The sequence below is a fragment of the Oryctolagus cuniculus genome, chromosome X, assembly GCF_051225735.1.
Source record: "Oryctolagus cuniculus isolate XC-2025 breed Fujian yellow rabbit chromosome X, ASM5122573v1, whole genome shotgun sequence".
In the NCBI taxonomy this organism is placed as follows: domain Eukaryota; kingdom Metazoa; phylum Chordata; class Mammalia; order Lagomorpha; family Leporidae; genus Oryctolagus; species Oryctolagus cuniculus.
This window is the reverse complement of record NC_142888.1, coordinates 33,639,166-33,775,322: the sequence shown is the minus strand read 5'-3', so window position 1 is coordinate 33,775,322 and position 136,157 is coordinate 33,639,166. Positions and strand designations below refer to the sequence as shown.

Genomic DNA, 136,157 nt, shown 5'->3' with positions numbered 1-136,157 from the left:
GCCAGGGTGTTAACCCACTGCGCCACAGTGCCGGCCCCTCAAATAAATAAATCTTAAAAGAAAAGCCCACAACTGACCAAGGTGCTTGGTGAAGGCAAAGGAAATACCAACTATGGCCACGTGATCAATTACAGGCTCGGGAGCTACAGTTGTCATGAGTATTTCCTTTCTGTTTATTTTTTCTTCTTTCTGCTTTTTTAAAAATACGTTTGTGTATACTTGCATTCAAAAAGCAATACCCTTATTTGCATTCCCCTCTTATTCCTCTATCATGTACCATGAGTTATATTGACTTTCTGTCGGCCCTACAGTATTGTTCACCGAACACCATACTATTGAAGTCATGGGATCTCAGAAAATGGGAAAACATTGCCCAGGGACTTTCCTTCTTCTTCCGGGAAAGGGATTTGGGTGCAGGATAGTTGCACCATGTTAGGTGAAATGATATTCTGTAGTTTAAGGAGATGCATATGGCGGCCAACCTACCAAAAGGGTGAATTTGTGATGGTTAATGTTATCTTGTCAACTTGACCTCATGAAGGAATTCCTAGTAAAACATTATTTTGGGTGTGTCTGGGAAGGTGTTTCCAAATGAGATTAGCATGTGAGTTTGAGTGGACTTGGGTGGGAAAACCTTGTGTTAAGGTGGGTGGGCATCATCAGTTGGCTTGGCGAGTGGTCAAGAGGGAATAAATACCAAAGGTGACTTTGTGTCTCTGTGAGGTGGGACCCGCTTGCCTGCTGCCTCAGAAGTCAGATGTCCAGAGTTGCTGGCCTTTTGGAGTCTGGGACTGGCACCAGTGTTCCTACCTCACTGGCACTCAGGCTTTGGAGCACCAATTGAGAGTTACACTCTTAGCTTCTCTGCTGCTCAGGCCCTTGGACTTGGACTGAGCCACACCACCAGCCTGGCAGTGTCTCTGGCCTGTGGACGTTCTGTCCCAGGACTTCTCAGCCGCCCTAATCACATAAGCCAATATTGCTAATGAGTCCTCCTTGATGTATCTGTAGAGAGAGACTTCCTATCCACTGGTTCACTCCCCAAATGGCTGCAACAGCCAGGGCTGATCCTGGCTGAAGCCAGGAACTAGGAGCTTCTTCCGGGTCTCCCATGCAGGGGCCCAAGCATTTGGACCATCTTCTACTGCTTTTCCAGGGAGCTGGATCGGAAGTGGAGCATCCAGGACTCGAACTGCTGCCCATAAGGGATGCCAGCACTACAGGAGGCGGCTTAGCCCACTGGGCCACACACTGGCCCTATCTCAGACCTTATTTATTTATTCATTTATTTATTTGAAAGAAAAATAGCTTTCTTAGAAAGACTAAAGTATTTTTTTTTTTTTTTGACAGACAGAGTGGATAGTGAGAGAGAGAGAGAGACAGAGAGAAAGGTCTTCCTTTGCTGTTGGCTCACCCTCCACTGGGCGCCACGGTGCACCGCGCTGATCTGAAGGCAGGAGCCAGGTGCTTCTCCTGGTCTCCCATAGGGTGCGGGGCCCAAGCACTTGGGTCATCCTCCACTGCACTCCCGGGCCACAGCAGAGAGCTGGCCTGGAAGAGGGGCAACCGGGAAAGAATCCGGCGCCCTGACCGGGACTAGAACCCGGTGTGCCGGCGCCGCTAGGTGGAGGATTAGCCTGTTGAGCCGCGGCGCCGGCCACTAAAGTATATCTTTCAACAGCCTGGTTTTGCAATAAAGGACCTAAAAACTCCCTTTCTGGCATCCTGCAAGGCTTGTATTCCATTTATATGCACCTTGTCCTGTCCTTAGGCCTCTAACTTCTGCCTGGAGTTGCATACAACTGTGGATTCTAGTTTCTCTTAAATCAGTCCTGGGCTCCAAACAGGGTGCTACATCTTTGAATCAACAACCAGGTTACTGGCCATCCACCCAGCTACTCACAAGATTTTCTTTGTATCACTGATTTTTTTTAAGCTTTTGTCTTATTTTATTGAATATATTTGAAATAATCATTCACAAATTTAAGCTATCCTTAAAAATAGCCACTACTCACTCATTTAGTGTGATCCCATTTATGTACAAAACAAACCCTTTACATATTCACACTTAGGTAAGTGCACAAAACCCATGGATGAGCATGTTAAACTCACACTGCTAACCTCTTGAAGGGTAATGAAGGGCAGTCTTTTTTTTTTTTTTTTTTTTTTTTTTTTTTACTTTTTATTTTTTTGACAGGCAGAGTGGACAGTGAGAGAGAGAGACAGAGAGAAAGGTCTTCCTTTGCTGTTGGTTCACCCTCCAATGGCCACCACGGCTGGTCCGCTGCAGCCGGCGCACCGCGATGATCCGAAGGCAGGAGCCAGGTGCTTCTCCTGGTCTCCCATGGGGTGCAGGGCCCAAGCACTTGGGCCATCCTCCACTGCACTCCCAGGCCACAGCAGAGAGCTGGCCTGGAAGAGGGGCAACCGGGAAAGAATCCGGCGCCCTGACCGGGACTAGAACCCGGTGTGCCAGTGCCGCAAGGCGGAGGATTAGCCTATTGAGCCGCGTTGCCGGCCGGGCGGTCATTTTTTATTCTGTATATTTCTGTAGATTTGAATCTTTCACAAGTATTTGTGGATTATTAACATCAATTTTGTTTAGAATGTCTATTCAGTTAAGCCATACTTTCCATCCATTTTTACATATTAAGGCTGCTTTTATCAAAGAGTTCTAAAATTCTGTCTTTTCCATACTTCCTCTCTATTTTGCTTGCCCCATTAATATGTTTAGTAAAACCTTCCTTACTCATAGGTTAATTCCAGTTCTGTGCTTTAGTTGCAAATACAATTAAAAGTGGTTTCGGCCCCAAGTATCCTGCTGTTCAGACTCAGGAACTTCAAATGTTTGTATCACTGAATCTTAGCAATTGGATTACAATGTATCTGTGTTGGATCCTTCCTGTTTCTTGTGCTACAGTTCTTAGATGAGTGGGTTTCTTTTTTTTTAAACTAGCATGGGATGTTGTAACAGTATTCCTTCACATACTTTTTCTGTAGGTACCCACAGCCTTTCCTTGGAGGGACTCGATTTACCTGTATGTTGTGTTAGGTCAAATGAAATTGTTCAACAGCTCCTTGATGCTTTTTTTCCGGGATTCTTTTTCACTGTTTCATTTGGTTAGAGTATTCATTATCCTCAGGCCACTGATTTGTTTCTTCTGAGGTGTCAGAAGAAGTGTGGGTGCCAGTGCTGTGGCGCAGAGGGTTAATGCCCTGGCCTAAAGTGCCAGCATCCCATATGGGCGCTGGCTCTAGTCCCGGCTACTCCACTTCCGATCCAGCTCTCTGCTTTGGCCTGCCAAAGCAGTAGAAGATGGCTCAAGTCCTTGGGCCCCTGCACCCGCGTGGGAGACCTGGAAGAAGCTCCTGCTTCAGATAGCGCAGCTCCAGCCGTTGCGGCTGTCTAGGGAGTGAGCAATTGGATGGAAGACCTCTCTCTCTCTCTCTCTCTCTCTCTCTCTCTGCCTCTCCTCTCTCTGTGTAACTCTGACTTTCAAATAAATAAGTCTTAAAAAAAAAAGAAGTATGGTTTTCATCTGACACTGTTTTTCATCTTTGGAAATTAAATTCTTTTTATATCTCCCATGTCTGTTTAACTTTTTTTAAGATTTTTTTATTTGAAAGGCAGTTACAGAGAGAGATGGAGAGATGAGAGAGAGAGAGAGAGAGAGAGAGAGAGAGAATCTTCCATCTGCTGGTTCACTCCCCAAATGGCCACAACAGCTGGAGTTCGGTCAGACTGAAGCCAGGAGCTAGGAGTTTCTTCCAGGTTTCCCAGGTGGGTGCAGAGGCCAAGGGACTTGGACCATCTTCCACTGCTTTCCTAAGTGCACTGGATTGGAAGTGGAGCAGCTAGGACTTGAACCATCGACCATATGGGATGCCAGCACTGCAGACGGTGGCTTAACCTGCTACACCACAGCGCCGGCCCCTCCATTGATTTATTGTCATGTTTTCCTGCTTTAAAAAAGTTTTATTTTGATATAAGCCACAAATCACACAATTTAGCCTTGAAAGTGAACAATAAACTGTATTTTAATATATTCAGTGTTGTATACCCATTGCCACAAAAAATTTTTAGAACATTTTCTTCCCTCCAAGGAAACCCTAGAACCCTTAGCTGTTACTATGTTATAAATTTACTCCTTGTCTTAGAATTTGTCTATTTTGGGTATTTGCTATAAATGTAATCGTACTGTATATAGTCCTTTGCTATTAGCTTCTTTCACTTAGCATAATACTTCCAAGGTTCATTAATACTGTGGCATGTATCTCCTTCTAATGTCTAGTAATCACTGGATAGCAGACATCATAAATTTTACATTTCTAGGTGTTGGGAATTTTTCCCTCTATAGATATTTTGGAGACTTTCAATGGTTTAAGTGGTCTGAAGCAGTAAAATGTAGAGCTAAGTATGACCCGTGACTGAGGCAAGACCTTCTGTGTATGTTAGATCCTGTAAGTCAGGAGTTTTTCCGGTCTGGCTGGTGAGGGTAGGTACCAGCGTCGACGTCGTGTGCGTGCCAGGCTGTGTTCCCTCTGATCCACTTGGATGAGTCTTCCATGCGTGTATTGACAAGTACTCTGCGGAATGCTGAAGGGGAACCCTCCACAGACGTCTGTGGCTCTCCACGCGCTGCTCTCCTGCTACTCCGTCCTTTGAACTCTAGCTGCCCCAGTCTTGCTGGAATATCTCAGCTGAGGAAATACCCCAGGCTCTGCCTGTTTCCTCTTCTGTAGCACAGTAAGGAAACCCTCTAGACAGTACACGGGACAATTGTAGGGCTCACCTTGCTTTTTATCTTTCAAGAGTCATTTTCCTTCTGTACCAGATGTCCAGTGTCTTAACAACCATTGCTTTGTGTATTTTGTCTGCTTTATTTGGGTATTTGGGGGAGACGAGTGTTTCATGACAGGGCCATTTTGGTCTCTGTTACTCCACCTTGACTATAAGTGCATGGTTTTTCACAGTGGGAGCAAGAGGATTTGACAATGGAGGGGAATTAGCATGATGTAACTACTCTTTTTTTTTTTAAGATTTATTTATTTATTTGAAAGTCAGAGTTACACAGAGAGAGAAGGAGAGGCAGAGAGGGAGAGAGAGGTCTTCTATCCACTGGTTTACTCCCCAACTGACTGCAATAGCCGGAGCTGGGCCAATCCAAAGCCAGGAGCTAGGATCCAGAAGCTTTTTCCGGGTCTCCCACATGGGTACTGGGCCCAAGGACTTGGGCCATCTTCCACTGGTTTCTCAGGCCACAGCAGAGAGCTGGATAGGAAGTGGAGCAGCCGGGTCTCGAACTGCCGCCCATATGGGATGCCGGCACTGCAGGCTTAACCCGTTACACCACAGCACCATCCCGTAACTTCTCTCAAGCTTGAGTGACAAACTGGGTGTTCTGGTGCCAGTGGGTAAGATGAAGAGGACAGGAGGAAGGTGCTTGAAGGAAATAAGAGATCTGCTTGGATGGATAAGCTTTAAAACATCGACATGAATGTGTCCAAAAAGTCATCACTGTATATGAATGTGCTGTTCAGGAGGGAGGTCTACACTAGGGGGCCTACCTTTGCAACAATTAAGACTACCAGAGAAGATGAAGTCACCTAGGAAGAGACTATTGGCTCTGAAAGTAAAGGGGGCAGAGTCATAGCTGTCTTAGTCTGTTTTCTGTTGCTATCACAAAATACCTGAGACCAGGTCATTTGTTTTGTTTGTTTGTTTGTTTGGGTTTGTTTTGTTTTGTTTTTGTTTGTTTGTTTTTTTGACAGGCAGAGTGGACAGTGAGAGAGAGAGAGACAGAGAGAAAGGTCTTCTTTTGCCGTTGGTTCACCCTCCAATGGCCACCGCGGCCAGCGCGCTGCAGCCGGCGCACCGCGCTGATCCGATGGCAGGAGCCAGGTACTTATCCTGGTCTCCCATGGGGTGCAGGGCCCAAGCACTTGGGCCATCCTCCACTGCACTCCCTGGCCACAGCAGAGAGCTGGCCTGGAAGAGGGGCAACCGGGACAGAATCTGGTGCCCCAACCGGGACTAGAACCTGGTGTGCCGGCACCGCAAGGCGGAGGATTAGCCTAGTGAGCCGCGGCGCTGGCCCGAGACCAGGTCATTTGTAAGAATAGAAATTTGGCTCACAGTTCTGGAAGCTGGGAAATCCAACAGCATGGCACTGACATGTGCTCAGCATCCCAGGAGGGACAGGCATCACATGCGGAGACCAAACAAGAGATGGAGTGTTCCCGACACAGCCATTCCCAAAATAACCAATTCATCTCTGAAGGGACTAATCCTGTCCTGAAGGGAGATTCCTCAACATGTAGCATCAACATGAATTTGAGGGCTAAATTCCCACCACATGGATTTAGGAGACATTTTCAAACTACAGCAATACTCAAGATACCATGATATTTGGAAACTGGATGCAAATGGATGGATAACCAGAGAAGGGACAGAAAACCAAGCAAGTGAGAGCAAGAAACTGGATCAGAGCAGAGGGTAGAGAAGTTCCTGCTGTTTTGCAAGATCATTAATCGTCAGTGATTTGGTTAAGAGCAGTCTCAGAGATGTGGGAGGGGCAGAAGCCAAACTGAATTAAGCTAAATAGAAGCTGAGTATGGGGAAGGAGAGTGAAGCAGAGCAATGGGGTCATGCCCAGGAGGGTTCCAGGACCAAGCTTCACAAGGAAATGTGTTCAGAAGTGTTGACAACACAGGACCTGAAATCAATAGGGCAACAGCGCAACAGTGCTACACTGATACCATAAGCCAGTTACAAAGAATGAATTAAACAGATGTCAAAGTATGCATTAAGAAAGCATCAACAACACTGGGGAAAAAAGTAAAGGATGGGTGGGTGTATCCGTGTTAATACCCGATTGTAATACAACTGCAGGATTTCCCTGTGTTTTCCTTACAGCTGCATGTAATCTGCACTTACCTCAAAAAATTCAAATGTTGAATTAAACACTTCCAGTTGCCATAATTTGGCAACTTTTGTTTCCACAGTAAGCATTCAGACTTTTTACCAGCAAAGAGCTATTTCTTTTTTTTTTTTCTTTTGTAAAGACGACAGCGAAGGATGGGGTGGGGAGCGCAAAATCCATCCCTGTCTTTCCCTAGACAAAGAGAGCAAGTCTCACTCAGCCTTCCGGGTCTGCAGGTTCCACCCCTACCTCCGCTATAAGTCTGGAACTCTGTACGTCAATCAGGGGGCAGCTACTCTAGTGCACCTCGGAGGTCCAAGCCTAGTTAGTCCAGAAAGTTAACACATCTAGCTCTCCGTGGGTACCGAGTTGGATGCTCCGCCCTTTCCCACTTAGCGAGAGGGTTTCTCTCTTTCTCCTTCCCTTCCTCCCTCCCCCATATCATCCCTCCTCGGGTATCTCTGTCTAGCCCTGGAGAAACCTCCCCCGCCTCTGAACCCCCAGCCGCCCTCCCTGCACTTCCCGCGCCTTCCTTAGGAGACAGTTGCTCGCGATGCTCCCCAAACCGGCGAAACGGGCGAGAGAGCCGCGGGCTCCTTTTCTGGCCAAGGTACATCATTTCCGGTCACAGCCTCCCTCCCCCGGAAGTAGGGCCTGATGTAAACACGGGAGCCGGGCGCCAAGGCCCGGGAGGTCAGGGAAGCCGGGCCGCGGGCGGCGCCGAGAACGGGGCTTGGGAGTCAGAGACGCGGGAGATCAGGACAGAAGGACCACGATCCCGGGGTAGGATGGCGTCTAGGGGAGGGAAGGGATCCTTGGGAATAGGGGTCTTTGTAGATGGTGGGTTTCAGACCAGGGGTATTGAAAGGAGTATAAGGGTGGTCTTCAGAGGGGTGAGGCATCCCTGGCAGGAGTCCAGAGATAGTGCAGGCTTTGGGAATGGGAGGGGGCGGGGGCGTGGAAACAATGGGGCTTGGGAGAGTGAGGCTGTCCGGTGGAGGATGTTACAGGGGGAGACCCAGGTGGTTTGGGCTTTTGGAGGGTGGAGAGGGGGTGCACTTGGACAGAGGTCTTAGAGAGATGGGGTTTGAAAGGGAGGATGGAGCTCCAGGGCAGGAATCTTAGGGACTGGGTCCTGTTCAGCAGTCTCAGGTTGGTGTTTTCCTAGGCAGGTGTTTTGGGCGCTGTGCCTTTGGCAAGGGTCTTTTTAAAAAAAAAAAAAAGATTTATTTATTTATTTGAAAGTTAGAATTACACAGAGAGAGGAGAGGCAGAGAGAGAGAGAGAGAGGTCTTCCATCTACTGGCTCACTCCCTAATTGGCCACAACAGCCGGAGCTGCATCATCCAAAGCCAGAAGCCAGGAGCTTCTTCCTGGTCTCCCACGCAGGTGCAGGGGTCCAAGGACTTGGGCTGTCTCCTACTGCTTTGGCAGGCCATAGCAGAGAGCTGGATCGGAAGTAGACCAGCCGGGACCCTGCGGCAGGGTCTTGGGGAGAGGATGGGGGTCTAGGAGGGGAATCTTAGGGAGATGGGGTGGAAGTCAGAGTGAAGAAACAGGATGCCCCAGCGGCGGGGGATTTAGAGTGCTAGGGGAATGGTGAGGTAATGTCTTCAGGGCATAAAGGGATGAGGAGGCATCCATGCAAGAAGTTAGCAAGGTGTGAGAAGGGTTTGGGGAAGCCTGTGAGGGAGAAAGGTGTTCGGGTAGAGTTAGAACCACGGGAGGAGGTGTTGGACCAGTCATCTCAGGGAGATGCAAGAAGAGGTGACTTGTCCTAGCACCATTCTCCTCTGTTGACAGGTGAAATTTAGTGCTAGGTTCAGCTGTGAAGCTGGGGAGTGACTCCGGGCCATGTCACGCATTGGGGCCAAGATTGACTGCAGGTGGGGAGGGATGATTACTGGGGCACCCTCGACCCCATTACCTCCTGATGAGTCAGTGAGAGCCAGCAAGTAAGGAGAAGGGGAGGTTTTCCAGGTCAGTGTGAGAAGACAGAGTTCCTGTCCATGCTGTTGGGAGCTTAGAGCAGAGATCTGAGGACTGTCCTCATTGTTGTCAACTCGGGAGTTCTGCTGGGGCCAAGAGTAGGCAGAGTGGAGGAAGAAAATCTGTTGGGGACAGGAGTTGGAGGACTTGGAGGGGAGACCCCAGGACTCTTCTCGACTGTATGCCATTTGTGACCAGAGGAGCAATCCTGGACCATGAGTCAGCAGCCACTTCGAGGAGTGACCAGCTTGCGTTTCAACCAAGACCAAAGTGAGAGAGGCTTCCACCTGTATCCTTGTGGGAGGGGAGAAGGGAGGGAGCGAAGGGTCCCAGGTAGGTCATGGGCCCCCAGCTTCCCACCTGGGCCTTCTCTGAGGCAGTATGGATTCCTACCACCCCCAGGCTGCTTTTGCTGTGCCATGGAGACAGGTGTGCGGATCTACAATGTGGAGCCATTGATGGAAAAGGGGCATCTTGGTGAGCCTTTGACAAGGGAGGAGCAAAGGGCAGAAGGGCTGGGTGTTGGCTGCCACCTCCACTGACACCCTGGTCCCTGTCCAGACCACGAGCAGGTGGGCAGCATGGGCCTGGTGGAGATGCTACACCGCTCTAACCTGCTGGCCCTGGTAGGCGGTGGGAGCAGCCCCAAGTTCTCAGAGATCTCAGGTAAGTGCCCGCATCACTCCCATGCCCCAGATTCCCCGGATTCCCGGCCTCCCACAGGTGCCCCGAGGCATGGAGATGTCAGAGCGTGGAAGCCATGGATCTTGTAGCTTGAGACGCTGGATGTTTTGTTTTTATTAAAAAGGAAAAAAAAAAAAAAAACCTGTCTCCTGTATGCCATGTCCTTCCTTAGGTAGTGTTTACTTCCTGTGAGTCTGGTCCTGTTGCCAGCACTTGGCTTGCTTGTCTGAACTCATGGACTCCTCACAGCAACTCTGTTGCAGGAAGTATCATTCATCTCTATTTTTACCAAAGAGGAAACTGAGGCCCAGTGGGGTTAAGTGACTTATCCAAGGTCACCAAACCAATAGGTTTTAAAATCTTGGGACATGGCAAGAGATACTGTAGGAGAGCCACTGAGCCCTAGAAGTCCTCATGGAAATCTCCTGGGACTATGGACTGGGACCCTGGAGGCAGGAATAGTTGCTGAGGGGAGATTACAGACCTCGATATGGGTCCCTACTTTGCCAGACACTCAACCCTTTCAAAGCTCCATTTCCGTAGCTGGCAGTGAGTATTCTGCTTCTAGACCTGGTTCTCTGAGGCATCAACAAGTGTTTATGCTGTGGGAGGCTCATCTTGGGTGTTTTCGGTGAAAGGTTAAACAAGGGAGTTAAGGTTCTGTGGGGGAGTAGAGGTGTGCCCTGTGTCACCAAGGACCTCCCCTCACCATAAACCTTGGCTTCCCAAACCCACCCACCTACCTGCCCAGCAGTGCTGATCTGGGATGATGCCCGGGAGGGCAAGGACTCCAAGGACAAGCTGGTGCTGGAGTTCACCTTCACTAAGCCTGTGCTGGCTGTACGCATGCGCCATGACAAGTGAGCCTGAGGCAGAGTGGGGCGGAGGGTAGGAGGTCCTTCCCTGGCCTCCCAACACCCTCCCCCTCACAGCTCGTGGCCACACTGTGTTGTGTGATGTCCCCAGGATTGTGATCGTGCTGAGGAACCGCATCTACGTGTATTCCTTCCCCGACAATCCTCGAAAGCTGTTTGAGTTTGACACCCGGGACAACCCCAAGGGTGAGAGGGCCCAGATGTGTGGGTGTAAGGGCAGGAGACAGTGCATGGGGCAAAAATGAGTGAGAGGAAGAGACACACGTGCTAGAAACAAAGAGGCAGGAAGAGTCACTGCAGAGATGCCACACTCAATCTACCCGTCTCTCTGTCCTCAGCCAGTTCCCTCTCCCCATCCAAGACCCCGCCCCACCCCTGGGTGCCCCAGATGGCAGAGCAGAAGCACCTGATGAGGACATGGGTGGGTGTGTCAGAGAGCCCTGGGCCTCCAAGGGGCCGTCACAGCAGCTTCCTGGAATCCACAGTGGCATGGGGGCGATAATTTGCCTTGCTGGTGGAGAAATGGCAGCTGACCTAAAGTCCCTGAGGGTTGAAGTCTGGCCCAAAACCTAGCTCTGTCCATTCTGAAGCCCTGCCAAGCCCCTGCCTCCCTTTGATCCCCCCTCCCCCCACCAGGGCTCTGTGACCTCTGCCCCAGCCTGGAGAAACAACTACTCGTGTTCCCAGGACACAAGTGTGGGAGTCTACAACTTGTGGTGAGCTGTGCAGCAGCTGAGGGGACCGGCGGGGTAGGTGGGCAGGCTGGCTCCACCTGTTGACTCTCAGCCCCTCTCCTCCATGCCCCTCCAAGTCCCAACTGCTCCCTCCTACCCCAGGACCTGGCAAGCACCAAGCCTGGCACCTCCTCCGCTCCATTCACCATCAATGCCCATCAGAGTGACGTGGCCTGCATGTCCCTGAACCAGCCAGGTACCGTAGTGGCCTCGGCCTCCCAGAAGGGCACCCTTATTCGCCTTTTTGACACGCAGTCCAAGGAGAAACTGGTGGAGCTGCGCCGAGGCACTGACCCTGCCACTCTTTACTGGTGAGCACAGGGAACACACGGTGAGCTGGTGACCCCACTCATGTGACACATGGACATCACTGCGGGTCTGTCTTCCAGCATTAACTTCAGCCATGACTCCTCCTTCCTCTGCGCTTCCAGCGATAAGGGCACAGTCCATATCTTTGCTCTCAAGGATACCCGCCTCAACCGCCGCTCCGCGTGAGTACCCACCTGCCCCCCCACCCGCCATGCCCCCATCCCCCTGCCTGTATACCACACCTGGGCTTAGCCAGTACTGCCTGCAGGCTGGCTCGCGTGGGCAAGGTGGGGCCCATGATTGGGCAGTACGTGGACTCTCAGTGGAGCCTGGCGAGCTTCACTGTGCCTGCTGAGTCAGCCTGCATCTGCGCTTTCGGTCGGAATACTTCCAAGAATGTCAACTCTGTGATTGGTGAGTGGGAACCGCCGCTCGTTTGGGGGTACTGCATGGGCAAAAGGCCTGCAGGTTGGACCTCAAAGAATTCTAGGGCCATGGGAAGCCTGAGGGGGACAGAGCGTGTGACTGAGCTCCATCAGTAAGGGGTAGGGGGTACTTTGGCAAAGATCTGGATGTAGACCCTAGGCTATGGGACACCTGAGGGGGCTGGACTGTGTGTCTGTGCAGTCTCTAACCTTGTATCACCTCTCCCCCTCCCCAGCCATCTGTGTAGATGGGACCTTCCACAAATACGTCTTCACTCCCGATGGAAACTGCAACCGAGAGGCTTTCGACGTGTACCTTGACATTTGTGATGATGATGACTTTTAAGGACCTTAGGGGCTGTGTTAGGGACCTGCCGTGGCAGGTTGTGGGAGCTGAGCCTTGGGGACGGGGTTTGCTGTGGAAGCCACCAGCTAGTAAGCATTAATGGGGCCTGTGCCCACTGCCCCCCTCAGCATAGCTGTGTCTAAATAAAACAGCTCACTTCCCCAAGTATTTCTTGATGACTCTGTGCTCAAAGGGCCAGGCCAGGAACTCGGGGAGGCACCAGAACCGCCTGGAGAATTGCGGGAAACCTAGAGGGCACAGCCTAATCCAACCTGGGGATTTGTAAAAGCTTCCCAGAAAGAGATGATCTCTGATGCAATTAATATGAGTAAAAGGTTCTTTAATGGCATTTATGGCTTGTGCTCAAGGGTGGGGCATGGAGTTTCCAGGAGAGGCGTGACCCTCTTGGACTATGACAGGAAGGAAGTAAAATCCCGCCCTGGTCCTTCTGACAGTCCCTGCTGTCTTGTCTTTGCCTGTCTGGAAACTTTGAGCCGCCGCCCAGAACTGTCCTGCGTGGCGCCTCACCCGGGAACTGCTAGGAATTTGAAGAGCTGGGAGCGTCCCGCCTCGTGGCTGAGGTTTGATTTCCCAGCAACCCTTGCTGCCTCACTATACGCCGTTGTTTACGTTTCCCGTCACGTGGGTAACGGCGCATGCGCAGCTCACCTAGGTCATTAAGCCCGCCCAGTCCAGACTTCATTTCCCAGTGTGCCTCGCGGTGCGCAGGGGCTAACGGATGTTGTAGTCCGGCGGCCTTTCAGGCTGGTCCAGCAACCGACAGGATGTCGGAGGTACGGCTGCCACCGTTACGCGCCCTGGACGACTTTGTTCTGGGGCCGGCGCGTCTGGCGGTTCCTGATCCATGCGACCCACAACGGTGGTGTCACCGTGTCATCAATAACCTGCTCTACTATCAAACCAACTATCTTCTGTGCTTCGGCTTCACGCTCGCAGTGGCCGGGTGAGGGGAGGGAGTGAGGCGCCGGTTGGTCGGAGACGCCTTTGAGGATGGGGAGGGGGAACCTGGTGGGGGAGGGGCAGGGGGAGGGGGCCACCGGGCCGGGAAGAGCGACATTAGTAGAGATGGAGGGTCTGAGGGCTTTTGAAGGAGGTGGAACCTGGTTATGAGAGGGCCTGGTGGGGATGGATCGTGGCCGGGGGAGGCCTGTGGAGAACGGAGGGTCTGGCGGGAAGACCCGGGGGAGATGGAAAAAGTGAGGAACTGAAGGGGGTAAGTGGGCTGGGAGGCGGACCTGAAAACAAGGAGGGTCCGAAAGGGGGTTTGAGAGTCTGTAGGGGACGGCGGGGCTGATATGAGTAACGGCGCCAGATAAAGGCAGCCCTGGAGGAGTCAGGGCAGGCCCAGGGACGCGGTGAAGTTGAAGGTTTGTGGGAGGTGGACCTGTGTGGTATCCGGACCTGGAGGGGGAGCCTAGCTGTGACTGGAATGCACCTCGAGCCAGTGCCTGTGGGGGAACTTGGGCCCAGAGGGAAGACCAGATAAGGCTGGAGGATCTGGAGGAGGGACTTGGGCGGGGACCCAAAGCCAGGAGAGGATTCTAGCAGTGCTGGGGGGGGGGGGGGGGGGACGGAATCCATAGGGAAATGCGAGACTGGAGGGGGCGTCCGGCAGGGGTCCTGTGAGGACCCTGGGCCTGACCAGAGGGCAAAGTGTGGGGACCCTGGGTCCAGAGGAAGCTGCTCTGGGACTGGGTGAGAAATGGGGGACATGGGCAGGTAGTCAGAAGGAAAGTGAGTGTTGGGAGCCCAAGGGGTCTAGCGGGGATGGGAGGACCGCAGGGTAGGAATGACACGGAGGAAACGAGGGCCCGCAGGGGGTCTAAGGCAGCGGAAGCCCTGGAGGATGGACCTGTAGGAGACAAGACTAGCAGGATTGCTGCATCGGAGGGCCCAGAGACGGGGGACCCAAGGGTCTTGGGGCTCAGGATCGGGTGGATGGTGGTCTGGGCAACTAGTTCCCTTGTCCCCACAGATACATGAGCCCGCAACACACGCTCCTTGGCGCTCTGACAATGGTGGCAGCCCTCGGCATACTGACGTGGGCAGCCGAGTCCCGTGCAGCCATACGCCGCTGCCGTCGCAACCACCCTGCTGCCTGCATGGCCGCGGTGCTGGCCGTCAGCCTCCTGGTTCTCTGGCTCGCCGGCGGCGCTTACACCTTCCTACTCAGCATCGCCACGCCAGTGCTTCGTGAGTCTCCACTACTGCGGGAAAGGGCCAACCTGTACTTAAAGCACCAGGCCTGGCCTGCCCTAGTTCCTGGGCTGAGGGGGCTGGAAAACCCAGGAGGCATGGCTTAAAAGTGCCTTTCTTGTCTTGACTCCCCCACCCCACCCCCTTTTGGGAAACACCCCTCTTACTGCCACCTCTTTGGGGATCACTCCTGGTATTAAGTGCCTTCCACTGGCCAGGTCCCCATTACCAAGAGCCCTCCCTGGCCACGCCCCCCCCCCCCCCCCGCAAAGAGAATTATTCCGCCACACTTTGATGATCAGAGCTACCCTGGCCACTCACCATTCTATTACTCTACCAGGGCATCAGTTCCCTTCTGTGGGCCCCAACTGGTGTGGGCTGAGGACTCATCCCACTGACCCCACCCCTCTTGGTACTGCCCACAGTGATCCTGGTGCACGCCTCCCTGCGCCTGCGCAACCTTAAAAACAAGATTGAGAACAAGATCGAGAGCATTGGTCTCAAGCGGACGCCAATGGGGCTCATCCTAGAGGCACTGGGACAAGAGCAGGAGGCCGGATCCTAAGGGCCTGGGATCTGTGCCCCAACGTGGAGAATATTAACTCCCAACCCCACCTGAGACCTTCAGCCCTTTCCCAGCCCTCAAACTAGTAATCTGGAGTCCCTTGCCCTGCCCCCGCCCCCCCAAAAAAGAACAAGACATCTATATCAGCCCTGCCTTGGTCTCAAACTAGGCTCTCTCTCTCTCTCACACACACACCCATTACCCAGGAACCACAGTCTTCCCTAGCCCTAAACTTGGGAACCAAAGCCACCAACATCTAGCCCCAAATCTGGGGCTTAAGACCACAACATCCATGGCCAACATCAAACTGTGGACCCAGAGACACTCCTAACCCCAATGTGGGATTGGCCCATCTCCCATGCTGAGCCCCAAAGCTGGGGTCTGGGGTAAGGTATTGTGACATCTTGAACCAAAGCCCCATGCTCAGCCCATCGCTGGGGTGGAGTCAAACAACCTGACCCTGTTTGAACCTTTGGTCCCAGGTGACCCCAACCAGTCCCCTTACCACCCGCTCCCTCCCATGTTCCACAGTGGCCAGGACCAAGGAGTTGAGTGGAGGTGGGGCATATATATCAGTATTACCGCAACAATAAAACCTGTTGCATCTTCCAAGCCAATCTGGGCCTCCTGGGTAAAGTCCTTATTTATGTCAATGAGGAAGTGGCCTAGAGACTTCCTGGCTGGCTGTCAACTATGTGGGCTGAATGGGTGATCTCTGAGGCCCTTCCTCAATCCTGTTACCTCCGGATCAGTGTGAAAGCCTAAGGAAGAAGTTAGGGGCACTGTTTACTATCATCATTTGCATTATTAAGAGTTCTTGTTTGAGGTTGGCTGTGAATCTGAGCAGAGGCAAAGGAGTTACCCCATGTCACCTGGCAAGCCACAAGCAGATGGCTTAGGCTACTTCCATGGTATTATTTTTCTTCCTGTAAAAATATGAGGGGAGGCTGGGCATTGAGCACGCTCTGTTAAGCTGCCCCTTGAGAAACCTGCATCCCATACTGGTTCCAGTCAGCTGCTCTGCTTCTGAACAAGCTCCCTGCTAATGTGCCTGGGAGGCAGCAGGTGATGGCTCAAGTGCTTGGGCCCCAGCCACCCATGTGGGAGACCCAGATGGAGCTCCTAACTACAGGCTTTGGGCCTGGCCCCGCCCTGGCTGTTGTGGGTCTCTGGGGAGTGAACCAGCAGATGGAAGATTCCTCTGTCTCTCCTTCTCTATCACTCTGCCTTTCAAGTAAAATAAACCTCTTTTAAAATTATGAAGTCTTCAAAAGCTTAATGGAAAGTGACTATCTTTTAATTCCATTTTCCATGAACTTTTTGAAGTACCCTAATATATTTTCCAGTCTTTTATAAAATTTATTTGAAAGGCACAGTAAGAGAGAAAGAGAGAAGTCTTCCATCTGCTAGTTCACTCCCCAAGTGGCTGCAATGGCCAGGCTTGGGCCAGACTGAGCCAGGAGCCAGGAGGGCCAGGAACTGCAGGTCTCCCCCATGGGTGCAGGGGCCCAAGCACTTTGGCCATCTTCCACTACTTTCCCAGGTGCATTAGCAGGGAGCTGGATCAAAAGTGGAGCAGCCAGGCCAGCACCAAGGCTCACTTGGCTAATCCTCTTCCTGCAGCGCCGGCACCCCGGGTTCTAGTCCCGGTTGGGGCGCCGGATTCTATCCCAGTTGCTCCTTTTCCAGTCCAGCTCTCTGCTGTGGCCCAGGATGACAGTGGAGGATGGCCCAAGTGCTTGGGCCCTGCACCCACATGGAAGACCAGGAGGAAGCACCTGGCTCCTGGCTTCGGATCGGCACAGCGCACCAGCCAGTAGCAGCCATTTGGGGGGTGAACCAACGGAAGGAAGACCTTTCTCTGTCTCTCTAACTCTGCCTGTCAAAAAAAAAAAAAAAAAAGAAGAAGAAGAAGAAGAAGAAGTGGAGCATCCAGGACTTGAACCGGTGCCTGTATGGGATGCCAGCACTGCAGTCAGGGGCTTTACCTGCCACGCCACCATGCTGGCCCCTATTTTCCAGGCTTAATTAAAGGTGTGGCCTACAAAACAAGGCAGAGGAGGAGCACATGGATTCGGTTTACACATTTATTGTAGAAATCCCCTTCCAGTGTGGGTAGTGTCTTGGGCCCAGATCCATTTGTACAAAAAGAAAAGTTTTAATACCAGGTAAAGGGGGGAGGGGAACCCCCAACTCCAGTTAATCACAGACAGGTATCATAGAAAACACAGCTTGTGTGATTTGTTTAAAAAGTGAGTGGAAGGAAAGCCAAGAAAGATGTGACGTGGCCTGTGGCCCATAGCCAGACGTCACCTGAGGATTTTACTGGCATCTTCCGACGCCAGGTTCAACCACAGCAGCATCCCAGGACACAACACCCCCGAGGGCTCTGCCCCTTGCTCCTCCTTTGGGGCCTCCTGATTGGAATGGTCAGGGCAGAGGCCCAGGGCACAGGCAGGGATGCAGCCTCCTTCAGGGACCACACCCAGAGACTTCAATCCTTCCAAGTGTAGGCAGAGCCCAACTCCCCCAAAACTGCCCTGGTGGGGAGTGGCAGGGAGTTCTGTGCACACCAGAATCTCCTGGCTGCCCCAAACAGGGGCTTGAGACCCTACATGGTCCATTTGGTGGAGGGGGTTCCTGAATGGAACAGGCTGGGCATGGGGACAGGAATGAACCCAACCAGGACAAGATCACAGTTTCCCTTTTATAAAATGCCTAGTGCAGGGTGGGGGGCAAGGGGAAGACAGTGAATACCTAAATCACAACTGTAAACAGAAATGGAGGAGGGGGCGTGGAATCCCCACGACATCACTCCCATCTCCTTTAAGCTGGCTAGGGTCCCCCAGTCCCCAGCACAGTGTGAGAGGAGAACCAGGGTGTCAGACACCTTCCTGGGCCCACGCGGAGCCAGGGAGGGGCATTGGAAGACCAGCTGGGTGCCCTCCCCGCCCCCCACCCCACCCTGCCCAAGACTGAGAGCAGCCACATCTCAGGGCTCAGCGAGGTCAGCTGTGTGCTCCCCAGACTGGAGTCATGCCCAGGCCAACGTGAGATGTATCAGAAGGGGTCAGACCAGCGTCCCCGGGGTCTGGGGGTCAGAACTGGAGGACTGCTCCCCCTCTAGCGTCAGGTCACTTAAACGAGCGCTCAGCTCCGGGGGGTACAGGAAGTCCGCGTAGTATCTTTGGAAGGGGTAGCAGGAATCCGGAAGACAGGTAGAGAAGAGAGGAAAAGACAGACAAGACACAGAAAGAGAGAGGAAGAGGTTCGTTAAAGAGGTGGAGGCAGGCACAGGACAGTACCTCCAGGCTCCCAAGCACGGGGCACAGAGAAGACGAAGAAAAAGATGAAGGCACGGGATGCCCCTTCCTCTCAGCACCCTGGCTTCAAGGCTTATCTTCACCTGACCAGACTAGCGAAAACCTACTCTTCTACAGCTCGCGGAAGACCTGCTGCTACCAAAGCCCAAGCTCTGCCTCCACCAGGACCCCAAGTACTAATGCAGGTTGTGCCCGGTACGGTGCCCCTGTGCCAAGGCTGCCGCTAGTTTCCCTGTGGTCTAAGTCATTAGCTCTCATGCCTGGCTGCTCCCTGGCCTGGGTAACCTTACCATCCGCCTCAAGAGACCCCGAACCCGTCAGTAAAAGCACCCTCCATACCTGCCAGAGACAGGGGGCGCCGTGAAACTCCTCGAGTGTGGGAGAGGTGGCTGGCTGGGAGCCCCGTACAGCGCCTGGCCCACCTCATAGCATCGGGCGTGGAGGAAGGACGGGTGTGGTGGGCCCATGTGGGGGGGCACAGGCCGGCGCTGGGGCCCCGCAGCCAATCCCGAGTTCCGGATGTACCAGTCCCGCAGCCCCTCCAGGGCGAGATTCTTGTGGCCACTGCGCTCGCCGGCAGGTGGGATACGGGTGGGTGGGGGCATCCACAGCAGAGGGTTGGGATGGACCTCCGGACCCTCAGCAGCCTCTGGGGCCAGGCCACAGGGCTTGGTGCGGGTAGCACGGGTGTGGGGGTCCTTGCTGCGGAGGAGGGGGCTGCTGCCGTCAGCTGCATACACAGGTGGTGGGCCGGGCAGCATGGCCAGGAGCCCATCCCGACGGGAGAGGGGTCCTGGGACCTCAGCTGCAGGCAGCAGCTCCCCCCAGCCTGCTCCGCCGCCACCGCGGGGCAGGCCCCGGTCGGGGGAATAGTCCAAGAGGAAGTCCCCGCACACAGGTGGGAGCCGGGGGACCCCGCGGGAGGCAGGGGCAGCTGAGCTCGGCCGGGCGGCCCGGGGAGGGTCTGGGGGGCCGGCTGTGCGGGAGGAGAAGGCAGGGGTTGGTTGGGGGCGCTCATACAGCACCTCACTGCTCTTGCAGACTGGGGGACCAGCAGCAGGGGGAGCCAGAGGAGCCGGTGGGGAGCCGGCTCCCCCTCCAGCCGCCCGGTCCACCAGCAGGGCCTCAGAGCTGTTGCTGCGGCGAGTGCGAGCTGCGAAGAGGGAGGCACGATCGGAGGCAGGGTCTGCCCGGGGGAAGCCCATCTGGGAGTCCTGGCTGCCGGACCACTGGCGAGAATGGAGGCCTTCGGGTCTGAGGTGCAGAGGCGGGGGTGTAATGGAAGTAGGGTCAGAAAAATCAGGCAGATGGCCCACGCCCTGCCTATCTCAGCCCTGAGTCTCTGCCTTCCCATCTCCAAAATGGGCCCCAGGGTTACAAGCTGTGGAGTGGCACCAAAAGGCAGCTGGGGTTTCTTCCCAGGCTGGAGGGCTCAGGGGGTCCTGGGGCAACGAAGTATAGAGCTAGAGATGAAGCCAGCACAAAGCATTCACCTGGTTCCTCGGGCCCTCGGGCTGAGAATTTAAGTCCCTGCCGGAAGTCCCTGTCCCACCCAAACCACCCACTAGCAGTCATTCACAGAATGCAAAGCCCACAAGCACAGCCTAGGGCAAGTGGGCACTCCCTAAGTACTTGTTTCAGCAGCTAACCAGCAGAGGACTCTTGACTGCACTGAAATCCCAGGACTTCTGTTTGCTAGCAAGTTACCCGACCTTTCTGTGCTGCAGTTTCCTGTCTACCACATGGGAATAATGATAGCACCCCCAGCCCCCACCTCGTGGGGATCTTGGGATGATTCGGTGAGCAGACAGCATGTAACATGCCCAGTTACTAGCAGGTGTCGGATAAGGAACTTACTACTCCCAGGCCTTTGAAAGGCACATACTATTATGCCCGCTTCACAAAGGAGGAGGGAAATGACTTGTCCACCATGCACAGACTCTGGTGCTTCTGCCCCCAATCCCCATCCTGTTTTCCATCAAGACAACTGCTTTTCACCTTTCAAACTCCAGCCTCCTGTGCCCTACGCCTTTTGAGAAGTCCCTCCCCAGTGCCTCCGGTTAGAAGTAACGGTGCCCTCCAATGATCCTCAAATCCCCCCCTCAGAGCCTTCTTACTTGCAGAGCTGGGGGCCAGAGCCCCGGGTGAGCACAGGAGTGGCAGGCACACTTCGCCCCTCAAAGCTGGAGGCGCTCCTGGGCAGCGAGCGTGTAGGGCTAGACAGAGACGGGCAGGCCCAGGCCAGGGCCCTGGTTAGAGACTGGACACCCAGCAGGATCTCCTGCGGGCGGAGGCTCACGCTCCCTTGCCCAGCCCCTGGGGAAAGGAGGCAAGGGTCTCCTGCCCACCTGGTGGGGCTGGCCACAGAATTCCGTCGGCTCTTCAGATCCCCATAAAGATCTGATGGGGGTGGTTTCCACGGGGTTCGCCGCTCAGGGCTTCCCCCAGATACTGTCCGCAGCTGGTCCCAAGCCTTGGGTGGCGAGGGGCGCTCAGCCAGGGAGAAGCATCCACGAGGCTCCTCTGGGTGGAAGACAGGAAGTGAGGTAGAATCCAATGAGAGGGGCCTACTGTGGGCAGGACAGGTTGTGGCTGCAAAGCAAAAGGTTAGGGGGCCAGCGCGGGAGGGGAGGGGCAGGTGCTAAGACAGGCGTAGGCAGACTGGGGAGGAGCTAAGGGATGAGACAGGGCAAAAGGCGTGGCAGAGGGGCTGACAACTAGGTCCTGGGAGCGACGGGACATGGGCAGGATGAAGCTGCAAAGATGGGGGGCTCACAGGAAGACAGAGCACAGCTGAGGACGAGCTGAAGGGGTTAGCGGAGGGGCCGAAGGGACAGAGGAGTTGGGGACAGGTCCTCACCGTTATCATGGCTGGCCCCAGACTCTGACAGGGAGCTGCTCTCCGAGTGCAGAACTACGTCCTCTACAGGTGAGAAGAAGGAAAACCTGGCCTCACACTCCAAGGTCTCAGAACCATCCCTTACACCGGACCGGACAGGCTCCTCCTTGCCAAGAATCCACCTTGACCTGAATCCAATACCACCACCAGCCTGGTTCCTCACGCTCCTAGTGCCTACAGGTCAGGCCCCCTTGGCCGGCCCTTTTGCAGTACCCAATTTATTCCAACTCTTCCTACAGGTTGGGCCCCTTAAGTTACCTCCTGGGCTTCACTGGCCGTTCACCCACGCCCCTTAGCCACTGTCAGACTTACTAGCCCACTCTCACTCCCTGGTGGGCCACGGTGGGCCAGGCTCACCTTGGCTGAGCTGAGTGAGGCGCGTGCCCAAGCAGACTCCCTGGGTGGTGACGAGTGCACCCGTGGATAGTGGCAGGGGCTGGGGCGGCGGGAGCCCAAGGCACGCCCGGACGTCCCCGAGCTGTTCCTCCAGCTCGTGTAGCCTCCGCAGTGCATCGGCCTGCACCTGGCGCCGGCGCCGGCGTTGCTCGGTGCTCAGCTCAGGGGCCAGGGCCAGGCGGCGGGCAGCGGCTGCGATCTGCTGCTGCACAGATACCTCGCGCTCCAGGGCCTCGAGAGCCAGCTCCTGCAGGGCCCAAGAGGGGTGGGACAGGATGAAACATTGGAAATGGCCGCGCCCAGGACCCAGGCCCGGTCCTTCCTGGGGGTGGGCCTATTCACCAAGGGGCAGAGCTCATTAGTCCTCTGGGGGTGAGACCTAGCTAAACGAGGGGCGTGGCCTGTCCATCTTCCTGAGGGTGGGAGGCTTGTTGGGACAGCATTAGGGACCAGCATCCTCCCACTTAGCAGGAACCCACTTCTTCAAGCCCCTTCACTCTCCATCTTAGCCTCCCCCGCAAGATGCAACACCCAGAGTCTGCTCCTATACCTGTCCCCTCCCTGCCATCTTGCTCCTGACCCATCTGCTCACCTCAGCAGGGCACAAGGAGTGATGTGCTGGGTTGGGGTGTGGCGGAGGGTAGGCGCGGGCTGCAGGGGGCCGCCGGCGGACCAACTGGGGCCGCTCACCAGGCTCCAGTGGGCACTCAGGAGGCAGCTGGCCTGTCAGCTCCTGGGAGGGGCGGGGAGGCAGAGACTACCAGGGGTTAGCCGGGGGGAGGGGGAGGGGGCAAAGCGGTGATGATGCCAGGAGCTACAGAAGTCCTCCTAGGAGCCCAGCCCTGCTCGGCCCCTCACAATCAGTATCTTTCTCCCTCCTCCCAAGAGCTCCACCTGGCAGGTCTGCTGTGTATACCCTCAGCCCCTCACTGGCCCAGACCCCGGGGTGGCTGGCATGGGGAGGCAGGGGGACCTACTTTGCAATCTGGAATTCTTTTGGTTTATAAACGCACACAGTCTATATACACTGATATGACCACACATTCCCTGCAGGGGCTGGGGCCGCCTGGCTTCCACCACATTATTTCTGGCAAACTCTGGACACGCCAGAAAGGGGGGAAATCGAAACCATAAATTACCCTGTATCAGTTCAGGGCCACCTTTGCTGCCAACCTTTGGAAATGACTTTTGTTTTTTGAAGTTCTGGGGATTCCAAGTTGTAAACAGGGGACCATGGGCCTGGATTCCTATATGTCATTGACTCTAAGCCATGTAAGCCAACCTTGAAGGAGTGCGAAATGACAGGGAATCCACAGTGCAGACAAGTGGCTCGGCAAGCGCCACCACACTCCAGCTACGTGGGGGCCCGGGCTCCTCACCCCCAACCTGACGCCCCTCGGGCCAGGCCCTCACCGCCTCCTGGAGACACACTTTGCGAAGCTCCTGAAGCTTCAGGCTCAGGGCCTCCTGCAGGGCCCGCTGCCGGTCAAGCAGCCCCCGCAGACGCTCTGACTTCACCTGGGGGGCAGCCTCTCCAAACGGGGCAGCTAGACACAGAGGGAGCAAAGATCAGTGGCGTGGCCAGGGTGTCGTGGCGCAGCTGTGGGGCCAGGGACCATCCTTCCCAGGGGGCAGGTGGTGACTCCGAGCAGGGGAGGAGGCAGCAGGAGGGGGAAGCAGCTACTGACCTGGGGCACTGAAGGTAGGTGAGCTGATGAGCTGACCTTTGACTTCCATCCTGCTGCTGTCCAGAGGCCGTGGCTGGTGGCTGGACAGGGCCTGGCAGTGATGCGGAGCGCCATTAAGGAGGTTCATCCTGTGATACCCCAGGCCCCTGCCTGCCCCAGCTTTTCTCACGCCCCAGCTGGAATAAGGAGTACCCTGACCCCACCGCCTGCTCGATCTGCCCTCTGGGAACGTGTGTTGTTGTCTGGACCCCCCTTTGGTCCCCGGTACCTTGGCTCCCTTCCCATTGAGTGGGAGCACAGCAAGTGGGGAGCTGGGCGGACTTCCAACGCCTCCTCAGAGGCCCATGGGCCACAGCCAGGAGTCTTGCCTGGGGAGAGAATTCATGGCACAGATTCAGCTGAAGATAACAACAACCCGTACTCATTAAGCACCTGGGTGCCTGGAACAGCTACCCACTGTGCTGCGTTTAATCTTCACAACCACCCGCTGAGGGTGGCTTTCTGATTATTGCTGTCCCTATTTTAGAGACGATGGACATTAGGAAGGCAGAGAGAGGTGATGTTACTTGCCCATGGCCAAGGATATAGCTAAACCCACTCCTCTGGTCGTACACTCCCTCGCTATAGAGCTGCTCCAATCCCTCCAACTTCCTAAGCTCCCCAAGTCCATCAGGCCTCAGGGCCTTTGTCCAGGCTTTTGGCAACTTCTCACCACCCCAGCCCCTGCTTCTCACTGAGCATGCTGGGACTTCAACGTAACTGCCAGAAGTGGGCCCCTGTGATGGGGCCTGCGCTGTGGCATAACGAGTAAAGCCGCTGCCTTCAGTGCCGCCATCCTATATGGGCGCCGGTTCGAGTCCCGGCTGCTCCACTTCCGATCCAGCTCTCTGCTGTGGCCTAGGAAAGCAGTAGAAGATGGCCCAAGTTCTTGGGCCCCTGCACGCGTGTGGGAGACCCAGAAGAAGCTCCTGGCTCCTGGCTTCGGATCAGTGTAGCTTCGGCTGTTGCGGCCATCTGGGGAGTGAACCAGCAGATGGAAGACCTCTCTCTCTGCCTCTGCCTCTTTGTAATTCTGCCTTTCAAATAAATAAGTAAATCTGAAAAAAAAAAGAAGTGGGCCCCTGTGTCGGGTCCTCTCACACCTGCTGTCCAGTTCAGAGCTCATGCCTCTCCCAGGTGCCCATGAGGACAGGACGTACATCTGTCCTCTGCATCAGTGCCATCGGGACGTCCAGTGCCCTGAACGCTGCTGCACACAGCAAATGCTCAATGCGTATCTGCCAGCTCAATGAATGATGGCAGTCAATGAAGTAAATGGAGGCTGAGGCAGATAGATGGGCCAGGGTTCAAGTCCAAATTGCTGGGTCTGTAACTGTCACAACTGCCATCTCACAGCCCTGGTGCAGCCAGCAAACTGTTCCCTTGCCACCCGGGGGGCCCCTCTAGCTCCGCTCCCTCCCCCAGCCTGGCCTAAGACTAGCATGGGGAAGTCACCCCGCAGGGCTCTGTGAATAGCAAAGTCCACAGCCACAGATGACAAACCACCTGCCTCCTGCCTCCTTCTCTGTCTCCAGACATGGCCGGCAGCCCATGGAGCCTCCCTGGCTGGTCTCCAGCCCTGCCCTTGTCCCCTTGTCTGGAGTTTACTCCCTCCCTCCCTTCCTCCCACATCCTGCTTGTTCCCCAGCTGGGCAGCCGGGTGACATCACCTCCTACCACCTGGCCTAACCTCGGTAGCAAGTGACTGAGAGGCCCTCACAGGGCCACAGAGTTCCCATCTCCGCCTACCTTGAAATCCACAGCTTGTCCTGACAGGTTAGCCAGGTATGGGGAAGACCCAGGCAATCAACGAGGCCTGGGCCCAAGCCCCTTCCACATCTCTACCTCTGCAGCCCCACCCCCATAGGATCTGTGCTTATCCCTCGAAGCACTGGTGCCTTCAGGGCTCATTCCCTAAAGCTTTTCTCCAAGTGCAGGCCCAGGACACTTTGCAAGGCACTCCCTTGCCCACCCGTCTAAGATCTGATGTTTCCCAGTGCCGTAGGGCTTCCTCCATGCCTCAGCGCAGCCTCCTCTGCCCTTCGGCTCCTGAGGCCCAGACTGTTTCCCAGGCCCCATTTGGGCTTGGGAAACTGTCCCAGGGCTCCCCTGAATCTTCTGCCACCCCAATAGGAACCCAGTTTCCTCCCCATTCACCAGGGTTGGTCACACATCCCATGCTGGGCTGCCTCAGTCCTCCCCTCTCTGGGAACTCAGAATATCCTGGAAGTCAACACGGGGTCCAGACAGGAATCCCAGCCCCACCCTGCCGGCCTGACCTCGGGGACATAGCTAGGCCATGAGTCATGGGGTCACTGGGCAGGCTAGACCCAGGGTCAACGCCCCACACCCCCACAGCCAGCTCCAGAACCTCTGCCTCTGCTTGCCTGACATCTGCACTCTTGCCTTTGGGGCCGGGGCTGCCCTGTCCCCACAGGGAGATGGTGAGAAGGGGATCCTAGCAGCCCCCTCCCCAACACTGCCCCATACCAGTCCCTGGGTCTGCCTCTGGTGACCCCAGGGCCCATCGCAAGAATGGCTACAACAGAGGAGCTGCAGGGGGCACCCCCCCACACACACACACCCAGAGGCGGGCCCAGCAGGTTTTTCAGGTCTGCTCTTCTGCCACTACAGCCGAGAAAGAAATTCCTGGCTGTAATGACTGTTTACAACCAAGACACCTCACCTGGGTGGCACCCCAACACTGTCAGCGAGACCCCCACTTCCGCATCCTGCTGAAGCACATACAAACTGCTGAAATCTGGACTGTTCCCCCCTGCCTCCTCCTCAAGGTGGGCAAACGGGGGAGGGAAGGCAGGCAGGTGCCCGGACAATGGTTTCCCAATAGTCCAGTCTGGCCTCGGGGAACTGAGCCCTGGGTTAGGGATAGGCAGAGGCTACTCCTGCACAGGGGGAGGAGGGGAGGAAGTATGGGGGGGGTGGAGTAAAGAAGGGGGACCCAAGCTTCCCTACTCTCCCATCGCTCGTCGTCCAGTTTGTCCATTTCCGGCCAGGAATCAGCTTCCTGCCAGAAAAGAAACTAGATATTTGGGGCTTTTGCCCCTCTACTCAGGCCCTCCTTCCTGGCTGGACAGCCCCCACCCCACCCCCACCCACTCCACCCCACAGCGTTAGCTTACCTTTCCCACAGGCTCTCTCCCAAAGGCACTCCGTGTACCTCCCCCAGCTTCCATGCCCTTGCCCCCCCCCCCCGCCCTGCGCCCCCTCTCCGCTCCCTGCCACCGCATCCCTACCCGCTGCTCCCAGGTGCTCACCAAAGGCAGAGAGTGCTGGGGGTGGGGGGAAGCCTCCGGTCTCTCAAAAGCACAGTTGTCTCTACCAGGCCCTGGCTCCGCTGGTAGTGGCAGTGAGCAGCAGTGGCGGATGCCTTGGCCGCCTCCCACTAGGTAATGGCCCAGCCTACCTGGCCAGAAACTGGGCCGTCCCACACCTTTTAACCCTTGCCTGCCTACCACCAAGGCGAGGGCCACATCCTCTTTGGGGCACATGGCTTGGCCATGTAAAGAACCAGGAACCCTCACCTCACTCGGGACACACAGCAGAGAACTTATCAGAGACTCCTGGCCGAGAACTGGGGAAGAAGGGCTCAGAGTCACGGGAGTAGCAGCTGCCCCTCCTGCTGCCTGAACTCCCAGAGGGTTAGAGCCTGCCCACCCAAGGGCGTCGGCTTAGCTTGCAGAGGGGCAGTGCTCAGTGGCAACACATTCCTGAGACCCTGGCCCTGTGCCCAGGGCAAGAGAAGTGGGGTGGGAGAAGGCCTTGGGGCAATCAATTCCCACCCTGGCTGGGGGAAACAGCTCCCCAGGCTGGGGCCACGTCTCACAACCCCAGCCCCCGTCATAGCCCCAGAAGGAAGAACTCTAGCAAACCGCCAGTTTCTGCCCTACAAAACACTCGTGTGTTTCAACGCCTTTGGGCCCTACAAACCTGGGAGGACAGCACAGACTCGATCTCCACACTGCCCTCTTACAGAAGTGGGAGCTGATGCTTAGAGAGGAGGAGAGGCTGATTCAGGGCACCGTGGCACAAGAGCAGATGGAATCGGAACTTGGGGGTGTGGGGTCCTGGGCTGGAAGCAGACAGAGGCTACTCCTGCAAGGGAGGAGTTGGGGGGAGGGGAGGGGGCTCAGGTTTCTCCACATCTACGCTGGGTCTCTCCCCAATTCCTCCCCCTTGGGCATTTCTGGCCAGGAGTCTGGCCTCATGCCAGACAAGGCAATCGAGGGCTGTGAGTCCCCACAAGGGACTGCTCCCCCCCCCCCCCCCCCCCGCCCTACAGCACCACCGGGCAGACACCACACATCCTATGCTCCATTTGGGACCATCTGCTATATGACCTCAGGGCCCAAACTCAACCCAGGCCCCTGCAGTAGCCACTGCTCTGAGCCAGGATGTGAGAACACAGAGTGAGGAAAGCTCCCTCCCTACTTGGTGGGTGTGTCAGGCCTAGAGAGAGGCTCCCCCCAACACACCTATTTAGGCCTCCTGCCATCCCTGCCCACCCCCCCCCACACACACACACCGTGTGAGCTTTCCAGCATGGGACACAAAGGCCCCTTTCATCACCCTCCCTGCTTCCCCTCCTTCACTGCCTGGGGCTGGTGGAGGCAGGCAGGGCAAGGTGGGCAGATGGCTGTTGGTGAGGAGTGTCCTCTCCGCCATAGCCTCCCCCACCTCTTGTGGGCCACCAAGGAGGCTGGGAACAGAGATGCTTACACAACTGGGGCCAAGGGGGCCAAGGCAATCTGGCTGACAATGCAAAACTGAGTCTCAGGGCTTGGGTGTCCTCTGTAAAGCGGGTAAAAGGGGGTTACAGACACAACAGAGGCCAAAGTAATTCTGGAAGGCATAGCCTGGTGTAAGGAAACTCACACCGTGTCATTAATGACCGCTAGTAATAATAGCAGTAAACTCACGCAGAAGCGGGTAAGCAGGGGAGAGCAGGTTAACTGGACCTCGTGGCCTGGCTGACAAGGAGGAACAGGGTCCCACACACATCACTGCCCTGGTCCACAACTTTCAACAGTCTAGAAGATGGCCCCACCTCTATGCCCCATCGCAGCCGGGTCCTCAGCTTTACCAAGCTCTGCACAGCTAATAAATGGTGGGTCTGCCACTTAGCTATATCCACTTAGCAGGCTAGATGCTTAATATGTGCAAGCTGTTATCATTCAGGTATTCCTCTTTATATAAAGGCATGTTTTCTTTATTTGAGACAGAGCTATATGGCTAACTTGTGTGAACTCCCACGATCCAAAATCAGCAACTCTATGTATTCAGAGGCATTTGAGGCAGACAAAGCTGGTATCCCTCAGTCTCCAAAACCCTCTGTATTTGCTGTCCAGACCTGGAAGCCTTGTGCTTGCCAAATCGGAGGTATTTGCAACAGAGCTGTTTTCCCTCATTATCTGACCTCTCCCTACTCACCACTAAGATGGCGGGAACCAAATACATTCAGACATGTGGTCTCAAGTCTCACTATCTAAATCCAAGAACTGAATGGACTTTGATATATTTCTGAGCTAGAACTGGTACCCTCTCTCTTGTGCATACCTTAGTGACCGGGCAAAATGCAGGAACCCAATATATGTACCCAACAGGGTGCCCTCACTAGCCCAACTTCTTGTCCCTGGGGATCAGGAGACTTAACAGCAGAGATCTGGACACATTTCTGAGCTAGAGCATTATCTGAACTTTCCCTAGTCATTATGTAAGAGATGACAACTGAAGACTTTCAGGTAACTTGGTATGTTTCAATATTTGAACTTCCAGAACTCCCTCTCAGAACACAGGTGCCAGGTAGATTGAGACAGTGAAGAATACCTGTGTGTTATACATAGGTTTGGATAAAGGCTTTGGGTAAATAAGATGGATCTAGTACCTTGTTATTTGAGCTCACTACTCTTCTATGAAAAATGTAAGCTTGAGGCCAGTGATGTGGTGCAGCAGGTTAAGCCTCCACCTACAGCACCAGCACCCCATTTGGGTGCTGGTTCGAGTCCCAGCTGCTCCCTCCTGATATGCCTGGGAAAGCAGTGGAGGATGGCCCGAGTCCTTGGGCCCCTGCACCCACATGAGAGACCTGAAAGAAGTTCCTGGCTCCTGGCTTCAGCCTGGCTCAGCCCTGGCCATTGCGGCCATTTAGGAAGTAAACTAGCAGATATAAGATATCTCTCTCACTCTTTCTCTCTCTCTTTCTGCCTTTCAAATCTTTATTAAGATTTATCTATTTATTTGAAAGGCAGAGCTATAGAGAGGCAGAGGTAGAGAGGTCTTCCATCCGCTGGTTCACTCCCCAAATGGCTGCAATGTCCGGAGCTGCGCTGATACAAATCCAGGAGCCAGGAGCTTCTTCCAGGTCTCCCATGTGGGTGCAGGGGCCCAAGGACTCGGGCCATCTTCTACTGCTTTCCCAGGCCATAGCAGAGAGCCGGATCGGAAGAGGAGCAGCCGGGGCTGGAACCAGCACCCACATGGGATGCCAGCACTGCAGACAGCAGCTTTACCTGCTACGCCACACTGTTGGCCTCATAAGTAAATAAATCTTAAAAAAAAATGTAAGCTCAAGACATAATTGAGTAACATATTATGCTCTAACTTCTCCTCATCCATCCTCAGAATCAAGGAGACTGAAGAGAGAAGGCGAAGGAAGCTCATGGTATTGTTGTCATTGCTACTGCTGGATAGACCTCACTCTCTCAATCCAATGCTTGCCTGTCTCCCACCTCCCCAGACCAGCCTCCCAGAGATGAGGTGAACTTAGCACCAAGATGTTTATTGCTCACTTCCAAGAAAAGGGGAATAAACCCCTACCAAGTCCTGAAGCCTCTGGCCTAGAATAGATTTTTTTTTTTAGGGGAGGAAAGTAAGGGATCCCACACCCAGGATCAAGGTCAGGGATGGAGGTAACATGATCTAGAAGATTCAGACAAACCCCTAGGGCCCTCAGTCCTGCATATTTTGTAAACCCTTCCTCCCAACGTGAGGCAGCCCCCCAACAAAACACAGCTGGAAACATGACGCAGACCTCTCAGACTCTCCAACTTCTAGAGAATCAATGAATAATTGAAGGTGTTCTTTCACACCCGGGGAGGGCAGGGGGCTGATGAACAGTTCCAGGCCCTCCTAGGGCAGGGCGAGAAATGCAAGGTCTATGTGAGATCACTGGGGTGCAGGTGTGGGAAATCCCATACAAAAATCCTATCAGCTACACAAGACTCACAAGGCTGCTTCTTCACGCTAAGGAAAGCACTTGTGATGTACTTCAGAGGTCTTAAGACCCGTAGAACCTTCAAGTTTATGGGCAGGGAATAATGGGACCCCTGCCCTGAACTCAGAGGGGATGGGAAGTAGGTATTAGGAAAGGGAGAGGGAGATCTGACAGAGTGTGGAAGAGGGGTCTAGGGTTGGGATGGGATAAAGCGACAGGAAGGGAAGGAGTACAGAGGACAAGACAGAAACATCTTGGGATGGAGGTCAAGAGGCAGGACAGGAAGTGAGCCAGAACACTGCTCAGGGGATGGGATGGCTAAGATTCAAGACAGGGTTAGAGGCAAAGTACAACAAAACAGCAGGGCGGGGGACAGCATCCCTACAGAACAGAAGCCAGTTGTCAAGGGAGGGAACAGGAAAAAGGGCAGGTTAGGGATAGAGGTCAGGAACAGGAAAAGACCAGGAGAGAGTGAGGACTGGAATGAGAATGGTGATGGGACAAGAAAAGGGGGAAAAATAGGACAGGATTGGGGCCAGAGCAGGAGACAGAGAGGGACATATACAGGTGGTAAGCTGGGATGGAGACTGGAGTAAGGAGAGGGACCAGGGGCACAGTACAGGGCAGGGTGAAAGTACCTACGTCAGGTTAGGAATCAGGACAAAACTGGATCAGATTGGGGTTAAGGAAACAAGAGGGGCGGAGGTTCAGAGACTGGGTAAGAGTTAAGGTCAAGCACCAGGACATAACAAGATGAGCCTCAAAGCTGAGACGGGCTCAATCAAGAATCAGAGATCAAGTCAAGGATGCTAAGGACAGAACTGGATGGGGTTTGGGGTCCTGACTGGATTTAGGGGGACAAAACAGAGGATGAAGATCCCACCACCCCAGAATGTGGTTAGGTTAGGGGTTGGACCACAGGTCCTGAGGCCAAAGCTGGCTGGGGTTCGAGATCTCAATAACATGTAGTCAGGTCAGAGGGGGTCAGGGGTGAGGCCACGGGGTCAGAGGTCGTGAATGCCAGCGCAGGTATATCCTCACCAGCGTTTCCGGGCCCTCAGCCCACCCAGTCCCCTCCCTTGCTCCCCAAGTGTGTGCGGGGGTCTTACTCACCGAAGGTCCTCACCCAGAGGCGTAGGCGGGGTCGGTGCAGGCCGGCAGGGGTAGTGGGCGCGCCCGTCCCTCGCTGCGCCCTGCTCGTCCCCGGGCGCGCGCCTTCTCCTGTTCCGCGCCCTGCCCGTGGGCCGCGTTCAGCCGCGCGACCGTTACCGTGGGGCCAGACGGGGGGCACCCGGGGGGTGGGAGAGGAGCGCCGGCCAAGCCGCCGGCGCTGGGCCCCCGCCCCCCACCCTGCACTCGGGTCCGCCCGCTCCCGGCGGCACGACCACCGCCGCCGCTGAACGCGAGCTTCGGGGTGGGGGGTGCGGGGGGCGGGGCGCGAGACCACAGCAGCGGCGAGGACGAAGTGCGCAGGCGCCAGGTCGGCTCTTCGATTTTCCTGCCCTGGGAGCGCCAGGAGTGAACAGGCTGGGAGCGCGTGCGCACAGACTTTCTTTAGGGCGGCGGAGTCCTCCCCCAGCCCTGCCATGGCCACGCCCCCTCGGCGAGCAGATAGGCACCCCCCCATAAGTCACTCTGCACGGACCCCTAGGCGGTACAAGCTGTACCCCATGCTGCTCTCTATAAGCCATCACCACACCTCTAAACTCTCCCAGCTTTCCTTGTCGCCATCCCCAAATGCACCCCAAACCACTCTCCATCACCCTCAAAGTACTGTCCACTGATCCGAAGCAGGACCTCTGATTTATCTTCCATGGACATCCAAGCTGCACCAATAAACCACCTCCCATTGACCTTCAAGCTGTGCCTAAATCACACTGTATTGACGCCAAGCCTTTATCCCTTAAATGACCCTCCATGACTATCAAAATTACACCCAGATCACCTATAGAATCTCCTGGTGCACCCCCAACTGTGTTCCCACAATCTCCAAATCACTCTCCATTTATCTCTGAATTTCAATCTTCAAACTATCTTTCGTTCATTCTTTCTTTTTTCTTTAAATGTATTCCCCAATTCAATGTAGGCTGTCACAAAGAGAAAGTGCAGGGATTTTTCTTTCACATCCTGGTGCAAACCAAAAGAACAACAGCAAATTGTTCAAGGTCTATCAGTGGACGCAGTAAGCTATCTTTCATTATCCCCCAAATTATGTCTTCAAATTACTGCCCATTGATCCTAAGTAGTACCTCCAATCCATCCTCCATGGACTTCCAAACCGCACCAAAACACTACCTTCCATTACTCCCAAATTGTTCCTCAAACCGTCTGCAGTTAGCCCTGAAGCCATTAGCCTTCAAACAGCACTTCCAAATCATCCTCCAAATGCCTCCAATGTGCACCCAAAACACTGTCCATTGATCCCAAACCACTCTCCATGTACCCTCCAACCATACACTATGAATCCCCTACTGGCTCTGCAAGAGTCCATAACACCACTCCAAATATTACCAGCTACCCTCAATGTGGGCGTCACTCGCACCTCAAATCAATTCCAACTGTCACTTGCTCTGTCTCCAAACCATGCTCTATGGATTCCACCACCATCAAATGACCTTCCATTGACCTCCCCTCCTGTCCTCACAAAATTGCCTTGCAGAACCCCCGATCTCTGTCCTGCATGCTCTTGACTATGTGTGGTCTCCCAACTGCACTTCAAGCCACCCTATCTCTCCCTGTACACTGCCAAGCTGCTCTCTACCTGTGGGGAGCAGCCCGGACTGGACTGAGTTACTGGAATTAAGACTTATTCTATGCATCTGCTCTCCTACAATATGGCGCTGGGAGAGGAGTAAACAGCTTCTGCACAGCTGCCTCCAGTTCAACCAATAAACTGTAGGACTTGCTCCTGATTGGAGAGCAGTGTACTCGGCGTGTGGGCAGCCGAGTTGGGATTGGCGGAGGAGGACTATAAAGGAGGAGAGAGACGGCATGCACCAGGGAACATCTATGGGGAACATCTAGCTGAGGGAACACCTGTGCAGCCCCCGAGAAGAGCCGGCCGGCGGTGTGCCGCTCCCCTGCGGAAGTGGGGAATGCGGCCAGGGGGAACTGCCCTTCCACGGAGGTGGAAGGGATAGTAGCCAACCCGGGAAGAACCAGCAGCAAACCCGGGGAGGGCCGAGCAGACGAAAGAACAGCGCAGGGTCCTGTGTTGCTCCTCCACGAAGAGGGGGAGCGACATCTACCGACCCAAACAGTATCCCCCAAGCTACACTCCAACAATCTTCAACCACACCTTCAAATAACGACGAATGATTTCGCTGTATTTACCAAACTGAGCCCCCAGATCATACTCTGGTGGCCCAAAATATGTCCTCCAACCCTTCCAATGACCCAGGTACACCCCAAACCATACTTTAGTGATCTTTTCTAAAAACAACCTAATTGAGATATATTTAGGTACCATAAAAGTCATCCATTTTTAACTTGTGCAAATAAAAAAAAAGTTTAGTAAATTTACTGAAATGTGCAATAACCAGCCCCAGTTTGAGTATTTTCATCGCTCCACTAAAATTGTTCATGGCTAAATACACTTAATCCTCATATCATTCCAAGCCTTAGGCAACCACTAATCTACTTTCTGTCTCTATAGAGTTATCTTTCCTGAACATTTTGTACATAATATGTTGATATTTTTTAGTTGGGCTTCTAGCATAATGTTTTTGAGATTCATCCATTTTTTAAAATATTTATTTATTTATTTGAAAGTCAGAGTTACACAGAGAGAGAAGGAGAGGCAGAGATGCCTTTATTTATTTATTTATTTAGTAAGTTAGTTTAGTTATTTTGGGCCAACACTGTGGTGTAGTTTTTTTTTAAGAGTTATTTATTTATTTGAAAGAGTTACACAGAGAAGAGAGGCAGAGAGAGAGAAAGAGAGGTCTTCCATCTGCTGGTTCACTCCCCAATTGGCCACAATGGCTGGAGCTATGCTGATCCGAAGCCAGGAGCCAGGAGCTTCTTCTGAGTGTCCCACATGGGTGCAGGGCCCAAGGACTTGGGCCATCTTCTACTGCTTTCCCAGGCCATAGCAGAGAGCTGGATCAGAAAAGGAGTTCCTAGGAAAATTATCCTTCCAAAAACTACCCATCTGAATGCTCACTATCTTCTCTTGGTCCCGTAACTGCAGTCCCAAACTATAACCCCAAATCACTTAGTGATGAGCACCATGCCCAACCTTGGTTTAAATTATATGCAACTATACCCACAAAAATCTACCAGTATTTTCGCAAACATCCACAATCCCAACAACTCTGAACTACACACTAAACTGCCTCCCAATAATCCCGAATGCTAACCTATAAACATCCCCATTTGCCTTCCCAGTCTCCAACTACACCTCCAAATCACTGCACCGTGCAGTAACCACCCCACTGCAATCTTCCCTTTGACAGCTCCAACTGCATGCAAATAAATATTTTCCAATGACCATTAATGAGATGATCAAATGACCCTCAATAACCCCCCAAACAGATCCCTAAGTCCCTCCAGTGACCTCCAACTCTGCCCCCAATCCATGTGTAGTAGTTTACTGCTGCTGCTATAACTGATTACCACAAACTCGGTGACTTGAAACAACACACATTTGTTCTTTCACAGGAAGCCTGAAGTCCAAAATCAGTTTCAGTGGGTCAAAGTCAAGTGCCAGACCCCCTTTGGAGCCTCGAAGAAACGATCTGTTGCCCTTTCCAGCTTCTGGTGGCTGACGGCATTCTTTGGTTTGTGGCACAATCTCTGCCTCCATGTCCACGTTGTCATCTCCTTCTCTGTTACACAAATCTGCTTCTACGGATCTCTTTTTGTTGCTGGTGTTAAAGATTTATTTATTTACTTGAATGAGGGAGAGGGAGAGACAAATGGAGAGGGACAAGGACAGGGAGAAGGGGGAGAGAGAGAGAGAGATTGATTTTCTATCCACTGGTTCAGTCCCCAGGTGGCCACAATGGCCAGGGATGGACTAGGCTGAAGCCAGGAGCTTCTTCCAGGTCTCCCACATAGGTGCAGGGGCCCAAGGACTTGGGCCATCTTCTACTGCTTTCCCAGGCCATAGCAGAGAACTGGACTGGAAGAGACGCAACCAGGACTAGAACCTGGTGCCCATATGGGATTCCGGCGCCGAAGGTGGAGGATTAGCCAAGTGAGCCACGGCACCGGCCCCAAAATAAATACATCTTTAAAATAACTAAATAAATTAATCTTTAAAGAAAAGAGAGGAATATTGATCAAGTTGAGAGGAAGAGATTACAAAAAGAGAACCTAAGAAAGACAAGGCAGGCATATTGTGCAGCCTATGTGATAGGGAAGCACTTGTCTCACTTGTCATAGAGACATTTGAGATGTGTGTATAAAGCTGGTGTTTGTAGGACGAGGGTGTGTGACAGGATAATTGATCTGTAGATCTAATGCTTTAAATATTTGCTCCCAGTCTGTCGCAAGTCTTTTCACTTTGTTTGTGGCATCTTTCATCACACTGTAATTTTCTATTTTGATGTGGAATGGAGAGACTATAGAGCATGGGGGGTGGGGTGGGGGGGTGGAGGAGGAGTGCCTGGCTTCAAAGCCCAGGTTTGACGATCTGCAGTGACCTCAGCTGGGGAAGTGACTTCAGCTTGCTGTACTTTGATCTCTTGATTTATAGGTTGTATCTCAAATAGAACCTTCTTCAGAGGTCTGTTGTCAGGCTGAAAGCGAATTAATGCAAATAAAATGCCAAGGATGACCAATAACTGTTGTTTATTATTATTTTTTATATCTTTTGCCTTTTCTTTGGTGTTTTGCTGCTTCTCTGCCCAAAACCTTAAAATGCTTTTCAAAAACATTTTGTTCCAACAGTTTTATAGCTTTGCTTTTTTATGTTTACATTTTTAACCAGACTGGAATTAATTTTTCTGAATTGCAAAATAAGCATCTTATCCCTCCCCAAAAAGATAGTGATTTCTCCCCAAGCCACTTTTTTAAAAGATTTATTTGTTTATCTGAAAAGCAAAGTTGCAGAGAGGAAGAGGCAGAGAAATGGAGAACGAGAGAGAGCGAGAGAAAAAGAGACAGAGAGAGGTCTTCCATCTGCTGCTTCACTCCCCAAATGGCCACAACGGCCGGAGCTGGGCTGGCCCAAAGCCAGGAGCCAGGAGTTTTTCCGGGTCTCCCACACACGGGTGCAGGGGCCCAGGACTTGAGCCATCATCCACCACTTTCCCAGGCCATAGCAGAGAGCTGGATTGAAAGTGGAGCAGCTGGGACTCGAACCGGCAACCATATAAGGTACATGCACTGTAGGTGGTGGCTTTACCCGCTAAGCCACAGCACAGCCCCTCCTCCTCAGCCCTTTTTTCATAGTGCTTCTCTCTCCCAGTGAATTGAAATATAATTTTTACTAATACTAATTCCCATAAATACTCAGGTTGACATTTGGATTTCTGTTCCTTTTTAATTGAAAGGCAAAGAGAGATAGAGATGATAGAGATGAGAGAGAGAGAGAGAGAGAGAGAGAGAGAGAGAGAGAGAATCTTCAGTCTGGTAATTCATTCTCTCAAATGCCTGCAATAGCCAGGGCTGTGCCGGGCTGAAGCCAGGAGCCCAGAACTCAATCTGGGTCTCCCAGGTGGGTGGCGGAGACCCTGCTTCCTCCCAGGATGTGCATTAGCAGGAAGCTGGATGCAAGAGAAGAGCCAGGACTTCAACCCAGGCACCCCAATGTGGGATGCAGATGTCACAAACTGCCAAACACCTACTCTCGGTTTTTAAAGCATTCTTTTTTGAAAAATGTCATTTGCTTCATTTTTTTGAAAGGCAGAGAAAAAAGGAGACACACAGAAATGTCCTATCCACTGGTTCATTCCCCCAAGGCTCAAAACAGCTGGAGCTTGGCTAGGCTGAAGTCAGAATCCAGGAACTCAATCCAGGTTTCTCACATGAGTGATAGGAACCCAAGTACTTGAGCCATCACTGCTGCCTCCCATGGTGCACAACAGCAGGAAGCTTGAATTTGAAGTGGAGCTGGGACTAGGACACAGACATTCCAATTGGGGAGGTGGGCATCTTAATCACCAGACCAAGCCCCACCTGGATATACTTTAAAAAAAAAGATTTATTTATTTATTTATTTGAAAGTCAGAGTTACAAACAGAGAGAAGGAAGAGGCAGAGAGAGAGAGAGGTCTTCCATCCGCTGGTTCACTTCCTAATTGGCCACAATGGCTGGAGCTGAGCAGATCCGAAGACAGGAGCCAGGAGCTTCTTCTGAGTGTCCCACACGGGTGCAGGGGCCCAAGGACTTGGGCCATCTTCTACTGCCTTCCCAGGCCATAGTAGAGAGCCAGATCAGAAGTGGAGCAGCCGGGACTCGAACCGGTGCCCATATGGGATGCCGTATGGGAGCTTCAGGCCAGGGTGTTAACCCACTGTGCCATAGCGCCAGCCCCAGATGTGGGCATCTTAACCTCTGTGCCAAATAAATGCCTACTCATGGGAAAAATTTTTTTATCGTGAACCATACTTTATTTAGTCATTTTTGTTTACAACTGAAACTCTGGGAATTCAAAATTAAAACCCTTACCTGTGAGCGTCTTATAGACACCAGAGAATGTTTCCACTTTACGTTCCCCATTATTCTGCTGTGCTTTGTCCAGATGAACCTTTATGAGCTGACTGCCATCCAGTGTCCCACGGATTCTCTTGCCCACGATTTCACTTGGGAAGACTGGATCTTCAAGGATCGCAATGTGCACGGCTGTCAGAGTGCGGCTCCCAGGGTGCTTTTGCTTATTTTTCATTTGGCTTTTCCGAGTTGGTTTAGGCGGAATTCTCCTCTGGGCAATAAAGACAACATGCTTCCCATGAAACACTTTCTCTAACTCATGTACTAGCTGGACTTGAATTTACTGGAAATATTTTAGTTGAGGAATAGGAACAAAGATGATGATAGCTTTTCTTTTCTTTATTTTTTTTAAAGATTTATTTATGTATTTGAAAGTCAGTTACACAGAGAGAGAAGAAGAGGTAGAGAGAGAGAGAGAGAGATCTTTATCCATTGGTTCACTCCCCAATTTGCCACAACAGCCAGAGCTGTGCCGATCCAAAACTAGAAGCCAGGAGCTTCTTCTGGGTCTCTCTCGTGGGTGCAGGGGCCCAAGGACTTGGGCCATCTTCCACTGCTTTTCCAGGCCATAGCAGAGAGGTAGATTGGAGGTAGAGCAGCCGAGACTCAAACTGGCGCCCATATGGGATGCCGACACTAAAGGCGGTGGCTTTACCTGCTATGCCACAGCGCTGGCCCTGATGATAGCTTTTCAGCCGAATCCAGGAGCCAGGTACTTCCTCCTGGTTTCCCACGTGGGCACAGGTGCCCAAGCACCTGGGCTATCCTCCACTGCCCTCCCAGGCCACAGCAGAGAGCTGGACTGGAAGAAGAGCAACCGGGACTAGAACCCAGTGCCCATATAGGATGCCGGCGCCGCAGGCGGAGGACTAAACAAGTGACCCACAGCACCGGCCCCTCACCCTTGGGTTTGACATGGCTTCTCCTGGTTCAGTATCAACTGAGGAACAGCTGGGGGGAGGACTTTTTTGAAAGGCAGAGAGTAAATTAATAATTCTCACACATTTAAAGCATCATCAGAATGTTAACACCGGTTTACAAGTTCCATTTTGGAATTTTGATTGGAATGTACTTATTTTTTAAAGGTCAGTTTGGCCAAGAACTGTCATCTTTATTACATGGAGGTTGTATGTGCACGCATAGATCGGCTTGTTTATCAAGCCAATGGACAGATCTGGGAAATAAAAGTGCTAGCCACAAGAAGGTGCAAGGCAAACAGAAGCCCGGTTTCCGCAGGCCCAGCTGAAGAAAGAAGCTTAGGTGTACAAGGTGTTCTGCAAGCTATGTGCACCTGAAAATATGAACAGGAGCTTCCACTGCGTGTAACACCAATGGTAGTTGGAGGGGCTTAATACACGTTGGATGAACGAACAAATGAGCTAAACAGTTTCTGGAGGGCTTCTTGTATGCCAAACAACCTGCTAGTGCTTTTCATGATTTATCACTAATCCCAACAACCCTGCCAGACAGGGGGTATGAACCCCTTGACAAGCCAGAAAAGCTAAGGCTAGCAGAGGGGCTCCTTATGATCCCAGAAGTCAATCACCGGCGGGACCAGATCTAAATCTCATCCATCTGTCCATCCATCCATCCATCTGTTAAGGATTTATTAAGCATCTACTGCGTGGCACAACGACCATAGTACAACAACCGCTCTAGATGCCGTGCAAAGGCGCAAGGCTCCCTAGAAGCCCAGATGGGCGGCTGGACTGCGAGTACTGAGGGCGGAGTTTCTGACCCGCACTTGCAGGGAATGTCGCTGCCTCTGCCTCATAGTTATGGCTTTGGCCAGGGAGCAAGGCAAGATCCAGGCTGGAGCGCAGTCTAGGGCGCAAATTATTACAAATGTTGGCCGGGAGGGAGCGCACTTCCACAGCCGTAAACTTGACCTAGACACCCTTTAGGCGCCGACCGGTCACCAGCGCGCAGGCGCGGGGCAGTCTAGGAGCGGCTTAATGTTGTGCGGGGAGGTGGAATAATTTGAGAGGAGGGGGAGCGGCTCAGAAAGTGATGCAAGCAGGAGGTGTGGCTTAAGCAAATTACATTTTGCCTATTTGCTCCTGCCACTGAAGGCGGGGCCTAGGTGCTCCCTTCTCGGAACGAGGCTGGGCCAAATGTAGTTTTCCCTTCGCGTAGGAGGCGTGGCTTAGGGTGGGCCTTCGAACCGCACTCAGAGATAGGCCGCCTCACTAGGGGGTGTGGCCCGATGAGCCGTCCATCGCCTGTGTGGTCACTTCCTGTGGAGTTTCCCCAGCCCCGGGAGGAGGGGGAAGAGGACGAGGGGGAGGAGGGCGGTCGTCCGGGGTTAGGTTGGGGGGGTGTCGGTCCGTTCAGGGCGGGGGATGACTCACGGCCCATCCCATCTCTCCGACGCCGCCCGCCCGCGCAGAACTGGCTCCATGGCTTAGCAGAGGAGGAGGCGGTGGCGAGCGGGGGGAAGGGGACTCTTATTTTGTTAGGGGGACCGGGCCGAGGCCCGACCGGCCTGGCAGGGCTCGCCCGGGACCGGGCGTCATGTCTCATGCGGCCGAGCCAGCTCGGGACGGCGTAGAGGCCAGCGCGGAGGGCCCCCGAGCCGTGTTCGTGCTATTGGAGGAGCGCAGGCCAGCCGACTCGGCCCAGCTGCTCAGGTGCGGGGCCGCCTGGGGCCGGGAGTGCAGACTGGGGTCTGATCTGGGGGCAGCGGGAACTCCAGACTAGGATTCTAGGCCCTTGGCCTAGCCCTTGAGGACATCGGGGTACCCGTCTTGGGTGGGGGGGCACCTAAGGAATCCGGCAGTGGCCTGCCTGACCGAGGCTTAAAGCAGTAGTGGGAGTGCAGATTCGGGGGGCTCTTGACTGAGCCTAGAGGGTCGGATTCTGGAGTATCCAGAACCTGGTGAACTTGGGGGACTGGGATTCTGGTTATAGGATGAATCTGACGTCTTTGGGCCGGGTGTGAGGGGAATGAATTTGAGGGGACACTGTCAGCCGAAGCACTGATTTTAAGGAAATCCTGGAATCTTTTTCCTTCAGTGTTGGTGAAGGGGTCCTGGGGGGGGGGGACACAGGTGCTGTCTTGGCAGCTTGGTGACTCCCAGTGGCTGGTAGCTGTGTTTGGGACTAACATGAATCGGGTCGGTTTGGGGGTGTCTCCGATGTGCCGTGTGAATGAGTATGCGTGAACGAGCTAGAAGAGCAAAACATTCAGCAAGACTTGGGCATAACAATCCTTTCACCTCTGCCCACCCAGCCAGCCGGGGCAGATCTCAGGGATAGTGGGAAAGCCCTCTTCCCATACTCCTTAGGGGCTTGAATGGGAAGCGGCCTGGCAGACTTGAGGGCATGGGGATGATGTTACCTCTTAGCCCAGAAAAAGCCTCAGACCTTATTTGGGAACCCAGAGGGTCTTGTTGCTATTGTCACTCAGGCGGCCCTGCCCACACACCCCTCTGCTGTTGATCTCGCCCTCCCTGTCCATCCCTCCCTTCCTGGGGAGGTGATCTTGACTCCCTTCTAGAGCTGGAGTGAGTACCGACTACGCTGTCCCTGCCTGGGTGGGTCTTTGCTGGCCTCCTCTCATCTAGTGGGCCTTGGAGTCCCAGCCCTCCTGTCCACACCCTTGCCCACTCCCCCCCACCCCGCGCCCCTCTCTTCCAACTTGTGTGCAGGGTGTGTGTGTGTGTGTGTTCCTGGGAGGGGGCTTTGCCTCTTCTCTCTGCCCGGGATTGTGCTGAGCTCAGCGGCTCCGGGAGCTTCCTCTTCCTGGGTGGTTTTAGGGCCCCATCTGAGGGTGAGGAGAGGAAGGAAGACAGATCCTTGGGGAGGGGAGAGAATTCTTGTCAAGTGAAGTCACAATCTCTGAGGGACTGAAAGTCTTGGACTAAATTCCAGGGTGCACGTGCGTGGTAGTGGCCCCCCCATGCCAGGGTCCTGGCACCCAGCGCGGAGGGCTGAGCAGGAGCCTCTCAGTATATATCAGTTCAGTGCCTTTGAACTCCTTTGTAACAGCCTGGATCACAGCAGTGGGCAGACTTGAAAGGGAGGGGCGTTTATGACTTCTTACTTTGTGTGCCAGTGGGTGTTGGTGTTGGGGTGGGGGGAGGTTGTGTTTTGATCTCTGAAAAAAAAAAAAAAAGCAGGTGAGGGCAGGGCCGGCTCCTGCGGTGAAGAAAAGAAAAGAATGCTCTATAAAGCAGATCATCCACTTAGATCGATCCCCCTCGTGCAAACCCAGAGTGTGGAAGTCTTTGATATTTCCATTTTTATATTTGGGTGTGTGTTGGCAGCCCATGAACTCTGGCTGGGGCTGGGAAAAAACTCCTTTGGGAAGTGGTAGCTTCTTACGTAAAGCAAATCACAGACCCCGGGTTCTCTTTGGGATGCAGTCAGTGTTGTGTTTACAAGGGACTGTTCTGGCTGAGGGATGCCCCCACCTGGTGTGTGTGTGTGTGTGTGTGTGTACACGCATGTGGGCTCACATTCAACTGTCAGGAAAACAGTAGAGGGTGTGGGGGCTGGGAGGACTTTGACTGCAGAGTCAGGGATCCTTGTGTCAAGTGAATTGGCATTCCTAACTCCTTTGCTTTTCCTCGTGCTCAGGTGGTTGTTACAAGTGATTGTTAGAGTGAGGGGATTGGGATCCAGGCACCCATTATTCTGACTCTTAGGGACGGGGGGTTGAGGACGGGAGAGGGCTGGCAGATGTGGGGATTCTTGGTGGTGGTACCCAGCAGGGTGGCCAACTCTATAGGTCTCTCTCTCTCTCTCTCTCTCTCTGTCGAGGGGAGCAGAGAAGAGAATGAGGAATTCATACAATCATTGACCCTCACCCCTGCCTCCCCCCCCCCCCCTCAGCTTGAACTCTCTGCTTCCGGAATCCGGAATTGTTGCAGACATCGAGTTAGAAAACATCCTGGATCCTGACAGCTTCTACGAACTCAAAAGCCAACCCCTACCCCTCCGGTCCAGGTATGACTCCGCCCCCCCCCCCCCCCATTCCTCAGCCTTGCTTCCCCCCAGCGCCAGCCCAACCCTTTCTCCCACCAGCCTGCATTTTCCAGATGACAAAATTAGGGGCCACAAAGAGCCTGCCACACCGAATAGCCAGCGGCCAAGCTAGGGGGGCCATCCGGACCTCCACTGCCTCCCTCCACTCCACCTGCAGAGCCATTCATACACAAATATGCCAGCCAGCCTGGAGTCTCCCCACACAGGATGTGGTCTGCTTAAAGGCACCCGAGGTGGGCGGAGCCACAGCCCCAGCCCCTGCTCAGCCCCCTCCCACACTCTGAGAACCCACCTCTCTCAGCCCATGAGGATCCCCCTATGGGTCTCTTCTCTCTTTCTCTCTCTTTCTGCCCCCCTCACACTCCTCCCCCCCCCATTGGAAGTCTAAATGTGCTGAGTCATCGGCCTGGGCTCTAAGAGAGGGGAGGGGACCTGGAAGAGGGGGCCGGAAGGGAGGATTGTGAAATCTCTGAGATTTTCAAGACTGCCTAGCTCCCGGGACCAGAGGCTCAGGCAGGGGGGGAAGTCCGGCCTGGGGCTGCCCCTCTAACCCGGCCCCTCCCCACTCCCCCCACCACCACCACTATCTATCACCAGGAGCTCACAGAGCATCTCCAACCCCAAGTTGGGTTTAGGAGCCCTTGGCATTCACCTTCTCCTCCAGGGCCTCAGTTCTGCTGCTGCACACCTTGAAGTGGGGCACATCCCCTCTGGCAGGGCTCAGCAGTGGCATCACCACTTGACACAGGAACAGGCTCACATCCAGGCTCCACCACGAGGTCTGAGTGCTAACATTCTTCCACCGACCTGTGACCTCTGACTGCCAGGACCCGATCCCGTGCCCAGGTCTCCGCCATCAGACTATGACCCCTGAGGGCTGCAGCCAGGCTTGGGTCCTGCATCCACCCCACCTTAAGCTTGGGACAAGACTTTTAGCTTACATGTGGCCCCGTATTTCCCATTCCACAGCCTCCCAATATCACTTCAGGCTACACCAGCCACCCCAGCGACACTCTCTGCGTCGTCTTCTACAGGGGGCTCCAGGACCCCTGCCATGTCGTCGGCTTCTTCGTCTCGGGTGTTGCTGCGACAGCAGCTAATGCGGGCCCAGGCGCAGGAGCAAGAGCAGCGTGAGCGTCGGGAACAGGCTGCAGCCACTCCCTTCCCCAGCCCTGCACCTGCCTCTCCTGCCATCTCCGTGGTTGGTGTCTCTGCTGGGGGCCACACATTGGGCCGTCCGCCTCCTGCTCAGGTGCCCAGGGAGGTGCTCAAGGTAAGGTGAGACCCAGAGGCCCGGGACCCACTCCTGTGACTGCTGAGCAATTCTCAGAGCTTGGGGGCGGGGGGCGGCCCTGGGGGGTCTTGGTAAGCTTTTGAGCAAAGTCTCAAGGACTTTGAAGGAAGGTCTCCGATTCTGTTTGAATCATCTGTTCGTGTCCTGTGCATTTAGGGTTCTTGAGTTATTGTTGGGGAGCTGTAAGAGGTTCTTGGGGGCCCCGAGGATGCCTTGGTGGACCATGGGGGCTTTTAAGTACCCTGGGGGCCCTGGGTCTGTAGGATGAGCTTCCTGTATGCATGTGATACATTAAAAGTTCTTCTGCCCTTGCAGTGTTAGAAGAAAGCAGGTATGGTGCCTAGGCCTGTCAGGTGGAATCAGAATACGGGGAGCTAACGGGGCAGTGCCAGGGTGTTCCAGAAACTGTAAGGGATCCTGTCAATCATAGGTGGATCTTGGGGGCTATGAAGGAGTTCTGAGATTTTTGAGAAAGGGTATCTGGGCCCAAAGAGGGACTCTCACAAGTACTTGGGGGGGTTTCATATTCTGTACCCAGTTTGTCTCCCAGAACCCAAGAGCAGATGGGTTAGGAAGGGCAGTGTCAGCCCTGAGCCTTGCTTTCCTGTCGTTTCCCCTCTCCTGCCCGCCCCCCTTCATCACACAGGTGCAGACCCACCTGGAGAACCCGACGCGCTACCACCTGCAGCAGGCGCGCCGGCAGCAGGTAAAGCAGTACCTGTCCACCACACTTGGGCCCAAGCTGGCGTCCCAGGCCCTCACCCCACCGCCAGGGCCTGCGAGTGCACAGCCGCTCCCTGCTCCTGAGGCTGCCCATGCTACCGGCCCCACAGGCAGTGCTCCCAACAGCCCCATGGCGCTGCTCACCATTGGGTCCAGCTCAGAAAAGGAGGTAAGAGGCTGCAGACAGTGCCCCTGTGCCCTGCTCTCCAAATTTGTCCAAGCCTATAGCACATTTGCTTCTGCCCCCAGATCGATGATGTCATTGATGAGATCATCAGCCTCGAGTCCAGCTACAATGACGAGATGCTCAGCTATCTGCCGGGAGGTACTGCGGGGCTGCAGCTCCCCAGCACGGTAGGTCCTGGGCTGGGGGATTTCCCTGAAACTGAGGGCATCCCTTTATCACTAAGGCTGCACCTGTGGTAGCTGTAGATGGATGAGTCCCTTGTGCATTTTACTAGAATGGAGAGGGAGTCCTTGCGATGAGAATGGGGCATACCCATACTCTTGGGCCTTGTGTTGGACTGGATCAAGAGGTGAGCCTGTAGACATTATCATTATTGTTGTTATGATTAGCAGTAAGCATGCCAAGTTTAATGGAGAGAGTCCACCTGACAGACCTGGTAGACATCTTAGGAAAGAACTGAGAACCCAGTCTGTATTCAGACTGGAGTTTTTATGGATGTGGATATGTGGATATGGCCTTTTATTTTTTCTTCCCCCCTCCCTTTCTGGGATATGGCGAGGTAGAAGGCTTTCTGGGCATGGAATTCCTGAAATTCCTCCCAGAACTTTATAATGGACCTCATAGCCCCCTTGATGTAGGACAGGGAAGATGCTGCCTTGTCGACTTTGATATACATGGTGTGGGGAATGCATGGTGATGTTAGGCATATCAGGGCACTTGGATTTTGCTTGGGAAGTACCAAGAGTTGGGAATCTTTTTAGCAATTTAAACATACAATGAAATTCAGGTCATTGGGACATACCCAGACCATGTTGCAACTGGACCACACCAAAAGTCTCCAAAGTTGGTATGGATTATAGTAAGTGGTTGAACCTCCTAGTGACTGGAGTATCCCAAGTCTCATGCAGTAAAGTGGGCCAAGAGGATGTGTCCTTGTAGAGAGTGGCCAAAACATCCTAGAGCAAGGGATTGTAATGTTTCTAGAACATTCCAGGAATCTTATAATTTGCTCTGGAACATACAAGCTGCCTATAGCTTTCCTTTTTATCCAACTTACAAAGAGGATAGCAGCATCTGTATAAATGGTACTGATTTCTGGAACTTTCTGTTGAGTTGGACACAGAAATTGAGACTCTGTCTTAGATCAGCAGGCTGGAGGGGGTTTCGAGAGATGCAGACTCTTCAAGAGGTGGGACTTGGATGTACTTAAGAGATTCCATGTATTATAGTAGAATATATCCAGGATAGTGTGAAGGAAGGGGAAGAAAAACCTGAGGCTGACATACAAGCAGGCTGAGTTGAATACTTAGTGAGGAAGAACACTAAGCAGGAAGACACTGGAGTCAGCACCTCAGTACATGGCAGCAGGAGACCGTGGTGCCTAGCTGGTGTGACTTTATCAGAACAAAAGACTGGAGATTAGGTTGGAACTCTCCAGAAGCCAGATTTTGGGTAGAATGTTGCCATGACAATTCACCAAGGTCTGAGAAAGGTTGGGTTGGAGCGCTCCAAGAATGCTGGATTGGAATGTGGTGTGGGGAGGAGCTAAAGGACTGGAATGTCACATCAGAGCCGACAGTGACCTGAGAAGAGTGGTTTTCCAGTATTTGTCTCAGAGGCAGCCTTGGAGTTGGAAGGGGGGCATCGGAGGTCACTGCCAAATTTTGTATTGGGGGGGGTGCTGCAGGATGAGCAGGCCAGGCAGGCCGCAGTCCCCCTGCAAAGCTCTGCCCTCCCTGTTGTGTTGCATGTGAAGTCACCTTGAAGGCCAAGGAAGCGTGCTCCCTTGGCTGACTCAGCCAAGCCTTGCCTTAGAGGGCCCCATCTTCGGCTTGTGTGCAGGGTCAGGAGCCTTGTTCTGAGGAAGAACGGTGCCAGGGGTCTGTCTCAACCATTTCTCTGCCCTCAGCTGCCCGTGTCAGGGAACCTGCTTGATGTGTACAGTAGTCAGGGTGTGGCCACGCCAGCCATCACCGTCAGCAACTCCTGTCCGGCAGAGCTGCCCAACATCAAGCGGGAGATCTCTGGTAAGTGCCAGGGTATTGGCCCTGTACCCTCATCTGGATCCCCGGGGTGAGCCCTGTGCCTAGCAGCTCTGGAACGGAGCCTGATCTGGGGGCATTCAGAGCACGAAGGAATACGAGCTATTTGCCATCTTTTTCTGTATGGCTCCTGGCCTGCTTTTACCCAGCTGCCTCTCGCGTTCTCTCCTCTTGGATTGAACAAGTGGCCTGTCACCATGGCTTTGTAAACAACTGTGAGGCAGGCATCGTGGTGCACGCCTTCCTTCAGGTCAAGCTCTCTGCTAATGCATGCTGGGAGGCAGCAGGTAATGGCCCAAGTCCTTGGGTTCCTGCTTCCCATGTGTGGGAGACCCAGATGGAGTTCCTGGCTCCTGGCTTTGGCCTGGCCCATCCCAGGATGTTGCAGGCATTTAGGGGAATGAACCAGTAGATGGAAAATTTCTCTCTCTCTCTCCTCTCCCTCCGTTTCCCTCCCCTCTGTCACTCCGCCTTTCAAATAAATAAATACATTTTTAAAGAATCGTAAAAATAGAAACACTTTCTTTAAAAAGTCACTTCCCCTGCCTCTGCGCAGCACCCCTGCCCCTGGGCTGCTGTCTTTCATGGCTGCAGAGGCCCTGACCACTGCTGTTCTCTTCTAGAGACCGAGGCAAAGGCCCTTTTGAAGGAACGGCAGAAGAAAGATAATCACAATCTGAGTAAGCCAGAGACCTTGTGCGCTTGCCCTGCCTTGCATGCCCGGGCCCCTGCCTGCAGTATCCCCACAGCCTCTCCTTTGTCCCTCCTTCACCCATTGACCACTCTTTCCCACTCTTTCTTTCTCTCCTCCCACCTCTGAAGTCGAACGTCGCAGGCGATTCAACATTAACGACAGGATCAAGGAACTGGGCACCCTCATCCCCAAGTCCAGTGATCCGTGAGTCTGGCTCGGCAATCCAGGGCCGGTGGGAGATGGGGTGGGCACCAGGCTTTCTCGCCCACTAGTTTTCCTCTGGCCGTTTTCAGCCTGAGCATGGCCATAGACCCCCGCTGTGCACCCTGGAATGGTCTGTGTGCCCCATCTGCTCCCTGTAGGACATGCACCCCCCAGTTTGCTGCTAGTGCAATACTCCCTTTATTCTTTCATGACTTATTGTTGAGCCTCTGCTCTGTGCCAGGGATCAGAGGGCATGAAACCCACAAAGATCCCTGACCTCATGGACCTGCTGTTTTAGTGGGGGCAGACAGATAGCAGGCCAGATAAGTTAAGTCAGAGGCTTAGGATGGGCCCCATGGAAGAGAATGAAGAGTGGAAGGAAGATGGGGGATGGTTGGGGAGGGTGACAGTCTGGAGTGAGGCACGTGGGGACAGGACAGGCTGCAACTGACCAGGCATAATAAGGCCTAAAAGGAGACGAGGCAGGCAGCCACACGGGGATCTAGGGGAGCAAGTTCAAGGTGCAGGGCACAGCTGAAAAAGAGGCCAAGAGACAGGAATGACTGTCCATGCCCTAGGAGCACTGAGAGGCCAGTGTGACTGTCGTGAGCTGAACCAGAGAGACCCGGGTTCAAGAAGGGGCTTCCAGGGCTCAGGGTGTGATGGGGCACTGTTGGAAGATTCCGGATAGAGGGTTTTCCTCTGAGCGGTCTCTACCTTCTGGATGCCCCCACCTCAAGTTCTAGGCCTGTGCTGCGGTGCTCTTTCTGCCTGAGTGTGCTGCCACTCGCCTTAGCCCCAGAGAGACTCCCCTTACGAGTGCACTTCAGAATGTTCGCAGAAAAATGGAATTGGGCGATATGTTTATCTTGGTGCAAGAAAATGTTGAAACCCACACTTATGAGGTCGCCTCAGTAATAATGAGCTCATGGATAACACATATCGTGACAGAACTATGCATGGATTTCAATTTTTTTTGAATCAAAATAATCGTTATCTTTTCATGCCACTTTCCACCAACTTTTTGAAGTTTCCTTACGCAGCGCTTTCTCATTCCTCCCCGTCGGGCCCCACAGGGAGATGCGTTGGAACAAAGGCACCATCCTGAAGGCCTCTGTGGACTACATCCGCAAGCTGCAGAAGGAGCAGCAACGCTCCAAAGACCTAGAGAGCCGGCAGCGATCCCTGGAACAGGCTAACCGTAGCCTGCAGCTCCGAATTCAGGTCTGGAAGGAAGAGACGGTGGCAGGGGTGGGGTGGGGGCGGGGGTTGCTGCAAGGAGAGGCAGAGGGAAAACAGGCCAGGGTTTCCCCTCCTGGCGTGGCATGGCATGTCCCCGGGCTTCGCCACTCACATGGTTATGATCACAGTTATGATAACGGAGACTCCTAACCTTGACAAGGAGGATAAAGGATATTACCTGGTGTGCTTCGTGCTGAGTCTAGGCCATGCACTGTAACAAGAGCTTTTGATTCATTCGCTCATTTAATCTTCACAACAACTTTGGGAGACAGGGCCTACTATTATACCCATTTTACAGATTGGGACTCTGAGGCTCAGAGATGTTAAGTGACTTGCCTGAGGTTTCACAGTTGCTGAGTGGTAAGGGGCTGTGTTGGAGCCCAGGCATTCTGCCCTCCTAACCTTTCCACTCCTCTGCCTCTTGGGGACTGTGAACCCCATCTTATCCGGCCCCTATCCCTTCTCTTCTGCAGGAGCTGGAACTGCAGGCTCAGATCCATGGTCTCCCGGTGCCTCCCACCCCAGGGCTGCTCTCCCTGGCCACAACTTCGGCCTCTGACAGCCTCAAGCCGGAGCAGCTGGACATTGAGGAGGAAAGCAGGCCAGGCACAGCAACGTTCCATGTAGCGGGGGGACCGGCCCAGAGTGCCCCCCACCAGCAGCCCCCGGCACCACCCTCGGACGCGCTTCTGGACCTGCAGTTTCCCAGTGACCACTTGGGAGACCTGGGGGACCCCTTCCACCTAGGGCTGGAGGACATTCTGATGGAGGAGGAGGAAGGGGTGGTGGGAGGACTGTCGGGGGGTGCCCTGTCCCCACTGCGGGCTGCCTCTGACCCCCTGCTCTCCTCAGTATCCCCTGCTGTCTCCAAGGCCAGCAGCCGCCGCAGCAGCTTCAGCATGGAGGAGGAGTCCTGATCAGGCCTCACCCCTCCCCTGGGCCTTCCCCGCCCAGGAAAGGAGGACAAGTCAAGATGAGGCCCTGCCTTTTCCCCCACCCTCCCGTGAGACTGCCCTGCCCAGGTGTACTGGGGGCAGAGGAGATGTGATCAGGCAAGGAGGAGGAGGAGTCAGATGAGGCTCCTCCCCATCCCCAAAGGCCCAGCCCAGTGCAGGTATTTCAGAGGGAGAAGGCTCCCCAAAGTGGTGAGGTCAGGGCCTGTGCCCTGTGGATCACAGCCTCGCCCCTGCCGCCGTGGGACCTGCTCTTGCCCAAGTGAAGGAAGGAAGCAGGATGAGGGCCTGCCCTGTACCCTGGGGACCGTCCTAGCTCGATCTCCCAGGGAAAGAAGGTGTCAGGATGGTGCTCCATCCCTTCTCTGCAAACCACCAATCTAGTCCAGGCTACCAGGGAAGAGGAGTCAAAATGATGGAGGTCCCACTGCCGGGGGCTACAGCCCTGCGCCTTCCCCTTGAATCCTGCCCTGCTCAGGCAAGGAACAGAAGTGAGACTGAGACGTGGCCCCTTTGCCTAGGAACTTGGTATTGGCCTTCTAGGAATGGCGGCGCTAGGCCCCTTCCCTTCCCTGTAGTAACAGCCCAGCGCAGGCATTTCAGGTGTAGAGGCCCCTGCGTGGAGGTCACAGCCGTGCCCTTGGCCCATCAGCAGCATCCCACCCAAGCATTCCACGCTGCAGGGAAGAGTGGTACTTAAGCTCCCCTGCCTGAACCTGGGACCAAGCCCACCTAGCTTAGGAGGGCTCTGAGCCGACCTTGCTCTAGAGGAAGGGGACAAGATGTTGAAATCATACGGGTTGACTTTGCAGACCGAGGTAGGGAGTGAGACTCAGGCCCTGACCCTTGGGCAGACTCCTGCCTTCTTCCTCGCAGCAGTGTGGGGAGGGGATGGGGGATAGCAGGGACTGAGGCCAGGCATCCAGAATCGGGACTTCAGGGCATAGAGGGACACGATGAAGGAAGGGGACATTTCTGCAAGATCCACAGCCCAGGAAAAAGGTAGAAACCTCTTCCACCGAGGCAGAGCCCTGGAGCGTGGGTCACAAAAGCATATTGTTTCCCCTCATTTTTTTTAACTCCCCTATTCCGAAGCTAGGTTACCCCCAGCCTCTGGGCCCCACCCCATTCTCCATGGGGAGGAATCCCTCCATTTGAGATATCCAGAGACACTCCCCACCCACTGCCCACCCCTCCCACCACTTACACCCAAGGCTGTCGGCTTTGGATTGCTGGGGCCAGGCCCCAGGGAGGGTGTGCTGAGGGGTCTGTAGGTTTGGGATTAAAATAATAAATGCTAGGCGTGTTTGATGCGCTTTTAACTTTGGCAAAGAGTCTCCTGTCCTCGTTTGTGACGGTACAGTGAACATGACCCGTGTAGGGCACAAAGGCTGAAGGTTCTTGGAAGAAACAGACTGGAGAGGGATGGATGAGAGATTGGAGATGGGAAGCGAGGCGGCAGGAGATCAACCTCCAAACAAAGGCTGTTGGCCTTGCAAAAGACCTGCCAGGCCCCATTCGAACGGCTGCCATTTGTTTCACTTGATTTGTTTCTCTGAGGAATGTTGGTCAGATTGTGCTGTTTCTCCTTCCCATTTCCTGCTTGAAGAAGCCTGGTGGCAGAATTTAAGTAACACTTCTGAAGGTGGGCAGCCTATAAATGGCTGAAATACTGAACAGTCAAGTTTGCCGAGTGACGGCTGCAGATTGAAAACGTCACTGAGGGCAGAGTGGGAGAGGAGATTTCTTCTTAAAAAAAAAAAAAGTTTATTTTTATCTACTTGAAAGGCAGAGCGCCAGGGAGAGATATCTTCCTTCCACTTATTCACTCCCCAAATGGCCCCAACAGCCAGGACTAGGCCAGACTGAAGCCAGGAGCCAGGAGCTCCATCTGGGTCTCCCACTTGAGTTGCAGGGGCCTGAGCACGTGGGCCACCTTCCACTGCTTTTTCAGGTGCACTAGCAGGGAGCTGGATTGGAAGTGGAATCCAGTATGGGATGCCTGGGTTATAGGCAGTGGTTTAATCTGCTATACCACAATGCCTGTTCCTGGGAGAAATGATTTTATTGGAAATTTAATTTGCTTATTTTTTACTTATTTAATTCATTTGTTTGAGAGACAGACCTAGAGAGCTCCCAATCTGCTGGTTCACTCCCCAAATGTCCACAACAGGCTGGGGCTGGGATTGGCCAAAAACAGAAGCCAGGAACTCAATCCAGGTCTCCCATGGTGGGGGGGGCAGGAACCTTAATCACGAGGCCAAACACCCACTCACAAGTTCATATTTGAAACTGATAAGGAAATACATTGGGGCCAGTGCTGTGGCATAGTAGGCTAAGCCTCCACCTGCAGTGCCATCATCCCATATGGGTGCCAGTTCAAGTCCTGGCTGCCCCTCTTCTGATCCAGCTCTCTGCTATGGCCTGGGAAAGCAGTAGAAGATGGCCCAATTCCTTGGGCCCCTGTACCCGCGGGGAAGACCCGGAAGAAGCTCCTGGCTCCTGGCTTCCGATCAGCCCAGCTTTGGTTGTTGTGGCCAATTGGAGAATGAGCCAGCAGATGGAAGATCTGTCTCTCCCTCTCTGTCTGAAACTCCACCTCTCAAGTAAATAAATAAATCTTTCGTTTAAAAAAAAAGCATATGGAAATGTCACCTGGAAGATAACACAGGTGTCCAAAATGGTAGAAAGGGTGAAGAGAAAACTGAAGGTCAAGGAATAGGCAAGCAACTCAATTTTGGAACAAGACATTGCTATTTGGGAAGCATTTAAGTGGAAATGAACAGATCTAAGTGTTTTCATGAAGCCTGGGAAATAGCATTTTGTGTGGAATTCCCCAGCCATACCCTGGCTTGCAGGCATCAGGTCTGATCCCTGTGTCTCCCCCACCAGACAGTGACCCCAGAGGGCAGGGATGGGCGTGGTCACCATGACTCCCCTCACACTTGTGCTTCTCAATCCTCAGACATATGGCTCTTTGATGCCTTTATGTTTTTCTCTCCTCTACTTTGCTATAATCTTTTTAAATATTATTTATTTATTAGAGAGAGAGGTCTTCCATCCACTGGTTCACTCCCCAAATGGCTGCAATGGCCAGAGCTGGGCCAATCCAAAGCCAGGAACCTGGAGATTCTTCCGGATCTCCAACATGGGTGCAGGGGCTCAAGGACTTGGGCCATCTTCTACTGCTTTCCCAGGCCACAGCAGAGAGCTGGATCAGAAGTGGAGCAGCCGGAACTCGAACCAGTGCTCATATGGGATGCTGGCACTGCAGGTGGCAACTTTACCTGCTACCACATTGCCGGTCCCAATCTTTATTTTATAAACATAACATAGAGTGACCAGATTACATGAGATTATGATTTTCATTTTCATAGCTGAGTCCTTTTTGCTGGCTTCAGTGAAGCAAATTATCACATTTTGGGGCTATAGGGGTAGGCACTTGGCATAGCAGTGAAAATGCCACTTGGACTTCTTTACCCCATACTGGAGTGCCTGGGTTTGAGTCTTGCTTCCATTTCTAATCCAGTTTCCTGTTTTTTTTGTTTGTTTGTTTGTTTTTTGTTTTTGTTTTTTACAGGCAGAGTGGACAGCAGTCAGCAGTGAGAGAGACAGAAAAGTCTTCCTTTTGCCGTTGGTTCACCCTCCAATGGCCGCCGCGGCTGGCGCTCTGCGGCCGGCGCACAGCGCTGATCTGAAGGCAGGAGCCTGGTGCTTCTCCTGGTCTCCCATGCAGGTGCAGGGCCCAAGCACTTGGGCCATCCTCCACTGCACTCCCTGGCCACAGCAGAGAGCTGGCCTGGAAGAGGGGCAACCAGGACAGAATCCGGCGCCCTGACCAGGACTAGAACCCGGTGTGCTGGTGCCGCAAGGCAGAGGATTAGCCTAGTGAGCCGCGGTGCCAGCCCCACATCTTGCATTCTAAATGCCATTCCCCAATAAAAGGAACCAGATGGCCGGCATTGTGGTGCAATTAAGCTGCCACTTGCAAGGCTGGCATCCTATATCAGAGCACTGGTTTGAGTCCTGGTTATTGCTTCCAGTCTAGCTTCCTGCTAATGTGCCTGCAGAGGCAGTGGAAAATGGACCAAGTACTTGGGTCCCTGCTGACCATGTGGTAGACCTGGATTGAGTTCCTGGCTGCTGGCTTTGACCTGGCCCAGCCCTGGCTATTATGGCCATTGAAGAGTGAACCAATGGATAGAAGAGTCTCTCTCTCTCTCTCTCTCTCTCTCTCTCTCTCTCTCTCTCTCTCCCTCTCTGCCTTTCAATTAAATAAATGGATAATTATGTTTTAATAAAAGGAACCAGAGCTCCTTGGAGAAATGTCTGATTTTAAGGCTGGAGTAGAGAAACATGAGCCTAGAACATCCTGTAAAGCCAGTAGTTATGGGAGCATGTCCCCAGGATATGGGGGCAACCTCACAGAACTCCCAGGGCCAAAGCTGGAACAACGACAGAGCAGCAATAGTATTGGATTATGGTCCAAAGGATGAAACATCCATGACTTCATACTGACATCAGTCAGTGCTATGATTGAATAAATCAGTGCTGGAGAAGGGACAGTTCTTCCATGTGGAAGAATCCCAAATAATAAATATAGAAGGAATGCAAGGAGTAGAAAAGTGCATTAGACTACTGCAGAAATAATTACTGCAGGTAAGACCCACCAAATGCTAACACATAAACACGGCATCCAACAGTTGCCCAACCTTAGTTCTCACTTTCCAAACGTATGTGAAATATCTGACTCTTAGCCCTCCGAGAGGCGGGGTGGAATTCCTTTCCACTTCAATGTGCGCTACACTGTGAAACTTGCTTCTAATGACAAGGCCTCACATAAGCATGAATTTCTTCTTTTTAAGAACATTTATTTTGAAAGTCAGAGTTATGAGGTGTGGGGGGAGAGATCACTCTTCCATCCACTGGTTCATTCCTCAGATGGTCACAATAGCCAGTGCTGGGCCAGGCCAAAGCCAGGAACTTGATCTGGAGTGGGTGCAGGGGCCCAAGGACTTGGGCCATCTTCCTCTGCTTTCCCAGGCCACAGCAGAGAGTTGGATGGAAAGTGGAGCTGCTGGCACATGAACTGGTGTCCATATGGGATGCTGGCCGGTGTTGCAGGCAGCACCTTTACCCTCTACACCACAATGCCAGTCCCAAACATGAATTTAAAAGTTTTTTTTTTTTTTTTTAAAGATTTATTTGAAAGGCAGAGTTACAGAGAGAGAGAGAGAGAGACATGCTTCCATTTGCTTGTTCACTCCTCAAATGGACACAACAGACAGGGCAGAGTCAGGGTGGAGCCAGGAGCTTCATCTGGGTCTCCCACATAGGTGGCATGGACCCAAATACCTGAGCCATCACTGCTGCCTCTCAGGGTGCACATTATCAGCTGAAATCAGAAGAGGAGCTGAGACTCAAACCAGGCATCCTGATACGGGATGTAGGCATCCCAAGTGGCATATATTTTTTTTAATTTATTTATTTGAAAGTCAGAGTTACACAGAGAGAAGGAGAGACAGAGACAGAGACAGAGAGAGAGACAGAGAGAGAGAGAGAGAGAAATCTTCCATTCACTAGTTCACTCCCTAGATGGTCACAACAGCCGGAGCTGAGCTGATCTGAAACCAGGAGCCAAGAGCCTTCTCTGGGTCTCCCACATGGGTGCAGGGGCCCACATCTTCTGCTGCTTTCACAGGCCATAGCAGAGAGCTGGATTGGAAGTGGAGCAGCCAGGACTTGAACTGGTGCCCATATGGGCAGGTGGGGGCTTTACCTGCTACGCCACAGCACTGGCCCCCCAAGTGGCACCTAACCACTGCACCAAATACCCGACTCTCCATATTTTAAGAGTTACATGCAGGGCTGGCACTGTAGCGTAGCGGATAAAGCTGTCACCTGCAGTGCCGGCAACCCATATGGGTGCCGGTTCTAGTCCTGGCTGCTCCGCTTCCAATCCAGCTCACTACTATGGCCCTGGGAAAGCAGTAGAAGATGGCCCAAGTCCTTGGGGCCCTGCACCCATGTGGGAGACCCAGAAGAAGCTTCTGGCTGCTGGCTTCAGGTCAGCTCAGCTCCTGCTTTCGCAGCCAATTGAGGAGTGAACCAACGGATGGAAGACCTCTCTCTCTCTGTCTCTCGCTCTGCTTCTCTTCTCTCTCTTTGTAACTCTGGCTTTCAAGTAAATAAATAAATCTTTTAAAAAATAAATTAAAAAAAAGCTACATGCAAGGATTTTGGAAGTTATTTTTTAAAAGATTTACTTATGCATTGGAAAAGCAGAGTTACAAGGGGGTGGGGGGAGAGGTCCTTTCTCTTTGGCTTTCTTCTGTTTCTGCTCATTTTCCTTCCCGGAGCTATCTTGGGTCTTATAGCACTTAATATGCTTGATATGTGCATTAATTATCTCGGCAAGAATTTTGCCCTTAACTTCTTTGTTTACAACAATGTCAACAGCATGCTGGGTGACATTGTAAACTCTTCCAGTGTTACTATGGTAACGTGTATGGGGCATTCCATTTTGAACAGCACCCATTCCCTGGAAGTCTACAATATCACCTTTCTTGTGGATGTGCATGTATGTGGCCAAAGGAACAACTTCATATTTTCTTTTATAAGAAATTAATTGATTGGGGGCTGGCGTTGTGGCACTGAGGGTTAAGCAGCCACATGCGACAACAGCATCCCATAAAGAGTGTCAGTTTGAGTTATGGCTGCTCTGCTTCCTATCTAGTTCCCTGCTAATGTACCTAGGAAAGTAGTAGAGGATGGCCCATGTGCTCATGGGAGATCTGAATGGAGTTCTGGGCTCCTGGGTTTGGCCTGCCTCAGCCAATCAGCTGAGATATCAGCTATCTGGATAGTAAACCAGTGAGTGGAAGATCGATTCTCTCTCTCTCTAACTCTGCCTTTTACATAAATGAATCGATCTTAGGAAAAAGAGAAAAAAACTCGGCACTCCGATGTGAGACTTGGGCAGCCAAGATGTTAGGTCAAACACCAGCCCCTCCATGTCTTTTGCTTTAATAAAATTTATTTTACAGTGTTTTGTTAAACATATTTTTAAACATTTATTATCTATTTAAAAGGGAGAGTTACACAGAGAGAAGGGGAGAGAGAGAGAGAGAGAGAGAGAGAGATCCATCTTTCCATTCACTGATTTACTCCCCAAATGCCCACAATGACCAGGCCTGGAGCCAAAGCCAGGAGCCTGGAGCTTCACCCAGGTCTCCCACAGGGGTGCAAAGGCCCAAGGCTTTAGGGCCATCTTCCACTGCTTTCCCCAGCATGTTACCAGGGAGATGGATTAGAAGTGGAGCAGCCTGGACATGAACCAGCCCCTATATGGGATGCAGGAGTCACAGGTGGCAGCTTTAACCTGCTACACCACAACACGGGCCCTGAGATAATATATTCTCAGTTTACATTATAGTCAAAGGCTTAATGCTCCCCTAAAAAAAGAGATCAGCAAATAGAAAGTAAAAAGACCATAGTTCAGGAGGAACCCCCTCCATGTTTTCTAAAAGGGCTAGAGAATATATATCAGGTGCCTCTCCTCTATTTCTTTGTATTGCTCATTTTGGGAAATTACTGCTGGAAGATAACAGTTCCAGCCAAAAGTCTATTGTACACTTTTCTTAGAAGAAGAAGAAGGAGAAGGAGAAGGAAGAATTTTGAATGTTTTCACCATAAATACATGATAAGTGTTCGAGGAGATAGATACATTTGCCCTGATGTGAACATTATACCATGTATACATGAATTGAAACATTGGGGATGAGCTGTGGTGAGGACACCACTTGAAATGCCCTACATCCCACGTCGGAACACCTGGGTTTGAGTTCTGGCTCTGCTTACAGTTCCAGCTGCCTGCTAATGTGCACTTAGGAAGTAGCAGATGATAGTTCAAGTACTTGGGTCCTCTATCACTCATGCGAGAGATCCAAATTGAGTTTTGGGCTCCTGGCTTTGGCCTGTCCAGCCCCTGCTGTTGCTAGCATTTGAGGAATGAACGAAAGGATGAAAGATCTCTGTCTCTTTCTGCCTTTCAAGTTCAAGTTTAAAAATATTTTTAGGGGCTGGCGCTGTGGCCAGTGAGTTAAAGCCCCAGCCTGCAGCTCTGGCATCCCGTGTGGGTGCTGGTTCGAGTCCTGGCTGCTCCACTTCCCAATCCAGCTCTCTGCTATGGCCTGGGAAAGCAGTGGAAGATGGCCCAAGTCCTTGGGCTCCTGCACCCGCATGGGAGACCCAGAAGAAGCTCCTGGCTCCTGGCTTCGGATCAGCTCAGCTCTGGCTGTTGCAGTCATTTGGGGAGTGAACCAGTGAAATGGAAGACCTCTCTCGCTCTCTGGCTCTCTCTAACTCTGTCTTTCAAATAAATAAAATAATTCTTTAAAAAATATTCTTAAATGTTAAAGCATAGAAAAAATATATAGAGGACATCAAGCTCAGGAAAGATGAATTGTCTGTATTGTGTTAACAGAGAAAATAGATTTTTTAAAGATTTATTTATTTATTTGAAAGTCTGAGTTACACAGAGAGAGAAGGAGAGGAAGAGAGAGAGAGAGAGAGAGAGAGAAAGAGAAAGAGAGAGAAGTCTTCCATCCACTGGTTCACTCCCCAGCTGGCTGCTATGGCCAGAGTTGTGCTGATCTGAAGCCAGGTACCAGGAGCTTTTTCTGGGTCTCCCACGTGGGTGCAGGGCCCAAGCACTTGGGTCATCTTCTACTGCTTTTCCAGGCCATAGCAGAAAGCTGGATCAGAAGTGGAGCAACCGGGACTCAAACCGGCCACCCATATGAAAACTGCTATGCCACAGCGCCGGCACCGAGAAACTAGATTTTAAGGCTGTGGCTATCAGGACTGGAGCCATGGCCTAGTAGGTTAAGCCTCTGCCTGCGGCACCATCATCCCATATGTGTGCCGGTTTGAGTCCAGGCTGCCCCACTTTCGATCCAGGTATCTGCTGTGGCCTGGGAAAGTAGCAGAAAATGGCCCATGTGCTTGGGCCCCTGCACCCATGTGGGAGACAGACTTAGAAGAAGCTCCTGGCTCCTGGCTTTGGATCAGCCCATGTCTGGCTGTTGTGGCCATTTGGGTAGTGAACCAGCAGATAGAAGATCTCCCTCTCTCTGTCTGTAACTTTGCCTCTCAAATAAATAAGTAAGTCTTCTTTTAAAATGCTGCAGCTATTATAAAAAAATAAAGGGATATTATAAAAGGGTGCACTCATCATGAATGTGTAAAATGAATAATAACAAGGTCTCAAAATCTGACCCAAAATCTTACAGAAAGAAAGGGAGAAATACACAAGTCCACAGTCATGGTTGGAGATTTTTACCATCCTGTGCTCAGTAGCTGATAGAACCACATGATTTGTAAGCTATAGGAGGCTTCCACCTCCAACCAAGAGGGAATAATGGTGACTGGATTTCCTCTACTGCAGGGGCTGGTGCTGTGGCGCAGCGGGTTAAAGCCCTGGCCTGAAGCTCCGGCATCCCATGTGGGCACCAGTTGGAGTCCCGGCTGTTCCTCTTCCTATCCAGCTCTCTGCTATGGCCTGGGAAGCAGTGGATTCTGGGAAAGCAGTGGAGTCCTTAGGCCCCTGCACTCATGTGGGAGACCTGGATGAGGCTCCTGTCTCCTGGCTTTGGATGGGCGCAGCTCTGGCTGTTGTGGCCATTTGGGGAGTGAACCAGTGGATGGAAGACCTCTCTCTGTGTCTCTACCTTTCTCTGTAAGTCAATCTTTCAAATAAATAAAATAAATCTTAAAAAAAGAATCCAGACAAATTTATAAAAACACCAAATCTCAAGATAGCAGACAGCAGACAATGAAGGAAAGTGATCCTTGAGAAATTGGAAACCAACAAGGTGAGCTGGAGACAGAGGGTCAACTTAGGGTGGACCATGAAAATATTATGCTATTTGAACTAAGCCAGACACAGGACAAATATGCAGTATCTCAAATAGACTAATCCATAAAGACAGGAAGTAGCATAGAGGTTATTGAGGTCTAGGGGGTGGGGAAGGATGGGGAGTTATTGCCAGAAGGGTACACAGTTTCTGTTTGGGATGATGAAAAGTTTTGGAAATAGACAGTGGTCATTGTTGCACAACAACAAATGTACTCCTGAATGTATACTGAATCGTATACTGAAAAATGATAACTTCTATGTGATGCATACTTTACCACTATATATGGGAAGGATAAAGGGGAGTATTATGAACAAATTCATGCCAATAATTTGGACACAAAATATCCATGCCCACTCAGGAAGAAATGGATAGCTTAATTAGCCCTATCTGTATGGACTACATTGAATTTGTACTAAAACACCTTTCCACAAATGAAATGCCAAGCCCATATGACTTCCTTGGAGAATTCTATCGTATAGTTAAGAGAGAAGTAGGGCCGGCGCCGCGGCTCACTAGGCTAATCCTCCGCCTAGCGGCGCCGGCACACCGGGTTCTAGTCCCGGTCGGGGCGCCGAATTCTGTCCCGGTTGCCCCTCTTCCAGGCCAGCCCTCTGCTGTGGCCCGGGAGTGCAGTGGAGGATGGCCCAGGTGCTTGGGCCCTGCACCCCATGGGAGACCAGGAAAAGCACCTGGCTCCTGGCTCCTGGCTCCTGCCATCGGATCAGCGCGGTGCGCCGGCCGCAGCGCGCCGGCCGCGGCGGCCATTGGAGGGTGAACCAACGGCAAAGGAAGACCTTTCTCTCTGTCTCTCTCTCTCACTGTCCACTCTGCCTGTCAAAAAAAAAAAAAGAGAGAGAGAGAAGTAGAACAAATTCTGCCCTAACTATTCTAGAAAATCAAGGAGGAGAGGATACTTCTCAACTCATTCTATGAGACTAGCATTACTCTGATACAAAACCAGAGAAGTTACAACAAAAAAAGAAACCTGGGGAGGGCATTAGGTACAGTAGTTAAACATGGGATGCCCATATCCCGTATCAGTGTGCCTGGGACTGAGTGTCTTTCTCATGTCCACCCTGGGAGGCAGCAGATAATGGTTCAGTTACTTGGGTCTCTGCCACCCATGTGGGAGACCCAAATTGAGTTCCGGGCTCCTGGCTTCAGCTTGGCCCAGCCTTGAATGTTTTTGAGCACTTTGGGAATGAACCGATGGATGGAAGATCTGTCTCTGACTCTGTTTCTCTTTGCCTTTTTAATAAAAAATGAAAATAAATAAAAATTATAAAGAGCAAATTATACATAACTACCCATTATGAATACAGGTACAGGATTTCATAACAATTTAGTAAATCAAATCTAATAATATATGCAAAGGAAAATACATAAAGATAAAATTTTATTTCTTCTAGTAATGCTAGCAAATCCACAAAATCATAAAAAAAAAAAGATGCAGAATAACCATTTGACAGAATCCCACATCCATCCCTGATTAAAGAAGAACTTTTTCTTTCTTTCTTTCTTTCTTTATTTGACAGGCAGGAGTGGACAGTGAGAGAGACAGAGAGAAAGGTCTTCCTTTTGCTGTTGGTTCACCCTCCAATGGCCGCCGCGGCTGGCACGCTGCAACCAGCGCACCGCGCCGATCCGATGGCAGGAGCCAGGTACTTCTCCTGGTCTCCCATGGGGTGCAGAGCCCAAGCACTTGGGCCATCCTCCACTGCACTCCCTGGCCACAGCAGAGAGCTGGCCTGGAAGAGGGGCAACCGGGACAGAATCTGGCGCCCCGACCGGGACTAGAACCCGGGGTGCCGGCGCCGCAAGGTGGAGGATTAGCCTAGTGAGCTGCGGCGCCGGCCTAAAGAAGAACTTTTTAAAAATATTTATTTATTTATTTATTTGAAAAGCAGAGTTATGGCTACAGGGGGCTGGATCTGAAGTGGAACAACTGGCACTTGAGCCGGTGCTCATATGAGATTCGGTGTTTCAGGCAACAGCTTAACCTGCTGCAACACAGCTCTGGCCTCTAAAGAAAAACTTGCAAGGACAAGTGTTCTGGCACAGTGGGTTAAGCCATTACTTCAGACACCCACATCCCATATTGGAGTGCCTGGTTCAAGTCCTGGCTACACCACTTCTTATTCATCTTCTCGCTGATGCATCCTGGGAAGCCAGTAGATGATGGCTCAATTACTTGGACCCTTGCTGCCCACATGGGAGAACCAGATGGAGTTCCCGGCTTCTGGCTTCTGCCTGGCCCAAGGCAAGTGTTGCAGGCATTTGGGGAGTGAACCAGCAGTTGGAGGATAAAGATAATCTCTCTGTCACTCCCTCTCTGTGTGTCACATTGCCTTTCAAATGAATAAATACATCTTTTAAAAAATAAACTCTCAAAAGATTAGAAATAGAAGGAAATATCTCAACATGATAACAAGCAGCTACACATAACTCATTGTGACATCAAACTTCATGGCAAAAGACTGACTGTCTTTCCTCTTAAGATCAAGAACAAAGCAAGATATTCACTCTCATCACTTCAATTCAACATTGTGCTGTTCGTTCCAGCCAGCGCAAAGGCAAGAAGAAAGAAAGAAAAGGCATATAGATTGGAAAGGAAGAAGCGAAGCTGTCTTTATTCAAAGATGATGTAATCATATGGAATCTACAAAGAAATAGAACCATGTTTCTTTAGCTACATTGCAGGATATATCAATATACCTAAATTAACTGTATTTCTATAAACTAGTAGTGACCCACAGGCCATTGAATTTTTAAACTATCATTTATTACAACACCAAAAACAAGAAATACTTAGGGAAAAACTCACCAAATACATGCAAGATATATACATTGGGTATAAAGCATTGATAAAGTGTCAGGGAGGCAGTGTTGTGGCACAGAAGGTTAAGCCTCCATTAAGGATGCCTGTATCCTGTACTGGAGTGCCTTGTTCCAGTCCCAGCTATTCTGTGCTTCTGATCCAATTCCCCATGAATGTGCATTTGAGGCATTGATGGTGGCCCAAGTACTTGAGTTCCTTTCACTCTCATGGCAGAACATGATGGAGTTCTTGGCTCCTGGTTTTGACCTGGCCCAGCACTGGCTGTTGTGGGCATTTGGGGAGTGAATCAGAAGATGGAAGCCCTTGTCTCCCTCTCTGTCTCTCCCTCTCTCTTTGTCACTCTGCCTTTCAAATAAGTAAATAAATCTTTTTAAAAATTAAGACTAATACAGGGGCTGGCATTGTGGCATAGTGGGTAAAGCTATTGCCTGTGATGGCAGCATCCCACAATGGTACAGGTTTGAGACCCAGCAGCTCCACTTCCAATCCAATTCCCTGCTAATGAGCCTGAAAAAGTAGCAGAAGATGGCTCAAGTGCTAAGGCACCTGCAGCCATGTGGGAGACCTGGAGGAAGCTCCTGGCCCCTGGCTTCGGCCTGGCCAGGCCCTGGCCATTGCAGCTGTTTGGGGGGTAAACCAGCAGATGGAAGTTCTCTCTCTCTCTCTCTCTCTCTCTCTCTCTCTCTCCTCTTCTGTCTCTCTTCTCTCTCTGTAACTCTGCCTTTCAAAAAATATTTTTTAAAAAATGACATACATAAAAAACAAGAAATGTCAAAGAAAAAAATCTATGCAGAAAAAAACTTTTAAAATGCCTTTGTCATAACCCATAGATCTTTACAACACACACAAAAAATGCATCTTGGAGTGGGTGTTTGGCTTAGTGGTTGAGGTTACTAGGGATGCCCACATTTCAAATGGGAGTGCCGGGGCCTTAGTTTGGAATCCATTTCCCTGCTAATGTGCACCCTAGGAGGTGGTTTCTGCAGCCCACATGACAGACCCAGATTGAGTTACAGGCTCCTGGCTTGGGGCTCAAGTCCTGACTGCTGCTGCCTTTGAGAAGTACACCAATGGTTGGGAGGGTTTTTTTTTTTTTTTTTTGGGTGGGGGGCTGGAGGGAAGGGTGTCTCCCTGCCTTTCAAACAAATACAAAATAAATAAAAATTAACAGAATGGATAAGCAAAATGTGGTTTGGCATTCTACTCACCCAGAAAAAAAATATGGATACAATTTGTATGATGTTTGAAAGTATTACACTGAGTAACAGAAATCAGATACAAAAGTGCACAAAATGTCTCATTCCACTTGTAAGAACCGCTACAAAAGACAGATACAATGTATAGGAAAGGAAGGCCATCAGTGGTTGCCTGGGGTAGGGGTGGGGTTTGGAATGGGGCACAAAGGAACCCTTTGAGGGTAAAGAATGTCCTGTATCTTGATTGTGGGGGTGGTTACAAGGTTGTATACATTTGTCAGAGCTCACGGAATTCTTTTGTTATAATGGATGCATTGGTATAGAGGTATATATAATAAAGTCCATTCCATTACTAAAGGGCAGGGAAAAAAACCCCTGGCTGAAAATATTTTCCCACAACAGACAACTCCTATGATAATGAAAAACAAAAAACAAAACAAAACAAAACTGCAGGAGATACCATTTCTTACTCTCAGGTCAGTTAGGATTATAATGTATGTTAAGGCTTATTTGAATGTTCCTGGTGTTTCACCACTTCATTCTTTTTTTTAAATATATATTTTTTTTCTCCCTTCGATTCACTGCCATTCTTTCCGGCATTTTAAATTTATTGGGTCATTTACCTAAAATAATATACTACATCACGTTAACAAAATTATCGTCAGATTTAGAAAATAAATTTTAAAAAGGCCAAGGGCTTTAGAAGAGGTGGGATTCCCCCTTTCGGGTCATCCGGAGGAGGGCGGGAACGAAACCGAGACCCTAGCAAAGCTTCCGCTTTCATTTCTATGGTTAAGTCAACCTTTCTCATTAAAGGAGTACCGCGGAAGGGCGATTTTCTGTCGGCAAACACTTCCTTAGCGACGAGTCCACCCCTGAGGCAGGGGTGTCATAATGTCGCACCATAATAGGCAGTCTATGGGAGCTCAAACGACAGATCCTATGGCTTGCATTTTAGTAATACATGAAGTCACAATTCACCTGGCTTGCTAATTTCGTCCTCCTCTTTCCATCGGCAAAACGCCGAACTTCTGAATTACGTTTTTCCCCCTCCATTCCTGGCCAGTGGTTTGGTCAGACCTGAATACTGACAGCAGGCACGAGCTGCGTCTGCGTAGAAAGCTGACGGGGGGGGGTGGGGGGGAGGAACATGGCGCAAGCTCTGTCTGAGGAGGAGTTTCAGCGGATGCAGGTGCCACTCGCTGTGGGAAAGACCACCGGGCTGGGCGAGCGGGGGCGGGGTAGCGAGCGGTCATGCCACCGCCTCTGACGAGTTGGTTGGGATGGACTCTTGAGTCTAAAGAATTGGGCTGGAGATGGGAAACTGAGGCGCTGAGTGGTGAAAACTGTTGGAATCCGAGATTCTGTAGGGCTTTGAAGATTGGATTCTGTTAGCTTTCTGGGCAGGGGAGAACGTCCTTGAATAGACATTACCTTACTCAGACCTGGGGGTGGGGCGAGACCTTTGGGCTCATGCGGGGGACACCATCGGTGGTAATAATGCTGGGCTTTGCGGGAAGGAGATTCTGACAGGGCGAAACCATTTTGTGTGGAGAGGAAGGAAGCCGGCGTTGGGCCGTTTGCGTCATTGTGGGGGGAGCCCAGGAGAGGGCAATACCATTAGATGGTGGGAGGTGAAAAGTTTGTGGAAGATACCATTATGAGATGCGTTTCTGTGAGGCAGAGATCACTGATGAGGTGAATCCTAACAGGAGGCGGTACTGTTGCATGATTAGAAATGATCTCATAATCCCTGTAGGGGGCAGGACCAGAGAGGGTGGGTGAAAGTAATACTTGGGACAGCATGCAGGGGAGATCACAGAGATTTTGGGAGGTAATCTGGGTATTCTTGTCACTTGGTTCTTTTCCAGCCATGGGGATATTTGGAGAGGGGATGGTCATAGTATTCCACCATAAGTGGACCCTTGTTGAGAGTTGCTCACTGTGGGGAACTCTGAGAGGGAGAACCCCTGAGTGGGGTCCTGTAGGGGAAAGAGATGAACTCTTGAGTGAGGTTTGGTCGTTCTATTGGTTCTTGAATAAGGGAATCCAGTTGTCCCCTGTGTGAGGGACAGTGGAGATGGATGGAAGGGTGAACTATTTGACCATGAATGGGGAAGAACAGTGTAACCTGTGCAAGGAATTCTAAGTGAGCAGGAGAAAGCCACCTGGCCCACCTAAGACCTTGTAAGGAGAGACTCTGAAGGGTGAAGAGCCTTCCCTTTGGATCGTGACTTGGAGCAATCTTGAGCGGGGAGGGGGCACCCTTGATTTAGAAAGACTGAGCCCACTGGGCTGTGTATAAGGGAAAACTGTTGGCTCTATAGGGGGAGGGACTCCAAGGCTGTGCAAAGGATGTTCCAATTGGACTAGGACTTGGAGAGACAAGTCATTGGGTCTTGGAGAGGACAGGAGTAGGAAAGATCTTGTAGAGGCTAAGCCAGTAGGGGTTGGGGGAGGGGGGCAGTGGGGGAGTGGAGGATGGTACCATAAGAGGGAGAAGGTCCTGGTAGAGTATGGGACAGTGAGTTGCTTTGGGAAGAACCAGCCTTGGGTCTAGAGGGTTGGTAGACAGGAGTGCGCTGTATGAAAAGACCCTTACTTCACTGTCCCTAAATTTTTGAAGAGGCTCTGGACATGTTTTCAGAGTTTTGCAGATGGAAGACCCTGGGAAGCCTCCTGACTCAGTGAAAGCTGGGGAGGAGAATACCAGACCCTCTTCTGCCCTCCTGGGCCTCTGGGTGGGATGAGGAGGATGGACTACACTCAACCCCTGACAGTCTTCAGCTAGGAGGAGGAGGAACTTTATCCTGTGGGCATGGATAACCATGGGACGCACCCAAACAAGAGCCTGCTCTGATCAGTACTCTGGGATGGCCTGAGTGCCAAGTGGATTGAAATGGGGGAGATGGAGGAGTGCAAATGGCTAGGGTTATAAGTGGAGCTAGAGGAGGTGAGACAGGGGCTGAGGGCCTGGAAGCTCAGTGAGGATGCAGTATGCATAGGTCTTAACGAGTAGCTAAAGAGGCACATGGAGGGACTGGGGCTTAGGAGCTTGGTTCACTCATGGTGGGGCTAGGGGTGGTTTCCTGACCATGTCTTTCCCCTTTCCTACTTCCCCTAAAGGCCCAGCTCCTGGAGCTTCGGACTAACAACTACCAGCTTTCAGATGAACTTCGCAAAAATGGTGTTGGTGAGCCAAAAGGGTCTCATTGGGTGGTGGGGGACTGGAGTGGCTTTGGGGGATGGATGCCAAGGTTTCCGCCCCCAGAGGCCTGGCAGGAAGACCTTTCAGCTTCTTGCCATTGTTTGAAACTGAGATTCTCTGCTTTCCTTATACCAGAACTCGCCAGTCTTCGACAGAAGGTCGCCTACCTGGATAAGGAGTTCAGCAAAGCTCAGAAGGTACCTCCTTCTACCTACCCATCCATTCACCCATGCTTCCCTCTATCCATATCACTCATTCACCTACCTGGTGAGCCCCTACAGTGAACCAGACCTAATGTCACATGCTGCTTCCATGTACTCATTTAAAGAATTTGCGTGGAAGTCTCTTGAATTTGCTAATTTTACCTAATCCTGCTTAATTTAGTGATTCATTTTAATTTACTCTTAATTCATTTCCAGTTTCAATTACATACTCATTCTCATTCACTAGCTTTTAATTAAATACTCAAATCTGTCAGGAAATCTGCCTTGACTGTGTTACCATCCTCCACTCACACTGTTGCTTTGTGCTCTTGCCTGTCATCCTTGTCATTGTTCTGTTGGTAAAATGAGGCCGAACCCATCTCTCATAGTCTCTAAAGATGAGATAGACTATAACCTGCTATGGCCCCTCAAGATATTCAAGGTCCTCCTTTGTCTCCTTCTTTTATAGTTCATGCTTGATAAATAGTTGTTGGATGAAGATTGCAGAATGCAGAGCATCAGGCAGTCAGGAAGCAGAGCTTCTCTTTGGTAGGGTGCTGGTTCCCCAAACCTGGCAATTCCCTGCACTGCCCATCGAGGGCATGGCAGTTTCTACATTGTATGGGAGGGATCCACAGAGATGTGTTTGGACAGATGTAGCAATGAAGTCACAATTTTTGAGTCTGGAGATTGAGCTCATAGAAGGTTAAATAAGGAACACCCCTTTCCTACATACATACATACACACACACACACACACACACACGCACACACCAGCCTAAGAACTTAGAGGAAAAGATGATATCTGTGTGTTGTAGTACCAAGGCAGAATTCTCATTCTTTCACTTATTCATTCTATCATTCCTGTAGGTTCCAAATTGATATAGAAAGTTCTGGGGTTGAAGATCCTCCTATTCCACAGCCCTTATCATTGCCCCACCCCCTTTGCACTTGCCACCATTGTCTCCATACTCTAGTGGATGGGTACATCTCTGTTCACTTTAACTCTCTTCTCCCACTTCAGGCACTGAGCAAGAGCAAGAAAGCTCAGGTAAGGGAACCCATGGAGGGTGAGTATGTCTGGGAAGCTGTGTGTTAGTGGAGATATTTCTGCATGTTGGGCTCTCCTTGTACTGACCTTTCTTTCTCTCAGTGTATCCTTGAATCTGTGACTAACAGTCATGCGTTTGTTTTCCTATGTTGGTCTTGTACCCCGCTTCTCTGTGTCTCTATACTTCTCCATTTCTCTGTCTTCATCCTTTTTTTCTGAGGTGCCCTCTGCCCCATCTCTCTGTCCTCCTGTCCCTCTCTCTCTAACTCTTGTTTTTCTCTCCAACCTTCTTTGACTTCTCTCCTCCACCCATTCCTATCTCTGTCATTTCTCTTTTCTTTTTTTCCTTATTTCCTTTCTTTCCCTCCCTCCCTTCCTCTCTTTCCTCCTCTCCTTCCTTCCTTCTCTCTCTCTCTTTGCTTCCATCTCCCCGTTCCTCTATCCTTCCTGACTTGTTTCTTTCCCTGAGCCTCCCTCTGTTCTGTTTTCTTCTTGTTGATCTTTCTGTTCTTGCCTTTATTTCTCTTTTCCCCTTCCAATGACTCTCCTTTTCTGTCCCTGTTCCCCCGTCTCTCTTTACCTCCTCTCCCCATCATGATTTCCCCATCTTTACCCCACTCTCTCCCTTCCTTTCTCTCCCTCTCCATCTCTCTCTCATCTTTCTTATTTTCCCTCCTCTCTACTCCCCACGTCTCTCTCCCCCATCACTCGTTCTCATTTTATCTCTAATTTATCACCTCATTCCCTTTACCCTATGTTTTCTCCCCATGCCATTTTCTCTCCCTCTCTTTCTTTGTCCTACCCCCATCCTTTCTGCCCCTGATGGATTCCTGGCCCATGTCTGCCACTGCAGGAGGTCGAGGTACTGCTGAGTGAAAATGAGATGTTGCAGGCAAAGCTGCACAGCCAGGAGGAGGACTTCCGCTTGCAGAACAGCACACTCATGGCCGAGTTCAGCAAGGTGCTGGTGCCCAGGAGAGCCCCAGGGGAAAGGCAGGGTGGGGAAAGCAGCAAAGGGTGGTTGGACAGGGTCTGGCATTGGAGCACTGTCCTTGGTGCTGAAATAGGTCCTGGACTGCTGCTGGGGGGCAATGATTTGACAGAAGGGCTTACTCACTGTGCTGAAATCAGGAGGCTTCCAGCCCTGAAGTCAACTGGTTCCTGGCCAAGTCATTTCTTTTCTTTGGGCTTCAAGTCTCCCCATGTATAATTGGGGTCAATGCTATGGAACTCTAGGGTATTGAGGGATTTAGGTAATGCTTAATATGGGATGGAAAGGTGTTCAAGCTACTTCCCTTTTCCTTGCCTTCCCTTTGTCTGACATGAGCCTGGGGTTCATTCTAGATTGACTAATTCTATCTCCTCACTGATTTTAGTGTACTGTTTTTAAAAATACTGGGTAGTTGGAAACATTAACTGTTGTTCCCTATTTGTCTTCTGTACCTTTGGTTAACAACTTACTAAGTTTTTAGTGTGTATTTTTAAAGATTTCTTTATTTGAAAGGTGGAGTGAGAGAGAGGTACAGAAATATATCTCCCACCATTCCTCAAATGGTCTCATCAACCAGGTATAGGCCAGGCCAAAGCCAAGAACTAGAAACTCCATACTGATCTCTCATATGCATGGCAGTGGCCTGAGTATGAGGGGCATCTTCCAGTGCCTCCCCAGGAACATTAGTAGGAAGCTAAATCAGAAGTAGAGGACTCAGGCCGGCGCCGCGGCTCACTAGGCTAATCCTCCGCCTAGCGGCGCCGGCACACCGGGTTCTAGTCCCGGTCAGGGCGCCGGATTCTGTCCTGGTTGCCCCTCTTCCAGGCCAGCCCTCTGCTGTGGCCAGGGAGTGCAATGGAGGATGGCCCAGGTGCTTGGGCCCTGCACCCCATGGGAGACCAGGAAAAGCACCTGGCTCCTGGCTCCTGGCTCCTGCCATCGGATCAGCGCGGTGCGCCGGCTGCAGCGCGCCGGCCGCGGCGGCCATTGGAGGGTGAACCAACGGCAAAGGAAGACCTTTCTTTCTGTCTCTCTCTCTCACTGTCCACTCTGCCTGTAAAAAAAAAAAAAAAAAAAAAAAAAGAAGTAGAGGACTCAGTACTTGAACTGGCACTCTGATATGGGATGCCAGCATTGTCAGCTAAGGCTTAAATCACTGCATCACAATGCTGACCCCTTAGTGTAGGGGTGGGGAGCATCCAGCCCACGGGCCATATGAGGCCTGTGAAATCATTTGGTCTGGCCCTGCCAAGGCAACCACAGGTGGGACTTGAAATTCAATAACTTGGGGCTGGCACTGTGGCATAGAGGATTAAGCCACTATCTGCAGCACTGACATCCCATATGGGCACTAGTTCAAGTCCTGGTTCTTCCACTTCTAAGCTAGTTCCATGCTAATGTGCCTGGGAAAGCAACAGATGCTGTCCCAGGTCCTTGGGCCCCTGCACCCACATAGGAGAGCTGGAAAAAGCTCCTGGCTCCTGGCTTTGGTCTGGCTCAGCCCTGGCCATTGTGGCCATCTGGGGAGTGAATCAGCAGATGGAAGATCTCTCTCTGTCTTTCCCTCTCTCTCTCTCTCTCTCTCTAATTCTTTCTAAATAAATATATATATATTTTTAAAAAAAGAAATTCAATAACTCTATAACAGGCTAATTTTTAAGTTGATAATTTTGTGTGAACCATAAATGATATTATAATTATCTAAATGATCCTTGGCAGAAAAAAGGTTACCTAACCTTAGTGTGTTTTTTTTTAAGTTTTTTTATCTTTTTGAGAATCAGAGTCACACAGAGGCAAGTTAGTGGAGAGAGAGAGAATCTTCCATCTTTGGTTCACCCCCCAAATGGCAGCAATGGCCAGGTCTTGGCCAGCCTGAAGCTAGGAGCCAGAAGCTTCCTCCAGGTTTCCCACATGGGTGCAGGGGCCCAAGGACTTGGCCCATATCCTGCTGCTTTCTCAGGCACATTAGCAGGGAGCTGGATTTGAAGTAGAACAGCCAGGAAGCGACCTGGCAGCCACATGGGATGCCGGTGCTGTAGGCTGTGTTAGCCTGCTGAGCCATATGTTGGCCCCTGCTTAGTGTGTTTTAAGGAAGAAATTCCCTTGGGAGCAAAAATGGTGTTTCTAAGTCCACCTAAGAAGATAGTGCTTAAGACCTTGGAGCTGGCGCTGTGGTGTAGTGGGTAAAGCTGCCACCTGCAGTGCTGGCATCCCATAGGACACTGGTTCGAGTCCCAGCTGCTCCACTTCACATCCAGCTCTCTGCTGTGGTCTGGGAAAGCAGTAGAAGATGGCCCAAGTCCTTGGGCCCCTGCACCCATGTGGGAGACCAGGAAGAAGCTCCTGGCTCCAGCCATTGTGGCTATCTGGGGAGTGAACCAGCAGATGGAATACCTCTCTCTCTTTTTCTCCCTCGCTCTCCCTTTCCCTCTCCCTCTCTCTCTCCTTGCCTCTGCCTCTCTGAAACTCTACCTTCAAATAAATAAATTCATTTTTTAAAAAAGACCTTAAAAAAAACAAAACAAAAGGGGCTTATATGTGACACATGGTGTTAAGCTTCAGGTTGCAACTCTGGCATTCCATGTGGGAACCAAGGTTCTATTCTTGGCTGCTCTGCTTCTGATGCAGCTCTCTGATAATGTGCCTGGGATGGCAGCAGAAGATAGTCCAAATACTTGGGCCCCTGCCACCCACAAGGGGGACTTAGATGAAGTTCTGGGTCCCTGGCTTTGCAGCCCAGGCCATTGCAGCCATTTGGGGAGTGAACTAGCAAATAGACAATCTTGTCTTCTCTCCATCTATCCCTTTCTGACACTCTACCTTTCAAATAAGTAACTGTGTAAATCTTTAACAAGAAAAAAAAAATCAAAGATAATCTTTAAGCAGGTATAATACCAGGAGAGGCAGTTGAGCAAGCAGTAGTTTTTGTAAGGACTCTGGGGCCAGAAGGCCTGGATTGGAAGTTCTTGGCTGTACCATCTACTACCTTGAAACCTTGGACTTGTACCACGTGCCAGTTTCTTACACTACCTGCCTGTATCATGGTTCCCAAACATTTAAAATGGAAATGCTGACAGTCACAAGGTGTACCTCACCGGCCTTTCACAAGGATTAAATTGGTTAATGTATGTAAGTCACATAGAACAGGGTCTTGGCACAGTCTCAGCTGTGGACAGGCTAGCTACTAATCATCTCCTATCAATCTTCTATTAATTTATTTTCCATCTATAATATTTCTTGACTTTTAAAAAGTTTTGTATGTATCCCCGGTTGCCTCAATCCTCATCACCTGCCACCTGCTCTATTTCCACAGTCTTTTCATTGCTAGTTTCCTCTATTGGTCCATGCCACAGAGATGGTTCTGACCTTCAGGTCTGACTATATCATTCCTTTCATTTTTATCTATTTGTTTATTTCTATTTTATGAGAGAGATCTCCCATCCTCTGGTTTACTTCTTAAATGGCCACAACAGGCAGGGCTGGGCCAGGCCAATGCTGGAGTCTGGGACTCAATCCCAGTATGCACGTTAGCAGGAAGCTAGAATTGGAAACCAAGCTAAGGGTTGGACCCAGGCTGGCTAAGCCAAACATCTGCCTCCACATCACTCTATTAAACAGTGTCCTCCAGTGGGGCCCCACCCTGTGTTCAGAGCCCCGGATGCTCACATAACTACTGGTTTCAGCAACCGACTTCTCACTGCTTCTTGTGTCCAGCCTTTGTGGTACCGTGAGACAGAGGCAGGCATTTGTCCATAAATTCAGCTCCAATTTCCTTGCACCCTGGGTCAGGCACTGTCTTCCTAGTCCCCTTCTCCCTTCCAAGAGCTAGATGTGCTCACAGAAATCCCTGGGCTCAAAGCTTGCCTCAATCCTTTGTTTACAAAGATGGTTCAACTCAATTGTTCTTTCAACAAAGAGTTACTGAGAACCCTGTGTGTGCCCTATGTTATGGCTATACATTTATGAGCAACACAGAGTGGTCCCCACTTTTGGGTTGCTTATATTCTGGGGGTGGAACAAAGAGGATAACCCACTGAACAAACAATAGTAGTGATAGCTGACTTTTTTTAAAAGAAGATTTATTTATTTATTTGAAAGTCAAAGTTACACAGAGAGAAGGAGAGACAGAGAAAGAGAGGTCTTCCATCCATTGGTTCGCTCTGCAATTGTCTGCAACAGCTGGAGCTGGGCCGACCCGAAACCAGGAGCCAGGAGCTTTTTCCAGGTCTCCCATGCAAGTGCAGGGGCCTAAGGACTTGGGCCATCTTCTACTGCTTTCCCAGGCCATAGCAGAGAGCTGGATTGGAAGTGGAGCAGCTGGGACTTGAACCAGAGCCCATATAGGATGCTGGCACTGCGGGCAGTGGTTTTACCCACTACACCACAGCGGTGGCCCCAAGAACTGCTACTTTAGTGGTGACATCTGAGCAGAGCACTGAAGGATGCAGATAAACCAATCATGTGAAGATCTAAATCAAAGAAATAGTATTCCGGGTAGAAAAGAAATGAAGCAATACAAAAAAAATTATGGGCCTCAGTATTGTCACCTAAAAGTGGTGACAAGGGACCACGTCAGAACTGCTGTGAGAGCTGTCCATTAGCCACGTGTTGAGCATACAGCAGATGTAGGCAGCGTTGGTCCTGGAAGTGTCCTGAAACTTACCTGTAAATGCCTGAGCCGAGAAGGAACTTTCCTTGGGCCTGGGACCCAGGACACAGAAGGCTTCACAGAAGAGTGGCTCTGGGGCTATCCATGGTCCTGACAGCTTCCAGAGGTGCCAGTATCTTGGGTTGCATGGTGAGGTTGGGAGAAGACAAGGGAAAAAAATTGTTCGCAGTACCCTCATCCTCTTTTTTATTTATTTTAATGTTTTGTTTATTTTTATTTACTTGAAAGTCAGAGAGATAGAGATCTTCCATCTACTGTCTGTTCTCCAAATGCCTGCAACAGCCAGGGCTGGGCCAGACTAAAACCATGGCCAGGAACTCCACACTGATCTGCCACATGGGTGGCAGGACCCAAGTACTTGAGCCATCTTCTGCTGCCTCCTTGGGTGTGCATTAGCAGGAAACTGGTTTGGAAGTGGATGTGGGACTTGATCCCAGGCACACTGATAATTGGATGCAGGCTTTCCCAAATAGCAGGTTAATCCACTGCACCACAAGACCAGCCCCTTTATTTTTATTTGTTTGAAAGGCAGACACACACACACACACACACACACACACACACAGCAAGCTCTTCATTTGCTGATTCACCCCCCAAATACCCACAACAGCCTTGACTGGGCCAGGCAAAAGCTGGGAGCCAGGAAATCAACCCATGTGTCTCACATAGGTGTCAGTGACCATGTATTTGAGTCACCTGCTGCCTCCCAGGGTGCGTGTTATTTGGAAGCAGAGCTGGGAGTCGAACCCAGGCACTCCAATATGGGATGTGTGTATCCCAAGTGATGTCTTAATTGCCACACCAAATGCCTGCCCTCTGTTTCTTATCCTCTTTGATGCTTCCATTTTTTAAAAGATTTATTTGTTTATTTGAAAGACAAGAGTTACAGAGAAAGAGTGGGAGGGAGAAACAGAGAGAGAGATCTTCCATCAGCTGATTCGCTCCCCAAGTGGCCCCAATAACCCAACATGGGCTAATCCAAAACCAGGAGCCTGGAGCTTCCTCTGTGTCTCTCATGTGGGTGCAGGGATCCTCTACTGCTTTCCCAGGCTCATTATCAGGGAGCTGGATGGGAAGTGGAGTAGCCGGGACTTGAACCGGCGCCTATATGGGATGCTGGTGCTGCATGCAGTGGTTTTACCTGTGACGCCACAGCACTGGCCCCTTGACACTGCAGTTTCACAGACCTGCAGCATTATTTAGCATCCCTTCCTCAATATCCTTATGTGTAAAATGTGAGAGCACCTACACCCTAGGGGTGTTTTGAGAATTTAAGGAATTGTGGAGTGCATGGCCCAGTGCTGTTTTTGTTTCACTCAATGTTGTTCTGATCTGCTGCTGCTGCTGCCGCTTCTCTACTTCTCTCTTCCTCTGCTCAGCTCTGCAGCCAGTTGGAACAGCTGGAGCGGGAGAACCAGAAACTGAAGGATGGGTCTGCTGGAGCAGTGGCTGCCCAAGTGGAGCCCCATGTGGATGGGGAGCTGCTCCGGCTGCAGGCAGAGAACACAGCATTGCAGAAGAACGTGGCAGGTACTGGGGGGCCCTCCTGGGGGTGGCGGCCTTGGAATTTGAGTAGAGCAAGGAAAGGTATTGTCCTCTTAAGGGAGTGAGAGGGGCTTCAGGATGAGGTTTGGCCCTGCCACCAGTGTGTGGTTCTGGACAAGTCATTCCACATCTCTTAGCCAAAGCTCCCTTATCTACAAACATGTCTGCCACCTGGAAGAGGGCAGTAAACATAGGGGGTAACCTGCATTTAGTTCAACATCTGGTACCTGGAAAATGTTAGAGAAGACCAACTTGAACACTGAAAAGGACGTACTTGCTAAGTGGAGAAAATGAATGAAGGAACAGTGTGAAAATTGTGAGCCTAGATCATAAGTGGAGTTTGGAAGGAAAGCTGAGTAGGAAGTCCATGGTGTGTGAACCTTGGAGAGCAGCTGGGGCTGGTATGTTGTTGGCTGCTTGTTCAATGACCAGGAGGGAGACTATAGAATGTGGATAGGAAGTTAGAGGAGGGATTCAGCTGTAAGTCGTAGGTGCAGCATGATGGACATGGCCTTGGAGGGCTCTTAGTGGAGGCTGGAAGATCAAGAAGAGGGATTGGGAAACCAGGTTGCATTAATAAGATCTCAGTGGTTGGTAGTGTTTAAAATACTTGTGAGAGGTGAGGACAGGGCTGAAGCTTCATTTGATAGGCTGTGGTCATTTGGAAGGGTCAGAGGCCACTTCTCCCTCTAGTTGAGGCATGGCAAGGACTTCAAGGATGACCTCATCCAGCATATGTCCCTGTTCTACTCAACAGCCCTGCAGGAGCGCTATGAGAAAGAGGCCGGGAAGACCTCAGCTGTCGTTGGGGGTCAGGGAGACCCCTCAGGGGGCCTGGCCCCCACACCATTGGCAGAGGTGGAGTTGAAGTGGGAAATGGAGAAAGAGGAAAAGAGATTACTCTGGGAACAGCTGCAAGGCTTGGAGGTGAATCTAGTTTTGTTGAGATTGGGATGCCTGGAGGCGGCAGGAACCCTGGCTCCGCCCATGGGTCTATGGAGATGTCTGTGACATCATCATCTCATGGACTGACACGGCGGGGGAGGCAGGAGGATGGGGAGGCAGAGGCCTTCTCCCCTCCTTGATGACAGCAACCCCATTTTTCCTTCCCTGCAGAGCTCAAAACAAGCTGAGACATCCAGGCTGCAAGAGGAACTCGCTAAGGTGGGGCTTCTGGGTGCTTCCTTGATCTTTGCCACACTCCACTCCCCACCTTCCAGGGCAAAAGGGGCATTGTGTCCTCTCCAAGCCTCAGCTTCATCACCTGTGAAATGGGAAGACCCACACTTAGGTCTCTGCTGTTTTCAGTATGGAATGGGTTCATGCGGTCCCACCGTATCTTGTACATCGCAGAATCCACCCCTTCTGTCTCCTCCTTATCTGCTCATTTGTTCATTCATTCATCCAGCCAAGCATTCATAGATTCCTGATCCTTAGGACCTGGAAACCCAGTGGTGAGACAGCAGATCATGATCTTGGGTTCACCCAAGCCTCGCCGTTCTGTGACATGGCCGTTGGCCACTATTTTGGGCTTTAGAGCCTGTGGGGTCCAGGTGGAGATATTATTGTACTTGTTGACCAGCTAGGACTCAGTTTGTCCATTTGTAAAACCAGTAGTACTCACTTCTTGGGGCTGTTCTGAGCACTCCATGAGATAACATGAATAAATCCTGGCTTCCAGAAAGGCCTGAGTAACAGGTATCTATAAATATTACGTCTTTTTCTGTGTTTAATATTATTCTTACTGTTGTCTCTTGTCCATATCCCCTACACTCCCCAGCTCTCCGAGAAACTGAAAAAGAAACAAGAAAGGTAATTTTCCTTTTTTCAGGGGCTTTGAGGGACAAGGTGGGGGGTTTGACTTGTGGGGCTGACCCATCTGTGTTTGTCTTTCCTGGCCAGTTTTTGCCGTCTGCAGACAGAAAAGGAAACACTATTCAACGACAGCAGGTAACTGCCGGGTTGGGGGCCTGAGGACAGCGCCCAGCAGAGTTACCTGAAGGCCACAGGGCCTGAGCTAGGAGACAGCCTCAAGCCATGCCCAATATGCTCCCTTCCTGTCACCCCCAGGAACAAGATTGAGGAGTTACAACAGCGGAAGGAAGCGGATCTCAAAGCCCAGTTGGCTCGTACCCAGAAGCTACAGCAGGAACTTGAGGCTGCCAATCAGGCAAGTGGGGCTGGGGTCTGAGATCCCTGGGGTAGAGACCAGGGCTGGGTGTCTGGGGAGGTCTGAGGTCCCTGGAGGCCAGTTCAGGCGTCTGATAGTTCCTGTGTTAGAACTACAGGGACCAGGTATTTCCTAGCCCCCTGTCCCCCACCAGGAGCTAGGGGAGCAGGGAGTGAGGGAGTCCTGAGAGCCCTAGGAGTAGGGCTAGGAGTCTGCATGAATCAGAGACTCAGGGATGGAGGACTTGAAGGAGTGTGGGCCACAAATTTGTGTGAATCTGAAACTCCTGGCCTTGGAGACAGGAGGGTGGCACTGGGGGCTGGGACGAGGAATTGCGACTCTGAATTCCCTGGAGACTGGGTGACTTCAAGGCCTTTGAGGGTCTGCAGTTGTCAGTGAATTTCAGACTCCCAGGGGCTGAATAGATATATGATTTTCAAGGGTAAAACAGTCGGGGATGCAGGCTGAGTGCATTTGAAATTCTGAGGGTCTGTGGACTGGTTTGGGACTGAGACACCTAGGAAGTGGAATCACATGGGCGGTGTGGTTCTGAACCCCTGGAGGCTGGGAACCAAAAGCTGAAAGTGGGGGGGCGGCGACAGCAGAAGTCTAGGTGGGTTTGAGGCTCCTGAGGTTTAGGGGCTGGGATGGCCTTAAAGCCTCTGGGTTTCTTCCTCAAAGGGACAAGTCTGAGGTCCCTTGAAATGGAGGATATAGTGGCTTGTGGGCCTAGCACCCCTAGAATTAAAAACATGGGGGTTGGTGCAGGAGTCTGGAGAAAGCTGAACCCCCTCCCCCACCCAAGAGCTGGTGTTTGGCTGGGTCTGACTATCCCGAGACTGGGGACCAGGGTGACAGATGGGAGGGTCAGTCTGAGAGCTTACTAGAAGCAAGAGACTAGGAGATTGTATGAATTTGAGACTTTCGGGTTCTGGCCCAATAAGCTTGGGTAGATCTGAGACTCTTGTGAGCTAGGGACATGGAGGTTGAGTGTGTCTGAAAGCCCCAGTGGTTGGGATCAGGAGTCTGGGCAAAGCTGTAGTCTGTAGATATTGACTGCATCTGGGATCCCTGGGGGCTGAATGTGTCTGAGAATCATAGGCCCCTTGAGCTGGAGTCTGGGGAGTGTGAGGCCTCTTAGGGATGAGGGCTGAGTGAGCTGGAACACCACCCCACCCCACCCCCCACCGCCGCTGCAGGAGCTAAGGCCAGGAGCTCAGGTGTGTCTGAGATGCCTGGAGACTGGGACAGAACAGAGGGGACACATGTGTCAGAGGCCCCTGGGGGCTAATGACCTGGAGTCCAGGTGAACCTGAGCTTTCTGATGGTTGTGTTGTCTGAGACCCACAGGAACTAGAGACGTGCTGTTAGGTGGTCAAAGAGGGAGTCTGTGTGGCTTATACATACAACAAGGGGAGCTGAGATCTGGAATGGGCTCCCCTGACCTGTTCCCCACAGAGCTTGGCAGAGCTAAGAGATCAGCGGCAGGGGGAGCGACTGGAGCATGCAGCAGCTTTGCGAGCCTTGCAAGATCAGGTACGTTGTACTAGGTGGGCTTGGGGAGATGGGATTGAATGAGGGCAGCCTGAGTGGGCCCACACAAGCAGGCAAGGCTCTGGGTGGGTGGGTGGGGTCCTGCTTCCCCTACTCTGGGGTATGTGTGTGTATGTGCGTGTGTATGTGTGTCTGGCTGTCTCCCTGTCTCTCTTTTTTCTTGGCTGCAAGTACGTTCTGTCCTCCTGTTCTGGACCCGCTCTCACCTGTTGTGGGGCTGGGCCAGGTGTCCATCCAGAGTGCAGATGCGCAGGAACAAGTGGAAGGGCTTTTGGCTGAGAACAATGCCTTGAGGACTAGCCTGGCTGCCCTGGAGCAGGTACAGGACACCTGGGAACCTTTGCTGATCCTTCCCCAGTTCTCCGGACTCCCTCTGCTTCTGATCCACACCGGGGCAGGGTGGTCTGGACCCCGTGCTGCTCCCCTGCCGCTGTTTCTGTTTCTCCTTTCTGTTGGCTTCCAGTCCTCTCCTCTCTGGCCATCCATCCCTGCTTCCCTGGCATTCATGTTTTTCTCCAGTAAAGTGCATGAAATGGACTAAGCTTAAGTGGCCATTGAATGAATCCTCTTTAGCACGCTCGCTCTCTCTCTCTCTCTCTCTCTCTGCATGGAGCCACCACCCAGATTAAGATACAGAGCATTTTCAGTAGCTTAGATGGTCCTCTTTACCCCTTCCCAGTCAGTTCTCCCCCAAAAGTAACCATTATTCTGATGTCTGGCAACCTAGATTCATTTCACTTGTTCTTTAACTTCATATAAATGGAATTAGAAACTCTCTCTCTGGCTTCTTTCTGGCAGCATTATGTCTATGAGATTTATCCATGTGTAGCTATCTAGTCTTTTTTTTAAGAAAAATATTTATTTATTTGAAAAGCAGAGTTGCAGAAGGAGAGAGAGAGAGAGAGAGAGGTCTTCCATCTGCTAGTTCACTTCCCAGATGGCTGCAATGGCTGGAGCTGCACCAATCCGAAGCCAGGAGCCAGGAGCTTCATCCTGGTCTCCCACTTGAGTGCAGGGGCCCAAGTACCTGGGCCATCCTCTGCTGCTTTCCCAGGCACATTAGCAGAGAGCTGGATTGAAAGTGGGGCAGCCGGGACTCAAACCAACACTCATATGAGATGCTGCCGCTGCAGGCCATGGTTTAACCTACTATGTCACAACTTTGGCCCCACCATCTGTTCTTTTACCACTGTGTAATATTCCATTGTATGAATAGACCACATTTATTCATTTCCCTTCTCATTACTGCCACTTTCTCCAGATCCAAACAGCAAAGACCCAGGAACTGAATATGCTCCGGGAACAGACCACCAGTCTGGCAGCTGAATTGCAGCAGCGGCTGGACGAGTATGAGGACCTCATGGGACAAAAAGATGACCTCAACTCCCAGCTCCAGGTGACACCTCTGCCTCTGGCCCATCTTCCAGTTCCTGAGTCACCTCACTGGAGTCCCCCAGGAAGGGCAGAGGGGAGACTGTGGGTTCAGGAGGATGCAGTCGGGCTCCCTAACTTGTTAGCATATATATGTCCTGGGATACGTCATTTCACTTCTGTGAGGCTGAGCTTCAATGAGTTAAGATATCCATTCAGATTCCATAATATAGAGGAGCCAGGAGCTTCTTCTGGCCTCCCACGTGGGTGCAGGGGCCCAAGGACTTGGGCCATCTTCTACTGCTTTCCCAGGCCACAGCACAGAGCTGGATTGGAAGTGGAGCAGCCGGGACTTGAACCGGTGCCCATATGGGATGCCAACAATGCAAGCGGCTGCCTTACCCATATACCACAGTGCCAGCCCCTCCAATTCTTTAAATAAAATAAAATCTGGACTATATGAAGGTATTTCAAAAAGTTCATGAAAACTAAATTAAAAGATAACATTATTGTAGTGTAAAAATTTTGAAATCCACACATAGTTTTGTAATAATATGCATTTTCCACAAACTTTTTGGAGACTCTTCATATATAATGAGATTTTTGAAGGTGGGACTCAACTCTGAACATAAAATTAATTCATGTTTCATATATATATATATATGTAAACATAGCTAGAAGATAATTTTATAAATATTTTAGTGTGCCTGTACTTTTTAATAAGGATTTATTTATTTATTTGAAAACAGAGTTACAGAGACAGGCAGAAACAGAGATCTTGCATCTGCTGGGTCACTCCTCAAGTAGCCGCAATAGCCAGGGCTGAGATAGGCTAAAGCCAGGACCCAGGACCCAGGAGCTTCATCTGGGTTTCCTATGTGGGTGGCAGGGGTCCAAGTACCTGGGCCATCCTATCTTGCTCTCTCAGGCACATTAGCAGGGAGCTGGATCAGAAGTGGGGCACCCAGGACTTGAACAGGTGCTCATATGGGATGCTGGTGCTGCAGGCAGCATTTTTATTTATTTTAAAATTTTTTATGTGTTTGAAAGGCAGAGTTACAGAGATTGGAGGAGAGACAGAGTGAGAGAGAGATCTTCCATTTGCTGGTTCATTCCCCAAATGGCTGCAATGACTGGGGCTGGGCCAGGCTGAAGCTAGAAGCCTGGAGCTTCTTCTAGGTCTATCACATGGGTGTAGGGGCCCAAGGACTTGGGCCACTTTCTGCTGCTTTCCCAGGCACATTAGCAGGGAGCTGGATTGGAAGTGGAGCAGCCGGGTCTTGAAAGGTGCCCATATGGGATGCTAGCACCGCAGGAGGAGGCTTAACCTGCTACGCCACAATGCCAGTCCTGCCACCTGCATTTTGATGGTGACTTGTTACATGAACTCAGGTGTGGAATTTTCCACCTGCAGGCATCATGTCAGCACTCACAAAGTTTTAAAGTTTGGAGCATTTCATATTTTTTAAAGAAGCTTTTTTTTTTTTTTTTTTTTTTTTTTTTTTTTTGGACAGGCAGAGTGGACAGTGAGAGAGAGACAGAGAGAATATTTTTTTGTATTTGAAAGGCAGAGTGACACCCCAAATGAGATGCCCATGTTGCAGATGGCAGCTTTACTCCCTACAGCACAACACCAGCCCCAAGCTTGCCACTTTGAATGCCAGCATCTTATATTGGGAGCACTGGTTCAAGTCCCATCTGCTCCACTTCTGATCCAGCTCCCTGCTAATGTACCTGGGAAAGCAGCAGAAGATGGCTCAAGTGCTTGTGCCCCTGCCACCCACATGGGAGACCTGGATGGAGTTCCTGGCGCCTGGCTTCAGCCTGACCAGCCCTAGCCACTGCAGCCATTGGGAAAGTGAACCAGCAGATGGAAAATCAATTCCCTCTCTCTCTCTTTCTCTCTCCCTCCCTCCCTCTATGTAATTCTGCCTTTCAAACAAATAAACCTTTTTTAAAAAGAAATTACATGACCACAATGAACTGGGAGGGATGGAGAGAAACATTTGCTAGGCAACCACGTGCCCAATCACAAATTCTGCAGTTAAGAAAGTCGGAGTGGGGGGGAACGGGTACTGGGTAGCAATTACCAGTGTGTGTCCTATTTCTCAGCCAGAGCTTGATCTCATAGCACCTACTTTCCAGGGAGAAGGGAGATGTCTATCTGAAGTGTCTGGGGTGACTAGCACCCACTGAGAGCTGTTTATCAACCTTTCCCCCTGCATTCCTGCATTAGGAGTCATTGCGGGCCAACAGTCGGCTGCTGGAGCAGCTGCAAGAAATTGGGCAGGAGAAGGAGCAGTTATCGCAGGAACTCCAGGAGGCTCGGAAGGTGGGGCAATGTAGGGGGAGGGGTGAAGTCTAGCTGGACGGGAGGGGTGATACATGGCCAAAGCCATGGGAAGGGGAAAGGGAGGGGGAAGGGGAAGGCAGTTGACTAGTTCCATGGCTGGCCAGTTTCTTGGCCTGATCCCTGAGAATGGAAGAGAAAGAAAGTGGCCAGTCCCATGAGGATGGGTGAGTGACTGAGACAGCTGGATGGAGATGGGGAGGGGATGGGGTTCGGGAAGTTCCTTGGGCATGGGAGAGGGTGGTTGACCTCTCTGGGCGTTGGGGGCACAGGAGGTTGATTGCCATCCTCTTGGTCCCCAGAGTGCCGAGAAGCGCAAGGCCATGCTGGATGAGCTAGCCATGGAGACGCTGCAGGAGAAGTCTCAGCACAAGGAGGAGCTGGGAGCAGTCCGACTCCGGCATGAGAAGGAGGTGCTGGGGGTACGGGCTCGCTACGAGCGTGAGCTCCGGGAGCTTCATGAAGACAAGAAGCGGCAGGAGGAAGAGCTCCGGGGGCAGATCCGTGAGGAGAAGGTGGGTGGGCCGACAGCAGTGCCCTTCCTCCTCTAAACCCTGGGGACCCCAGCATTGCTACTGGGCTAGTGGATGGTTGTGTGCAAGGTACCTGGTTCCTCTGTCTGCCTGGCCTGTGACTGACTGTCACCTCCCAGGCCCGAACACGGGAACTGGAGACTCTGCAGCAGACAGTAGAGGAACTTCAAGCTCAGGTCCACTCCATGGATGGCGCCAAGGGCTGGTTTGAACGGCGCTTGAAGGAAGCCGAGGTGAGTTTGTGGTTCCGGGTAAGGTGCAGAGTCTGATTGGAGGCATCCAGGCCAAACCAGGAGAGCAGGAGTGGCCCTGGAACTTTCGGAGAAGTTCTGGACTTGTGGGTATCTCCAGAACACCCCTAGCTCAACCGTGGTGCTCCGGAGGGATCAGAGAAGGCCAACAGCTCGGGCCGCAGGTCAGGTGTGCAGGGCCACCCTGCCTTTGTGCAGATTTTAAAAGGCACCTCTTCTTCCTGAACGTGTACTTCCATCGGGAAAGTATTGCACTACACACGCGGGGTTTATTCCAGTAAGAACCTTCATTGCCCTTTCAGGTGAAACTCAAGATAGAACATAAGAGGCAGTTAGTTGCTTGCCTGGGTTTGAATCCTGGCTGGGCAACTTTCTAGCTGTGTGCCCTTTGGCAAGTTGTCTAACCTCTCTGGCCCGTTTCCACTGTCAAGTAGAAAGGGGATAATAATACCTACTCTCTAGGTATCAGAGGAGGATTATAGAGAATGAGTTAGTACTTGTAAAACCCTTCCAACATTCCTGGCATGTAGTAAATGCGTGCTGTTAGGTTTTGTTAAACAAAAAAACATGAAAGCAAATCTAGAACTAGGGTGTGCATGGTACAGCCCATGGGCCTGTGGGTGTTGCCTGCAGGGGCTTCTTTTCTGCATAGCCCAGGGTCCCCAGGTCACCCCCGGGCAGGTGCGGTATCTGCTGGGGGATTGCTGCCAGACCTGGGACTTATGTTACAGGAGTCCCTGCAGCAGCAGCAGCAGGAGCAAGAAGACGTTTTGCGGCAGTGTCGGGAGCAGCACGCTGCTGAGCTGAAGGTGGCTCTCATGTGACGGTGGTCCTCTCTGGGGAGGCGTGGTGGGCCTTCGTGGGAGGACGGTGGCTTCCCAAGCTGAGGCTGAGCTTCTATCTGCCTTGTAGGGCAAGGAGGAGGAGCTGCAGGCTGTGCAGGATCAGCTCCAGCAGGTCCAAGAGGAGCGGGACGAGCACCTGAAGACCATCAGCAGCCTGAAGCAGGTCAGTGGTCGCTCCGTGGCTGCAGACACTCCCCCACCCAGCCACCCACCCACCCAGCCACTCCAGCACCCACCAGGCTTCTTTGCTCTACCCCACAGGAGGTGAAGGACACGGTGGACGGGCAGCGGATCTTGGAGAAGAAGGGCAGCGCTGCGGTAAGATGAGGCATCCTAGCGCGGCACCGCTGGCCTGCAGCCCCCCCCGCCCCCGCCTGTGGGCCCACTGGCCTCAGTCCTCCTCTCCCCCTGCCCTCACACACAGCTCAAGGACCTCAAGCGGCAGCTGCACCTGGAGCGGAAACGGGCCGATAAGCTGCAGGAGCGCCTGCAAGACATCCTCACCAATAGCAAGAACCGTTCAGGTGAGGGACCAGGACAGGCTGGGGAGCCGTGGCGCGGCCCAGCAGGGCGCAGGTCCTTCCTGCATGTCCCTCGGGCCTGCTCTCCTATGTCCTGTCCCTCCTGAACTCCATTTCCCTTTTACCTTTTTTCGGTCTTTTTTCTGTGCCCCCATCTTTTTGCTGTGTCTCCTATTTCCGTCTCTCTGGGCTTTTCTATCTGGCTCATTTTGTTCTCTCACTTTCCTCTGGATCTGCCTGTGTCTCCTTGCTTTCTTTCCCTAGTTCTCTTCTTTTTCCTCTTCCTATTTCTTCTCTCTTTCCTCTTATCCCCCCACTCTCTGCCTCTGTTCTCTCATTCTGTCTTCTGTTGCTCACTCTCTCGGTCTCCCCACTCCCCACTCCCACACCTCACTTGATGTTTCTAAATCCATTGCATCCATTCTCTCATTCCATCGATCCCCAGCCTCAAGCCCAGGGTCCCTGATATGAAACTTCCGGAGTGGCTGCCCTCAAGGAGCTCCCAGTTGAGCTAGGGAGACCCTCACAGACACGCAGGCAGCAAAGACACAAGTGGCACTTCAGTTGCTTCATGCTTGGTTTTACATGGGGCAGGCCTCAAAGTCCATGCACATAAAGCAAAGAGGCAGATCACACAGAGAAAACTTGCTTGCTCGTCCCCTGACTTGGGGAACCCATGGAGCCCCACTCAGCACCCCTGCCCTTGCTGGGGAGCCCTTGACGTGTGGTCTTGACTCCCTCCCCACCGCCCAGAGGCAGCCACAAGAGCAGCGGCACAAGCTCAGTGCCTGGGTTTTAAGTGACGTGGCGAAACAGATGGATCTCCTACCAAATCAACTTCCCTGTGAGGCACTGTCTCCCGAAGTAACCTCTCTTTACGAAGCATGAGTTCTGTTTCTGTTTTGTTAGGGATTCATGTCAGCATCGCAGAACCGATGAGAATGGCGTACCGTACATTCTCCTGGTCCATTAGATGAAATAGAGAGTTGCCCGCATAGCTGCGGGAGCCGGCTGCCATCTTTTCTCTCTTCCTGCTCTGACTCGCTCTCGTGTCCTTGTCTAGGCTCTCTGGTTCTCTGGCCTTTTCTCTTTGCACATGAGTGTGCCTCGTGCCCTCTGCAGATGTCGGTCTGCCTTTTTCCATCACCACCCCCACCCCTGCCGCCCCCAAGTCTGAGTGTGTTTGCCGCTCAAGGCCTTCTTTCTGCTGGCTTCTTCAGCTTTGCTCTCCTCTGTTGGCTGTTTGCCTAAAGAGGCACCTTTTCTGTTTCTGTCTCTCCCTGTCCTGCTGCCTGCTTCTGCCTTGCCGCATGCCCGAGTGTCTCTTGCCTCTTTCCATCTCTGTCAAATCTATTTCTGCCTCTTCTTCTTCCTGCCAGTTGTGGCTCTGGGACCCGAGGGGATTGGGGCTCAGGTTTCTCTTCCCTCCACTGCCCAGGCCTTGAGGAGCTGGTTCTCTCTGAGATGAACTCACCAAGCCGGACCCAGACCGGGGACAGCAGTAGCATCTCCTCCTTCAGCTACCGGGAGATCTTGCGGGAGAAGGAAAGCTCGGCTGTTCCAGCCAGGGTAAGGGGCAAGGAAGAGCATACAGCCCCGGCTTCTCCCACCCAATTTCTAGGACCCCCTTTTCTCCTCACCTACTGCCGTCTCCTACTCTGAGCCCAGGACATGCATTTTCTTGTTAGCTTTGCCCCAAGCTTACCAACTTGGATTCAGATTGCCACATGGGGGGAGGAGCTAGTCATTTGCTCGCTCTGCCCCCGTTTCGCCATCTGGGAGCTAATTGCACTTTTCCTGGCACTGTAATGTGGCTCATAGTAGGTACGCTATCCATGTAGAAGGTCCCTTTTTCCAAGTTACAGTCACCACTCACTATTATTGCCATCTGTCATGGCAGTTTCTTTGCCAGCCACTTTTCTTACAAACATTGTTCTTTTTATAAAGGTTTATTTATACAATTTTTAATCTACTTGAAAATCAGAGTCACACACACACACACACACAGCACTTCTATCTATTGGTTTACACTCCCCAAATGCCTGCAACAAGCAGGACTGGACCAGGCTGAAGCCAGGAGCCCAGAACTCCATTTGGAACTCCCACGTGGGTAGTAGCAGGGCCCAAGTACTTGAGTCATCATTTGCTGCCTCCCAGGCTACATCAGCTGGAAGCTGGACTGGACGCAGAATAGCCAGGACTCGAACTAGCACTCCGACATGGGATGTGAGCATCCCCAGCAGCACCCTCACCCACTGCACCACAATGCCTGCTCCTTGCAAATAACATTTTTTATTCTATCAATAGTCCATGTGCATTACAGAAAGATTTTTTTAAAACTACAAGATTTTTAGAAAATCTTAAATAGCAAAAAAAAAAAAAAAAAAAAATCACATTTTCACCATCCAGAACTCAGTGTTATAAATTCTTAGTTCATACCCTTCAATATCTCACTCCCTCTTAAACCTAAATGAGGAGGCTGGCATTGTGGCACAGTGGGTTAAATCACTGCCTGTGATGCTGGCATCCCATGGGCGCTGGTTTGTGTCCTGGCTGCTCCACTTCCAATCCAGCTCTCTGATTATGTGCCTGGGAAAGCAGCAGAAGATGGCCCATATGTTTGGGCCCCTGCACCCATGTGGAAGACCCGGAAGAAGTTCCTGGATCCTGGCCTCCGCCTGGCCCAGCCCTTGCCATTGTGGCCATTTGGGAAGTGAACCAGCGGATGACAGATCTCTGCCTCTATCTCTCCTTCTCTCTCTGTAACTCTGTATTTCAAATAAATAAATAAATACATCTTTAAAAAAAAAACCCTAAATGAGATTATGAGTAACCTGTTTTTGTTTAGCTGATCTTTCTACCTTCCCAACTTGGTAAATCTTCATCTCATCTAGTACTTTGAACTTAATCAGATTACTCTTTTTGGCCCCAAAATCTCCTTTACTGCTGGTTTTATGGACACCAGTACCCAGTTTCAGAGCACATGTTGTGTGTGGTTGTTCTGTATCCTTTAAGTCTCTCTAAGTCTAGCCCCTCTTTTCCTGATGTCAACTTTGTTGAAGATGTCACCTCTTGGATTCTTCTGCTGACTTCTTAGTGTGGTTGTTTTTAGCTGGCTCTTCTCTCTCCTAGTTTTCCTGTCAGCTAGAAGTTGGATCTCAACTCTGTGGGATTGCCCTTCATTCTCTCAATAAAGCTCTGATGTGTGTGTGTGTGTGTGTGGTGGGGGGAGTTACTATCAGGCAGCTCTGGGCCAAAAGGGACCCAGTGTTACCAAGGGCGCCAAGACAGGGCCCACGGCCTCCCACCCACCTCTGCCTGGTTCTCTCCTCCTGTTTGGAGTGGGCAGTGCTAAGCCTGGCTTCTCCCCTCTTCTTTCCTGCAGTCCTTATCCAGCAGCCCGCAGGCCCAGCCCCCTCGGCCAGCAGAGCTGTCAGATGAGGAAGTGGCTGAGCTTTTTCAGCGGCTGGCAGAGACCCAGCAGGAGAAATGGATGCTGGAGGAGAAGGTACCGTCTGCCTGCCTGCTTATCTCCACTTGAAGTGCCCTGGGAGAGGCTGAGGCTGGGGCTGCAGCCGGGTCCCTCCTCAGAGTGGGGAACAACATCTGCAGTTGAGGGGTCTGAGATGGGCCGGGCCATCTTGCAGGTGAAGCACCTGGAGGTAAGCAGCGCCTCCATGGCAGAGGATCTCTGCCGGAAGAGCGCCATCATCGAGACCTACGTCATGGACAGCCGCATCGGTCAGTGCTCCCTCCCGTGCCCTCACCCCTGGGCCAGCCTTCACCTGCCCCTCCTTCTCCATGGTCCTGTGCGACAGCGTCTCATGGCGTGGAATTCAGCAAGGCTCCTGATGAAGCCATAACCCAACCTGTGAAGGGGACAGCAGGAAGTTCTGTCTCTTTACCTTGCCTCCTCCCTCCGCTCCGTGCCCCTCATTCACTGGTGTGTTTCTCTGTCTCCGCCCTTCCCTTTCTCCTTTCTTCTCCCTGTGGTTCAGTTCTTTCTCTCTCTTTCCCCTCTCCCTCTCCCCTATCTCTCTCCCTCCCTCCCTCCCTCCTTTTTCTGCCCCTTCCTTCATCTTCTCTGTCTGTACTGTTCTAGTTCCAAATATCTTCAGTCTCTTTATCTGTATCCACTTTTAGGTCCTTACCTCTTTCTCTCCATCCTCTTTCTTCCTCGCTTTGCCCCGCCCCTCTCTTCCTCTCTTCTCTCCCTCCCATCTCCCACCTTCTCTCTTCTTTCCTCTCCCCTCCCCATTTCTCATCTTGCTGCTCCTCGCTCCTGTCTGTCAAACCGTCTCCCTCTCTCCCTGATTTTCCCTAACTAGAATACTGCTAGCTAACCTGGATGAAGGGTTTACTGTGTGCTCAGTGATTCCTATGCAGTCACAGCATTTTTTCTAGCTCTGTGACTGAGCCCCATCTCTCTGGGTCGCACGGCTAGTAAGTAACAGAGCTGTGCTCTACACCACAGAGCCCCTGTCCCTCTATAACATGGCTTCTCCCCAGCCCTCTGTTCCCTCCTCTTCGCCTCTGGCTCTGCCGAGGGGCTGCTTCTCAGCTTGGGCCCTTGCAGATGTGTCCGTGGCAGCAGGCCACACAGACCGCAGCGGGCTGGGCAGTGTCCTGCGAGACCTGGTGAAGCCAGGCGACGAGAACCTCCGGGAGATGAACAAGAAGCTGCAGAACATGCTGGAGGAGCAGCTCACCAAGAATATGCACTTGCACAAGGCAAGTGTGGCCCAGCAGCCTAGCCCTCTGCCCATCTATGCCCCTCTAGCCAGTGTAGCTCCTGCGTCCTCTGCCAGTCCTCCCAGCCAGCCCCCTTGCCCATTCATCAGCCATCCCGTCATGCTTTCATCCATGTTCCGTTCTCCTGTCAACTTAATATCACTTTAGTCTTTCGCTCGTCCCTCTCTCCTTCCATCCACCCACTCATCCATTCATACACCTTTCACCTGACTATTTACCTATGAGTCCATAGACTCACCCTACTGTTCACTCTTTGAGTCATCTCCCCCATGTCTTCCTACCTATTTCTTGACATCTCTGTTACATCAGTCACTCCTGGTCTCACCTTTCAGTGCCCACCCCCCCTTCAGCCACCTGCCCGTCCTTTGCCATCCTTTGGCTCCCCACCCATGCCCACACTGTCCAGCTCAGCGCCCCCCCCTACACTGCTGGGGGCTCTGTGAGCATCTCTGACTACCTTCCCATACCAGGCCAGACCCACCTGGGCACTGAGGAATAGGGTGAGAAGGAAATCACCCTCAGGCTTGTTGAGGGAGCCATCCCTGCCCTCTTCTCTCACTTCTGATGGCTTGTTTGTTTCTTAGGACATGGAAGTTCTGTCCCAGGAAATTGTGCGGCTCAGCAAGGAGTGCGTGGGGTCCCCTGACCCAGACTTAGAGCCGGGAGAAACCAGCTAAAAAGATCTGCAGGCTACACCCCCCTCCCCCCTCCCCACAGGATGCCCTTCCCTTGGGCTGTGGTGGAAAAATGGGGACTGGCAAGAAAATCAAATAGTTTGGGAGACTGGACATTAAAGGGGCTAGAGGCCTGACAGCTGGTGTTAATGACCCTGTCTCGAGGCAGAAGCCTGTGGAGAGTGGGGTCCTGAGGGAAGGGGCAGGGATTTCTCCTTCTTAGCCCTGGCTCCCAGGCGCTTCTGCCTTCATCTCTGCATGAGCTCTCCCTCCCAGAGACCAACTCTTTTTTATTTTATTTTATTTTTTAATTTATGTCTGGAAGCCTGGCTACTCTGCATTTGGGATCGGGGATGTTGGGTGGGGGCGCGGTCCATGTTCAGCGTTCTAGCAACATGTGTGTGTGTGTGTGTAAAGGCTGTGCAGCCAAAATACCATCTGGCCAGACGGGCCCACCCACTGACTGTCTGATCTCGTTCTTTTCAACCAGGAGGAGTATGCGGGCCGGGGTGGGGGAAATGTCACAGCACTGGGATGGGGAGGGCAGTCTCTGGTTGCAACCTTACTCTCCTTCTCCCACCCTGTATGTATTTACTGTGGACCAACCTCTGAAACTGAGCAGAGGAGAAATATCTGCAGATGTGTATGTGGGTGGATATGTATGGAGTTGTGCATGTAGAGGAGGCGTCAGATGGGAAGGAGGATGGGCAAATAAACAGAAGGTTGCATGGACTGATGATGGATAGATTGGGAACTAAATGGACGGATGGATAGGTGGCTGAATGAATAAATGGAGATGTAAGTGGACAAATGGGTGGGTGAATTAGTAAGTGGATGGACAGGTAGCGAGAAATGGACGCATTGATGGGGAAAGTGGATGGATGAGCTCATGAACAGGAAGTTAAAGAGTGGCTGCATAAAAGATGGGTGGATGGACAGATGAGTGGAGAACGGATACATACAGATGGTGAATGGGTAGGTGGACGAGGTGAGCATACAAATGGACGAGTTGGGTGGAGTAATGACTAAATGGACAGATGGGTGGGTGGAAGGATGAGTAGAGTGATTATGTGGATGGGAGCATGGGTGGGTGGGTGGAGGGATGAAGACATGGACATGGCAGGATTGTGGTAAGTGAGCAAATGGAAGATTACATGGGCGTGTGAACTGATGGAAAGGCCCGAGCACCACCCACCTTTCAGTACTTGAGATTAGGCATCCTCTGTGTCATCCCTGTCACAGCACTTCGTGTAATACCCTAGGATGACACTGTCAAGATAGGACAGTTGAGGGAACAATACAAGTCACTTGTTTCAGGGCACAGCGAATCAGTGGAACAGCAGGAGTAGGAACCCACCCATGCCTGCCAGAGGCGCTCCCTGATCCATGCTCTGTGCTCCTGCCACCCAGGAACAGAGCCCTCTAGGGGCAGAGGTGTGACTTGAGGCCAGCCACTGGATGTGAACCGCTCCGAGTGGGGCTGCCTGGGATAGAACCTGGTGGGGGCGTGGGACCTGGATTGTCCCCATCTGCACTTCCCTTACTGCTCATTTCACATCCAGAGAGAGGAAGATGCAAGCTCCAGTGCCAGAGCATAAATCTTAGGGGGGGGGATACGGCCAGGGGGTTGGCTTTGGAGGCAGGGCCATATAGAGGATCCCTCATACCAATTATCCCCACCCCCAGCCCTGTTTCTTCTGCCCTTCCATAGCCTGGGGGGCAGGGAGGGGACACAGCGCTGCATCATCCCCCGTGGCACTCCGCTCTGGGGCCATTAACAGACGCCTCCCCATCGATCGGATCTGCTAAGTGCTGCTGATTCAGGCCAGTGGGGGGTGGGGGCCCCCTGGGGGCAGAGGGGGGTAGGAGCTGGGCAGGAAGAGGGGGGGAGTCCAGGAAGGAGGTGGGGAGAACTGGCAAAACTCCCTGCCACCCCCATTTTCCAGATGACGCGACTGAGGCCCAACCAGCTTTGTAGGAGGCGGAGTCTCCCCAGGGTCCCTCTCAGGCTGTCCTAGGGGAGGGGGCTCTGGGAGCCACAAGGCCCCTCCCTGCCTCTCCATCTCCCGGCAAGCTCGGAGGGGCGGGGAGAGAGAGTCAGAGGAGAACTCCCGGCAGCTCTGCAGAGGGGTCAGGAGCTCCGGTGCTTGGTACCCCCAGCCCCACCGCTCTTGCTGCTGCTGCAGCGGGGACACAGGTGAGGACAGCCCCATGGGGAGGGGGAGGGGACCACCAGTGTCACAGTCCTTGCCCTTCCCTGGTCCAGCGCCCATGCTGTAGCCCATTCTGGGACAGTCCCCCGGGGTCCCACCAGATCTTGTCTTTCCAGAGACCCAGCCCCCTTCCCCTGCCTGTGCCGCCTTCTCTCCTAGGCCTGGTTGTGGCTGCTTCTCTTCCTCTTCCTCCTCCTCCTCCTCCTGCTGCCGCTGCTGTCGCTACTGCCGCTGCCCAGCACGCACCGCCAGCCCCTCGGGGTGTGGTTTCCCCAGACCTGCCCCCAACGGTGGGACCCAGCCTTCTCCCGGACTCCCCCGCCAGCCTCCTTCAAGGTCCGGCAGTCCCCCTCCCTGAATCAGACACACCCAACTCCCCTAAACACCCCACCCCCCTCTCCAGCCCCTTCCTCTTATCTTAGTTTTTAGGGATCCCCGGGTTTCTCTGGGGCTGTGCCCAACTTCTGTCCAATTGAGTCCTGGTCCCTTGGGCTTCCCCAGGCCCCCTTTTCCTGCCTGCAGGACTCCTGAGGGTGTGGGAGGGGCTCTGTCAGCCTCTCCAGATAGTCCCCAGGTAGCTCTCAGCCTCTCAAAATGTAACCCAGCCCCTTTTGCCGCCCTGGCCAGTCCCACTAGGGGGCTCACCTCACTTGCCTTCCCCAGCACTCCTGCAAGGTGGAGACGACCGCCACCTCCACACACATACCCCGGGCGAGTCTCAGCAGCTCAGGTACTCCGGAGACAGCTTTCAGCCTCCCTGCAAGCTCCTGGTTCTGTAGCCACCCCTCGAGATGCACTAGCCCCCTTTCCACATCTCTAAGGGGGTTCCAACCCCTTTATCATTCCTCCAGAAATCTTGATGGTTTGGACAGCCCTCCTAGAAGCCCCCTGCCCCTTCCAGACTCTGCCTCTTTCAAGCACCTGTGGTCCCACTTCTACTCCTCTGAATGCCCCAGTCTCCTCGCCAGCCCTGCCAGGGGGTTCCAGGCCCTTTTTCCATTCCTAAGAACTCCGGAGAGTGTGACAGCCGCTCACGTGTTTGTTGGCCCCTCTAGACACCCCCAGTCATCTCTCAGGCATATGCTGGCCCCTCTACAAACATCTCGGTCTCTAAATCCTCCCTCAGACACCCCGTGGCCCCTCCAGACACTGTAGCTCTTGCTCGGTCCCTTGTGACATTGCCTGGCCCCCTCCTAGACCCTCTAAATGCCCCCCATGCTCCTGCCCATCTCTCTAGTTCCTCCTCCTAGTTCCTCTTGGCCTCTCTAGACACCCCCCCCCCCCCGCAGTGTCCTTGTCTGGGTGGCCCAGGGCCTCTCCAAGCCCCCCACCATCCTGGAGACAGCTACATTCTCCTAAAGGCCACTCCCCCCAAGTCTCTGTGGGCCAGGGGAGCGGCAGGATGGCGGCAGGTGTGGCCACGTGGCTACCTTTTGCCCGGGCGGCTGCGGTGGGCTGGCTTCCCCTGGCCCAGCAACCGCTGCCCCCGGCGCCGGGGGTGAAAGCATCTCGAGGAGATGAGGTTCTGGTGGTGAACGTGAGTGGCAGGCGCTTTGAGACCTGGAAGAACACGCTGGACCGCTACCCAGACACTTTGTTGGGCAGCTCGGAGAAGGAGTTCTTCTACGATGCTGACTCCGGCGAGTACTTCTTTGACCGTGACCCGGACATGTTCCGGCACGTGCTAAACTTCTACCGCACGGGCCGGCTGCACTGCCCGCGCCAGGAGTGCATCCAAGCCTTCGACGAAGAGCTGGCCTTCTATGGCCTGGTCCCCGAGCTTGTGGGTGACTGCTGCCTTGAAGAGTATCGGGACCGCAAGAAGGAGAACGCCGAGCGCCTGGCTGAGGACGAGGAGGCTGAGCAGACCGGGGACGGTCCAGCATTGCCGGCTGGCAGCTCCATCCGGCAGCGGCTGTGGCGGGCCTTTGAGAACCCGCACACGAGCACCGCAGCCCTCGTTTTCTACTACGTGACCGGCTTTTTCATCGCCGTGTCGGTCATCGCCAATGTGGTGGAGACCATCCCGTGCCGGGGCCCTGCACGGCGGCCCCCGAGGGAGCAGCCCTGTGGCGACCGCTTCCCACTGGCCTTTTTCTGCATGGACACAGCCTGTGTGCTCATCTTCACAGGTGAATATCTCTTGCGGCTGTTTGCCGCACCCAGCCGCTGCCGCTTCTTGCGGAGTGTCATGAGCCTCATCGATGTGGTGGCCATCCTGCCCTACTACATTGGGCTTTTGGTGCCCAAGAACGAGGATGTCTCTGGCGCCTTCGTCACCCTGCGTGTGTTCCGGGTGTTCCGTATCTTCAAGTTCTCCAGGCATTCCCAGGGCTTGCGGATTCTGGGCTACACACTCAAGAGCTGTGCCTCTGAGCTGGGCTTCCTCCTCTTTTCCCTCACCATGGCCATCATCATCTTCGCCACTGTGATGTTCTATGCTGAGAAGGGCACAAGCAAGACCAACTTTACGAGCATCCCGGCGGCCTTCTGGTATACCATTGTCACCATGACCACACTCGGGTGAGTGTAGAGCCTGTGTTAGGAGCTGCCCCATCAACCACACTCGCCCCTGCTATAAAATTAGGAAGGCTGGCCGAGTGAAGGACCTCTTTCTCCCCTTTGGTGCTTCACTTGTTCCTAGGTAACAACTGAGGGAGCTGGACACGAGTCTTGAAACCCCTCCCAGTTCTCACAATACCTGGATTTCCCAGGTCAGGAGACTTGGGTAGGAGGGTTGTCTTTGCTTCTTTTTCTGTTGGTATTTTCTCAGAGCCTCAGTTTCCCCCTTTGTAAAATGGGAACTGATGACTCCCTCTTATCTACAGAGGATACTGATATCATGGCTGTGAACGTTTTCTGAATGTTTCTGGTGCAGGATGCACGGGCATTGGCTTTCTATCGCTCTTTTTTCTGTTCCAAGAACCCATGTCTCCCAATCTACTAGAATTCTCTGCTGTGTGGGACACTGCTTCTGTGGCTTTGTGATTCCTTGATGGTTCCCAGAACAAGATTTTTTTTTTAACTGCCAATTTCTGAGATTGGGATAAAAGTATCAAATGGACTCACCAAACCCATGACACTCTTAAACACGTCATCTAGGGCAGCCGCTGTGGTTCTTCTCTAAATTTCCATCACTGCGATTAGGTATACCGTTGGTGCTCAGTATCTCTTGGTGAATGAATGACTCAATGAATTGGCCTTGCTCAGTACCTTAATACAGGTACAGAAAAAATAGATTTAGCGTTTCTAAGGAGTGGAAATTAATTCTGGTTACAGGTTCAGGATGAGATCAACAAATATTGAGCCCTGACAGTGGATTGGTACTGGGTGTTTGATGCCTTTTACCCCATTAAGTCCTTTTTATCCTATTCATCCACTCTGTGAGGGTGGATGGCTGTCCGTGTCTCACGGTCGAGGACACGGTCTGGGATGACACATCACAGAGCCCAAGATGGCCAAGTTGGAGGGACTTCTTAGCAGAGTCCTGAATGCTTAAAATGAGTCAAAATACACGAAGCAAGCAGGCAGAGCCAACCCAGGGCCAGCCTGAGCAGAGGCCTAGAGGCTGAAGCCTGCAGAGGCTGTGTTTCTATGGCGGAGTTCTGATTGCTGCTGTGGTAGGACACAGGTCTGCTGTGTGGTCTTGGGCAAGTCAGTTATGGAATCTCCCAGAGCTTCCGTTTACCTCTCTGTGAAACAAGTGAGTCAGCTTGGCTCTACTCCATCTCCATGGAAGAGCGGGGGCAGGAAATGAGGGTTTCAAGGCTCCTCCCCAATTTGTTTATCCGTGGACACTTTCAAGGTTTTCCCTGGGGGGAGTAAGAAGGGGTGCTGCCTAGAGAGCGTAAGACAGAGAGAGGCAGGCAGATACAACCAACAGAACATTCCTTCTGGGATGCTGTTCACCTCAGCTGGCCTGAGGGACTCTCGCCCGTGGAGGCTGTTGTTACCGCCTGTGACTTCCTCGTTCTCCCCTCTGCTGGGTGTGAACAGGTTTCCAGCTGATTCGGATGCCCAGTGCATAGCTCGGATGGTGGCAGCAGATGGTAGGGGCAGAGAGCCAGGCCTGTTTTTCAAATGACCCCCTACTGCTGGCCAAAAAGGTCCTTCCCCACATTCTGCAGGGCAAGAAACTGAGGCTCAGAGAGTTTGGGTGCCTGGCCAGAGTTGCAGGAGCGAGTCAGTGTCGGGTGACATGGAGTGGGGCACTGAGAGGTGGGTGGACACATTTCCTCACCTTGGCCTACCTGCTCTGCCCCCTACCCTAGCTATGGAGACATGGTGCCCAGCACCATCGCTGGCAAGATTTTTGGGTCCATCTGCTCACTCAGTGGCGTCTTGGTCATTGCCCTGCCTGTGCCAGTTATTGTATCCAACTTTAGCCGCATCTACCACCAGAACCAGCGTGCTGACAAGCGCCGAGCGCAGCAGGTAACTGCCCCTTCCATATGAGCACCTTCTTTTCCCCACACCCCCAGGGCGGTCTACTCTTGGGCTTACCCACCTGTCCCTTCGTCTCCTCCTGTCTCTGTAGAAGGTGCGCCTGGCAAGGATCCGGCTGGCAAAGAGTGGTACCACCAACGCCTTCCTGCAGTACAAGCAGAATGGGGGCCTTGAGGTGGGTAGGGCCCGGATAGGGGCTGGGGGGTGGGCAGTGAGTTGGGCAGGAAGGCGCTGACCTTACCTCTCTGCTCTGGCCACTCCAGGACAACGGCAGTGGAGAGGAGCAGGCGCTGTGTGTCAGAAATCGGTCTGCTTTTGAACAGCAACATCACCACTTGCTGCACTGCCTAGAGAAGACGACGGTGAGGCCTGCTGAGAGGTGGCATGGCAGACTGCGGGGGGTCCCTCTGCTGCCAACCCAGCTCCTTCCCTGGGATGGAGGTTTGCTGCTAATCACCCAGGGCTTCCTGGAAGAGGGCACAGTAGAGCTGAACCTTGGAGGATGGGCAAGGGAAGGGGAGAGAGACTAACTTCCAGAAAGGAGGGAAACGCCTGAGCGGACACGGGGGGTGGGGATCAGCTCCCAGAGGGTGCCTGTCTCCCTTCTGTCCACAGTGCCATGAGTTCACAGACGAGCTAACCTTCAGTGAGGCCCTCGGAGGGGGGGGATCAGCTCCCAGAGGGTGCCTGTCTCCCTTCTGTCCACAGTGCCATGAGTTCACAGACGAGCTAACCTTCAGTGAGGCCCTCGGAGCTGTCTCACTGGGGGGCCGCACCAGCCGCAGCACCTCTGTGTCCTCGCAGCCAGTGGGGCCCAGCAGCCTGCTCTCCTCCTGCTGCCCCCGGCGTGCTAAGCGCCGGGCCATCCGCCTTGCCAACTCCACTGCCTCAGTCAGCCGGGGCAGCATGCAGGAGCTCGATACGCTGGCAGGGCTGCGGAGAAGCCCTGGCCCTCAGAGGTAAGTACCTCTTCCATCCACTGGCCACACCTGGGGCTGCTTGGAGCTTGGAAGAGTGAGTCTGAAACTTCATGACTCTAGGCCTAGCAAGTTAACCTTGAACCCAGACTCCTCCAAGGGCTTATCCTGACCAGAACTCCTCAGTTTCCATTTGTTCTCTCACCAAGTATTTACTGAGCACCTACTGTAGGCCAAGCAGTTTTAGGCACTTGGGATGTAGCAGTGAACCGAGTGGAACAGATATCCCTGTCCTTCTAGAACTTGCAACCTACCAAGATGAAACAGTTACTAAGCAAACAGGTCAGTTACAAAGCCAGGTCACATAGTGTGGGTAAACATCTGTGAGCACCAAGAAAAAAGAGAAGCCACGGATGGGGCATAGAGAATGTGCAGGAGGGGATGCGGTCCTCACAGTGTGGTCAGAGACCTGAGGGAGACCCAGATGAGCCATGCAGATAACGTTGAAGAAGAGGTTTCTAGGAGTGAACATCTGTGCGAAGGCCCTGAGGCAGGGACGGGTCTCTGTGTTAGAGACACAGCAAAGAAGCTACTGTGGGTGGCGTGGAGGGAGAGAGGGAGGGAGAGGGATGGGGAGGGAAAGTCAAGAGGACTGAGGACCTGATGGTGTTGTTTCTGGTTTTTAAAGGCTCAGGCACTGACCCTGGTGCATTTGCGTGCCTGCTCGTCCCAGGTACTGCCCTGAGCACTTTTTATCATTTCCCATCTCGTTTCATCTCCAGCCTATGAAGCAGGAGCTATTGTTATTCCTATGCTACAGATGATGGGAAAGAGAAGTTTAGACTTGTTAAAGAGGAACCAGGCATAACACCCAGGGTTATCCGACTCTGGAACCCTCACTCTCCACCACCTTAATTGAGGATGTAGGAGAAGCATTTTGCACAATGCCAGGGACCCAGCAGGTGCTCAATAAATGCCACGATTGCAGTGGCAAGTGTTAAGATGACTTTGTAAACACCTCCCATCTTTCCCACCCTTGTCCACAGCCGCTCAAGCCTCAATGCCAAGCCCCACGACAGCCTAGACCTGAACTGCGACAGCCGGGACTTCGTGGCTGCCATTATCAGTATCCCTACCCCTCCTGCCAACACCCCAGATGAGAGCCAACCTTCTTCCCCTGGCGGTGGTGGCAGGGCCAGCAGCACTCTCAGGAACTCCAGACTGGGTACCCCTTGCCTCCTGCCTGAGACTGTCAAGATCTCTTCCCTGTAATGGGTGGGCCTGCCCACTCAGAAGGCCCCCTTCATTACTGGGGACTCCTTTCCAAAGCCATATTTTGGGGAGGCAGACAGGGGCCGGCCTGGGGACCCCTTCTGCCCCCTGCTGAGAACTATGCAATGGACTTCCATGGAACGACTCACCTTGGGGGCGAGGGGGAAGTAGTTAGGGAATGGGCAACTTCCCCCACCCCAGACAGTTTTCCCCGTGGGAGCTGAAGCACTGGGCTTCCACAGGCCCTGGCCTCCTTGCCCCAGCACACTGAGGGACTGGCCCTTCTCCCCCAGCTGCCTCCTGCATGCTCTTCCCTTCAGGTCCTTGGAGGTGGGTTGAGGTGGCCTGAGAGGGACAGCTGAGATGTCCTCTTCTCTCTGGCTGGGCTGTGGAGCTTTGGGAGTTCAGAGAAGAGAAACCCCTTGCCTCTGATCTGACCTCCAAAAAGATCCTTGGCCTCTACCAGGCCCAACAATTCCTAGATTCTGAAGCTTGGAATGCAATCAATTACAGGCTTCACGGGCTGTGGCCTCAGCAGTGCCCTGCCACCCCCAGGCCTTGGCTAAGGGGACAGGCTGCCTCTCCAATACATAGATAGCACAAATACCACCGCTCCCTTCCCTGGCTGCTGGAAACAGGTCCCTGCAACCTTGTCGTCTACTAGGCCCCTGGCAAACTCTAGCAATAGCAGCTGCTGCCATGACATTATGCAACACCTCTGACCGGTCTGCTGCAGTAGTTACGTCTGCCCTGATTGGAGGACCACCTCTGATTACCCCTCCTCCTTTCTCCTCCTTCCTGGGTTGGGCTGGAGTCTGGACTGGCTGAGATAAGAGCCTGGCAGCAGCAGGTGCTGGACTGTGTTTGGAGATCATGGGCATGTTCTTGGGCAGCAGCACAGACACATCACGGGCTGAGGCCTGGATTGTTCCTGAACTCTAGGAGCTTTTGGAGGCAGGAGGAACTTCTGATTCGCAGCCCCGTCACCCACTCCTTTTCACAAATTCCCCTCTCGCCTCCCTCCGGGGTCACCTTCCAGAATTCTTGCTCTCAGGCTGAAATCTGGCATCATCTCAGGTTCCCTGTCCCCAGCGCTGTCCCCACAGAGCTGGCGGCTGACAAAGATGTAGTTTCCATCGGTCAATAAAACCTGAGAGGAGAGATGGGGACCGAGCATCTGTTGGCTCTGTGGGCTTGGGGGCTGGGTTGGCCAAGGTGGGGGTTTGAAAACACTCTTGATTTCAATTCCTTTCAACCAGTAGAAGGCCTGGTGTGAGCAGAGGTATGAGGCAGGTGGCTGGTGATGTATTCTGGAAGATGAGGCCCTAGAAGAAATGAAAGAGGGTGATTTGAAGAGTCCAATCTACAACCAGGCAGGCTAGGGAGTCCCATGCTACTCCTTTTGTACATCATTGGTTCCAGCTCCCTCAGTCACAGATGGGTAAACTGAGACTCAGAGCAACACATACTTGGTTAGAGGAGACTTCAACTCAGGCTTTCTGACAGCAAACAACTCTGAACTGAACCCTAATAAAAGCATCTCTCCGTCTGATGGACTTCCTGTTCCTTGTGGCCTCTCCTACCTTCTCTTTTCTGGGTCATCAGCTACACAAGGCTCATGCATGACCGAACTCTGCAGAGCGCTGAGGAGCCAGGCCTTGGGTGAGGGAACCACTTATTTTCTCTTGCTTCAGGTTGCTAATCTGTGAAATAGAGATAATGATTCATTTATTTGCCAGTTATTCATTAACTGCTCACCGCGTTCTAGTGTTAGAAATACAAAGATGGGCACATTAAGCACAGAGTTGAGCATGGAAGGCGGATAATTAAGCAACACTGTATAGCTGGAGCTGTGATTGGTGGATTACAGAAGCATGTAGCTGCCAAGAGAACCTAACCTGGCCAACACATAAGGAATGAGTTGGAACTGGCCCAGGCAAAAGACGAAAGGCTGGAAATGCTGTAGGCAGGCAGAGGGAACAGCATGTACAATGGCCTGGAGGCTCGAGAGTGAGCCCAGGGTTCTAGGGGAAATGAAAGTAGTTCAGTTCAGCTAGGGAGGAGGACGAGGCTGTGAGGAGAGGTAGGCCTTGGAAGCTAGGAGATGGACTTGGGACTCCATTGTAAGGATAACGGGGACCTCTGAAAGCTTAGGAACAAGACTATCACGGTGAGGTTTGGGTTGCAGAAGGGCTGTTCTGGCTGTAGGGGGATGAATTACAGAGAAACAGTCCTGGAGGAAGAGCAGTGAGGAGGCTTTCGTGGTAGTCCAGCTGGTAGGTGATGGTGGCTTGGACCAGGGTAGGAGCAGTAGAATCAGAGAGAGCCAAGAGACTTGGGAGGAACAATGGCAGCACTAGGGATTGGCAAGCCTGTGGGAGCTGAGGGAGCCGAAGCAGTCAAGATTCACTAGACAATTCAATGGGATAATGTGTACAGGCATTTGGCTCAGAGTCCCAAACACAAAAGGCCAGAAAACATGAATCCCCTCCTCCCATTCAGTCTCCTGAGCAGACAACACTACTGATGCCTGTCTATTACTAATACCTTTGGGGGAAGAGCTTCGACTAGCAGCATCTGAAGGGAAAACGTTAGGTGGCACTCAGAAGCTTTCCAATGGTCTTTCAGTCAACTTATTGCATGACGAAGGCTAGCAGTGAGCCCTCACCTCACAAACCTTGGTTCATGAGCTCACCAGAACCCTGTAATGATTCCGCGCATCATTCTCATTTTACACAAGGGTAATCTCTAAAATCTGGGATCTTTTCTATGCACACACCATGAGACTAATTTACTGAGCACTTACTATGTGCCAGGCATTGCGCCAGGCCCTTTATAAGTATTACTCGCTGAGGCTCTGATGGAATTATCATTGTAATACAAAGAAGTCAAAATTGAGAACGAGTGGGTGTTAAATGACTTGCCAAAGATCACTCAGACAGGAAGAGCAGAGCTAGGATTAGCTTGTAGGTCTCCAGCCACACAACAGCAGCGATTTTACCAACCCCCTTGCGAGACCCTAGCTGGTGGCACAGTTGGTTCAGAAACACTAGCTGGATCCAAGCAAATTCAGTTTTTAGAAGAAAGCCGTAGTGCCCTTGCGTACCAGCCATAGGGGCGGGGAGGTCAACGCGAGGGTGAGTACGGTGGTGCCAGAGAGGGAGTGTCTGTTTCTCTAACACCTACTATCCCCATGGTGCCTGTCTGTCCCGAGGTTGGCTTGTCTGAAGTGAGTGACGGCGTCTCTCAGCCAATCACTGTAGAACTCAGCCTGTTACCAGGGTGAGGCGGCGCCCGCCTCTCCGGCCAAAGGGGATTTGTAGGTGGGTGGGACCGGAACTGACGATACGGGGACTGCTGTGATCTGGGAGTGTTGATGTTTTCCAGTCCGGGTGACTGTGTTCAAGTTGGTAGCCTGGAGGGGCGGCGCTTTTATCGTGCGCGGGACAGACCACGCTGTTCTTTCGCGGTACCCACGCCTGCGAGTCAGAGCCTCCACGAGAGACTTGACGAGCATGACGGGACCGACAAAAAGAAACGCTGGGAACCAGAGTGCCGACTTTGAAATCTGAGACGGAGGGCCCGGGAGGACGACCGCTTGCCTCTGATTGGCCGGGGGCGCCGTCGAGGACCTACGCAGCTGCTTTGATTGGTTGGCATCCGCAATTGTTGTGGCGGTGGCGGAGATCTTGCCCACGTACTTCCGAGCGACGGGCAGGGCTGTGCCCTGGCGCGCATGCGCGGCGCCCCGGGGCCCCACCCGGTAGTTCAAGAACCTGGGAGGGGGCGGAGCGAAGAGGTGCTTGTTTTGGTTCTGTTTCCTTTGAAGCCGAAGGCCGGAACGAACGTAGCCGTAAACTTGCTCAGCTACGACAGTCTCGCCGGAGAGAAGGCTGCGACAAGCCCGCCGCTGTACCTTCGTGCTAGACTTCACATCCGGGTTTTCCTCCCGGCGTGACCTGCGCGCCGCCGACGGTTCTCGAACCGGTGCCTGATCTCTTTATCCGGGTCTAGCTGCTCCCGTCGTGCTTCGCGCACGACTGTAGCCCCCTCATCCGGGTTCTCTCCCGGCGTGCCTCGCGCCGGGTTTGCTGGGGGGTACTCGGCTCTGCCGCCATGACTATTCTCCCCAAAAAGAAGCCGCCGCCTCCCGACGCCGACCCCACCAACGAGCCGCCGCCGTCCGGGCCTCTGCCCCCGGCGCCGCGCCGCGGCGGGGGTGTGGGCGTGGGCGGCGGCGGCACGGGTGTGGGTGGCGGCGATCGCGACCGTGACTCGGGTGTCGTAGGGGCCCGTCCCCGGGCTTCGCCGCCGCCTCAGGGCCCGCTCCCGGGGCCGCCGGGCGCGCTTCACCGCTGGGCATTAGCCGTGCCACCAGGCGCAGTGGCGGGGCCTCGGCCACAGCAGGCCTCTCCACCTCCTTGTGGGGGCCCTGGTGGTCCCGGCGGCGGTCCCGGTGATGCACTGGGTGCAGCAGCGGCGGGCGTAGGCGCGGCGGGCGTGGTGGTGGGCGTAGGTGGTGCTGTGGGCGTGGGTGGCTGCTGCTCAGGGCCAGGACACAGCAAGCGGCGGCGTCAGGCTCCTGGGGTTGGCGCCGTTGGTGGGGGCAGCCCGGAGCGTGAGGAGGTCGGCGCGGGCTACAACAGTGAGGACGAGTATGAAGCAGCAGCCGCACGCATTGAGGCCATGGACCCTGCTACGGTCGAGCAGGTAAGGGTTGGGGGTGAGGCTGGGCGTTGCATGTTAAAGTAGCAGCCCCTGGGCCGAGAAGGGACCCAAGGGACCTAGGCCTTCTCGCGTGATCTGACACTCCTACGTGTGTGGTAGGGATAGGATTTGCACTCTCCTCCTCCACTCCCAAGGACTTGTAGGTAGAGGCTTCCGATAAGGTGGGGGCCTTAAAGATGGGGGCTGAGGTCTCTTGAAGGGGGCGCTAGTCTTCGCTTCAGGCCCTGGGACCTCATTTTGGGGGACCCACAAGAGAGTCTTTCCAGAGACAACAGGCAAGATGGAGCTCCTCCAGAGAGGAGGAGTCAGGTGAGGCGAGGGCCTAGGCATCTCTGAGGAATCCAGGTGTGTGTGTGTGTGTGTGTGTGTGTGCTGCCGCTTGAGATCGCCCTTCCAGGACAGGCCAATGCGAGTGCCCCCTCCTGGGAACTCACGTAAGGTGGGGGCCTCAGAGATGGGGGTCTCAGCGTCCTTAAAGAACCTAAATGCTCCCAAGGGTCTGAGACACCGCACGCACGCATGGGACAGCCCTCGTCCCCTGCAGGGCGACATGGTGTGGGACCCCGGAGCGCTCGGGCCTGGCCCCTCCTCAAGGGTCCTAAGCCTGCCTTCAGGGGCCTGACACTCCCTGTTCTAGAATTTAGGGCTTGGCATGAGCCTACGTGCATGAGAGTATGTGCACACGCACACAGCAGAGGGATCTTCTGAGCTTTTTCTTGTCCTGGGGAGATAAGATCTCCTCCCCATTTGTGGACAGGGACTAAAAACAACTCCCAGGGCCTGCCCGGAGACTGCCTGGGTACATGAGATATATCTCTTCTGAGCGACAAGGGTCTGTGTTTCTCACCAGTGGCCTGAGGCTGCCGGCTTTCAAGAGATGCCCCCACCCCAGGGGGAGGGGGCGCTCAACCTTTTGTCAAGGGGAAAAAACCCACAGCTTTTGGATACTGGGGCCGAGGCGTCTGCTGCTTAAGGGCTGGGGGTTTTTTTAGGCTGGGTTTGAGACCTCTTCAGGGGCTTGATATCCCCCAGCAGAGGTCCCGGGCAAGGTGAGTTTCTCAGGAGATGGTTCTTCTCATGGACTGGCGTCCGAGTGTTCTCAGGGCTCTGAGGCCTAGCCGCCACACACACACACGCATGGGTGTAAGGTCTTTCTCAATTCTATGGGACTGAAATACACCTTGGGGACTTAACAGCCTGTCTTTTTCTCTGTAATAGGGGTTTGAGGGCTCCCTCTTGTCACAAGGGCCTAAATTTCTGTCTTGGGAACTCGAGCCTGCCTCAGGGGACATGGGCAGTATGGGGGTCCCAGAGATGCTGTCTGAGGCCTCCTTGTGGCTCTTTAGTGTAACTTGAAGGGCCCGAGGCCCACTCTGCCGAGGACACTGGAACTTTTCCTCAGGGACTGGAAACCCACTGCGCTCCAGTGGCTGTCCTGAGAGAGACAGGATCTGAGCAGTCTCTTCAGGGATCTCCTCAGGAGTAGGCGATCCTACCAGAACCGAGCCCTGAGGCTCTTCTCTCGGGTCAAGATACCGGGGCCCTGAGGGACAGGGTGCTGAGTCTCCCCTCAAAGGTTTGCAGTTGCCTGAGTGAAGGCCTGTTTCCCACCTCAGGATCTGAGGCATGACTCTTCCCTGAAGGCACTGTCACCTCACCTCGCACAACAGACATACACCCCAGTCATGGGAGCTTTTAAGGAATGTAGTATTTCCTGCTTTGGGTATTTGGGCCTAAGACTCACATTCCCCTGTCTTCCAGGGGCATGTGTTTCTGCCCAGAGACAAGAGATCCTTTACCTTAGGGACTGAGGCCTGAGCTCCCCTTTGAGCCTGAAGCTCTCCTACCATACCAGGCAGTCCCTTATCACCAGGGAGAGGAGCAGGAGGGCATCTTAGTGTGGCTGAGACTTCCTCATTGGGTGCTCTTCAGCTCATATAACCCCTTACCCTGAGCCCCCCTCACCGGGCCAAGAAGGTCCCCCTACCTTCCTTGAGAAGGTCATGTCCTAGGGACATGGGGTCTGAGCCTCCCTTCTGGAACTGGGAGAGATTCTGGGTCTTTCCCTGACCCACCTCTGCTGGCTTGCCATATCCAGGGTCAGGGAAATGTTCCAGGTTCTGAAAGGCAGGGCAGGGGTTTGGAACCCCCACTCCAGGGAAATTTTCCTCCCATACCCCTCTCTCCCTTGGTGCAGGTAAACCTTTGTGTACTTCCTTCACAGAGGGCAGGGCCTTGTCTTGAGCCCCATATTCTTATTTCCTACCATCATTATTTTTGACAGGGTCAGTCTGAGCTCAACAGGGTCAGGACCAGGAAGTTCATTTTTTCTCCATGGTAGGGGTACAGTGTCTCTCCTTGCCCACAGAAATGGGGAGTGATATATTCCCTGGTCCCAGGGGCAGAGGAAGAAGGTTCTGTGTTGCCATGTTAACCCAAGAAACACCTCTCTACAGCCCTGTCCTTACATTTGTCCCCATAGGAACATGGAAGGGGCCTGCACTGTGGCGTAGTTGCACAAGTCTCCGCCTGCAGTGCCATATCCCATGTGGATGCCAGTTCAAGTCCCTGCTGCTCCAGTTCTGGTTCAGCTCCCTGCTGGTATGCCTGGGAGGACAGTGGAAGGTGGCCCAAGTGCTTGGGCCCTTGCCACCCATGTGGGAGACCCAGAGGAAGCTCCTGGGTTCTGGCTTCAGCCTGGCCCAGCCCTGGCTGTTGTTGCCATTTGGAAAGTGAGCCAGCGGATGGAAGATATCTTTGTTTCCCCTCTCGTTGTATCTCTGCCTTTCAAATAAAAATAGATAAATTTAAAAAATAGAACATGGAAGAAGAGCTTTGTGGGCTCATGAAACCTGCCCTTCCTAATAACACAGGAGAGGCCCTCTGTCCTCTCACTTGGGATGAAGGGAAAAAGTTTCCTTTTCTCCCTGCCTCACCTGTGCCAACTTAGGACCTGTTAGGAATGAGAAGAGGCTGGCGCCTCAGCTCACTAGGCTAATCCTCCGCCTGCAGTGCCGGCAAACCGGGTTCTAGTCCCGGTTGGGGCACCGGATTCTGTCCCGGTTGCCCCTCTTCCAGGCCAGCTCTCTGCTGTGGCCCAGGAGTGCAGTGGAGGATGGCCCAAGTGCTTGGACCTTGCACCCCATGGGAGACCAGGAGGAAGCATCTGGCTCCTGGCTTTGGATCAGCGCAGTATGCTGGCTGCGGCGGCCGTTGGAGGGTAAACCAACGGCAAAGGAAGACCTTCCTCTCTGTCTGTCTCTCTCACTGTCCACTCTGCCTGTCAAAAAAGGAATGAGAAGAGGGGAGAGATTCTTCTTGCTCTCCCTGTCTTAGTCCTAAATTGTCATCGGGGGCACTTGTCCCCTGGAAGCCAATTGGATCCCTTGGGAAGGAGAGAGTTGTAGAGTCTGGATGGTGACTCAGTCCCCGTTCTGACTACTTCCTGTTTGTTCTGAATCTGAACAGACGCCTCCTTGGAGGAGTCTTTTTTGGCACTGTAGGGTCCAGGTGCTGGGGTTTCCTTTTCCAGATGTGACTGCCTTGCTGAGAGTCGACCCTATGAAAAGGATGACTTAGACGCTTCCTGAGCTTGGGGACCCCGCAGAGCTCTTCACAGGTGGTAGAAGAAAGTGGGCCTGGCACTTGTAATCAGGTGCTGTCGTTCCAGCTCTGAGACTGTTGAGACCTTACTGGGTGAACCAGAACAGGCGTCGGCTGTGCTGTCTGCACCTCTGTTTTCTCACCGGTCAGGGAAGGGGCTGGTGAGGTGTTGCTTAGCTTTGAGATTTTAGGGAACTCGGTCCACAGCCCTCTGGACCTGAAGGTGACAGAGTGGTGGGTGTCTTTTGAGGAGGAACTGGTTTCTTCCCCTCTCTTCCCTGCTCCTCTGTTTCAACCATCCAAGCATGGTGAGGAGGGCAAGTGTCCTACTGGTGTGACTTAGGGTTGCTAGTAATTTTTGTGGCCAGTTGTGCTGTGGTGACTAAGCTTGGTGAGTGTGGTCATCAGGGGCCTGTTGGGCAGTGTAGAGAGAGAGTTGTGTGTATGAAAGAGTTTGGGCTTTAAGCAGGGTAGGCTTGGGTGCAAATCCCAGCATCTCCTACCTAGGTGCTTCATGGCTTTGGGCAGCTACTTCACCTCTCAGCTGCCATTCTTGCAGAAGTCCATCTATGCCCAGAGCTGCTGAGTGTGTGGGATACCTGACCTTGCCCACCTTAGAGCTTGGCTGGTTCGTTGTCTTGCCTGGGGTGGGCCGTTTGCCCCAGAGCCATCTTGGTTCTCCCTGGGAGCCTTTTGGCACCCCTTGTAACACATCCTTGGTAGCAAAGAACCCACTCTGGCTTCTAGGAACCTGCCGGCTGATTCCTTGGGCCCTTGTTTCCCTTCAGGAGTTGGCTAGCTAACTGGTGGGGGATGAGCTCTGCCCAGGTGACAAGGATTTGAATCCTGTTTCTGCACTAAGCTTTTGTGTGGCCTTCAGGCTGCTCCTTTTTCTGCATCTTGGTTTCAACATTCCTGCAGTGACGGGGGGTGGGGGGGTTGGACTTACTGCTCCAAAGTAAGTTGTGATCTCCTCTTTAATTCCTGGCTCCCTACTCCCCCTGCCCTTCATGAAAGTTTGAAGTGGGGCCCCTTGGCTTTTGAGGATATGTTGTCTTTTAAGGGATGTGCTGTGACATTTCAAGTGATGTTCAGCCTCTCCCCTGGCTGTTGCTATAGGCCCTTGCTGTTCTTTTTGTAACAGCTTCATTGAGGTGCAGTTCACGTACCATCCTTGTGCATCCATCGCCACAATTTTAGAACATTTCTGTCACTCCAGAAAGAAACTGCATCCCTTAGCCATCAACCCCCAATCTCCCAACCCCCTCATCTCTTTCCAGCTCCTGGCAGCCATTAATCTACTTTCTATCTTGATTGATTTATCTATTTTGGATGTTTTGTATAAATGGAATAGTAAAATATGCAGTGCTTTGTGACTTGGCTTCTTTTACTTAGCACTATGTGTTCAGTACTCATCCGTGTTGTAGCATGCATCAGTACTTCAATCCTTTTTATTACTGAATAATAGGGTCCTGGAGGTTTTTAATTCCCCTCCTCTCAGTTTCCCGGCAATAGGCTGGGGCCGTGCTCTTTTCCTCCTGCTCAGAAGGCTTGTGTCTTGTGTTTCTCATTGGATGGGTTGCCTGTGTTTTGCCCATGGAGCCAGGCCAGTGTTCCTGGGTGCTTTGGGGGAGGGGATGGTGTAGGCACCAGGATTGCTGGGACAGAGCTGTGAAGCCCAGAATACTAAACACCTCTTGGCCATGAGCTCTGGGAAGACATCTGTCCACCGGGCCACTGCTGCTGCCATCTTCGCCTGCCCCCTTCCCCCTGCACTGGCAGCTCATTTATGATCAGCAGCTTCCTAGGCCAAGATAGAGGGGATTCCAGGCCCCTGTTCCCCTTCCTAGGGGGATGGTAGGGAGGTGAGTCCTGCAGAATAGCAGTCATACCATGTTTCACAGCCTTGAGGCCCTAGAGCTCAGACGCTAAGGTGGTGGTGGTATTTGTGTCTGTGGCTGCTCTGACAGATTACCACAAAGTGCATGATTTAAAACAACAAAAATTGATTCTGTCAGAGTTTTGGTGGCCAGATGTCCAAAATAAGCTTCACTGGGACAAAAATCAAGGTGTTGGCAGGACCACACTCTCTCTGGAGACTCTAGAGGAGAATTCAGCCCATTTCCAGCTTCTTGTGGTTGCTGACATTCCTTGGTCTCTGGCTGCATTATTTCCATCTCTGCCTCACATCATCTTCTCTGTATACGTGTTGTTTCCTCTTCTGTCCATAGCGAACCTCCCTCTGTCTCAGAGGACACTTGTGATTGCATTTAGACTCTACCTGGCGCTCCAAGGTAACCTCTCCCCATCTCATGATCCTGAGTCATGTCTAAGAACACCCCCTTTCTTCTTTATTTTACTTATTTATTTACTTGAGAAAACAAGCGTGCGTGCTCTGAGAGAGCGCTCATCTGTTGGTTCACTCCCCAAATGCCTGCAACAGTCAGGGCTGGGCAAGGTGGAATTTGGGAGCTAGGAATTCAGTGCAGGCCTCCCTCTTGGGTGTCAGGGACCTAACCCCATTGAGTCATCACTGCTGCCTCCCAGGGCCCGCATCAGCAGGAAACTGGAGTCAAGAGTTAGAGCCAGGTAATGAACCCAGGAGCTCTGATAGGCCACAGCATTCTCTTCTCTTTTGTTTCTCTTTTTATTAAAAAAGATTTATTTATTTTTCAAAAAATTACAAAGAGATGAGGAAAGAGAGGATGAGAGAGACCATCTATCTGCTGGTTCACTCCCCAGATGGCCACAACAGCCTGGGCTGGGCCAGGCAGGAGCCAGGAACTTCATCTGGGTCTCCCATGTGGGTGGCAGGGGCCTAAACACTTGGACCATCTTCCACTGCTTTTTCCAGGCCATAAGTAGGGATCTGGATTGGAAGTGGTGCAGCTGGGACAGGAACCAGTACCCATATGGGATGCTGGTGTTACAGGTGGCAGCTTAACCCACTGTGCCACAATGCCAGCCCCTCTTTTTCTTTTCCCCTTTAGATTCCTCTCATTCCTCTCCTTTTTTTCCTTGATTTGAAAGGCAGAGTTTTTGGGGCGGCACTGTGGTGTAGTAGGTTAAGCCTCTGCCTGTGGTGCCAGTTCAAGTCCTGGCAGTGGGAGATGGCCCAAGTGCTTGGATCTCTGTGCCCACATGGGAGACCAGGAAGAATTTCCTGGCTCCTGGCTTTGGATCAGCCCAGCTCTGGCCATTGTGGCCATTTAGGGAATGAACCAGTTGATGAAAGATCTGTCTCTCCCTCTCTCTATCTTTAACTTTGCCTCTCAAATAAATAAATATTTTAAAAAGAAAATAAAAGAGTTTTATCTTCTGATTCATTTCCTAAATGTCCGCAACGGCCAGGGCTGGGCCAGGCTGAAGCTAGGATCCTGAAACTCCCATCTGGGTTTCCCTACATGGATGCAGGGGACCAAGCACTTGGAGGACCATCTTCCACTGCTTTCTCAGGCACACTAGCAGGGAGCTGGATCAGAACTGGAGCAGCTGGGACTAGAGCTGGTGCCTATATAGGATGCAGGCTGTGCCATTGCTGGCCCCTTTTCTTTTTAAAGATTTACTTTTAAAAATAGTTATTTGTTTATGTGAAAGTCAGAAATATGGAGAAAGAGAGAGACCTTCCATTGGCTGGCTCACTCCCCAAATAGCTGCAATGGCCGGGCTGGAACAGGCCAGAGCCAGGAGCTTCATCCTGTTCTCCCACATGGGTGGCAGGGGCCCAAGCACCTGGGCTATCCTCTAGGGAGCTAGATCAGTACTGGAGCAGCCAGGACTCAAACCTGCACCCATATGGGATGCTGGCATAACAGGCAATAGCTTTACCTGCTATGCCACAATGCTGACCCCTAAAAATTTATTTGTTTGAAAGGCAGACTTACAGAGTGAGAGAGAGCGAGCGAGCTTCTATTTGTTGGTTCACTCCCCAGATGGCCGTAATGACCAGGGTTGGGCCAGGCAGAAGCCAGGAGTCAGGAACTTCTTCCTGGTCTCCCATGTGAGTGGCAGAGGCTTACGGGCTTGGACCATTTTCTGCTGCTTTTCCCAGGTCATTAGCAGGGAGCTGGATTGTAAGTAGAGCAGCTGGGACATGAACTGACCCCTATATGAGATACCATTGTTGCAGGCTGCTTTACCTGCTATGCCACAATGCTGCCGCCACCCCTAGCCCACCATACACCTTTTTTTGATTTTTGTTTTTTTTTTTATGATTGTTTGATTTATTTGAAAGTCAGAGTTACATAGAGAGAGGTAGAAACAGTTTACATCTGCTGGTTCATTCCCCAAATGGTCACGATGGCTGGGAGTAGGCCAGGCCAAAACCAGGAGCCAGGAGCTTCTTCCAGGTCCCCCATATGGGTTGCAGGGGCCAGTGCACTTTAGCCATCTTCCACTGCTTTTACCAGGCCATTAGCAGGGAGCTGTATCAGAAGTGGAGCAGCTGGGTTTTGAACCAGCACCTGCAGCGGCTTGACCTATTATATCACAACACTGGCTCCACCCCACCCTTTTTCTAAAAAGAAGATTCATTTACTTATTTGGGGCTGGCATTGTGCAGCAGGAACCATGGGGACCCTGCACCCATGTGGGAGACCCAGATGGATTTTTCAGGCTTGGCCTGTCCTAGCCCGGCCATTGGAGTGAACCATAGGATGGAAGATACTCTCTCCCTTTCAAATAAAAAAAAATTTTTTTTTTTTAAAGAAAAATGATTATTTATTTGAAAACAGAGAGAGAGAGATCTTCCATTTGCTGGTTCATTCTCCAAGTGGCTAGAACAATCAGGCCTGGGCCAGGCCAAAGCCAGGAGCCAGGATCTTCTTCTGGGTCTCCCACGTGGGTGCAGGGGCCCAAGGACTTGGGCCACCTTCCACTTTCCCAGGTGCATTAGCACGGAGCTGAATCAGAAGTGGAGCAGCTGGGACTCAAACCAGTACCCATATGGGATGCCAGCATCACAGGTGACAGCTTAACCTGCTGTGCGACAATGCTGGTCCCTTCCTTTTTTTTATTTAATGATTTATTTATTTGAAAGACAGAATTAAGAGAGAGAGAACCTGCTATGCCACAACACCAGCCCATCCTTTTTTCTTTTTCTTTTTTTAAAGATTTATTTATTTGAAAGTCGGAGTTACACAGAGAGAGGAGAGGCAGAGAAAGAGAGAGAGGTCTTCCATCTGATGGTTCACTCCCCAATTGGCCGCAACGGCTGGAGCTGTGCCGATCCAAAGTCAGGAGCTTCTTCTGGGTCTCCCACATGGGTGCAGGGGCCCAAGGACTTGGGTCATCTGCTTTCCCTGGCCATAGCAGAGAGCTGGATCAGAAGTGGAGCAGCCGGGCCTCGAACCGGTGCCCATATGGGATGCGGGCGCTTCAGGCGAGGGCGTTAACTCACTGCGCCACAGCGCCGGCCCCATTTTCTTTATGGGATAACACCTCACAGTAGGTTCCAGGTAGCAGCATATGACATCTTTGGGTAGCCGTTACTCAGCCTGCTACTGTGTTCTTTTTGTTTCCCTTTCAGGGAGAGAGAAATAATTCATTAAAATGGTTTCCTAACGGGCAATGTCCTGTAACATTTGAGTCCATCCAGTATTTCTGTTATTGGGAGTTTTATTATCCCTGTTTCTCACACTGGAAAACAGGCTCAGAGCCATTCATTACATGGCTGATAGTTGGTGGAGTTTGGTTGGAACCTGGGTCATTTGCGTTGCACAGCCTGCTCTGACTTCTCTTGAAATTTTAGACCCATTGTTTGCAGAGTTTTGCCTCAGTTCCTGTGATACCCCGGTGTCAGAACTCTGCCCAGTCCTTTTTTTTTTTTTTTTGTGGTGTCTCAGAGAGCGAGAGCAACTCACACTCTCAGCAGTGGGCTACAAGGTTCAGGGCCCAGACTTGACCTTTTCAGGCCCTACTCCCTTTAGCCCTTCCTAAACAACATACCCCCACCCTCCCACAAAGGGAGAGAGGGAAGGGCCATAGACCAAGCTCTTCAGGCTGCTGGTACCAAAGCCAGTGGGTGGCTGGCGGTCTGCTCTCTACATCTAGGCCTAGATGCCAATCTGGCTGCCCAGGGACCCAAACTCTCCTTGGGCAGAGGGTCTGCTCAGGTCTCCATTTTTATTTTATTTTTAAAAATTTTTTTTAAGATTTACTTATCTGAAAGAGTTACACAGAGAGAGAAGGAGAGGCAGAGAGAGAGAGAGGTCTTCCATCTACTGGTCCACTCCCCAATTGGCTGCAACGGCTGGAGCTGTGCCAATCCAAAGCCAGGAGCCAGGAGCTTCTTCCAGGTCTCCCACGTGAGTGCAGGGGCCCAAGGACTTGGGCCATCTTCTACTGCTTTCCCAGGCCATAGCAGAGAGCTGAATCAGCTGGAAGTAGAGCAGCCGGGTGTCAAACTGGCGCCCGTGTGGGATGCTGGTGCTGCAGATGGCAGCTTTACCCGCTATGCTGCAGCGCCGGCCCCAGGTCTCCATTTTTAGAGGCAAGCCAGAAATTTCCTAGGACAAACTGCCATGTATGTATGTATGTATGCATCCTGAGGCTCCATGGAGCCACTCCTTTGTTCCTACACGGGGTTTTGCTGGTGTCCATACCCCAAGTCCTTTCTGCTTTTGTAAAATGAGATTAATGCTACCTGCTAGCTGGGCTGTGGTAAGGGCAGTTACGCAAGGCCACCCTTTTCCTGATATGGGGCAGGCATTCAGCTAGTAAGAATTCATGTTTCCTTCTGGCCCTTAACCTGCCTTGTTCTTCTCAGGCCTTTACTCTGCTTGAATTCATTGCTGGGCTCTGGGCATCCCTGGTGCTTTGTGGCAGAAGTGACTTTGTTTCTCACCCAGTTAAGAAGCATTTCTGGGGGTTTTGGTATTTGAAACCTTTGCTCAGGTGGCGTCTCTCCTTAGGTGCCAGCTTTATTTTTTTCCTGTTGTTTTTTAAAGGTTTATTTTGTGTATTTGGAAAGACAGTTTCAGAGAGGGAGAGAGAGAGAGAGAGAGCCGGAGAGAGAGAGGGGTCGGTCTTCCATCTGCTGGTTCACTCGCCAAATGACCTCAATGTCCAGAGCTGAGCTGATCTGAAGCCAGGAGCCAGGAGCTTCTTCCGGGTCTCCAATATGGGTGAAGGGGTCCACCAAGGAGTTGGGCCATCTTCTGCTTTCCCTGGCCACAGCAGAGAGCTGGATCGGAAGAGGAGCAGCCGGTACTCAAACCGGCACCCATATGGGATGCCGGCACTGCAGGCTGAGGCTTTAACCCACTGTGCCACAGCGCCAAAGGTGCCAGCTTTAATGGTTGAGCCAGGTCCCAGCTTGTTTCACAGCACCAAGTGTTCATGTCCTTCACAGGCCTGCTCACACCATGTGTGGTTACTGCCTGTCTTTCTGCCCTATCCCCTGAAGGGATATTAACCAAGGTCGATTCTTTACTCTGTCCTCGTTGTCCAGCCTAGGATGAATAAGTAGGGACCCCTCAGCTCATAGAGGACCGTGGACCTGGGAGTAGGAGGTTGCTGTGTTCCCTTCCTTTTTCACAACGCTTCTGCTGTTGGGTCTGAGGCTGTAGTTACCAGTTGCAGTTTCTGTGCTGGATGCCTCTGGCTGGGCCATGCACCATGGTTCTGGGAGATGGCTGACTCGGTGGGGCAGGGATGGACTTAGGGATAACTGGCTGGAGTGTGCTAGTCCACAGTCCCTAGAGCAGGCGGGGCCCCTGGACTGCTGGACTGATGGGAACAAACAGGAGTCTTTGTGCTGTCCATGGGAGCCTAAGGGTTTCCAGGTGCCTTTGTGGTCTGAAAATCCATCCACACCTTTTTGGGTCTTGGCCCTGATGGTAGGGCTGGCTAGGTGTTCCGTGTCTCCCCCTCTTTATCCCCTCCTAGGACATTGTGTGGGCCTCTGAGTTGTACATCATCCCTGTCTGTGCCAGTCTCTTCCCTTCTTCTGGGATTGGTATCTTATTTCCAACACCTCTTCAGGTCCTGAAACTCCTTTGAGCATCATGATCACTCTGTTGAGTGGATGTCATCTCCCCTATTTGATAGGCAAGTAGGCTTGGCGAGGTTAGACAGCTTACCTGAAATCAGTCAGCAAATGAGCAACAGAGCTGAGATCGGTACCCAGAGCTCTTGGCCTCCAAACTTTATGCTCACCATTTGGCCAGAGATTCCTCCCCCCTGATTTTCCTGGGGAGTGGCTACTACCCCTTGCCTGAGCTGGGGGAAAATGTCCTTGCAGAGAAGTGGGCCCATCAGCTTCAGCGCTGGCCAAAATCCTAAGTTCTTGGGCAGGGTCTAGATCCCTGAGGAGCAGGCTTGTTACACTGTGGTTTCCAGCTCTGTTGCTTGGTCAGGCTAGTTGCTTATAGTGGCCAGCAGAGGGCGCGAGGGGCTTGGAAAAGGTTTGCAGCTTCTGGTTTGTTTGGCTTTGAAATGAAAAAATGTGTTTCAAGTGGGAAGAGATCATTGTTTAAAAAAGAAAAAAAAAATCCCAAACCACACTCTTGTACAGGTTCACTTAACCTGAACCTTTGGGATTTAGAAAAATTTCAGAATTTAGAAAAATCACCTGTTGTATATCCTTAGTATTATCTAACACCTCCAGCAGAGTCTGGGGCGGCCCCTCATAATCAAATATCTTAATGTTTCTGCCGCAGAGTGTTTGAATATTCACCGCAGGTGGGCCAAATAGATTCTTTTCAGGTCTAGTTAGGTAATGATGCCAAGTGACTTAAAGACTTGATTTTTTAAAGCTTTGGGGGTTTTTGAATTTTGAGTGAGGGATTGTGTACCTTTATAATGAGGGAAAGTAAAATGAAATCGCCTGTAATACCAACACAAAGGGATAAGATTTTGTTGTGTAGTCCTCCCTATTTTGTGTGCATATGTGTATACATATGTATATATGTGTGTGCATAAATGTATATGTTCTGTTAAATGTGTTCAGTCATAAATGAGATAAAATTTGTGTACTTTTTGCCTCATAGGATATATTTTGGAATTCTCAATCTATATGTGGGATTCAGGATCTGGGTTCTTGCCAGTCAGTCCCTGTTAAGCATTTCCCATAGGTTTCCTCCTTGAAGTAGAGCCAGATTTTTCCATGCAGGCACTTGGTGGGTCTGGGTCTCTGGCTGCGTAGGGGAGTGTGGCTGCTTGGGATTAGACCCTGCCAAGTCAGCAGGGGTTGGAAGGCAAATGGGGCATCTGCTCTCAGGGTACCTGGGGCCTCTCTTAGAGCAAGTCTGATGCTTATCCAGCAGCTGCTTCCCTAAAAGAAAGAGTCTTCCTCATGTTTCGTGGGTGGAGTAGTCAAGAAGGGCTGAAAACTTCCCCCTGCTCAGTGTCCTGTCTGCCAATTTATCTGTGCCCCTCAGGATGCAGGCAGGGCCCTGGAAAGGGGGTACAGGCGTTCCCTGGCGCTGACCCCCACCTCTTCCCTCCAGCAGGAACACTGGTTTGAAAAGGCCCTGCGAGACAAGAAAGGCTTCATCATCAAGCAGATGAAGGAAGACGGCGCCTGTCTTTTCCGGGCTGTAGGTGAGTCTCTGTCTCTGCCTTCAAGGGCCTGGGGCTGCCCCTGAACTGTGTCCTGGTTATCAGGAGTAGCCCCTGAGACAGGGTTGAGGCAGACTTAGTGGATCTCTTAGGGACTGGAGGCCCTAGCCTCAAATTAGTATCTAGCTCCTACCCCTGGGTCTTGAGACTGTGGTGGTGTGAGAGTAATAACAGCAGTAACAATAGTGATAAAGAAAACAGCAGTGCTCTAACAGGCAGTACAGGAAACCCTTTTAATTCTCCCCCAAACTAGGTGAGTGTAAGGGGTATTGTTGTGTCTGTTTATCACTTGAAAAACTGTGGCTCAGAGATAGGGAGTGACTTGCCCAAGGGCACACAGATAGTCTGTGTAGAGTTGGCATTCAGAGTCTGGGTTAGTCTGAAGCCCTTGTCCTGGGCTTCAGAACACCTGGATTTGCACTCAGACCTGGTCTGGTATGCGTGGGGGTCTCTATTCTTTCATCCAGGTGTGTGTGTGTGGGGGGGGGTAGCAACTAGATCCTAACATATTTCTTCTATCATTGATTTTTTTTAAACTTACACAAAAGTAGAATAGAGAACCCTCATTTACTCATTTTCAAGCTTCAAAATAGTCATCAACACATGGCCAGCCTGTTTCATCACTACCCCACCCACTCTTTCTCACTCCCCTGAAAACGAGTATTTTTAAAGCAAAACCCTGACATTGGATCATCTCATTCTCAAATATTTCTGTATGTTTCTCTGACAGATACAGACTCGCTCTCTCTCTCTTTTTAACAGAATGTCATCATCATACCTAACAAATTAATAATTTCTTCATACCATCTGCAGTCCAGCCTGGGCTACATCTTTGAGGCCCTCTGGTTCTGAACTGGTGACCCAGCAAGCAATTGTGAGGTCCCGTGTTAGTGAAAGTGTTAACAGAGATGAGTTGTGTAGGGGTGCGGGAGACAGAGAGCAAAGTAGCCACGTTTTTATTGGGGACAGGGCATCTGTCAGAGTGGAACAGACAGAAGAGTGCGCAGTTGCTCAGACTGCGAGACAGCAAGGTTACATGGTGAAGTAGAGAGAATACACCTGGCACGGGTGGGTGGCTCAGCTGAAAGCGCATTCTAAGACAAAGGGTCCAGTTTTTCCAGGACAGAGGGTTTGCTGAGTGTAAATTAGGACGATTCCTCCCCAGGTTTAACATTTGTGTTATCAGATTGGGGAGCCCTCCTGGCTTGCTGGACAGAGGGGCTTCCCCTAGGGCATCTGCCTCAAGGAAGGCTGTGAAGGTTTTATTGCTCCTTGTTATCTGGCAGGTAACCCATTTGGTCCTAAGGAAAGAGAATTCTCCTGGGGAGCTTTCCTTGGGGGGAGGGCTGGGACCACCTGGAAAGTTATCAGCCTCTGGGCAGGACTTCACGGTGTAGATATGCAGGTTTCCTCAGGCACACTTAAGCTAATTTCTAACTTCTACTTAACCGAAAGGGAAGCTAGGAGTGTGACCTGATCCCCTCTTTCTTTGCTGCTCTGATAGCCACCAAGAAGTTCCCTCTGATAAGGAGTTTTAAACTGGGAGTCAGAGGACCTGTCTTCTAGTTCTGGCCCTTATACATAACTGCTGTGTGACCCCTGGCTTCCATCTGCCCTTCCTGAGATGATGTTGATTCACAGGGGCTCCTTGAGTTCCTTCTGGAGCTGCCATTCTCAGCCTGGGGGGCTTCCACATCCACTGGTGGGGTGGACTGGTTCCGGCTTTATTCTGGCCAGCTGTGCCACTGATTCTCGTTTTGAACTTTGATAAGCAGCTCTTTCTTGCCGAGTCTCTTTTTTTCAGATGTTAAAACAGGCCCGGAGACTAAGTGTCATAAAAAAGGTGATGAGATTACTTTGGTAAATCTCTGTAGGGCCCTGACACATAGTAGGCCCTCGTGGAACAGTAGCATCCATAATGCCCAGATGCTATTCTCAGTGGTATCTCAAAGGCACAGTGCTGAATGGGGGGAAAGAAAGTTTGATAGGGTGAGTGATTGCATCCCCCTTCTGCAAGTAGAAGTAGAAGCAGTTCAGACAGTGGGCTCTGTGGGGCTGGGGAAAATTCCAACCCTCCTACCCCTCTGATTCAAGTTTGTATTCTCTAGATGTTTCCTAGAGAGAGCTGGGTTGGAGGGCATCTTGGATAAAAGGAAGAGCAGGGGACTTCAGGCTAGAGCCAGGCTACTGATGGAGTTAGGGTCAGAGAAAAGTTAGATGGACATCTGGGTCTGGGGTTGTCACTGAGTGTTTGCGAGGACCTGTTATGTGCAGTAACCCAGATCATGAACCGTGTGCGTGTGTGTATGTGTATCAAGCCACTCTCTCCAAACACTCCCTGCCACTTCCCCTGCTTGGGGCCTTCCAGTAAGGGGCCCGAGCTTACAGGAAGAGCTGACCACAGCAGGTTGAAGGCCTTTGCTTATCAGCACTATGGCTACACATTTCCCCTGACTGGGCTGCCCTCGGCTTTTCTCTGTAAAACCTCAAGTCCCATGGCCTCTCCCCAGAAGCACATGGCCCCTGGTCTCTAGGCCTTATCTGGAGGTTTCCTTGGTGCAGAGTACACAATGCGTGTGCCTGGGAAGGGGACTTTGTCCCCAGGCTTTTTGCCATCCCCGTTTCCAGCCTAGCCTGTACAGGGACAGATGGTCATCACCTTTAGCTCAAGTGTGAAGACCTGAGGTTGTGACTTCCTGCCATGCATTGAAGGGTAAAGGCACATATAACTGAGAGTTGGGGTCAGACAGGTTGCAAACATAAAGGGCATGCTGTCATCTCTTTGACTCCTACTGTCAAAGAGCCTGCGTGCTTCAGGCTCACCTGAGAATATTGAGGCTCCAAAATGGGAGGTAATGCTCAGGGTCATTAGTGGCACAGCTGGCTTTGGGAACCCAGAGGTGTCCAAAGGACACATTCTTTCTGTAATCTTAGGAGTACTGGCTGCTTAGCTTAGTTGTCAGCTGACTGGGTGACCTCAGCTGTCTTCTCTGACCTCTCAGCCTTACTACCACTTCCAGTAGGCGAGTGTGGCCCTCTACTGTTGGGAAAGCTGAGGCAGGTAGCTTTCTGCCCTCTGTCTTTTTTTTTTTGCCTCTGAGGTCCCAGTGTCCCCTGTGTGTACCAGTATGCACTGCTTGTACTCAGTTCCTCCCCAACACTTCCTATTAGTGGTTCATGAGCATCACGGAGGCTTGGGTGGAGTGGAGGTGGGAAACTGAGTTTTAGAGGTATTCGTGGAGGTGGGAAACAGTTTTAGAGGTATTCTGTGGCCCACCCTGCCCCTGCCAGGCTCAGATAACCTCCTCTTGGAAACGTGAGTCTGCATCTCTCTCTCCCCCTCTCCCTCCCTTTCCATGTGGCTTTGACTCAGCAGAAACCTCTGACCTTGGCCATGGCTCTGGTGCTGGCCTCTATGGTCAAAGTAAAGGCCAAACTTGTGTGTGTGTGCATGGGCCTTGTGGGAGCAGCAGGAACTGTGTGTTAGGGCAGTGGGGTCTAGGAACATTAGCCAGGCCTGCTTCTCTGGACCTCTTGATCTTGGAATAGGGACCGTCACCTCTAGGATCGATTTGGAGTGTTTTACAAATGGGGAAACTGAAGCGTTAAGAGAAAGCTAGGACCGTACCATATCTAGGTCATACAGCCAGTGTCGGAAACATGGCTAGTTGAGGTTGAACCAAGCCACAGAAGGAGAAGATTCCCACAGGCTATTTCCTGTACAGCAGCTTCTTTGGCCTCTGCCCTGCATCCTTTAGTTTTCTCATTTTTGCCATAGGAATCCTAGACCAGGGGAGCAGACATCTCAGGGACCAGGTTATTGAGGAGGCTGAGTTCTCTTGTATCCCCCCACTGAGAGTGTGCCAAATGAGGGAGTTGGGGCCACAGACCAAGTCACACCGTAGCTGCTGGACAGGCAGGCAAGGCCTTTATCTTGGCTCCTCATCTCGGGCCCAGGCTCCCACTGCACCCAGGAGGGTAACAGGGAGCAGACTGGGTCCTGGTTTCCCCATGCTGCTCTGTGTACACACATTTGTGTGGTTTGTTTTTAGGTTCCCTGCAGACACCACGCTTCCTTTTCTGTCCTTGGCGGAACTTCCTGTGGCTCTGCTAGCAGGCAGGCAGGCGGCAGCCTGGGGAGTAGGCAGTCCCCAGGTGCTTCTAAAGCAGATGGTGGGACCTTGTACTTAAATCCCTTTATTTTAGTTTTTTTTAAATTTAATTTAATTTAATTATTTTTTTAAATTTTTTGACAGGCAGAGTGGACAGTGAGAGAGAGAGAGACAGAGAGAAAGGTTTTCCTTTGCCATTGGTTCACCCTCCAATGGCTGCCGCGCTGATCCGATGGCAGGAGCCAGGTGCTTCTCCTGGTCTCCCATGGGGTGCAGGGCCCAAGCACTTGGGCCATCCTCCACTGCACTCCCTCCCTGGCCACAGCAGAGGGCTGGCCTGGAAGAGGGGGCAACCGGGACAGAATCCGGCGCCCCAGCCGGGACTAGAACCCAGTGTGCCGGTGCTGCAAGGCGGAGGATTAGCCTAGTGAGCCGCGGTGCCGGCCTTTAAACCTCTTTAGAAAGGTAACCCAGCATCTCCTGTCTTGCTTCTGCACACAACTGGGGGTAAATATTGGTTACATTTTGGGGAACATAAGGAGGAAGGATCCCCCCCCCCACTGGCAGCAGGGGGGAGAGAGGCAAATTGTGTTAATAGCTATGAGCCGTGCTTCCAGTAGTGACAGAGGCTAGGAAGGACGTGGGGGCACCTTAGCTTGTGTGCCCTTCCATCTGTCCTGCTCGCTACATGCTGTGGTTCTGTCGTTGTGGGGTTTGTTGTGGGTATTTGGCCTCAAGATCATCTCTGGCAGGCTCTACTGACTGTGTGTATGTGCATTTCTTTGCTGTGTCTGGATGCTCAGAGACAGGAAGGAAGTATGATGTGTTGGGGGGTAAGGTTCATGCTAACCCATGTGGCCCTAGAGAGGACAGCAGCCCCTGAAATCTGTAATCTACCCACTCCCAGGCCTTTCCTGGGTTCCACCTGATTCCTACCTGTGTTGGTAGGGAAATTGAGGCACACAGGATCAGCCCTACTCCCAGGGTGTGAGATGGCTAGGATAATAGCTGGATGGGAGTGGGCAGTGCTGCCCCTTAAGAGCCTGGCCTTACCTTTGTCCCCCTATGTGTGATCTTGGGCCAGCCATGCCAGATTTCTGTATCAGTATCCCTTCTGGGTGAAGTAGGATTTTTTTGGTAAGGATTGAATGAGTTGGAGTGGGAAAGGTCTTTGACGGAACCAATTGTAGTAATGTACTGAGGCTTTCTGAGCCCTATTTTGGATGCGAACAGAGGTGGGGTAGTGGGGGACCCCCTTCCAGCTGGACTCTGGGAGGAGAACAGGTGCAGATTGCACACAAGTGCAGCGTCAGCAAGAGGCGGAGTTTCAGTTTCTATCAAAACAAGTTCTCTGAATTCCCCTACCTCTGCAGGTCCATTGGGCCCCTCTTTCCCCTGTCTTGCCCCGCCCCCTCCCTGGGAAGTCCAGCCTGACCTCCAGCCCCAGGTGCCAACCTTCTTGGAGGAGGGCTTTCTGGAGGACAGAGGTGGGGCTAGAAATGTCAGAAAAGCTCATTCTTGTTACCTACTTCCCGTGTGCTGGATGCTTTTCCTGCTGCCTTGTCTCCCTTGTTGGGGAGGTACTGTTGCTGCTTCCTTGTGCATTTTCTTCCACATTAATGATTCCAGAACAAGCGTACATTTTATAATCAGTGTTGTGAGTCTCTTTTCCCCCAAAAAACTGTGAGTCCCATGGCTTAGCATACTTCAGGACTGTTTTGTGGAGCCTGTGTTGTTCGTTTGAAATTAATTTGATTGTTCAAGTTTTGAACCAAGGGCACAGAAAGTAGGCTCATGGACTTTTGTATTTAGTGAAGATAGAGACCAGTTCGGCTTGCAGTAGGAAAGACAGCCCAAGTCTAGGCACTACATTTGGGGCTTTCCTCACGCTGAGGAAGTGCAACAAGAATGAGGAAGGAGTTAATATGCATTTCTGGTAGCATTCTGGCTGACTGGTGGGCAGCTAGCAATATGAAGGAGTTACCGGCCCAGAGGTGTTAAAGGCCCTGTTCGATACCATGCAGAGATGACAGAGCCTTTCTGCCTGCCAGGCAAAGGGGTCAATGACAGGGAAATGGGGCTCTACCCCCAGCTTTAGCTCTGTCCCACAGTCTCCCTTCTTCCCATTGTCCTATGTCTGCTCCCAGGCCTGGAAATGGTAACCCCTTCCATAGCAGATACATTTTCACCCAACACCTCAGCCTGCCTCCCTGAGCCTGGTAGGCCAACCCCTACTTAACCCCTTGAGTTCCATTTTAGTCTCTGTTTACTGCAACTGCTTACAGCGCTGTCACCTGCACTACCTCCGGACACCCCGGGCACCCAAGGCTCCGCTCACAGAAATAGCTCCTCAAGCAGCTCCGGCAGTCACAGCAGGCTGTGCGGTCCTGGCTTCTAAGAAAGGCAGCAGCAGGGGGCCCCCAACCTGTATGCAGGACATGTGACTTGCTGGAAGTGCCACTGGGGGTGGGGCCGAGAAGAGTGTGGCCACAGAACCCACATCCTTGTTTACATCTGTGAAGGGGCTACCCCCTTCCCGCCTTTGCAGCTCCTACCTCCCTCCCTCAGGTCTCTCTTCACCTCCAGGAGGAATTGAGAGGGACGTCATCCCATTTTCTGTCTGGGAGCAACCTTCTTTTTTTTTTTTTTTTTTTTTTTTTTTTTTGACAGGCAGAGTGGACAGTGAGAGAGAGAGACAGAGAGAAAGGTCTTCCTTTGCCCTTGGTTCACCCTCCAATGGCCGCCGCGGCCGGCACGCTGCGGCCGGCGCACCGCGCTGATCCGATGGCAGGAGCCAGGAGCCAGGTGCTTTTCCTGGTCTCCCATGGGGTGCAGGGCCCAAGCACCTGGGCCATCCTCCACTGCACTCCCTGGCCACAGCAGAGGGCTGGCCTGGAAGAGGGGCAACCGGGACAGAATCCGGTGCCCCGACCGGGACTAGAACCTGGTGTGCCGGCGCCGCTAGGCGGAGGATTAGCCTAGTGAGCCGCGGCGCCGGCCCCCTTCTTTTTCTTTTTAATTTGTTTATTTGAAACACAGAATTAGAGAAGAAGAGACAGATCTTCCATCCACTGGTTCACTCCCCAACTGGCTACAATGGCCAGGGCTGGTACAGGCTGAAGCCAGGAGCCAGAAGCTTTGGGTCTTCCACATGGGTGCAAAGACCCAGGTGCATTAGCAGGGAGCTGGTTCAGAACTGGAGCAACCAGGACTCAAACCAGCATTCATATGGGATGCTGGTGTTGCCAGCAGTGGCAGCTTAACCTGCTGAGCTGCCACACTGGCCCCTCAGAGCAACCTTTCTCCTTATCTCACAGAACCCTCCAAGGAGGGAAGGGGAGGGCAGCAAGTGAGTTCCAACAGTTCTTCTGAGGTACACTGATGCTCATGGAAGAACTCTGGGTGTTTCCTGTGTGACCAGACCCTACCTACCCCAGGGCCCTAGGAGATCCTTTCAGTGCACTGGTCCCCAGGGGAAACAGGGACATTCCCTCTTTGTCTCAGCCAGTGGAAATATGGCTTGCCTGATATTTTTTTAAAGATTTATTTAAAAGAGTTACACAGAGGGAGAAGGAGAGGCAGAGAGAGAGGTCTTTCATCCACTGGTTCACTCCCCAATTGGCTGCAATGGCCAGAACTGTGCTGATCCGAAGCCAGGAGCCAAGAGCTTCTTCTGGGTCTCCCACACAGGTGCAGGGGTCCACAGACTTGGCCCATCTTCTGCTTTCCTAGGCCATAGCAGAGAGCTGGATTGGAGGTGGAGCAGCTGGGACTTGAACTGGCGCCCATATGGGATGCCAACATTGCAGGCAGCAGCTTTACCCACTACACCACAATACCGGCCCCTTGCCTGATCTTTAAGCCCACTTTAATTTCCCAGAGAGAAGAGCTCCCTGGCTGCCTCTGCCTATCCATATGCCTGGCAAACTTTCTCTGATTTCCTTTACTGAGCTGGGGGAGGACTTAGGTATGAACTGCCTTCTCCCTTTAGTGGGGACCTGGTGTGATCCAGTAGAAGTGTGTGCCCATGTTGGATCAGTGTGACACGGGTGCCCAGGAAGGTAGGGAACTGTGTCACACAACAGGTTGGAGTTTGAGGAGCAGGCAGTGGGGAGGATGGAAGAGCATCATGAAGAGGGGAATGGCATGGGTGAAGATCCTCAAGTGAGGCAGAGGGCGCCTGGTTCCTGCTCGCCTCCACTTGACTGAATCCCGTGATGCCTGAATCTTTTGGGCCACGAGCTGCCCATGAATTAAACTGAAGTTAGGTGCCTGTGTGCTTTTCTCACTTACTAGACTGTGTGCTCCTTGAAGGCAGGAGCAGGAGTTTAGTTACCTTCACAGTACCCCACTTTGAATCCTCACTATGGAGAGGGGACTCATACCACTGAGTGACTTCTCTGTGCCAAGCTCAGTGCTCATCATTTTATACTATTACTCATTGAGTCTCCACAAGAGGCTTGCTAGGCATCGCCTATCTTGTTGCCATTTTACAGATAAGGCATACGGGGCTCAGAATACTTGGGTCATGTAGCTCACTGGCATTTGCTAGAACTGAACATAGAGCTCAGTTTCTTTTCTTCTTTTTTAAACCTACAAAAGCGATGCTGACTCTTGGACATCAGGCATCTGAAACTGAATTCCAGAATTGATGTCTGTCACAGGCTCCACACAGCCCTTGCAGTCTGTTCACATGTGGAAAGAGAGAGGCTGTGGAATGGATAGTGCTCAAGGCCATTGTGGAACTTGGAATGTTGGTGACTTGTCCGAGTGGCCATGCATGTCCTAGTCAACTGCTCGAGTAGCCTGTGATCATGTCCCTCTCAGCTGCACTCTTGTTCAAGATTGTCCCTGCCTGTCCCTTTTTCCACGACCCCAAACTAGGCCACAAGGGCAAGAGCTGTCCTGACCTTGGAGTAGGAGAGTGTTTCCCTGGTCCCCTGGCTCCCCTCCCCTGAAGATGTTCTGTGAGTCAGAAGTCCTTTCTAGTGGTAGCTCTCACCCTCGCGCCTCCTTCTGTCCCCACAGCTGACCAGGTGTATGGAGACCAGGACATGCATGAGGTTGTACGAAAGCACTGCATGGACTATCTGGTGAGATCTTGGGCAGGCCTTGGGTCAGGCAGCGGGGGAGGATCTCTCCTCTCCACACAGACCTTGACCTTCCAATCTGTTCTGCAGATGAAGAATGCCGACTACTTTTCCAATTATGTCACAGAGGACTTCACCACCTACATCAACCGCAAGCGGAAAAACAACTGCCATGGCAACCACATTGAGATGCAGGCCATGGCAGAGATGTATAACCGTCCCGTGGAGGTGTACCAATACAGCACAGGTACTTCTGTGGTAGGGAGGGGGGACTAGTGGCACCTCATGCAAGCCTGCCATGTCTGGCCCTCTGGATGCTCCCTCCTTCTTTTGCCCTGTAGAACCTATCAACACATTCCATGGGATCCATCAAAATGAGGATGAGCCCATCCGGGTCAGCTACCATCGGAATATCCATTATAATTCAGTTGTGAATCCTAACAAGGCCACCATTGGTGTGGGGCTGGGCCTGCCATCATTCAAACCAGGGGTAAGTGGGTCCCTATGCCCGGGATGGCTGCTAGAAATCTCTGTTGGAGTCTACAAAAATGTTCTGTCTCCTCTCTGGGTCTCTTTTGAGGCTTCCTTTATTCAGGAAGTCACCTGGTGGTCTCTCATGGCTCGTTTGATGGCCTTAGCTTGCCTTTCTGTGAGCAGCTCATCAATCATTTGTGTCTGTTGAGGGTTGACCTTTAAGGACACAGAGTCCTATTTGGGAACAGTGAGCCAAGGCTCATCTGAGTGACTTGGCATCCACCTGGGTCTTCCTCCCACATTCACAACACTGATAGACAGCTGGGTTCCCAGAGACTTGGAATGTGGGCCTGACCCTGCATACTGGCTGTGGAACCTTGGGCAGACTGTACAAGTACCTTCTGGTGGCAGCTTGACTGATTAAAAAACAGTACCTCCCACTGGATCTGGGGCCTAATAGGTGTTCAGAAGGTGGCAGGGCATTTTCCCAGCCACACACTGATACATTGGCTTTCTCTCATACCCTGCTGTAGTCATCTGCTGGGGGATTTTGATATCTTTTATTCAAGTTTTACTTCCTATAATCAGAAAGTGCTCCTGCCTCATTTTTAGGAAACACCCTAACACCAACACACCCTCTGTCTAATGTAAGGGTTTGGTTTGGTTTGGTTTTTGAATAACTTTTAATTGTAGAAAAGTTCTAGATTTACAGAACTATTATGAAGACATTACAGAGTTCTCAATACCTCACTGTACTTAACATGTTAGCCTAGTACATCTGTCATAATTAATGAACTGGCATTGCTATATCATTAACTAAAGGCCATGCTTTATCCAGATGCTCTCAGTTTTTCCCTAATGGCCTTTTTCTGTTCTAGGATCCTATCCAGGATACTATTTTGCATTTAGTTGTTGTGTTCCCTTTGGCTCCTCTTTGCTGTGACAGTTTCTCAGAGTTTCCCTGTTTTTGTTTGTGATTTGTTTACTAACTCCAGTTTTGCCTTTTCTAGAATGTCATGTAGTTGGAAGCATGCGGTATATACTTACAGCTGTTTCAGACTGACCTTTTTCACTTTACCATTATGTACTTAAGATTCTTGATTTCCTGGCTTGAAGGCTCATTTCTTTTTCTTCCTTATAAAACTGGAATGCTTGAAGTGTTTTTTATTTAATAGATTCAATTTTTAGAAGAGTTTCAGATTTACAAAAACAACTGAGAAGATGGCTAGTTTCCTTTTTGACCGCCTTTCCTAGTACACAGTTTTGCTGTTATGAATATCTCCCATGACCAGTGTACATTTGTAACAATGTGGGGACAAATATTGATAGGAAGCAGCTATGCCTCCTTCGGGTCCCTTGTCTGGGACAGTTTCTCATGCTTCTGTTGTTTTAACGACCTTGGCAGTTTTAAGGAGTACTGATCAAGTATATCATAAGCTTCTCTTTTAGAATTTGACTGATGTTTTTCTCATGATGAGACTGGGGTTACTGGTTTCAGGGAAGAAGATTGCAGAGCTGAAGTGCCATTTTCATTGCATCTTGTCAAGGTTGTGTTCTACCAATGTGATTTTTGATTGTTGATGTCCTGGATCACCTGACAGAAATAGTGTTTGTCAGGTTTCTCCACTGTAAAGTCATTTTTCCACCTTTATCATGCTCTTTGAGGAAAGTCCTTGCACAACTCACACCTGCTTCATCTCGCCAGGGGCAGAGTATTCATGTCAGTTATTTGGAATTCTGCAAGAGACATCTGTCGCTTGTCCCCCGTATATTAATTTGTCTTTTATATCACTATGGACTTACAGATATTTGTTTTATACTTTAGGTTATAATTCAGTTCTACTTTTATTTATTTTGTTGCTCAAATTGTTCTGATGTTTTTAAAGCACTTCCTAACTTTCTGGTGCTATAAGGTGCTCTAGGTTCGGTTGTGTATTTCCTGGTCCAGTCCTAGAATCAGCTCTGGAATCTTTTATTAGAGAATATTATTAGAAGACAAGATCTACTTGTTGAGCTTAACTCTTTGCTGCAACATCGTCCTTGCTTCCAGGCCCTCTTAGGAGACAGCAAGGAGATGTACATGTGTGTACCAGCCCGCATGTACACACAGATAGACAAGTATTTCCTTATGGAACCATTTGGATCTCTAGTAAATGGGAATTCTTATTGATGTCTCCAACTCAAATCCATTACCACATGCATCATGGTAGCCTTCTCCCCTTGTTCGTCTGCCAATTCCCGCTGCAGCGGTGAGCAACCTGGCTCCTATTGTCTGCCATCCCTTTACTTAGCTGCTCACTTCCATCTAGGTATAGCAGTGTCTGATTCGTTAACCCATAGGCTTGTGGGAAACAATTCAATCAACTAGAGAACCGTGCTGTGCACAGTTGCTTTTGCCTTTAGTGTTAAGACTCCATTCATTTTCAAAGTGACTGAGAGATCACCAGCTTTTCTCCCTACCCCATTCAGTAACACATTAAGACTCTTTTGTCACATTCTGCATTCCATTCTGGATCCCTGACCTCCTAATTGATCTTTTTTTTAAAAAAATTAGCATACATTAAGGTTTTCTCTTTGTTTTGTAAAGTTCTGTGGCTTTTGACAATAGCACTCCCTGTGTTCCCCTTGCAGTATCATTCAGAAGAGTTTTACCACTCTTAAAATTCCCTGTGTTCCTCCTATCCTCCCCGCTGCAACCGCTGATGTGTTTATCTGTCTCTCTGGTTTTGCCCAGAGAAATGATGTTCAGAATGTCCTGTGACTGGAATCATGCATTTAGCAATATGCATTAAGGTGCTGCCATGTTTTTACATGGCTTGGTAGCTCGTTTCTTTCACATCAACTTAATACTCCATTTATGGAGGCCCCATAGCTTATTTAATCATTTGTCTATTGAAAGACATTCTTGGTTGCTTCTGGTTTTTGGTGATTGTGAATAAAGCTGCTCTGAATTTCTGTGTGTGGGTTTTTGTGTTAACTTAAGTTTTTTAGACTAGTTAGTCAATGTCTAGGAGTGAGACGCTGGATTGTGTTGTAAGACTATATTTTGATTTGTAAGAAACCGTCAAACTGTCTTCTAAAGTGGCTGGTACTACTTTGCTTGCTTACCATAATGAATTTAAGTTCCTGTGGCTCTGCTTGCTTCCAGCAGTTGCTGCTGCCATTCTCTTAGGTGTGTGGTAGTATCTCATTGTTGCTTCAATCTGCAGTTGCCTAAAGAGAAATGCTGATGAGCTACCTTTCATATGCTTATTTGTCCTCTGTAGATCTTTGATGAATGATGTGTTTTTAGATTTTTTTCTGCCCCCTTTTAATTGGCTTTTTCTAAAACTCCATTAAAATTATTGTCCACAGGAAAAAGGTTATACTTTCCATCATCACTTGACACGCACATGTTTGTGTGTAGTCTGTGTGCATTAAAATAATGTTAGCTAAGGCTTCAAAAGAAACTATTTATACTTGTTCCCTGGGATATACTCTGATGTTTCCTGTTGTTTATTAATTTTTTGACATGCTCACAGCCTAACAAGCAGTACTCTCAGAGTGCGTGAAAGCTCACAGTCGCGCACAGCACAGTGGTACTGCCCCTCATTGCCTCACATAGCCACCTGGCTTCCTTGAATACCCCCTCCACTGTGCGCCAACACTGCTCACTTCTTGGATGGTCTTTTTCTCTTTGTCTCATCTGGGCACGTGTGAGGGAGACCCACCTCAGCAGCGTGAAACTGAATGGGACTGCTTTTCCTTTAGGCCTAGGCTAGAGGGCACCTGGCCACCCCAGACTTAGTGCCTCCATTGGGGTGGGGTCAGGACATGGGAGCATAGGATTTTGGAATAACAGGCCCCACAACCCAAGCCTACTTTTCCCCTAGTCACTGATAAATAGGCATCTACAAGGGTGCTATGTGGGAGCACCTGTCTTCAGGTCTTTTTTGCAAAGCCTGGGCCCCTGTCTCCCTGAGCCCATTTTGGCTCTTGGCCCCACATGCCTGTTCCTCTCCCCCTTGCAGTTTGCAGAGCAGTCCCTGATGAAGAATGCCATAAAGACATCGGAGGAGTCATGGATTGAACAGCAGATGCTGGAAGACAAGAAACGTGCTACAGACTGGGAGGCCACAAATGAGGCCATTGAGGAGCAAGTAGCTAGGGAATCCTACCTTCAGTGGCTGCGAGATCAGGAGAAACAGGCCCGCCAGGTCCGCGGCCCCAGCCAGGTTCGTAATGGGCTCTGTCACTGATCTGGCCCTTCCATGTTTTGCTCCAAACTGAATAGTAGTAAGCGGTTTGACTTCCATAAGGGAAGGAAGTTTTCAGTCCCATCTATAGCTCATCTTGGTCTTAATCTTGGCATTTTGCCTTTGAACTCTGTAACCATGTGGGCAACACTCGCTTCAAGGAGCAAAGGAGGGTAGTCACTGGTTCTAGTGACATGGGTGCATGGTGGATAGCTGCAGAGAGACAAGCTTCTGTTGGATGCCCTTGAGTGCCAGAGGCAGCCTGCACTGTCCTTAGTGATCCCATCTACTGAGGGAGACAGAATCACCGGTGGGGCCTGTGACCCTGGCTGGGAGCCCAGTGGAGGTGGGGGCTCTGGTCAATCTTCATAGAGGAAGATTGAATAGTTAGGGCACAGCAGACAGGCATCTGAAGAATCACAAGGAATTTGGAGTGACTGGATGTTGGCGATTGTTCAAATACTTGTTGCAAGCCTGTGCTAGGCACTGTTCTCGGGACACTTTGGTGAATGTGGCAGGCCAAGATCCCTGTCCTTATGATGTTTGCATTCGTGCAGAGTGAAACAAAATGAAGAAGACTAGAATGAATAAATCAGTTGAGAGGTGCTGTGGATGAGAAATGTAGAGCCAGGGTGGAGGGGATGGGAGTTCACAGTACTAAAGGGTGTGGTCAAGGTAGGCCTCAGAGCAGATGAGGCTTGAGCAGAGACTTGCAGAAGAGTGAGCTGAGCACATATGCAGGGAATGGCAGGGCCTGGGATTCAGGCACAGCCTGGAGGGAGGCCAGTGTAACTGAATAAAATGTGGTAGTAGGTGAAGTGAGGGAGGGGTGGGGCCAGCTGGGATAGAGGCTTGTGGGCTGTGGTGAGGTCTTTGGCGTTTGTTTGTTTTCACCTACTTGAAAGGCAGAGGGACAGAGAGAGACCTTCCATAGGCTGGTTCACTCCCGCATGCCTGCAGCAGCCTGGGCTGGGCCAGGTGGAAGCGAGGGGCCCAGAACTCCATCCAGGTCTCCTACATGGGTGCAGGGGCCCAAGCACTTAAGCCATTCTCTTCTGCCTCCCAGGATGTGTCAGCAGTAATGCTGTATCAGAAGCCAAGTAGCCGGGACTTGAACTGGCACTCCGATATGGGATGTAGGCATCCTAAGTGGCGGCCTTACCTGCTGCCTCACAATACCCTTCCCAGGACTTTGGCTTTTACCTTGAGTGAGGGAGATGTATGGGAGTGTCGTGAACAGAGGAAGGACCTGATTTGGGATTTGACAGGATCCCCCTGACTGCCGAATGGCGAATAGAGTGTGAGGGGTGAAGGAGGGAACGAGGAAGAAGGCTACTGAACTAGACTAGGTGACCAGTGACCCTGCTGGTAGGGGTGGTGGGGAAAGGGATTGGATTTGGGGTCTGTTTTGAAGGTAGAGGTAACCGGATTTCCTGTCATTGTCTGTCACAGCTGTAATGGTATGAGAAAGGATTAACAGAGGCCTGCATGGAAGCTGATCATAGCCAGGGGCCCGGGAAGGGCATGAGCGCTCAGGGCTGGGGCACAGGAGAGTCCTGGCTAGTGTTAGTCCTTACTGCTCTTCCTCCCCTGCTACAGCCCCGGAAAGCGAGCGCCACGTGCAGTTCAGCCACAGCAGCAGCCTCCAGTGGCCTGGAGGAGTGGACCAGTCGGTCCCCGCGGCAGCGGAGTTCGGCCTCATCCCCCGAGCACCCTGAGCTGCACGCCGAGCTAGGCATCAAACCCCCTTCCCCAGGCACTGTCTTAGCTCTTGCCAAACCTCCTTCACCCTGCGCACCAGGTCAGTGACTTGCTTATAGGGCACATGCTGGGGTCAGAAGGCACTGCCTGGGACCTGGGCCTTGGGCCCTACCTCTGACTGTCCATTTGCCCTAGGTACAAGCAGTCAGTTCTCTGCAGGGGCCGACCGGGCCACTTCCCCCCTCGTGTCCCTCTATCCTGCTCTGGAATGCCGGGCTCTCATTCAGCAGATGTCCCCCTCTGCCTTTGGTAAGCTTCCTCTGGGGACAGGGGCCAGCTGGGAATTGGGGGGAGACTGGAAGAGGGAACTTCTGGAGCCTCTGGCTGTCTCCCCAAGTAAAGAAGTGAGATGGCATAATAGAGAATTTTTTTTCAGCTTAGGGGATTTGTCCCAAAAGGGGGCTAAGTGGGATTTCACAGGCCCAGGGGAGCCTTTTCCATAGAGAAAGGAGTGAGAGGAGCCTGAATAGGAGAGCCGGGGGATTAGCCACAGGTGAGGAGAAGGCAGGCTGAGGGTGCCTCATAATGCATTTCCTCCTCTTTTTGCCCAGCAGGTCTGAATGACTGGGATGATGATGAGATCCTAGCTTCGGTGCTGGCAGTGTCCCAACAGGAATACCTAGACAGTATGAAGAAAAACAAAGTGCACAGAGACCCACCCCCGGACAAGAGCTGATCGAGACCCAGGGACTGGAACCATCTCCGAACCCCCCCCAACTCCTGCCCTCCGGTGCCACCCCGCCTTCTTTGGCTTTCTTCCCTCTTGCCTCCTTCCCCTTTTCCCTCTCCCTCCTCCCCACTTCCCTCTGGCTGACCCTATGCGCTTCCTCTCATTGCTGCCACCACCACCTGTCTCTGCGCCAGCTGACGTGCCCTGTTGCCCCCCGCACAGCACCATCCCTGCATTCCACAGGGGACTTGGGCAAGGGTGCTGAAGGTAGGCGAGAGACACAGAGACAGACCAACTGGCAGCCCCAGAGGAAAGAGACATTCAGACAGAGGAAAGTCGCCCTGCCCCTCCTCATTCCTTCCAAGATCAGAAAATCCTGTCACATACCCCCTTCAGTGATGCCAGGCAGGTGGGAGGAAGAAGTGGGAAATGTCCCTTCCCAGTACCCTAAGAATGTCTGAGCCTTCAGTGTTGGATTTTTTTCTTTATTAAAATGTACTTTTATCTTATGAAATCAACCAAACAAAAGCAATGTAGACGACAGCATTGGCTCTGTGAAGGTGGCATCTCTGGTTTGGGGACAGGCAGGCCATGGGGCATGGACGGGGGATACAAAGATGTGGACTTCTGCTGTCTTCTGGCTTCCAGCTCCACGGGGGTGGGCAGAGGACCTGGAGTGTGAGCTGGGGCAGGGGTCGGGAGTAGCAGGCGTCAGACCAGCTTTGGACAATGAGACCCTGACCTTGCTGCATTCCTTTTGCTTCCACCATCACTACCACTAAGTCTTGGAATCTTGGAGTCGGGGGCATCACTGGGGATCATGGCCACCACCCAGGATTTGAGTATAAGGAGTGGGAGCAGCCTCGGCAGATTGGGCACTTGTGCCCTGCAGGTGTTGACAAGATCCGCCATCTGTAATGTCCTTGGCACAATAAAACCAAATGTCAGTTTCCCTGAGCGGCTCTGTTCTGTGTGGGAGAGGGGGTGGGCAGGCCTCTGGGCGGAGGAGGCCATGGCACAGGACTTGGCTTGCTCTCTGAGGTCTAAGTCCTCTCTACAAGGGGTCTGTTGGTGGCCCCAGAGTTCCCACGTGATTTGCTGCTCATTAAACCTCCTTCTGGACCTCTTACCTAAAAAAAAAAAAAAAAAAAAAAAAAAGGGCAAGCTGTCTTTGCCCGCTGGCCGCCGCCTTTCTTGGGGGTGGGATGCGGGCAGAGAACTGAGCAAGCCCGAGGACAGAAACATCTTCCTGTCTGAATTCCGCCTGCCTCCCTTGCCATAGATGTTTGCTCTTGCTTGTGCTACTCTTGACATGAGATGCTTTGGAAAAGCACAACTGATACTTGGTTGGCAACATGGGTCCACACAGTGGACGTGATCAGAGGAGCCACCTCCAGTGGGGCTTAGAAGCTGAGGAAGGCTGAATCTGGTTTTGTGTCAGTCCTCTGAGACCTCTGTCCCTGCCTCTCCTAGGGGTAAAGAAAGCCAAGGCAGAGGAGGCTGGCTGGCCCCTAGGTTTTCTCAAATATCTTTTCTTTGCTGTGCTTCAGTAATGGGGTCCCCATGGAAGGATGTGTGGCTCTACTGGTGAGGGCATGGCTGGCTGAGTGGCAGGCTGCAGGATGTCTAGTCCACTGGGGAAGCATGTGTATGTTGGAGAGTGGTTTCGAAGCCCCCCTCAGTGTTGTCGAGCTGTGTGGCCCTGCTCAAATCACAGGCTCTTTGAGCTTAAGTGTCCCCATCTGTAATACAGGGGTGAGGACGATAAATGTGCTCCCTCCTGCACGCTCTGGTTGTGAGCG

The 136,157-nt window shown here is 52.0% G+C and overlaps 7 protein-coding genes, 1 long non-coding RNA gene and 1 other non-coding gene across 23 annotated transcripts; 6 read left to right on the top strand and 3 right to left on the bottom strand.

Moving 5' to 3' along the window:
• Positions 1–5,279: 5,279 nt before the first annotated feature.
• On the bottom strand, positions 5,280–7,115 carry LOC149119599 (uncharacterized). Its single transcript, XR_016227993.1, has 2 exons — positions 6,938–7,115; positions 5,280–5,443 (listed from the first exon to the last, which is right to left on the bottom strand). It is a non-coding gene; the product is annotated as an uncharacterized LOC149119599 (long non-coding RNA).
• Positions 7,116–7,566: 451 nt separating this feature from the next.
• On the top strand, positions 7,567–12,453 carry WDR45 (WD repeat domain 45). Of its 4 annotated transcripts, none has more exons than XM_051827102.3 (11): positions 7,567–7,706; positions 9,111–9,182; positions 9,315–9,389; positions 9,474–9,578; positions 10,351–10,456; positions 10,563–10,657; positions 11,108–11,187; positions 11,308–11,516; positions 11,595–11,696; positions 11,783–11,928; positions 12,176–12,453. In XM_051827102.3, the coding sequence occupies exons 2-11, from the start codon at positions 9,128–9,130 to the stop codon at positions 12,283–12,285; spliced, it is 1,083 nt and encodes a 360-aa protein (XP_051683062.1). In that variant the 5' UTR covers positions 7,567–7,706; positions 9,111–9,127; the 3' UTR covers positions 12,286–12,453. The 4 variants fall into 4 exon arrangements, with proteins under 4 accessions (XP_051683062.1, XP_051683060.1, XP_069923147.1 ...); XM_051827100.3 differs by having other exon boundaries at positions 10,348–10,456; XM_070067046.2 differs by having other exon boundaries at positions 9,048–9,182.
• A 586-nt stretch (positions 12,454–13,039) lies between these two features.
• On the top strand, positions 13,040–15,684 carry PRAF2 (PRA1 domain family member 2). The gene is made up of 3 exons (XM_002719908.6): positions 13,040–13,249; positions 14,282–14,499; positions 14,928–15,684. The coding sequence occupies exons 1-3, from the start codon at positions 13,071–13,073 to the stop codon at positions 15,065–15,067; spliced, it is 537 nt and encodes a 178-aa protein (XP_002719954.3). The 5' UTR covers positions 13,040–13,070; the 3' UTR covers positions 15,068–15,684.
• A 1,455-nt stretch (positions 15,685–17,139) lies between these two features.
• Positions 17,140–31,895, bottom strand: CCDC120 (coiled-coil domain containing 120). 4 transcript variants are annotated; one of them, XM_051827099.3, is made up of 11 exons: positions 31,757–31,895; positions 23,642–23,741; positions 23,374–23,464; positions 23,099–23,232; positions 22,278–22,418; positions 21,647–21,932; positions 21,251–21,313; positions 20,739–20,913; positions 20,508–20,606; positions 18,730–19,644; positions 17,140–18,252 (listed from the first exon to the last, which is right to left on the bottom strand). In XM_051827099.3, exons 3-11 carry the CDS (start codon positions 23,420–23,422, stop codon positions 18,138–18,140), a joined length of 1,977 nt encoding a protein of 658 aa, XP_051683059.1. In that variant the 5' UTR covers positions 23,423–23,464; positions 23,642–23,741; positions 31,757–31,895; the 3' UTR covers positions 17,140–18,137. The 4 variants fall into 4 exon arrangements, with proteins under 4 accessions (XP_051683059.1, XP_017205430.1, XP_089180451.1 ...); XM_017349941.4 differs by lacking the exon at positions 31,757–31,895 and adding an exon at positions 26,688–26,824; XM_089324325.1 differs by lacking the exon at positions 31,757–31,895 and adding an exon at positions 26,667–26,691.
• Positions 31,896–32,704: 809 nt separating this feature from the next.
• LOC127485041 (small nucleolar RNA SNORA31) lies at positions 32,705–32,826 on the bottom strand. Its single transcript, XR_007912243.1, has one exon. It is a non-coding gene; the product is annotated as a small nucleolar RNA SNORA31 (small nucleolar RNA).
• A 7,679-nt stretch (positions 32,827–40,505) lies between these two features.
• TFE3 (transcription factor binding to IGHM enhancer 3) lies at positions 40,506–51,962 on the top strand. 2 transcript variants are annotated; one of them, XM_051827096.2, is made up of 10 exons: positions 40,506–40,932; positions 43,139–43,252; positions 44,261–44,564; positions 45,232–45,477; positions 45,558–45,662; positions 47,405–47,522; positions 48,161–48,217; positions 48,360–48,435; positions 49,512–49,659; positions 50,151–51,962. In XM_051827096.2, exons 1-10 carry the CDS (start codon positions 40,817–40,819, stop codon positions 50,592–50,594), a joined length of 1,728 nt encoding a protein of 575 aa, XP_051683056.1. In that variant the 5' UTR covers positions 40,506–40,816; the 3' UTR covers positions 50,595–51,962. The 2 variants fall into 2 exon arrangements, with proteins under 2 accessions (XP_051683056.1, XP_051683058.1); XM_051827098.2 differs by having other exon boundaries at positions 40,569–40,932; positions 44,326–44,564.
• A 13,733-nt stretch (positions 51,963–65,695) lies between these two features.
• GRIPAP1 (GRIP1 associated protein 1) lies at positions 65,696–91,733 on the top strand. 5 transcript variants are annotated; one of them, XM_070067040.2, is made up of 26 exons: positions 65,696–65,777; positions 67,712–67,778; positions 67,929–67,990; positions 69,021–69,047; positions 69,901–70,008; positions 76,087–76,237; positions 77,010–77,179; positions 77,369–77,416; positions 78,033–78,064; positions 78,155–78,202; positions 78,323–78,422; positions 79,881–79,958; positions 80,203–80,295; positions 81,238–81,372; positions 83,584–83,679; positions 84,000–84,212; positions 84,350–84,463; positions 85,213–85,290; positions 85,394–85,489; positions 85,588–85,644; positions 85,751–85,850; positions 87,286–87,416; positions 89,233–89,355; positions 89,495–89,588; positions 90,424–90,578; positions 91,184–91,733. In XM_070067040.2, exons 1-26 carry the CDS (start codon positions 65,736–65,738, stop codon positions 91,274–91,276), a joined length of 2,511 nt encoding a protein of 836 aa, XP_069923141.1. In that variant the 5' UTR covers positions 65,696–65,735; the 3' UTR covers positions 91,277–91,733. The 5 variants fall into 5 exon arrangements, with proteins under 5 accessions (XP_069923141.1, XP_069923142.1, XP_089180449.1 ...); XM_070067041.2 differs by lacking the exon at positions 80,203–80,295; XM_070067042.1 differs by lacking the exon at positions 69,901–70,008 and having other exon boundaries at positions 65,698–65,777.
• Positions 91,734–94,754: 3,021 nt separating this feature from the next.
• On the top strand, positions 94,755–101,670 carry KCND1 (potassium voltage-gated channel subfamily D member 1). Its single transcript, XM_070067043.2, has 6 exons — positions 94,755–96,009; positions 97,758–97,920; positions 98,024–98,107; positions 98,196–98,294; positions 98,641–98,891; positions 99,896–101,670. The coding sequence occupies exons 1-6, from the start codon at positions 94,889–94,891 to the stop codon at positions 100,119–100,121; spliced, it is 1,944 nt and encodes a 647-aa protein (XP_069923144.1). The 5' UTR covers positions 94,755–94,888; the 3' UTR covers positions 100,122–101,670.
• Positions 101,671–103,462: 1,792 nt separating this feature from the next.
• On the top strand, positions 103,463–135,307 carry OTUD5 (OTU deubiquitinase 5). Of its 4 annotated transcripts, none has more exons than XM_002719904.5 (9): positions 103,463–104,831; positions 117,902–117,995; positions 127,154–127,218; positions 127,306–127,462; positions 127,557–127,705; positions 131,700–131,903; positions 133,524–133,725; positions 133,821–133,934; positions 134,240–135,307. In XM_002719904.5, exons 1-9 carry the CDS (start codon positions 104,238–104,240, stop codon positions 134,359–134,361), a joined length of 1,701 nt encoding a protein of 566 aa, XP_002719950.1. In that variant the 5' UTR covers positions 103,463–104,237; the 3' UTR covers positions 134,362–135,307. The 4 variants fall into 4 exon arrangements, with proteins under 4 accessions (XP_002719950.1, XP_008270822.1, XP_008270821.1 ...); XM_008272600.4 differs by having other exon boundaries at positions 103,477–104,831; positions 117,905–117,995; positions 134,237–135,307; XM_008272599.4 differs by having other exon boundaries at positions 103,477–104,831; positions 134,237–135,307.
• Positions 135,308–136,157: the final 850 nt, after the last annotated feature.

Bases quoted from the DNA above. Each gene is read 5' to 3' on its own strand.
- WDR45 (XM_051827100.3), top strand. From the start codon at position 9,128: ATGAGTCAGCAGCCACTTCGAGGAGTGACCAGCTTGCGTTTCAACCAA. The intron at 9,183-9,314 runs GTGAGAGAGGCT...TACCACCCCCAG, and splicing joins GCGTTTCAACCAAGACCAAA to GCTGCTTTTGCTGTGCCATG. The intron at 11,188-11,307 runs GTGAGCTGTGCA...CTCCTACCCCAG, and splicing joins GTGGGAGTCTACAACTTGTG to GACCTGGCAAGCACCAAGCC.
- PRAF2 (XM_002719908.6), top strand. From the start codon at position 13,071: ATGTCGGAGGTACGGCTGCCACCGTTACGCGCCCTGGACGACTTTGTT. The intron at 13,250-14,281 runs GTGAGGGGAGGG...TTGTCCCCACAG, and splicing joins TTCACGCTCGCAGTGGCCGG to ATACATGAGCCCGCAACACA. The intron at 14,500-14,927 runs GTGAGTCTCCAC...TACTGCCCACAG, and splicing joins CATCGCCACGCCAGTGCTTC to TGATCCTGGTGCACGCCTCC.
- CCDC120 (XM_051827099.3), bottom strand. From the start codon at position 23,422: ATGGAAGTCAAAGGTCAGCTCATCAGCTCACCTACCTTCAGTGCCCCA. The intron at 21,314-21,646 runs GTGAGCCTGGCC...TCTCACCTGTAG, and splicing joins CCTCACTCAGCTCAGCCAAG to AGGACGTAGTTCTGCACTCG. The intron at 20,914-21,250 runs GTGAGGACCTGT...TCTTCCACCCAG, and splicing joins TGGGGCCAGCCATGATAACG to AGGAGCCTCGTGGATGCTTC.
- TFE3 (XM_051827096.2), top strand. From the start codon at position 40,817: ATGTCTCATGCGGCCGAGCCAGCTCGGGACGGCGTAGAGGCCAGCGCG. The intron at 43,253-44,260 runs GTATGACTCCGC...CCCATTCCACAG, and splicing joins CCCCTACCCCTCCGGTCCAG to CCTCCCAATATCACTTCAGG. The intron at 49,660-50,150 runs GTCTGGAAGGAA...TCTCTTCTGCAG, and splicing joins GCCTGCAGCTCCGAATTCAG to GAGCTGGAACTGCAGGCTCA.
- GRIPAP1 (XM_070067040.2), top strand. From the start codon at position 65,736: ATGGCGCAAGCTCTGTCTGAGGAGGAGTTTCAGCGGATGCAG. The intron at 65,778-67,711 runs GTGCCACTCGCT...CTTCCCCTAAAG, and splicing joins AGGAGTTTCAGCGGATGCAG to GCCCAGCTCCTGGAGCTTCG. The intron at 84,213-84,349 runs GTGGGTGGGCCG...GTCACCTCCCAG, and splicing joins GGCAGATCCGTGAGGAGAAG to GCCCGAACACGGGAACTGGA.
- KCND1 (XM_070067043.2), top strand. From the start codon at position 94,889: ATGGCGGCAGGTGTGGCCACGTGGCTACCTTTTGCCCGGGCGGCTGCG. The intron at 97,921-98,023 runs GTAACTGCCCCT...CTGTCTCTGTAG, and splicing joins ACAAGCGCCGAGCGCAGCAG to AAGGTGCGCCTGGCAAGGAT. The intron at 98,892-99,895 runs GTAAGTACCTCT...CCTTGTCCACAG, and splicing joins AGAAGCCCTGGCCCTCAGAG to CCGCTCAAGCCTCAATGCCA.
- OTUD5 (XM_008272599.4), top strand. From the start codon at position 104,238: ATGACTATTCTCCCCAAAAAGAAGCCGCCGCCTCCCGACGCCGACCCC. The intron at 117,996-127,153 runs GTGAGTCTCTGT...CTGTCCCCACAG, and splicing joins CTGTCTTTTCCGGGCTGTAG to CTGACCAGGTGTATGGAGAC. The intron at 127,219-127,305 runs GTGAGATCTTGG...TCTGTTCTGCAG, and splicing joins AGCACTGCATGGACTATCTG to ATGAAGAATGCCGACTACTT.